Source organism: Labrus mixtus, chromosome 15, assembly GCF_963584025.1.
Source record: "Labrus mixtus chromosome 15, fLabMix1.1, whole genome shotgun sequence".
Classification (NCBI taxonomy): Eukaryota; Metazoa; Chordata; class Actinopteri; order Labriformes; family Labridae; genus Labrus; species Labrus mixtus.
Genome location: NC_083626.1, coordinates 1,859,583 through 1,974,216, shown reverse-complemented (window position 1 = coordinate 1,974,216; position 114,634 = coordinate 1,859,583). Strand labels below are relative to the sequence as shown.

The 114,634-nt window shown below is 39.1% G+C and overlaps 4 protein-coding genes across 9 annotated transcripts; all 4 read left to right on the top strand.

The window, feature by feature from the left end:
* The first annotated feature begins 3,433 nt into the window (after positions 1 to 3,433).
* hes2.1 (hes family bHLH transcription factor 2, tandem duplicate 1) lies at positions 3,434 to 4,753 on the top strand. Its single transcript, XM_061057632.1, has 3 exons — positions 3,434 to 3,571; positions 3,678 to 3,861; positions 3,967 to 4,753. The coding sequence occupies exons 1-3, from the start codon at positions 3,482 to 3,484 to the stop codon at positions 4,290 to 4,292; spliced, it is 600 nt and encodes a 199-aa protein (XP_060913615.1). The 5' UTR covers positions 3,434 to 3,481; the 3' UTR covers positions 4,293 to 4,753.
* Positions 4,754 to 16,911: 12,158 nt separating this feature from the next.
* On the top strand, positions 16,912 to 18,347 carry LOC132989919 (transcription factor HES-2-like). Its single transcript, XM_061057862.1, has 4 exons — positions 16,912 to 17,033; positions 17,131 to 17,226; positions 17,353 to 17,440; positions 17,544 to 18,347. Exons 1-4 carry the CDS (start codon positions 16,944 to 16,946, stop codon positions 17,870 to 17,872), a joined length of 603 nt encoding a protein of 200 aa, XP_060913845.1. The 5' UTR covers positions 16,912 to 16,943; the 3' UTR covers positions 17,873 to 18,347.
* A 512-nt stretch (positions 18,348 to 18,859) lies between these two features.
* Positions 18,860 to 73,747, top strand: acot7 (acyl-CoA thioesterase 7). Of its 4 annotated transcripts, XM_061057157.1 has the most exons (11): positions 18,860 to 18,961; positions 19,052 to 19,243; positions 23,249 to 23,366; positions 25,184 to 25,340; positions 35,380 to 35,471; positions 35,709 to 35,823; positions 36,434 to 36,448; positions 36,633 to 36,719; positions 55,711 to 55,827; positions 59,508 to 59,692; positions 73,254 to 73,747. In XM_061057157.1, exons 2-11 carry the CDS (start codon positions 19,191 to 19,193, stop codon positions 73,392 to 73,394), a joined length of 1,080 nt encoding a protein of 359 aa, XP_060913140.1. In that variant the 5' UTR covers positions 18,860 to 18,961; positions 19,052 to 19,190; the 3' UTR covers positions 73,395 to 73,747. The 4 variants fall into 4 exon arrangements, with proteins under 4 accessions (XP_060913140.1, XP_060913141.1, XP_060913138.1 ...); XM_061057158.1 differs by lacking the exon at positions 36,434 to 36,448; XM_061057155.1 differs by lacking the exons at positions 18,860 to 18,961; positions 19,052 to 19,243 and adding an exon at positions 21,326 to 21,483.
* A 4,310-nt stretch (positions 73,748 to 78,057) lies between these two features.
* LOC132989390 (probable G-protein coupled receptor 153) lies at positions 78,058 to 112,613 on the top strand. 3 transcript variants are annotated; one of them, XM_061056997.1, is made up of 7 exons: positions 78,058 to 78,467; positions 97,494 to 98,123; positions 101,859 to 102,288; positions 106,269 to 106,458; positions 108,806 to 108,835; positions 111,053 to 111,072; positions 111,603 to 112,613. In XM_061056997.1, exons 2-7 carry the CDS (start codon positions 97,750 to 97,752, stop codon positions 112,464 to 112,466), a joined length of 1,908 nt encoding a protein of 635 aa, XP_060912980.1. In that variant the 5' UTR covers positions 78,058 to 78,467; positions 97,494 to 97,749; the 3' UTR covers positions 112,467 to 112,613. The 3 variants fall into 3 exon arrangements, with proteins under 3 accessions (XP_060912980.1, XP_060912979.1, XP_060912978.1); XM_061056996.1 differs by lacking the exons at positions 108,806 to 108,835; positions 111,053 to 111,072 and adding an exon at positions 109,368 to 109,552 and having other exon boundaries at positions 78,058 to 78,329; XM_061056995.1 differs by lacking the exons at positions 108,806 to 108,835; positions 111,053 to 111,072 and adding an exon at positions 109,368 to 109,552.
* The last annotated feature ends 2,021 nt before the right edge of the window (positions 112,614 to 114,634 follow it).

Genomic DNA, 114,634 nt, shown 5'->3' with positions numbered 1-114,634 from the left:
CCCTCTGCTTTGTCAATGGTGTATGAATGCGTATGAATGGGATTAGTTAATTCTGATGGTCTCACTACAAAGCAACCTCTACCATCAGTGTGTGAATGTGTAGGTGTGACCTGCGGTGTAAAAGCGCTTCAAGCAGTCAGAAGACTAGAAAAGTCCATTTACCATATAACTGGATTTTAAGAACATACAGTGTAGTATACACCCCAATAAAAATATCTCAATATTGAATTGCTCACCTCCAAAGTAATAGAGCCACTTTCTTCAATATTTATCTCATAAGAATCATACCAAGTGAGACAAAACTATTATCATAATGTCATTATGATTACGTCCTTAAGAACCATTTTGACTACCGGTATGTGACAGACGAATACTGTTCTAAGTATAACCGATATTTTTCACAAAAAAATCTTTCTAACTAACCTTTACAAAAACCTCCACGTGTCTTATTGTTCTGCTTCGACACAAATACAAAAATACAAAGTCAAATTGCGTCCCAATGAGCCAGTAATAGCACAAAGTTTCACGTTATATATTTTAATATATAAGAACATTGTTTAAATACAGTGTCCTTTCGACTTATGAAAATAATTTAAAGATACACCTTTAAGATAAGACTTTCTTTCACTGACTAGACGCATCCACAAATAGCCATAAATTAAGAATCTCACCAGAGTAATTCCGTTTTCCAAATGTAAAGTCTCGTTCAAGGATACACATAAGGAGAATAAACGTTATTATTGTCCACAGAGTTATTTTTTGTTGTTAAGAATGTAATTTGGAAGCTGCGGTAGAAAAACCCAAGACAAGTTCAACATGAACTAATGTTGAAATACTACAATACTTACATAATTTGAACAATTATGTTTTTATAGCCTACCTCGATGAAAACGTTTATTCTACATTTAAAGGATCTTATGATACATATAACATATAGAAAATAGAATATTGAGATTTGATTATATACTAGGATCCTGAAACTCAACCAAACCTAACATGTTTTTCTCAATGCTTGCGTCAGTACAGACGCTTCAGTGTGATGCGGATCATGTTGGCTTAGAATTCGGCTTGGGATGCCAGACAGTCTTTCAGCCAGCTGCAATCAAAATTTGAAAGCTGGAAACCTTCGAGGGTCTGGAAGCTTCCACGTATCCGCAAGAGGAGACGATCACCTTCAACAAGGCAGAGAGCCGTGGCCGCTTCTTTGTTCACGCATCAATAAACGTGCGCAGGCTCCATCTGTCTGAACTGTGGCTCGTGTCAGCCTCATGCCGTTTATGCGACCAGATACACATCCATCAGTTTCTCAACTATAAATCTAACACTTATGATTGAAGATGTTGTCTGGGGGGAAATATAGCCTTTAAGTGGGAGAAAGGAAACACCGATATATGGGAAATATGTATTTCGCCCACTTTTTTGCTCTACAGCGTGCCTGTCACTGTTGGCGATGTTTTCCATCATTCTTATGAATAGAATAAAAAAAAAATTGCCAGTTTCAACCGGTTTGTAGTCTGATCAAGAATGATAAAAGCCAGTCAATTGTATAGCCTCTATAGTTAAACTAGAAAAGAACTCAGAGGCTAATCATATCCCTGTCCAACAGAGTTGCCAAAATTGTCATGGTGAGTGTACTTTTCTACATATTTTAACAAAGGATCCCTGTGCTCTCACCCTGCACAGATGGATACCCACGCTAAAACTAGGACAAAAAAAGGTCCCAACCGAAGCCTGTCTTGGACTTTTTTTTGTTTTATCTCGAAGGGCCAGTTCCCAGACTGGACCTGATGGCAGTTATTTGGGGCCCCATGGGGCAGGACGCGTGCAAACTGCGCATCTATAATGCTTGGAAAAAAAGGAGGCTCAAAACCCTCAAGCTACAGCAGAGCAGCTTGCAACCGGGTCGCAGTTTCATCCTTCATCCTTAAATTCTTCCCTGAACAAGTCCGTGCGTAAATGTGCGTAACGCGTTGAAAGATGATTTTTCAGCACAAAATGATCAATAACAAAATAATGTTTAAAAGATATTTGGAAGAACTGGCTACATCTTCATTTTCAAAATAACATTTCAAAGTATTTTATATGAGCACAATTTATTCTTCCAGTATGTTGACGAGCAGTCTTGTTTTCACTTTGTTTGATTCTAGTATGAAATGCGCTGTTGTGTTTGTGGGCTTTCACCCAAGTTTCCCTCCAAAACCCCCACGCTGATGGTGAAGGGACAGTAGATCAGGGATCGGGATGCTGATGGAAGCAGCAGCAGAGTGGTGCAGCAGTGGGAGACAGAGTGGGGTGGGGGGGGGATTGTTCCCATCTGTTGCAGGGTTGTGGCGCGTGCCGAACGCGTGAATCCTACTGTTTGGTTTAATACTCAGCCGCAGTGATGTAATAAAATCAATTTTCAAGTGGTTAAAATAAATTGTATTTCTTTAAATATATATGTATTGCTGTTTATAAAATTAAATATGGTGTTTGCAGTTGGAGATTTTATGAGGATGACTCGCTTTAAAAGACGTCTACTGACTTGTTCTAGTAGCGATAAACGTGATCTCTCTGCAGTGAAATCCGACTTGTTTACCGCGTGACTGTTTTGTCACACAGACACGCAGATGTCGGCACCTCTGTGTCTGAGTTGAAAGTTGTCGACGTCACTTTGTCTCCTCCTACACTGCTCCAGGTACACCGTGTTGTTGATATTGGAAACAAGCTGCTGATGGTTCACAAACAGATGTTAATGCTTACATGGCGTCGCTTGGGTTTCTGTTTTATTAATTTTATGAAAAGATTAGTCCTGTTACCCCACAATCACTCATCTGGTTCTGTTTTTCCTTCGTTGTGGGGGAAGGCAAATCGATATATATACGTATTTCGGTCTTTTAAAAAAAGTTTTTCAAGAAATCATGTATTATATTGCAACAATACTTTCATTGTCTCAGCTACAATGATCATTTCAAGTTTTGCTGCTCGTTTGCAGTGAGATTTGAATGCACCCCATTCAGAATAATAAACAGAAGTAGGCTAAACAAAAGATAATCAATTTAATGACAACGCAAGACGAAAAATAGAAGCAACACTTGCTTTAGAGAATGACGAAAAAAAAACGCTATCCGATAGGCCATTGCCTTTAAGTGGGAGAAAAGAAACACGGTTATATGGCTTTGTGCGTAATTAGATCTTGGGTGAACGTTAAAGCTTTAAATTTGAAACGCACTAAAAAGAAAACATCATAACGAAACTCCGCATACCAGCGGTATTCGCGGGAGACCATGAGGACCAGATGGTCCCACGGGAGCTCCCCTCATCTCCCAGAGGCATTGCCCCCCCTGTCAGACCCCTTGCGTGATGGCTTGTGTTCCCTCCCCTCCGACGCGCCGGAGACACATAAATAGGAGGCTCCGCAGCTCTGAGGCACACTTCAGCTCAGCTGCTCCAAGAGCAAGACTGTCTTCTAAAAAGCACATCAGTAACAACAGCAAACGAAATGAGTCCCAGCATCACTGCCGAGGCCACCCAGCCTCTCCCTGCCAGGTCCACCGTGGCCCAGAGAAAACAAGCCAACGAACTGAGAAAGGTAAGAGAAAGAGAGACACTTGAGAGCTTTGTGTTTCTGAAAATGTTTTCTGATTTGACTTTTTTAAGTGCGGCTGAATAACTGATTTTCCAATTATTTCCTCTAGACTCTTAAACCCTTACTGGAGAAGAGAAGGCGTGCTCGCATCAACGACAGCCTCAGTCACATGAAAAGCCTGATTCTTCCTCTGGTTGGCAAAGATAACGCTCGCTACTCCAAGCTGGAGAAAGCTGATATTCTGGAAATGACCGTCCGTTTCCTCAGAGACCTTCCCTCTACTCCTGTCAAAGGTGAGCACATTCTCCTGAGCTGCGATGTAGTACTGCACAAATTGTCTTGAGGTTGAAAGTTACACAATAAATACAAGCCACTAATCAACTTCTTTCTCCCTTCAGACTCCGCAGAGAGTTACAGAGAAGGCTACAAAGCCTGCCTCCAGCGCGTCTCCGCTCTGCTACCCAAAACGAGCCTGGATCAGGACGCGTGCCAGCGGGTGAACGAGTTCGTCCAGCAGTCAACTTCTGCGAACGTCACCCCAACATGCCTGAACTGCTGTGCTCAGAGCTCCAGGACCTTCCCTCAGATCCAGCAGAGACTCCTGAGCCTCAAATCCAGCTTCAGCACCAGACTGGAGAACCAGTCCCGCAGCAGCGCAGTGGCTCCCAGCCGCGCGCAGCCAGTCCCGCAGGCTGTCAGCGCGTCCATGTGGAGACCCTGGTAGATTAGTTGGACATTTATCTCATGTGTGTTATTTATTTTGTGTGTACCTATGATTATCATGTTCCTATAACCGTAGTCATATAATTAAGAATCGTTGGAGTTGCTATATAATGAATGAATTCAGCATTTGTCTCATGATGGCTTTAAAGTCAGAGAAGAAATGAGCACAGATCTTAGGCACAGGTCTATGAACGTTTTAAATGCAATCCTCTTTGGGGTCTCAAAGATATGGGTTGTTGTCAACACTTTTGTAAAACCCCAAGGGTTGTTTTGTTTGAGGTTTGCACGATGGACTTATTAATTACTATAATTATTAGTATTTGGTCTGTGCAAAAGAATAGTCTGTAAACACTATGTGTTAAAATTGTTCTATAATATTCATTCACATCTCATATGGAAAAACATGTTCGTGAAATTCCTGATGTTTTGTCATTGGTAAAGTTTTCCAATAAATATACATGAATTGAAGACGTTTGTGTTGTTTGATCTTTGAGTTTGTTGTGGTTTAAGGATCTCAACTTCAAAAATAAAAACCCCAGAGCTTCATGAGATGAAGCTCACTTTTTATGAGAGCAGTGTAAAAAGGCGCGCAAACGCATAAAGCCACAAGTCCGCTGAGCCCATTGATGCTGATGAGCAGCTGCTCTATTGTTGCTGATGTGAGGCGCCTCTCAAGTTGCCGCCAAGTTGGACTGGTGGTCTGAGGGGACACACACAGAGACGAAGGCATTCTTCAATTACAATAAAAGATTTGACATAACCCCAAACCCACAATTGTGTCTCAGCAGATTCCTTTGTAGCAGGCATGGAAAAATGATTTAGACTATTATACACCTCCCTTTATAATAAAGCCATAGCCATAAATAGTGCCACTATCTCTGTGATATTTGACTATACATCCTGAATATTACACGTTTTTGAACGTTACTAAAATCATTTTGTTTAACCTTCATTTATATTTGAAAATGTATTATTTCGGCTACATTGGCACAAATGAAGTATAAAACAATAATTAAACATGCCTCCCCATCCTCAGATGAAAGTCCTACTCAAACACCTCTCTCATTGAACATTTAAACATGGATTTAATCTAGTAGGTGGCTGCTGGGTATACTCTACATAACAAAATATAGGCCTAAATGTCCATGAAACAGAAAATGAGCTTTACACTTTGCACAAAAAAAATATTCTCTTGTTCAATCTCATTTGATTACATCATGTTAATAGGACATTTAGAAGACCATTCTAATACTTAACTTCTTCTAGATTTATTGGGCTTTCATTGGTGGCTCAATAATATTTAGGTTTATAATTTCTGACATAAGATTCTGGTATCCTAAATGCATTAAGGCATCTTACAAAGTGTTAATATTTTATGGTCATAACTGTTCTGAAGAGAAACATCGATTTTTGCTTTCTTTGGCTTTTATGATGTTACCTTATCTTTAAAATGTGATATGCTCAGTTGACAATGCAGCAGAGAGCATGGTGTTTATTTAAAATCCCATTATTGGTGCATTCATGGATGGTAAGCTACAACTTCCTGGATTTGAACCTTAACATTTTGAATGCAATAAACAAATTCAGAGGATCCTAATTAGAGCATTGGCGATTGAATATTTTTTATGCACTGTCTATTGGCAGAACAGTAATAAGTCATGGATGTTGGAGAGTTACTGAATAGACCATCAACAGATGGGAACCGTTTCTATATATATTATATACCTCAAACACATCATTTTGGGTGTCTTTGTTGACTGTCAGATTGAGATGAACATGAACCAGTGGTTCCTAATCAAATAGGAAGTGTATATCAAAACTGATGGTATTACAAGGAAGATGTTTGGTAAAAATGAGTTTACAGATCATAAGTTATGGTCCTTTAAACACTGAATTCAATCTATCTTGCTTTTGTGTTCATGTGGTCTGTACAACTGTAAAAAAAATATTTTTAAATCCAAACACACGACAGCCCTATGCCCTTGATTTATTTGTTTTCAGCTTAAACTGCATGCTTCAGTGAACGCTTAACATGTAGCGCCAAGTCTTTGCCTTGACTGGTGTCACAATGTGTAACATAACAATAAAGGAGTCCAAGTAAAGTCATTTACCAAAACTGTTAAATCAAATCATCAATGGAGGATGTAACAAGAATATTGGAATTGAAAGTACTGCATGGATGTTTGGTTGATACATTTTGTATTTTTTTAACCACAAACCAAAAGACATTAACTAAGGGTCGTTGGAAAAATGGGCCAGCCATTACAAATGCCCTAAAATATGTAGAACTTTGCTGCTATCATTACAAAAACTAACAACCATTGGAGCTTGAAAAAAAACAAGTTAATCCAATGCCCTAACAGTTTCCATGCCATCTTTAAGTTTACTCTGCTAGAGCAATTATGACGGAAATTTAAAAAAGAACACTGATTTATTTTATAACACTAGACATTGTGTATTTAAGCCTACAAATCGAAAAAAAACACAACTGATACACAAACTGGAACATGTTCAGTGGTGAGCCACCCTCAAGCTCAAGCACCTGAGTACAAATAATGCTGTGCTTTCATTACTCCTTAGTACTTTCACATTGAATCTACAACAACATAAAATTGGTGTCCCTGTGTGTGGTTTTATGGTGCACTATGGAGCTGAATAAACATGTGATGTGTGTAAACACACAGCGAGAGATTCACATATACACACACACTCACCAATGCACACACATACAGCACTGTTCCAACTTCCTAGCTCCACTATTTTCTAGTGGTCCTCCAATGGCAGCCCCAGGGTTGGACGTCTTGGTCCCACCATCATGCCTCACTTTTAGACTGCAGGCGAGGCACCACAGGGGCGCAAAGGTCGCTTCTTGAACTGGAAGAACAAAAGGGGCTATTTATTCAAATATTTGCACTGACTTCAGGCAACCAGAAATAGAAAATGATATAAATTCTCCCAGGACATTTGGTTCACTCACATTGTCTGCTAACAACAGCAGTTGGTCTCCTGCTGACTTCAACCACTTTAGCCAAAAAGGAAACACATGGTTCACACCCACAGACATCACCACTCACCAATTACATGCACCACTTACATGCAACAGTACACAATTAAATATTGACAAACTACAATGGTATTAGGCCAGACTGGTCAAAAATACCAAAGTAAGTTCTCCATTTGTTGCACTAAGGCCGGATTTCACTTTACTTAAAGGCTATCCTCACATAAGAACCTCCATTTGTCATGAACTAACGGAGGGGATGTGAAGAAAAGAGAGCTTTGCAAAGGTTATACTTGAAGCCAGAGTTCTTTATATAAACTTTTAAAAGTAGCAATGGGGTGTGTAGTCAGTCAAATATATTAATACAGCACATTAAAAACTGCAGCAGCGGACCACAGTGCTGTACAATGCATTAAATACAAATTAAATAAAAGCTAAAGCAGTGAGACATAAACAAACAACATGGAAAGATAGAAAAAAACAGACCATCTAGTCAGGACAATGGGATTCAAACGCTAAACATCTAAAAGGACGTTTTGAGGTGACACTTGAGGGGGCAGACCTGATCGAGTTATAGGTAAATGAAATCAGTGCATGTGTTGGGTTGAAGTGCAATAGGGGTATTTGCTAACAAAAAAGAAAAGAAAAAGAAAGAAGATGTGCATAAAGACTGCAATTGAAAGAAAATCAAACAAGTGTGCGAGTACAATCACATTAGGGAAATATAGTTTGCTCATTTTGTCCCTGTCTAGAATATAGTGCGACATGACACTCTTTTATCAACTTTCAATGACACCAACGGTGGATCCAAAGACAATAAATCCAGTCTTTTGTATTAACAAAATGTCCTACATAAAACAAAAACATTTTTAATATTTTCTTTTAAACATTGGCAATACAATTGTTCATCACCACAAATACATCATACTGGTTGTACTTATATGGCCCTGTACTTCTGGATGTATCGTGACTGCATGTGAGAGAAGTTATGTTTTTGTGGTGCAATGAAGCTGTGCTTATATTGTGAGAGACAACAGTAACAGAAAGGGATGCTTGCTATATGATGGGGGATTGTAGTGACCAGATGGAGGATAGGGGCCCTAGGGTTGGTAAAGAGAACCTGTTTTGGGTGTGGCATAAAGGAGTCAAGGGATGCAGGGGATACTGGAAGTCAAAGCCACTCCATATAAGAGACTTGAGTTTAATTCCTTGTATCCATCATGAGCACTTTAGCAAAGCAGCAAAAATTACAGTGGTAAGAAAAAACTGTCTTATTAAAAGGTAGAAATCTTCGGCCGGATCCCCGGCTCATGACGAAACAGTCTTCACAGGCCTAGACTGCGCTGGGCTTGGAAAGGGATAGGGGGAGAGATGGGATAAGATGCAGGAAGAGGGATAGGGAGCAAGGGGGTGGGGGGAGGTAGACCAGCCATCAGCAATCCGGTGGGGAGGGGAGGGGGTGTGGGGGGTTGTTCTGGCAGGCCGCCAACCCACGATCCGGTGGGGAGGGGGTAGTGGTGGGGAGGGGGGTTGTTCTGGCAAGCCGTCAACCGATGATCTTGAGGAGCCTAGGGGAGCTCAAGAGCTCCCAGGAAAGTAGGTGGTTAGTGACTGAGATTTATAGATAGATACATGCAGTAATATGATGTACTGTATATGCAGAGAGAGAGAGAGAGAGAGAGAGAGAGAGAGAGAGAGGAGCTCAGAGGCTCTGGGCACTTGGGGTGATTATTGGAAATTACCGGATAAGAATGAAATGCATTGAAAGAGACTTGATTGAGATTGAGATGACTTGAGATTTGATTATGCTTTTGTATATCTGTTCATTTTGTGAGCTTGCTTTCTGTAACAGAGTGTGTGCATCAGTGGCTAAAACATATTGATAAAGTGTGATGTGAGTAACTGTAACTGCATTAAAGTCATCTATGGGTCAAGGGGATTTTACTTTGTGGCATTTGGATATATATAATCAATGTGGTTAGACTCGTTATGAATCAACATATTTCAATCAGGAGAGACAAGTAAATTAAGAAAATATTATTGTTGTTTTGTGATCAATGGATTTGTTAGGAGCAGCTGCGGAAAAAAATCCCCCACTGGAGTCCTGACGCTGATGGTGGTATTGGTGCTGGTGCCTGATGACTTTTCTGAGATCAAATGGATGATGATTTGATGGCTGATGATTCTGCAAAGACTGGACAGTGAGGGGGAGGTGGAAGGGCATTTATAACAGCTCCATATTGGAACTGGAGTGAAGAAAGAGCAGAATTGGGATGTAGATGGCCCCGCATGTACAACAGCTTTGGTCCTCCAGACGGGAGGCTGAATCCAAACTGTGGCTCCTTCCCCACATGTCATTCCCCACTCTCTCTCCCAATGTCCTACTCTATGCATTGTCCTGTCAGATCCTGTCAGGGGCAGCTGTGGCTCAGTTGGTAGAGTCGTCGTCTATCAACCAGAAGGTCCCCAGCTCCTGCAGCAACATGTCTGATGTGTCCTCGGGCAAGACACTTAAACCCAAATTGCTCCCTCTGCTTCGTTGGCGGCGTATGAATGGGATTAGTTACTTCTGATGGTCTCACTACATAACAACCGCTGCCATCAGTGTGTGAATGGATATGAATGGTTAGGTGTGATACTAGCTCAAGTCCATTTACCATGAAGCCAAAAAGCCTTAAAATATTTTTTTTAATGAGAGGAGAAGGATGATTTTCTAAGAAGAGGAAGTGACACCAAGCTTTTGGATAGATGAGACCAGCTAACGAGAGAGCCCAATGACCGAGACTACAGCTGCTTCCACACATACACAAAATTCATTAAAATGTTCTGAAATTTTCAGGGTGAGCAGCAGTAAACGCAAACGGCTAAATTTAAACGGCTAATTAATAACCTGGCTTTATCAGATCTTTACAGCCAGCCCCCAAGTAAAATGTTCTGTGTGAAATCGGGCTGAGTTGATGTGTGAACGCAGTAATATTCAGGAAAATTCACTGCAGGTGAGAGGGATGATGACGTTTATGTCCTGTGAGTGGTTTTACCTTTGTTAACTCAATGAAGCTGCTTCATAGCCTTTGTGCTTGCCAGGATGTTCTTTTCCCACACTACATTGAAAACGTCCAATTACATCTAGCATTGGTAAAGCCAAATAAATAAATAAAGAAATCATAGTGTCAACTTCCTTTGCTTCTTTAAGAAGATTTCAAGGGAAGACTGTTCTAAAGTTTTTTTTTTTCAGTTTTCAGGAGTTCATGTGTGAAATTGGTGTATGACTGCAGGGAATTTAGGACATTTGAGAAAACATGCATGAAAAGGATGAATGAAAAATTATCAACAACTGTAAATGCAAGATTTGGTTTTCCTGACTTAAGTATGCTAGAGCTTAATTTCTCATCAGCCATTTTAAAAGTGTGATTCTGCATCAGTGACGAAGCTCCACCGTTATTAAAAATCAGATATGCACCCACACACAGCGCTGCTCTCTCCCACTGGCTCAATCGATCCCGTCTCGGCCCTGTAACGCCTCTTTTACCACCTCCAAAGCTCAAGGCTCAAGGTGGGATCACTCCAACCCACCATTAGACTTCTGTAACATTCATAGTGAAGGAGAAATGTCACAGGGGTGTTGATATAGCCTTGAATCTGCAGGCTGATTAGATGAAATGACCGGCAAAGCTGAGATCTTCTGCTTGGGTCTCTTAGTGTCCATACAATGTTTAATGCCTTTAAGGTGATGACGAACCCATGTAATGTAATTGTCTATTTTTTCTGAATACTTTGTATGTGGCCCTGTTTTGCAGTTGGGATGATTTTAGGGGCATGGTTTGTCTGGCCCAATTAGACATGGGCTGTTGTTGGTAATTGTTTTAGGGTACAATGATTGTTTGATGGACTTTTTTGTTGTCAGCAAGTTGTCTTTTTTCTTCCAATGTATATTGCTTTCTGTTTGGATTGAAGATTTTGGATCATTATTGGGAAAAGTGATGATATTTGGACACCTGTCTGACACCTCTATTGACAGATTATACAACGTCTGCTTGTCTGATTTTCATTTTTTTTGTATTTTCTTGTCTGACTGGGACATCTGAGATCCCACAAAAATGATGCACAAACCTACCATGTAGAACAGATGCTATAGGGCAACAATTGTCATCCCAACAATTAGTAAAGTAAATATTAAAGTCCTTCTATCGACCTTACACACAAACTAGTGCCAACTATGTTTTGAATCTTTAGGGGAAACCAAATTCTGGCCTGGATTATGGACTACTGACTCTGTGAAGCCAATGAGGTCCACTTAACTCCATCATCACTGACAATAAAGGTACAAGCAGCAGGGTTGGAAAAACTCACAGAGCTGAAGGATGGAATGTATTGCTCTAGTGAAAGTTCAGTCAGGAAGACTCTATTGTGCATGCTCGTTATATTATTATCCTTCAGTCATGCTCACTAATTTTCTTGTGATTATCAGCTGTTTACAGCACCTGGTAAATGGAATGGACTTGAGTTTGTTTAGCACTTTTCTATTTTTCAGACTACTCAAAGTGCTTTTACACCACATGTCACACCTCCTCATTCACACCCTGATGGTAGTGGTTCCTATGTAGTGAGACCATCAGAAGTAACTAATCCCATTTAAACACATTCATTCACTGCTGACGAAGCAACGGGAGCAATTCAGGGTTAAGTGTCTTGCCCAAGGACACAGCGGATATGTTGTTGCAGAAGCAGGGTATCGAACCTTCCGGTTGAGAAACGACAACTCTACCAACTGAGCCAATCCGCCCCAATAGTAATGCTCCACTCCCTTATTGTTAGCCTATCATATTGCTGCTGTCTTTTTAAAATATGGCTTTCGCTTCCACTAGTTCATTTATGTATGCCATCGTTATGTTCGACCCTCCACTTCCTCATCACCACCAGTCCTTCGTCGTTTCATTACCTTCTTTTTCCCATCAGCCTTAGTTTACAGCATCAGCCTTCGTCCAGTCAACCCCGGTCTTCACAGTTTGGTCAGCCTCTTGATGCCTTCAGCCTCAGATGACATCTTCAGCTGTTCCCGTCAACCCCATTCTTCAGTTAAATCAGCATTCATCCCATCAGCTTCAGATGACATCATCAACCATCTTCTCATCAACCGCAGTCTTCACAGTTCAATCAGCTTCTTCATCTCATACGCCCAGATGACATCATCAGCTAACGCCTCCACCACCAGTGTCCGGACTCCATTGAGGGTAGATCTTTCAACCACCCTGTCTCCCATAGAGTTCAAGTGCCAAAGATTCTCTGACACTCATTCTATATCACATGTCACATGTCACATGTAAAATAAACACATTTACTTGTCTCTCCTGCTTGAACAGAGTGTAAAGGGTATTGAGAAGCTGCAGATTGTTTAAAAGGCATATTCACGGTTGAGAATAAGCAAAAATATAGCAATTAAAAGTTCACTATCTTTTCAAATGTCTTTCACCAGTTCTGTAATATATTACAGATTACTAAAATAAGAATAAGAAGATAATAAGAATGAATGTGTTTAACTATAAAGACACAAAAAAGTTCAGAAATGTAACCCATGGCTGATTTATTTATTTGTAACAGGTGGGAAGCCTGAATTTTAAAATTTAGTAAGTAAAGTAAGAATTGTGGTTATTATTGAAAAAGAAAAAAACAACTCGTGCATCATAAAGGAACAATGTCAGACAGACTACACAAAATTTCCAACAAATAAATAAACTCTGCCCAAGCACACTGATGCTAGAGGTTGGAGAGGGGGATGGAGGGCTATCCACAACCATATGGAGCATTGAGCCAGAGTGAAAAAACAGCCAGCCAGAAGACAAAGCCCCCCTGCATAACATTTTGGCTGTAAAACAAATAGGTGGTCTCTGGTCATTCTAATCCCAATTCCCATAAAATATTTCACATCTGTATACATTTGTGTCTGAAATGCTTGTTATACTGGCTTTTACCAATTTGTTTAGAATTATGATGAAGCAGGACAAATCTGCTTTGTATTTCCCCCCTGATTACTGTATGTTTTACAACAAGAAGAGTGTTGATTTCGTAGGGATTGGAGGTTCAGAGTTCAGGGTTTGGTGCATACGTTTAAAGCAGGAGACAGGAGTGTTGCATGTTCTTGCAATCCGAAAAACAATTTGTTTCTCACCTTCATACCATTTTTACCACCAACAGATAGCAAAATAAAGCTATATGGTAAATAAATTCAACTGAATGTGTTCAAGTGTCTTAAAGAGTATCAAAAGTATATCAACACTTTTTTTCTTTTACGGGGATGGTTTGAATATTCAAGGAAGGTGAAGAGAGGTAACCCAAACAATATCATAGATCTAAAAATATTGAACAGAAATCTTGAAGTGTGTAAAAGGAGGCATTTTGGAGGCAGGGAATTGTCTAAAGAAAGCTGAAGCATCATTGAAATGGTAAGATCCTAATATAGGATTTGGAGTCTGATCTAGGTTTCTTGGCCACAAATTTTTGGTTTTGCCATTTCTCTCCTTTATTGTTTAATTTGTGTTGGTGTAGTATGGTGGTAGTCTGTAAATTAGAAAGTAATAACATTGCTATAAATTGTGTTTTTGCTTCTATTTGTATTGTTTGATTCTGACTGGTGATGATAAATTACATATACCAAGTCCAGCTGGTCCATGATGCTCTCTTGATCAAGTTTTAAAGTTTATACATATGAACGTTTTCTGTTAAAAGGTGGAGTGAGGGTCTCCCAGTTTGATGCTGTTCACTCTCACAGAGAAAGATTGTTATTTCACATGTTTTCCTAACACTTGATATAGGCTACATGTAGGCTATTTGTAATCTTGTCACTTTTTTTGTTGGTTAATTTCAATAATTTCTCACATCAAAACATTAAATTGACTAAATCATGCTTTTTTTTTTCTAGAATTCTGCTTTCACTGCTAAGGAGGCAAAACGAACGATCAAGTCCAAGCACCATGAATTGAACTTTCGCTCAGCACAGCACAGCATCAGCAAACACAATGAAACAGAGAAAGGACAGCGAAGAAAGTATTCAAGTATGCCTAAAGAAGGGAAATGCCGCTTTTTGCTTAACAAAAATGTGTATGCAGGCTTTTTCATCTATTTGAAATAAACAAGAGCAGGGCATAAAAATATTGTATTTATGTAGAAGCCTACATCGACCTTCTCTCTCTCTATTGGGTTGTTTAAGTACTTAAGGCATGTTTATGGTCAAATGTAATGACTAAACCTTGTTTTTGCATATAGCTTTTATATAGGCTAATGTTTCCCATTGTTTGAGACTCGTGGAAAAAAACTCCGAAGCCTAGTTTCTTCTCTGCTCGAATCTTGATGATGCGAAATGACAGGTGTCTGACAGTGTCCCGTTCATCGTTTTTCCCCCATCCCGCGTGTGACTCTTAATTTCCATGAAGTGTCGGAACATTTTCAGACAAAGGCTTCCTGTTATCCGGCCTGCACAGATGGGTTACCGACGCCGAATTTACTTGAAAAGACAAAAGAGGACTCTAACCGTAAGAGAGAAACGGAGAAGTGTACCTCCGCCCATCCCCCTACATCCCCCACCCCGCCTCCATCCCAGCGGGGCCGGAGACAGGCGCGTGCAGCAAGTGTGCCTCTCAGTTTCTGGTTAGCAGATCGCTTTTGTTGAAATCAGATGGCGACCTTGACATCAAGAGTTTGTGTACTTTCAATTCAAGTTGTAGAAATACTGCTAAAAGGTGAGGTGACGAAAACCAAACATAATATACATGCAAAATATCCTAAATTGCCATAACAATGGCTAATTTCATGAGCTCTTTACGCGCTCGTATTGTGGGCAGTTGTCACTGTGTCAGAATAAATCTACATGCTTTTAAAGATCCTAAATGTATGTTTTTCAGTTCTGTATTTGATATTTAACGTAATACTACTTCTACAAGAGCCTTTTTCATGAAGTAAGACGTTCTACTAGACAAACCATTGATAGATGAATGGAAGGATGAATGGCATCTAACATCGATAAACAAGCATATCATGATAGCTTGGACGCTAAAATTTAAGGAGTCAAGCTGAAATAGACAATTGCAGCACAGTTTCCAAGCAGGGGGGCTGGGGATGGTTTATTTCGGTTGGACACCAACAGCATGAACCCATAAGACACTTGCAGATGGGGTACCCACGCCAAAACTGCGTGGGGATCATGTGTCGTGCGTGTGAAGTTTATAAAGAAGAAGTATATGTGTGTAATCCAGTATGTGTGTGTGTGTGTGTGTGTGTGTGTGTGTGTGTGTGTGTGTGTGTGTGTGTGTGTGTGTGTGTGTGTGTGTGTGTGTATGTGTGTGTGCGCGCGCGCGCGCGCGTATGGACGAGATGGATGCATGGTGGGACATGGCTCTTAAGGATGCTGGTGTGGGGCAGGTGGAGTGTAAGGGGGTGGGGCTGATGGATGTAGTTGGGGTTGAAGGCTCAGTAACAGACAGCCATCTGGTCCCTGTGACGCGTGCTGCACGCGTGGTTCCCCTGAGTGCAGTGGTATTTGATGGCTTGTCATGTCCCTCCAGGGTTTTTAAATATTAAATATGAAAATCTCAAATCTGTTTAAGATTTTATTTTTACACATCGTGTAGGGTACGATGAATGGTTGTTCATTTTTCGCAGTCTACAAAGAAAAATGAACCCTAAATATGTATGACACTTTATAAGTTGAAACCCATGATCAATTTATTTACGACTGAGGCTGTCATGAAAACACATGTGCCACACTCACCCTGTGTGTTTTTGCCCCCACCGCCTTGCGTGAGGCGTTGGAAGCAGCGGTATATGGCCTACAGGTAGAGACCCCCCCCTGGGAAGACACAGCCTAAAAACGTCATATGCAAAACTATTGTTGTCAAAATGTAACAGCAGATGTTATTTGAAAGTAGCGTGGCTTGGGTAAGAGATTGGGACAAGAGTCTGTATCTCTGTGCATGTTTGCATGTATGCAAGCCTGACCCCTATGCCAGTAATGTATGTATTACACCTTGCTGATCCAATTGTGTGTATTTATTTAAAAATTATATTTTATCTTAAAAAATATTCAAGCTTAAATAGAGCTTTGATAAAATAGAGTGAGGCATCCACTTTTTGGACTCTCTGAGCAGTGCGTAATTACGCACCAGTAAAAGCACTCATATATTTCCCTATGTGTATGTGTTCTTTTTGTATGTGTTTCGTTAACGTTTTCCGTCTTTATATGAAAAAAAACACATGTTGGGCTCTATAATATGATGTAAATTGTAGAATTTGTAGGATTGGTACTTGGTAAATGAGCATTAGGTGCGTCCAGACTTTAAGGCTTTTTACGCACACACCCTCAGCTTCTTGACGCACTTTTTGTTTGATTTGGTGGATGGATCTAACGCAGACACGCAATGCAGTTGTCACGCTTGGATTAGAGTTGAAGACAGATGGTTATCTTGCCAAATTTGATGATTTTGTGTTGTTTTCATCGTATATCTGGCCAGTCCAAATCGTTGCATACGCTTGGGGGCGTACCCGTGACGCACGAAACCGACGCCACGGTCGTGGATATAAACCGCAGCCCGTGGCCGTTAGAGACACATCTTCCTTGAATTGTGTTTTCGACATATCTCTGGCACAAAGAAGACGCTGAAAATGTCTCCAAATATGACCTGTGAAGCTATCCAGTCTTTCTCTCCAAGGCTTACTGTGGCCAAAAGAAAGGAGGCTCTTGAGCTTAGAAAGGTGAGCGTAGTCACTGAATTTAGTTTCATTGTCTTTATTTCTGATTTCTTACACATAATGTAATGAGTGAATTTTAAATGATTTGTTTTCTTTTCAGACTATGAAGCCTTTGATGGAAAAAAGAAGGCGCGCCCGAATCAACGACAGCCTGAACCATTTAAAAAGCCTGATCCTTCCCCTCACAGGAAGAGATGTAAGTACTTTTGTGCGTTTTAATAATGCAAATACATTTTTAAAATCAGTTCTCTGGTGTTCTTTCATTTATGCAAAGACAAGTTCAATATGTCTGACATTGCTTTTATTTTATTATTTTCTGCAGAAGTCTCGCTACTCAAAGCTTGAGAAAGCCGACATCCTGGAAATGACTGTGACGTTCCTCAGCGACATTCCCCCAATTAACGCAAAAGGTAATGAGTCTGCTTAATTTGAAGTCTTAATTATGAATATATGTACATTGGACCATTATTAGTTTAAAAAAAACACGAACCTAACATTTTATTGTCCTTTCAGATGCCACAGACAACTACAAAGAGGGCTTCAAAGCCTGCCTCCAGCGCGTCTCCGCTCTGCTTCCCAAAACGAGCTTGGATCAGGACGCCCGCCAAAGGATGACCGAATTCATCCAGCATTCCACTCCCGCCAGCGTCAAGCCATCTTGCCTGAATTGCTGTTCCCAGACCTCCAGTACATTCCCTCAGATTCAGCAAAGACTCCTGAACCTCAAATCCAGCTTCAGCATCAACCTGGAGAGCAAGTCCCGCAGCAGCAGCGCAGTGGCTCCCGGCCGCGCGCAGCCAGTCCCGCAGGCTGTCAGCGCGTCCATGTGGAGACCCTGGTAGATATTTTCAGTTGATGTGCACGGGTTTCTCAAAAGACTTTGAAATATTGATAAAATAGCGTCACTTGTAAATATGCACAGTGATTCCACGCTCGTTATCGTTGATGAAAAGTAAGAATTCGTCGTTAAATCGTCACAGTTGAGTATTATATACTTGTTTGTTGCGCACACGTCTGCTGTCCTGTATAAGTCGACAAGTTTAGACAGTCGTATTTCTTTAAATCTGCATGTATGTATACGTTGAATATTTAGTCCTCTCGTTGGACTAAGTGAATAAGGGCCGTTGAAACAGCCCTGTAAGACCCAAAGGGTCATTGTGTTTGAATTTGCATAAAGACTGTAGTCTGTGCAGATGGAACTTGTAGACATTTTACATGTCACTGTCAGTATCTCTGTTGGGATGTGATTTATTTTTGCTATTTTCAGCAAATGTTGTATATATGTTATATGTAAAAAAAAAACAAAAAAATAAACTGCGATTTCGTGGTTAAATCCTGTCTTGTGTTTTGCTTTATGGTCATTGGTTTTACGCATGTGCGTAAGAGGGTTTAACGTCCGCCTAAAAGTATTTCATTCATAAGTCTCATCATAGAAAAGTAAGAACATAACATGTCAGGACTCAATATGGTTTGCATTAAAACAGGGACAGAAAAAAATTAGTTACCATGAATATCACACAACTAAACGTAATCAGGTTGTTGGGTCCTGATGAAAACTATTTCAAGACAAAGCCATAACAAAAACAACGTCACTGGCACCAGAGTTTAAACTGAACAAAGGCCTGGACCTGACCAATTCGTTAAGCACATCTGAAGAAGTAGGCTATAAAACCGTTAAGTAAGACAGTGTGCTCTTTGATGGATGTTGTGGTCAAACGCGCCACTCTATAAAATACTGCATCTGTGTTGATGATTGTAAACACGGTCTCTGCTGCCCTCTTGCGATGGATGCAGGTAATGAAATTTTGGGTTTCTATTCTCCTGCCCAATCATTCTCCCATGTAGCCTACCTCTCATGAAGACAGAACGCTGCATCTTAACCAGACTGTTGATGATTTGTTTAAACCACCTTGAAATATTGGCATATACTGGTATTTAAACTACTGTCTTTTGCATTCACACTCACAGATCGGCCACATAACATAAAAGATCGTTTTTGAACATTTGAATGCTTTTTTCAGACCGGATGAGTCACTTCTGAAAGAGACTGTGACCGGGGCTGCCGGCGGACACAGGACAGCTCTTGTTTCCGTCACATCACATACAGAGAACTCGCCGCAACACGAGATCAACAAAACCCGAGAGCTCTTCATCATCATCATGTCGGTACCGGAGCCGGCGCGCGAGGCAGCATCAACTCTTCAATTATGCAGGTAGGAACCCTCGCGTGCTAATAACGGTCTCTCGGTCGACAAGTGACGATAGCACCCCGGCGTCGTTGCGTCCTCACACGATAATAACCCAGATTATCCGCTTCATATCCTGTAATCACACTCAGCCTACAACAGTCTGTAGAGAGACACAAGCTGTTGTTTGACGATGGTCAGTTAGTGGACCCTTCAGTAGTTTTGGTAGGTTTATTTGTTTTTTTATCAGTTTGTGGGCTGCCGGCAGAGAGGTGCAAAACGCCCATTAGCATGTCGTATGTAATGACCTCACAACGGTTAGCATGGGGAGGGGACACTGTACAAAATATAAAGGACTCAGTAAAGTCGCCATCATTTCCCGAGTCTACGTAAAAGTTGTATTTCATTGAGAAGGCTAGAATATGTTTGCCTTTGTAAATAGCTTGTTCGGAATGTTAAAACTCGCATTACTTCCTTTAGCATATTATTTTCCCTAAACATAGCTAATAAAAAGAGGAAACGCATCGCTGACACACAGCCAGCTGTGGTTACAAAGGTTACACAGCTAGTACAGTTGTTATGACCTATTTAAATACATTTGCAATAGCTTTCATTTCCTTGCTGTATGCAGTTTGTTGTAGGCTATGCTATACTTATGCCGGCCCATAGGTGGAGCCATACAGGTTTGTCTCATAACAGCGCTGCTTGTTCTGTGCAGAGGCGTGTTGCATTCTTGTGAAATAAATGTCACTGTTTTTAAATGAATAAAGGAATACTCAGAATTTCCACAAACTCTGCAGGTAAATTGAGTCATGTATAGGCACTATATGATGCATGAAAGGCATTACGGTTAGCTGCATCCACACTGCAGGTAAAAGTGACCTAAATATGTTTTGTTTTGCTCCTCAGATCTGATTTTTTCATGACAATGAGCACAGATAGTCACCTGGACTCTGATCTTTTCAAATCATATTAAGGCCACTTTTATGTGTGGATCCCTACAGGAGTCTGATACAGACCATATTTAAAAAGCAATGTGAACAGCCAAACAAATAGATAAGATCAGATCAGATCAGAAAACAAAACAAAACAAACAAACAACAAACAACAACAACAACAACAACAACAACAACAACAACAACAGAATTGAGCATAAAGACTGGTAGTGTAAATGCAGCCTTTGTGACCCATGAGAAAATACAGCAATTGCTGAAAAAAATGTGATCCCCACTGAGTGCAACTGAGACAGGCACATGTCCTATTATGAAATTGTTGTTTTTTTCATAAAGTTTTTCAGTAATTATCTTATGAATTAAAGAAAGCAGATTATTTTCCCTGATTAAATGCAGTCTGCTGCAGCACTTCCACAAAAAACAAAACAAAAAAAACTCCCTCATACAATACTACAATACTTAAAAGCTTCTGTACATCAATGCAGGTGTTTTGTTGATCCTGATTGTGCAGCAGAATCCCCTCAACCCAAGTTGTTTATTTGAGCTTATTTGAATTGTTCTTGTAAGGGACAGAAATGATTTCTTCTGTGATGTTTACATTTATTTTGTAATGATATTTTGTGATTCAGCCTGTACACGATCTTCATTCCTGAAGTGATATGTGAACAGGATTAAAGGGCAGAGGGACTTTCTTACTAGTTTGGCATTCATCTTTAAATCAAGTCGGCAAATAACCACTGCAACACTTTTTTCCTTTCAGTTCCCTTTCTTTTAAAGTTTGCCTTTTTCCCAGTTAGCTTATTGTTTGTTTGTTTGGGAGGGGGGATATTACTTAAACTTACGACTACATTATGGTGGAACAGGTTAACAGACAGGTTTACTGGAACCCAAAACCATTTGGTTGTGATATCTTGGTCATGCATTTGCAGTGTTGTTGTAGTTCTAGATTTCTTTGATGATTATTTTTCTGTCTATCAGCAGCTGCGCTTAAATGTCGTTGTGACAAATTCTATTGGTCACCTGCTGTCAATTGAAGCATCAGTAGGTGTGTTTGGATCCAGTCTGACCAGTCATGATGTCTGAGGCGGTGTCAATGTGAACGCTGTATGACATCACTAGCAACGGAAAGGCCTGAAATTTCAGAAGATATGAATGAAGAGATCATTCCTGAGCGGAGTCATTGTGAGATTGAGAGTCAGCCAGGAAGATGCGTTGCTTTAGACCTCCGAGCAGGAACCCAAGAAATCTAGTGGATAATAGAAATCCCCAATTGAGACTGGAATTTAGAGACAGCTCCAAACTTCAACTCAGCAGGTAGTTCATCTCTAATGAACACACACACACACACACACACACACACACACACACACACACACACACACACACACACCTTATGTTTTTGAATGAATTACATAATATTATGAACTGTCTTTAATGACTTTGCTGTTATATAAATGTCACTAGAATACTCACACTGTGGTGTATTTCACAGCACTCTTGCTATACTAAACTGCTGCATACTGTAGTTACTTCCTTTTCTGTTTTCATACAACAATAACTCATTGGGATACGTCTGCTCTGGTGATGCTGGTGATGTTTTGCAATTGTAAATTCCCCACATGTCACAACCCTAACTGTGACTCTTTAGAGGAAGTCAACGGTTACTCTGTCATACATAAATATGGAGAACATTCATTATGTCATATGGCTTATTACAGTTTTTTACGATTGCTATGACACTTTTTTTCAATACTTTTAACAATTTTCCTAAACTCTTAACACAGTTAGCACAACATCTGTCTCTGAAGGCTATGCAATTAACACATTTCTTGTTGCTTAGACACAAAATGCATACATTTAACACAAACTTAAATTGCTTGAACTTCTTTTACACAAAAGCTCAACAAGACTAAAACAATGGATTTTTACAGCCACATTTACCAATCATTTCACACTGTATGTCAGAACAGATAACATCATGTTCTAAACCTAACCTATAGGCTAAAGTCTAAGTGAATAGCTTTTCATATTGTAGATTGAAACACATATATCTATATATCCCCTGTATTTTTTTTCCATTGCTACTGAGAAACAGCTGATTGAAGTCATGCAAATAGATCAATCACAGCTGATTCCCATCTAGTAAACACACTCAGGTGTTGAGGTTATTTCATTTGCATGACCATATGTTATACAGTTACTGTAATAATCAGATGGTGTTGTGTGTTGTACTGTTTAATTATAACAAGAACTTTCCCTATACTATGCTAGACATTCATTCTGCACGTCTTGTGAAATAGAGGATTACTTATGATGTCAGGAAACACACACACACACACACACACACACACACACACACACACACACACACACACACACATTCCACACACATTCCATTAAAGCTTAACCATCTGTTAGTACTCAGATGTCAGTTCATCGGTACATACCTGTGTGGTTTGTAACCTCAGAGTATGTAAACAGATTACGCTGTAACTGGTGAGACGAGTTTAACTGACACACCGAAGAACTGGAAAAAGCTGACGAACATGACAGCATGCTGTACAGTCTGTAATAATGATGCTGTATGCAGACATGGAGAGGTGATGATGGTGTCAGAGAAACATAGAAGCACATCGCTGCTACACATAAGTTCCAAATTTGTTTTCTTTTGCCAGAAAACATCTTAATCAATAATCCTCCAAACATTAAAGCCCCCCTCACCTTAAATGTCGGCCACATTCACCTGAATTATGAAGGGAAGGTGATGCCATTTTTTCCAGTGTGAGCTCATTTTGGTGTTTTGAATTTACCAGCTGTATCAGCTATTGTTTGAATCAGAGGAGAAACCTTTGCTCATAGATAATTCACCTTTGGAGCTTCCGACTATTCCAAAGTTAAAAATTGTGCAAAATGCTATAAGTTATCAGCTGGTTGGTCAGGTTGTCACATTCATTGATTTAGACTTTTTTTTTTATCCCAACCTGATGCTGAAAACTCACCACATGATGCTAACATCACGAGTAGTAATCGTTCCATCAGACCCCGATCATCATTCTAACTAACCTTGTCCATTACGCAGGATCATGGGGCCAAATGATGCCAACATTGTGGGCAACGTTCACGGTGGCATCATCCTCAAGATGATTGAAGAAGCAGGATGTATTGTGAGCACAAGACACTGCAACACACAGAACGGGGTAAGACACAACAAACACATCTACAGTATGGTATTTCACTACAGTGGGTGACTGAAGATTGCATAACTTCTCTTCCTATGTTGTTACAAAGTTATTTTTATTAGCAAAATATTTGAATAATACAATAATAAATGTGTCCAGTATTAAATCTTAAACATGATTTGGTGAATTAAGAAAATATGAAGGCAAAACAATCTCAGCTAAAAAGCTTAGTTTTTAAATGAGTTATACATGATTTATTCATTGATTCATTAAATATGAGACACTCCTCGTATTTATCTATATTGTTTTTCAGATTTTTAGGTTTTATTAATCATAAAGGTAAATTGTCTTGAATCAGTAGTGCCTCACCCAGATCTGCTTGACTTCTTCTGTGCTGGTTTTACTTTTCACCCAGTGAACTCTCACCAACTTTTAGTAATTTGATTCATTCCATTGTCATCTTACCTGCAACAACAAGTATTAGTTCCCTGCTTAGATAGACATTCAGATAAATACACAGATGGACAAAATATGCTTTTGGAAAATACTACAGGACTCCCATCTGCTTCATGTAGACACTTGAACAGTAAAACAAGTAAAAACCCTTTATTTTGTCAATAATTTGGGACACATTAGACATTTATTTAATTTCAAAAATAACTTATCAGCTTTTCAGGTCGTTCCTTTGCAATACATAATACAGTTGATTATTTATGAATGACATATAATCCCATTTTCCATTGTTTAGTGTTTCTGAAGTAAGAAGGAGGAATATCAATCATGAATCAACTCATTATATTTGTCGAGCACTTAAAGGTTACCATTAGGTGCTCAACAAATGACTCACAAGCTGATTATAACTGAATTAAATTGAATTCAAAAAACTATATTTGTCCCTTTGGGGGGCAAAACATCATCGATTCAGTACAACCTCCACGTTCGCCACCACCATCACATAAGAATCACTTCGTCTGGTTTATCTGTTCTGCACTAAAAACTTCATTGTTTCGATTAGTTTGTTTTCATAATCATTAGTGGTATTGTCTCTCCTCTCTGTGTTTTAAACTCAGGGTCTGAATGTCCTTTGTCCCTGTGCCCATCATTTTACACCGAGTGAAGAAGTCACACGTATTTGTGTCTGTGTTGTTTTTGTCTTTCACAGACATCACGGTGCAGTTAAACTTATCTGATTCATGACTCTGAATTTTGTCACTGGAGACATTAGCATTAGCATTAGCATTAGCGATAGACTCTTGTCTTGTTTAAAGATGGACTTTCTGAAAATGTTATCTTTGATGACAGATTTGAACAGTAATGGTGGAGATCTGTTAAGATCTCTACAGAACTATGACTGCACACAGCAGTACATATGTTATCACTGTAGATATATGACACATGTTATTTAGGTTTTATTATTTGATAAGAATGTAAGGATTAACAATATTCTGGGAGTTCAAGTTTAACATGAATTGAAGTGTGTGAAGAGCTCACATAAATATTATAAAATATGCATAACAGTTTTCAACTGCTGCTACATTATGATTGTTGAGAGAAATATTATGCTACAGTCTCTAAACGTCTGGTAAACAAAAGTCTGAACCTTTAAATGAGCCATTTACCAGAAACAATGGAACTATATGATCATGCAACCAAAATACTTTTTTTGCATAGGAAGTTATTTTTGAAACTTCAGAGCCAACCATAACTCCAAATACAATAACAACAACAAAGTCTGGAAAGTGATGTTTATTTAACAACATAACAAGTTCAGCATTCGATAATCAGATTGATATTTGATGTGTATGTGCTGTTGGTGGGATGTTTCCTCTCTTCAGGACCGCTGTTTGGCAGTTCTGGTTCGTGTGGAGAAGACAGAGTTCCTGTCCCCTGTGTTCATTGGAGAGGTCACCCATGTCACTGCTGAGATCACTTACACCTCTAAGCACTCACTGGAGGTGCAGGTCAAAGTGATGGCCGAGAACATCCTCACAGGTGATTCATTTTGATGTTTTCATTCGATGCCATTTCAACAGGAACACACTACACAGAATAGTTCAGCAATTTCTTTAACTGCTCAGTAATATATTGAAATGACAGCAAATGATTTCTTCGCAAATCATGAACATTCTGCCTTTGTTTGTTGTCGTAATATATTAATAAGGGCTTACAAACTGGTGAGAATGTAGGGAAATAGAAACAAAACTTAAGATTTTGTGGAAACACAATACCTCACCGACTCAGCAATGTTCACCTTTAGCCTCGTTTTCACCCACATCACTGCAGAGGAGGAAAGGAATGACAGACAATCAGGTTCAAAAGGTGCACAGAGAGGCACATACACACGCATACACACACAAAAGCACACACACGCAACCAACCATGCACACGCACACACAGACACACACACACACACACACACCGAACATACAATATGTCTGATCAAAGTACAAAGATACACAGATACAATTTACAACTATAGCCGACAAAGATAAGCAGCAGATCCTCATACCACAGAGCCTTACAGAGAATGTCTGTTTGTCTTCCTTAATAAAAAACTCAATACAATAACATGTTATTAATTGCTGGTAATTTAGAAGAATGTGCTTATTGTTTCAGTTTAGTTGTCTTTTCCCCCTCAAACATCTCTACCTTAAATTGATTCTGCTTTGTTTTGCCCATGATGTCATGTCTTTCATTAAACAATACACAACCAAATAATGGTTGACAAATCATGGGGTAGGCTTCCATAATTAAAGATGAGTATGGATTGAATAAGTGTGTGAGCATTCCCAGCTGCAAGAAGGCAAACAAACCCAAACCATGGCACATGTTGCTGAAGTAAATTAAGCTGCAGTTATGAGGTTTTACCATCGACTACTACATGTGCCTAACTTGACCTATTCAAGTGGTTTAAGCCCCGAGAACTCAGAGTAAAGGAAAATACGATTGTTTTTTACAAGGGTGTCACTTGTTCTCATTGAATTGATAACAACTTGATTCCCTGATTCAGAAAGTCCAGAGGTCAATAGATAGCAACCACGCAAATCCTCTTCCTGTAGGTATGCTGTCAGTTTTTCAATGAAAATAAAAGAATATGACACTTTTCATCTGCTGCTATATTAGAATTATAGTGGGTAAAATAATCTACAAAATAATTTACATTTAAATTGAACCAATACTCACAATGCCAGGACTATCAAAGTGAAGCATTCAAATAATTTTCAGCCATTTCAGCAAATTTCTTTTTGACTGTAAAATATCAACTTTTTTGATTTAAAAACAGCCCCCATTTGTTCACAGTAGAGTTGAAAGGATATGAGAGACATTTATTGTGTGAGAAATTCTGTTTATTGATGGATAGCCCCTTGAGATGAACAACCTACATACATAAAGGCTCTCACACATCCATCCGCCCAATTATCCTCCACGCAAAGCCACAGCGCCCATCAGAGGTAAATACACATGATGGCATATTATTCAATCAAGACAACAAGAGATATGATATTAAAGGGGCAAGAGGACATTACCTTTAGAAGTAGCAGCATGATTTGGTGAGAATGGGTAGTAGTTATTTCTTAAAAAGGTGTAGTGAATTTATTGTTCTGATGTTTATAGGTAGATTGTTCCCTTTCAGAGGGAGCTTTATACTTAAATGCTCGTCTGCCGATATCTTTTTTGTTTTTGGGAACAAGAAATAAAGGCTGCTGAGTATGTCTTAAAGAATATGAGGAATTGAATGGTCTTAAATATTGTTTTAAATAAAAGGGAGAATTGAAGTGGATATATTTGAAAATACATTGGAGCCAATGGTAACATGGTTATTAACACTTGTTTTAGTAGATTTATTTCTTAATCCCCTGTTCAGAGATTCAAATCGTTCAGAGATTTCACACTGTGCTGTACCAAGCTCTAACTCGTCATTATATGCAAAAGGTCTTTGACATTTATATCTGTGTAAACCACATTAATCCTAGACAGAAACTGCATGCACCAATAGTATAGATGCTTATAAAATGTTAAGCAGGTTACTAGAGTGCTAACTCTTTACTCAATGATATTCAGAAATTTTAAGTATTTGCTATGTGTGCCCTGTTAAATTTAAATACAGCTTCTATGAAAGTGTTAACCTTATTCTGTCACCTTCACATAACCTTGGTTGTATTTTTTTTCTTGTTCTTCATCGATTCTTATCTAGAAGTAGTGAAACATTTCCAAACGCTGGATATTTCACTCTCTACTCATACTGGTTTGTGACGTTCTGCTGTTTGACCAGCAGGGAGCAGCACACTATAAGTAGAACAGCTCTAAAAGGCATTAAAAAGAGACACAGCTTTGATGACGAGCTGCATTATATGCTGTGCCAGGAGAACAGAATTCTAGTGCTATGTTGGTTTCTAGTTTTAGATTGTATTTAAGTGATGGAGTCTGTTATTTACATGTATTAATTAGATATATGTGAATTAGATATTGCTTATTAACGAATTAAAGCTACTGTGAAGAGTTTTTAGCTGGTTATCAAACAGACTGAAATTAATAATGATGCCTCCATATGACCTATAAAAGCAGATAAGACCATCAGCATAAAGACTGGCCCTTTCTGTAGATATTGTTTAATGCTTGAAAAAGCTGCAGTGGGACAGGAGTCAGACAAAGGGATTAACAGCAGAATGCAGAAAAAACACAGTGTTTTTGAAGGCAAAGATTCCCAATGAGTGTTATGATTGACTCTCAAAAGACAGAAGGAATAGATATTTTTGTTTAGAAAAATACTTTTACGGGACAAAATCAGTGAAGAGTCTAGATGTACAGCTTTGTCCACAGGAGGGCGGCAAAATCTGCAAAAACAGAAAGTTCCTTGTAGGAGCTTTAAGTGTCACGCACACACACACACACACACACACACACACACACACACACACACACACACACACACACACACACACACACACACACACACTGTGCTAAAAATCCCTTGAGTGAAGACAGAGAGGATCACATTGGGCCGACAGCTTTATCTCTGAACCTTTAAAGTCAATGGCAACAGTGATGCACAAGCGGTCCGTATTACAAAATGTAAAGACCTGACAGCATTGTAACTGCAAGAACTCAAGTGTGAAAGTTGATGTTTAGACCCATTAAATTAGATTATAGAATAACAATCAATAACATTTTATGATTTTTGTATGTAAATGAGTATCCTTGAAATAAGGGGATATTGTTGATAGATTACTGAGTATATCTTACTTTTTCTTTATTTCAATAAAGACTTTATGTTCAGAAGGTCTGTCCATCCTAATAGACTAAGGAAAAGACAGAATAAGGGAGAGAAAAGGGGGGTAAGAAAGATAGAGGGACAGTTAGTGAGAGGCAGAAGGACATATTGATTAGCAGGAGGATAGCACAGGGAATGAAAGGTGGAAGAAAGAGTGAGAGTATAGGAAAGAAATATAAAAAAGGATGAAGGAAAGGAGGTGAGAAACAAAAGAAGTATCCCCTAGACAGCTGTTGCCCTAGCAACAGGCTTATACTGGTTGGTTGGCTGGTTGCTGGGCTCGAAGCAGGTTGATGGAGGCGGAGGCAGATATATGAGATGACAGGTGGAGAGCTGGGTACATACATGCACCCATCAGTATGGGCAGCCCCAACTAGAGGGCCTGACCTGTGAGGAGGGTCAGAAAAGAGGGGAGGTCGGGAAAAGAGCTGAAGGAAATGAGACACTCAAAGCAGCATGTCCTGGAACCTTTTAATACCAACATTTAACATATATTCATTTATTAGAGGAAAACAGTGTTAGAACTAAAATTAGAAGTTATCTTGATATTCTTTGTGATACTTATCAGTCATCAGCAATTTTAATCGTTGTTTGACTCACTACATTGCAACCATTTACTCATTTTCTGACTGAAAATATATTTTTTAATTTATTGTGTATTTAATTAAAAATCAAGGCAGGTTGCCAATCTGCTTCTCTGAGCTAAACAATCATGTAATATGTTACATCATCAGGAAAGTTAAATTGTTAAGTAAAGAGTGAACTTAGGTTGAGTGTCATAGCAGTATCTGTGTAGCCTACATGAGCATAGCTCCAGCTAGTGGTGAAAGTGAGTATAGAAAAGACTTCCTCTAGGACAGAAGCTTTACTGTACAGGACAACATCTGTGATAGAATTTCTGATTTTGAAGCCAAATAATAAAATCAGACTCTGCTGTCAATCCCTCCTTCAAATATAATGGCATAATGTGAAAGTCTAGCACATATCAACCACTTAAACTAAAACTATGAATTGAAAAACAAATTGGAATAGATGTAATGATAGATTATTTTCTGGTCCTATGTAGAAGGAGCACGCAAGTTTACCTCCTCAAATACTAAATACAGGAAGCCCCAAAACGAAAAAAAGAGCTGGAGGAGGCATGGCAGTCTTTTAGGTCATTGCTATAGGAAGTAGGTCATATGTGTGTCAATGTATGGGAGTGTGCACACATATTTGTTTAGGTTTGAGTTTGCACAGCTGTTATCTACGGAAGCTTATGGATGTCCATTTGTTATTATGGATTTGTTTATTTCCAGACCTCAGAATTGTTTTCAGATATCATTCATAGTGTTTGGTGCAAATTTTACAATTACTGGAGGATTTTTGCAAGAGACAAGTTCCTATCATTAATTCATTATAATTAATTATCAGTGAAAAAGGTTTTATTATGTGCATATACTGTACTTCACTTTGTATCTTGCATTTTAAATGCATTGATTTGTAGATTTCGGTTTGCATGCATGTGAAACACGGTATGCTGTATGTATGCTTGTGTGTGCATGGGTTTGTGTGTGTAATTTCATCAGTGTTTGGCCCTTTAAAAGGTTCCTGCTGGGCCGAAGGGGAAGAGAAGATAACGGGAGCAGACATTATTTGCTTCTGTCATGTCGGCTTAGCATCAGGCCTCACACACTGTTGCCCAGTCAGACACGGACGCCAAGTGGATGTACCTGCACACATGCTCCAACGCGACACACGCACTTACCCAAACATACTGACACACACATGCGGTAGAGGAGGGACAATCTGCTTCGACGTGGGGCCTGATAAGCTCATTCTGACACATTATGCATCAGAAAAGTCACACTGCAGTGCGCGCTTTGATTCTTTTAAATGAAGTCTGACACTGAGGCAGAACTCTAAATAGATGTATTTGTTCCTGATGAACGTTGATGGTTTGAACGGTAATTAGAAGCAGGGCTAATACTGTTTGGTTGTAGACCTGTATTCATGGTTTATGGTTTGTATTTGCAGTTTTTTTGGTTCGGCAAAAGTCAGTATATTGCTCTCTGTTTGTCTGCATTTATGTATTTATGCATTCATGTTTGTCCCGTATGTGTGTGCATGTGCGTGTGTGTGTGTGTGTGTGTTGGGGGAGGAGGCAAGAGTCCAGGTTCCACAGTCAGTCAGGCAGCATCTCGTCAGGCAGGCCTCAGTCATGCCCCCCCAGGGGTAGGCTGCCTACTGTGGGCACGAGCCGTGATGATTGTTCCCGCTGGGGGGATTGAACATGCGCACTAACATATTCACATGCACACTTACGCACAGACCCACAAACATCAGCACACACCGATTTAAATATTCCCATGTATATACACAAATGTAATAACATACATGTCCAACCTTAGAAAATCACACTGAGACATGATAAAAATGGACCCCCCATAGAGAGCTGCATATGCTCAGGCGCACACACAAATACACACACATACAGACACAGTCTTTTGCTCGAACACAGCCACAAAGAGCTGCAGATGTGACTTTTCCACACAAATACAAAATGTCTCAACATTCATGTATGAGTACACACAGGTCTGTGCACAGCAACAAAACCCACATATATACACAAACATCAAACGGAAGGTAATAATGCTTGTGTTGCATGCACGCTCATGCACATATTTGCATAAAGACAGCATCCATAGATCACACACACACACACACACACACACACACACACACAAACGCACACACACACACACAAACGCACACACACAGCTACAGAGCTGAGAGCAACGCATTGTGAGTTGAGGCATAAAATACTGATGACAGTTCTTTCCATGATCCTGGTGTTTTATACAACTGCACATACTCAAAAAAGTGCTACGTGCACATAAAAATAACCTCTTCTGTGTTATATAATTGCCCTGTGATTAACATTGGTAGCAGGGGAATTAAAGATAAGTATAATCTTAAATCTATCTATCTTGCTATCTAAATTGGAACACTGAATATAAGATGTTACAGTAAAAATACTGTAAGACCTTTTAAAATGAAGTCGCAGACATGCCAGACTTTTGGGACTTTTCCCGAGGGCATAACTGAGGACTGTAACAGAACAGACAACACTATTCCAGGAAGGTCATTTAAGTACAAACAGAAACTGTGTTTTTCTCGCTGCTGTTTGTTTCACAGTTTGAGCTGAATTACCTTGAAGATCAGCTGACATTATCAGTAATCAATGTCAAATCTTGTCCAGTTGAAATATACTATAATGCTTGTAATGGGTTGTAAATTATCAGCTCCTGTCAAAACTCCTGGCATGATTTCATCTGTTCCTGTCAGGCAACAACATCCCACAGTGGGACTGTAGTCTACTTAAAAGTAATCGAGTCTTGGCTCAGTACAATGGAAAATCTGTGGTTTTGATCATGGGGATCAAGCAGTAAGAACGATCCTCACTGCACTGTCTCTGGGCTGGGAACATGCTGTTCAGGAAGGAATAAAGAAAATACGTTTTTTTTTCCCCCTGCTCAAGAATGAAAGGTTTCGAATGCGTCAAAGCAGAGAGCAGAGGGGTAAATGTGTAAAATATAGCGATGAATCAAGTGACACTGCTTGGGGTGAAAGAAATAGATGAGGGTGAAGTAGAAAGAGAGAGAGAGAGAGAGTAAGTGTAGAAAAATAGGAAAAAGGGGGAGAAAAGGAACAGCAAGATGCTAGAAAAGGATCACATTTTAATAGAAAATTAAGGAACTTTAAAGAATCATATCAACCAATCAAGCTATATTTATACTTCAGAGATCACCAAGGGAAACCACAATTTACAGTGATATCAAGTCAGTTACAGAAGAAATGAAAATAAACTATAAAATGATTATAAAAATAGAAGAAGATTGATATTACAAACATCAAGCATATTCATTGGTGCCTTTAAGTGATAAAAAAAAGAGGCTGGAGGATGAAAAAGAGTGCTGGAAAATTGATTCTCAGCTTAAGCACCTATGTTTAAATTCAAATCAGTGCTCACAAAGGCTCTAATTTGTTATTAATTTGACAGAGGAGAGTGTTTTGGAATTCAGCTGCTTATTATACAGTTTAAATAAAAGACGCACAACCTCTGAGTGATTAAGCCTCTTTAAAAAACTATACTGATGCTGTTTGTTTGGTTTTTAATGCCTCTTTATCTGGTTTCTGTTCAGCTTTGAGCTGAACATGTAAAGTTAAGTGTAAGATTCACACACAATCTGATTAATTTGATTTGGCCTCTGCAAACCCAGAGACACCTCGAATGTGGTTTCCATTGCTGTTAAATGTGCACCATGATGTTTTTTGACTAAAATGCTTACAATTTGCTGAATTGTCCACTCTGTAATATCCTTCTGCTCACATTCAGTTGTCTTCTGGAATGATTCACAACCTTGGTGCACCACTGCGCTCATATTCAGTTAAAAGGGGAAAAAAAAGTATGCCACTGCCAGGTGCCATTTGTCTTAGCTGTCATCATAGTGCCCTTTTAAATCCACGGAGCTCCTCATTCAAAAGCCACCACCAGACGAACTTCAAATACCAAGCAAAAATCACTGCAATTTGCCGGCTTAGTGAGCTTTGTGCCATAGAGTGTGAAAAATAGAGTTAGAAATTTTGTGGATTTTCTATTTAAGATGGATGAGGCCAAAAACGTCCTCTTCATCCAGTAACTAATGCTAAAGAAGTAAGCTAGCTGCCAGCTGCCCCTTCTGCTTCCTGACACCCCTTCTGCTTCCTGACACCCCTTCTTTGGAATGGATTTAGTTCTTTGTTATATCATGTCATATTGTTATATCATATGTTTCAGTAGACCTACTGTGAAGTTACAATAAAGCTGCAGTCCAGGCAATGACATGGTCAAACAATGACATTTTCTTCCTTTGATACAGAGGCATCTGAAAATCAAAGTCAGCTCCCTGGTTACATTCTGGTCAAAAAGGTCAACAGTCACACTGGGAATCGTTCTCTGTCCCTCTCACTCCTCCCTTTCCTTTTCTCCCTCCAACCTAAACACAGTTCACTCAAAAGGTCCAGCAGGAGCTAATAATAGACTGGAGTCACTCACTCTTGGTAAAGTCAAGGATATGTAAATGTGCCTTTCTCCTCCCGGCAACTTCCTGGTTGCTGGCAAGGGCAGGAGCCAATGTGAGGAGGAGGAGAGGAGCACAGTCGGCATGGCAACCCTTCCCCGGCTGTATGCACAGTTTTAACCTGGGTGTAAAATGCAAATGTTTATTCCCAGGAGTAGCCAGCCATAGGCCGCATGCTCCCACTCACTTCTCCTAACTTCACAGTATCTTGTACAAAGTCTCTTCATTGTTTATTTTTTATCAGAGTAATGCCCAGTAATGTCACAGTCTTCATTTCCCTCAAGATTGTTTTATTTGACAGATGTCCCTTATGCATTGGTAAACAACATTTAGTTTCTATGTGATTAACACAAGTAGGTACAGTTACAGTCTTACATGGATTAAAAATATAGAACAATAATTCCATTGCATCAATTCAGTTGTTCCAAATATAAGCTTATTGGTCCCTGTGAGACACTACCAACCAGCGAGTGAATCAGACGGTGCAGCCAAAAGTAAAAGCCCCAAAACCCTTAAGACAGTGAGTTTGAACCTGCTGGCCTTGTGCTATCTTCCCTTGTGTCCCTTAACAACACAGCCTCAAAATAACCCCCCCCCATCTCTCTGTTAGCAAATTAAGAGAAAAAGTGTAGGCAGCATAGAACGGATATCGCTATGGCAACCTCTCCGCCTGATTGCTATGAGATGTGATTTCCAGTTTTATGGTTCTTAACTTTCTCTAAAAAGGAACAGCGAATGTTCCAGCCTCAAACCAAGTCAAGGTTCAGATAGATTCACACAGTTCATGTTCCTCACTCACTGATGATGAAGATGGTTTTATATCGGGGTTAAAAAGAGACTGAAAGAAAGAAAAAAACATTTTAAAGTGACAGTGCTTATTTACAACACAAACGTTCTCTGCATAAAAATGTGATCATCTATGCAATTCAAATTCTGTTCTATCATCCAAAAGCAGTTCCTAATGCTCCAATAATGAACATGACTAACTCGCCTTCAATAAAGTCTTGATGTCATACAAACCTGTGTCTTCTACAAACCACACAGTTGAGCCCTTTTAACATCTACATAATAATCAGGCATTTTTAAGGATGTCAAAACAGATATATTTTTGAAATGACAGCATTGTCAGCTACAACACCACCTGAGAGACAATCACTGCATATTTCTGTGTCATGTGAAAAAAAAAACCCAAAAAAATGGAAGCACATTATTATTTGTACAGAAAGCCTAATGATCAAGTTGACATTGTTTTTCATTGGTTCACCCCCAACATTAACATTCAGGAATAGGGGATTATGCTAAACTTTCACCAACTGAGGAACAGAGTTTTGTGATTGTGAGCATGTGTTGTTCTGAACAGACATTATTGATTGTTTTTGAACAAAGGAGCTAGTTTATTTTCTGCTCTTTTGTTTGCAGAAGAAAGACGTGTCTTTAGGCAGCGTCACTGGTTTTGTAAAAAGAGGCTTGATTGGCTTTTATTGGGGTGCTAATATGAGTGTCTGTTTTGACAATACAGTAGCTGTTTTTTTTTTCAAATGGCTTGCTCCATTGTTTTATTTGAAAGACTTGGCAAAACTTCTTAAATGATTGGTTTTCAGTCAAAAACCAGCGCTTCATTTTCCTCAGTTTCTGAAGTTTTTCTCTATGACTGCAGGTGCTCTGAAGCTGGCCAACAAGGCAGCCCTGTGGTACGTCCCCTGCTCTCTACAGAATGTCGAGAAGATTCTGGAAGTTCCGCCCATCAAGGTGCATACATACTTGGTTACTCTGACATTCATCAACTGAAGTTTGGCCTTTTACTGTACCTGTCAGCCTCTTTCTAACTGTCCTCCTCCATACCCAAAATGACGTGTAAAGAGCCATCTGGTCATGGTTAAAAGACAATTTCACATTATTTAGTCAAAGCATGCACCAATGCAGAGCCTGGTATGAGTGAATGTGTACACATGTGTATGTTTTCTTGATGTAAGTGTTTTCCTGTAGTACACTAGTGCAGAGCAAGAAAAGGAGGGCAGAACGCGCTACGATGCTCAGAAGTTGGAGAGACTGGAGACCAAAGCAAGGATCGAAGAGGTGGTGCCACTTCTACCTAACCCAGGTAACATACGAGCTCAAAGGTCTCAAATCTCATCCATAACTTGTTGTGATGAAACATACAGCACAAGTGTTAGGTATATGTAATCTTAATCTCACATCGTCGTCTGAAGTTATCAATGCTTGTCTAGTCATCAAAAGTTTTATTACAAGTACTTTAAGTCTAACAGTACTTCACCACTTCACATCAAAGCATTACACAGACTTAACCTGAATCAATATCCTTTTTTTTCCACATGGGCAGAAATAGAAGGAGGTTTAGTCATAGGAGAACATCCATGTACACATAATACAGGACACCATATTCAGTGTCAGTACATGTTTCCATATATATAATTATTTCAAATACTAAGGTAAATAATAGCAATTATCTTTGTAACTATTGCACAACCTTGGTGGTTTCCAAAAGTCAATGTACCATGTTGCACTGCTAACTGGTGCATCCTCTAAACATGACCAAACATTAGTGTGACATACAAGAAATGTTTTCGTTCACAAACTGTCACATTTATCAGAAGTGCACATTTGCTTTGTCAATGGTTCTAGTACTAAGTTGTGATGATTCTAACATTCAGAACTAATCATCTAATTTTTTCATGCTCACTCAACTTCAGAGGATCGACCAAAAGGTATGTTAGCCTACACTCAGCAGCCTGCATGTCAGTACAGTGACTTTAACAGGGCAGCATGTTTTTTTTTTTTGTGGATGTCGGCTTGCTTGAGCAAAATACACTTGCAGGTTTTACAATGCAAAATTGATTTTTTTTCTGTTGTTTTTTTTTGAGTGTGCAAATTTGTCCCGTCTCAATGCAGAAAAACACACAGTCTGCTTCAGTCAGTCCAGTCTGATCCATTTGGTTGGCCCCTCTGACTGCACACTACACGACTATGTTCAAGGCGGTGAGTCTACGCTTTTCTTCAATGAAAATCGGCATCCAATGATCAACTCTATGGTTGAGTCTCATGATTCCTAACATTTTCCAAACTGATGAAAGATTTTTTTTTTTTTACGGTAAACGAGCTCAGTGAGGCTGAGTGTTCAATAATCTATTCAGTGTGGAAAGCAGAGATGTAAAGAAAGTCAATCATTTGGCAGATTGTCTGAATATGGCTGCCAGACATGACTCTAATTAGATGGTCATTTTTGTCCTTGCCTGCTTTGACTTGTGACCAAAGTGTTCAAAACAACCAGGAGTGGTTAGTTAGTTTCTAACTGAATTCTTTCAGAAAATGCATGATAGAGGCGTGCAGTTAGACAATGCAATTCCTCATCTAAACAAATCTAACAAGTGAAGAGAGAAGAGAAGAAGATATATTTTATTAATCTCTGATGGAACATTCAATATTTTCAATATATACTATACACAAACAGGATCCTATTGAAATGCATAGAAGCAGAGAGTCAGAAGGCTGCACATGCACAAACACCCAAAGCAGTTGGGGGTTAAAATAGATAACACAAGGTAGGGTAAAATATCACTGTACAAGTACCATGAAATACTGCTGGAGCAAACCTGTAGATACCGAATAGAAAATAGATAAATATAGAACAAATTTACATATACTTAACCCAAAAACATACAAAACACTAAACCAGCCAATATACAGAATATATGAAAATATGCATAAACAATATAGTTAAATAACGTATTAAAAATGTACAATAAGGGTAAAAAAGTGACAGATGCTGAGCTTAGTGGGAGAGCTCTGAGCCCCGACTTCTGTGAGCCCCGCCATCTTTGAAGTGTCCACCAGTGCCTCCTCTGCAGCAACCAGACCAATATCAACTTTTGGTTTTTACTTTTGCCCCACTGTGTATGTTTGTTCTGGACACTTACATAGTAACTCATCCTTCCTGAAAATGTAAATGTCACTTCATTCAAAAAGAAGATTTGGAATTTGAATAAAGATATCCTGAGTAAAAAAATCCTAATGCACTAAATTCACTTATGTTTAAATAAAGGTACTGTACATTTATAAGATTGTAATTTTTGAAGTTATTCCTCAACACTAACCACACTGTGATTGATCTGATGCTAACAGTTGCTGACATGACATTTCAAAACACAAGTAACTTCTACCTCTTAGTATTTAGTATCTAGTATTTGTCAGATGTCTTTGTTATTCTCCCACATGGCAAACAACAGCAGAGTTAATGAACAGCATCAGGCTGTTTAGTATTCAAGGCAGGGAATGTCCTGACTATACAGCACGAGTACACTATGGTATTCCTGCAGAGATACCTACAGACGAGAACATATAGAAAGGAGCCACAGAGGATTGGGCAGTGGGAGATGTACATAAAGGATGAGATGAGAAGAAAAGACAGTGCTAGGAGTGTAAAGAAATATCTGTGTACAGTGATTGAGCATTTCATCATTTGATTATTCAACCTTTGAAGGTTTCCTTAGGATTTCAGACCAGCTTCCTTCCAGTTTTAGCCTTTAGCATGAACCCCATCTGTAAAATGGTACAGTGTGTCCTGTGGCAACACAGACAGGCAGAGTGGGGAGAAATACTGTTTAATCCAAATGGAAGCGTCCTTGAGAGAGAATTTTATGACTTTTAGTGGTTATGTCCGCCCCTCAATTTAAGGGATGAAGGAAGTCATAATAAAGAAATTTTTTTGTTCAATAATGTCTTAACATTTCTCTGAGAGTTTGTTACTTGGTATTGTCCTGAATGTATTGCTGTGTAAAGACCCTGTCTTGTTGCTGAGATAAGTGCTTGGGTTGTTGAAGTTGTTGTTACATTGACAGCACTCTGGGCTGTTAATAGCTTTGCTTAATGGGGGGAAGAACCATAGACTGTAAATTGGACTTGACTATGCGGTGTCACACATTACCTTTTGGACTGCTGTTTTGGAGCTCTTTGCATTATGGCTATCAGCTTGCCTTGCTTTCAGTCAGAAGCAACCATATTGTGACAAGAGGCTGGACCTGGAGAGGAGAGGAGAGGAGAGTTATCTAAGTTTAGAGTCTATGTCCACGGCTAAAACTTTAGCTTGATACTGAACGGCATTCAGTCTGAACGTCTTCAAAGTGAGATTGTGGAAGCTGAGAATGTTTAAAGTGCCCAACCATCTTTGTTGATCAGTGACGTGGATCGGCGGCGTCAGTCCGATATCCGATTAGTAAATTACCTCATTATCGGACCTGATACTGATATTAGATGGGATCGGTCCCATCTCGAGTTCTAACCCCTCTCCATTTTTCAAAAGCATCTCCAATATTTATCCTAGTTTTACCACTTTTCTGGTCGCAGAGCTTATTAGAAATATCCAGCTAGTCCAAAATGCAGCAGCTAGGCTTCTTACTGGTTGTAACAGACGACATCACATCACTCCAATTTTAGCTTCATTACATTGGCTTCCTGTACATTTTAGAATCGATTTTAAGATTTTACTCATTATTTTTAAAGCACGGACGGGGCTGGCTCCAAGCTATATAACAGAGCTGCTGACACCATATGAGCCAGTCTTAGATCCTCAGGTGGGGGCCTCCTGGTCGTTCCAAAGTCGAGACTTAAAACTAAAGGTGACCGGGCCTTTTCAGTCAGGGCCCCTCGACTTTGGAACGACCTCCCTGAGGAGATAAGACTCACAGATTCCCTCAATTCTTTGAAATCCCTTCTTAAAACATACTTTTACAGACTTGCTTTTATGTGATGTCGTCTTCTTAATGTCTTTTCTTACTGGCTTTACTATTTTTATCTTCTTTTACTTCTTACTGTTCTTTTATTTATGCTCCTATCTTAACCCCTCTTATGTTTTAACTTGGTCATTTCTTATCTTACTTACTTTGTCTATTTATGTTTTATATGTATATATACTTTTTATTTGTATTAATAAATGAGATAATTCATTCTCTTGTTTCTATTTCTTTTCCTGCTCTTACCTTCTTATTGCTGTTATCTTTTGATTTGCTTTTAGCTCTTTTAGTTTCTTACGTCTTTTTAAATCTTTGCTCCTCTTGGTCTCAGCTCTTGTTGTTGGGTTCTTGTGTTCTTCATCAGGGTTCTTATCATGGTTCTTGTGATGGTTGGGTTATATATGTCTGTTGGGTATTGTGCACTATGGGTTCTTTTCTGTTCTTTTTAGTATTTTGCATTTGTTATATTCTTGCTGTTGTTTATGTTCTTCTGTGTTTGGTTTAGTTTGCTTTGTTCTTGTTTTTGCTGTTTGTCAAAGCACTTTGTAAACCTGTGTTTTTAAAAGGTGCTATATAAATAAAGTTATTATTGTTATTATTATTATTATACAGCACTTCAACAAAGCATGCTTCCTGAATGTCTGATTATATATTGAGGTAATTTTATGATTCCACTCAGTTGATACCTTACATACTGGTCCTTTAATATAACACGAGTGGGTGAATTCAATCAAAACACAAATATGATAAAGAGACCCAAACTGTATTTTTTGTACCAAGCTGTTATCAAGTTTATGCTGCACTGTTGGGCATTATATCCTGGATCTCTACAGGGATTGATCTACTTTTTGAGCACTTTTGGCACTGGAGCTCTGGCTTCATTTTTCAGTCCAGGAGGTTCGCTGCTTGTGAAACCCAGAATGATGAGGAGAAATCAGGAGTTTGACGACAAGAACAGCAAATGGAAATACAAGGTCATTGTAACAGGACATTTAAAGTGCCGGTGCCGTTTCCAATTATGTGCTTCAATGACAAGATGGCTACCTCACACACTTATCATTCACTGACTTGTCGTTTGACCTTGTTTTCTTTTTACAAGGAAGAAACTTCTGTTCTCCTCTGTGTTGTTTCTCCCTGGACTCTTTTTCCTCCCTGGATTTGATTAAGATTCCTAAAAAACAAAGTTTATGAGGTAAAAATGACAAAGCATAGAGGAAACAATAAAGAGAGCAGCAAACAATGATTAAAAGCATGACAAAAAAAAACAATTCAATGAATGTATTAGATGGCTTATCCATCCGTGACCAAAAAACTTAAGCATCTGATGTCCCAAACAACAAAAAACGCAAATCCTGACTGGGAACTATTGGAGCTGCATCCGTAATGAATCCAACATTTTTATCAGCACAGAACATATGCCTTTTTATCAGTCGAGGTATATTGTTTCTGGCAGGTTATTCATGCCTCAGACTGCCATTTCTATTGAGGTCAGCTGATGTAAAGAGGACATCAGAAAGACACAACTGTAGTGAGGAGGAAAAGCAGAGGGGAGATGTTGAGTCAGAAAGGGAGGCATTGAGAAGGAGACAGGACAGGACAGCAGGAGGGGAGGAGGAGGGGACAGATAAGTATCTCCCGTGTCATGGTTGCCTTCTTAATTTGGAGAGCTTGCTGAGAAATCTGTCCAATTAAAAATCAAATGAGGAACAAGCATGCGGGTCATTTAGGATACACGTATACGCTCGCACACACACTGCCACTCGTTCTCTGTACATGCCATTGCTCATTAGGCAATGTTCCCTGTTGTTCGCTGCTGCTGCTTTCACTACACTTATTATGTTTACATAACTGAGTCAGGTCAGGCAGCCAGGGTGCTTGCTCTCTCCTCTCCCACTGTGTCTTGCACTTTCTCAATTTCTCTCTCTTTTTTTTTTTTTTAATCTTGTTGGAGGAAAGCAAACTTTCTTCTAGGTGTCAACTACAGCCTGTACACTTAATGTATGTCTCCAGTTTTCTATGTTGTGGACAAGTGGCCTACTTAGCTTCAGCCTGAGGAGATATACAGCACATGCGTGAACACAGCAAGAATACCCATGCATGTTCATATTATATATGGAGACAGCCTTGAATACAATTATTCTTTCTTTTATGCCATCATGTCTTAAGATCTATGAAATATTCCATTGATGAATCCTGAGCCCAAAAAAATGACACCACTTCCATCCAGTCAGAGATTTGACAGTGATGTCACTGAAGCTATTTTTGGCTACTACAGTCGAGTCAGTTACCATCTTTATAGTCAGGAATAATAAAGCTCTTATATTCCTCTTTTTGCTTTTGTTATCAAAAAGAAGGTCTAAAAGTTGAAACACACTCAGCACAATAAAACATATTTACCTCTGTATCTGCAGAAACTAGAGGTGCAACTGATCACAAATCTCGGATTGGATCACAGATTTTTGCCACGGATTGGACTGTTTCTTTCAGATCTTTTTTATTATAGCTTTTCTACTTTTCTGCTAGCCACAACTCAAACAGTGCATTTTAATAGCACATCAAATCAAAATGCATCTCCATGCATTTTAATAGTGTAGCACATCCTTAATTTTCTTCACTCGTTTTATTTAGAATGTGATTTGAAAAGGCAGCCTGTTATATAAAAAGTGGCATCATTTCAATAACAGTATCTGTGACCCTCCGTCACGGACATCAACTTAACAAACAGAAAAGGGAAATCTTACTGTGAATAACGAGTTCCCTGTAATCTACAGAAAATGTCTTTGTTATCTTTTATTTGTCAGATCTTTTTACCTCAAATGAGCATTGACAGTTTTGAACACATAACACACACACACCCTGTTCATTAAGGGGAAGTGTGTGTGTGTGTGTGTGTGTGTGTGTGTCTGCATCGGCTGCAGAATGCAGAGTGTGAGTCAGACAAAATAACCATTTCTTCAGTTTTTGGAGCGAACACAGGTAAAGTGTTTTGTTTTGCTAAGTTTACAACTGCAATGTGCAATGTTACTTTTGTAAAGCTCCTGACTGTTTTTATGCACCACTCATGATACATTTCTGATTGATGTTATACTCAACCACAGCTGATACATACATGATACATACAGACATGATAAGATGAAAGGGGTAAAGTTGAAGAAGGGTTTGAATCAAAGTAACCATACACACTGAAATATCAGCACTTAAGAGCCATCTCTGAAACTCCACCAAAAACATGTGTCAAATTCAATTTTAAAAGTCTACATTGTCTTCTTATTTGTATAGCGAAACTCCACTGGGACTCACTGGGACTCTGCAAAGGGATTTAGCGGCAGTACATTTATTTTACACCATGATGATACATTTTCTTATGATCTGTGGATCAACAGTTGGGTGGGATCCAAGTCAATCACAAATGTTTGAATCTGAAATACTTGAGAATCTCTAATGAATGTCCCTGTTGACAATGTTTAAAAATAGTTTTTTGTGTCATCAAGACTAACATAGAATTTTAGTAACGACTTATATTTTTAATAACTTTAGCAGCTTGTTTATTTTATTTTATGCACATACATTTTGTTTGCAGCAGTAGTTGACAGATGTCTCAAAAATGTGTGACTAAAGATATTTTTCTGACTGGAACTATTGATGTTAGCAAGGAATGGATTACATTTTTTGGTGTGAAGCATCAGTAATGCCTGCACATTGTGCTTAATGAAGGCCTGTGTGGGCAAAGTTGCTTCTCAAACAATGGAAACCTGGGTATGAAATGAAAGTCTCCAATTGCTTGAAAAACCCTGAAAATGTTTAAAAACCTTAGAGTTGGAAACTTATTGGATGCCCCTTAACTCAACAATTCTGTTCTTTCCCCTTCTCTGTTGCTTCTTCTTTTCCCTCTGCCCACCTCTCCTCATTATCTCTTCCTTGCTCTTCCCTTCTTCTTTAATGTTCTAAGAAGCATACTTTATGTTGCCATGGAAACAGCAGTTGATTGCCACTGGTGGACACGCTGCCGTCTGATAAGCACATTGAGAACATAAAGGAATAAAATAACAAACACATTTTAGCATGGTAAGATGTGTCTTTGTTATGCAGTCGACTTAATGGCCACCGTAGAAACATAATGTTTTGGGTTTTTTTCCCATCAGTGCACAAACAATCATCAGATGTTGACCTGTGCTTGCTATTAGTTTGCACACTGCTTTCTGTGCAAATCCTTGTGAAACCCCAGCACTGCATCTACAGTTTGCATGATTGTGTGAGAGAGGAGGAAATACAGAACTGTGCCCACAGAGTGGTTGGCCTACATGGATTTAATGCTGCATGTGTGTGTATGTGTATGTGACAGATTTGAGCCAGGGATTGCCTGAGCACAGGAACACATCCATCACTCTGGCTCTATATTATCTGCCCTCTGCTCTGATCTATGCTCAGTGGGTATATAAATATGTCACAGCCTGAGACCCAGGGAGACAGGGATATGTCCACTGGAGCTTGTGTGATCGACCTTTAGGAGTGTGTGTGTGTGGGTGTGTGTATGTGGATTGCCTTCACTTATTCTACCTCTAGACTTGTCCTCAAATACAACATTGATTCAGAAATAAAAAAAAAACTGACGATTCACTGTTTCAGCCTCTCAGAAACTCAAGAGATTGTTGAAATATCAGGAGAAAAAGGTGAAAAATCACTTCACTACTCCAGATTGAAATATAGAACTTCTTTGATCCAAAAGGCGAAAATGCATACAACCACCAAATCCCAAATGGAAATACAAAACAAGATAATTACCAAAAAGATGTAAATAGGAAATTATTAATGCCGTTGAATCTTTAAAAAAATCTTGTGGGGATGCGCTGATGAGTTTATCTTACTGTATTACTTTTAAAAGCACCCATCCTACATTGTTTCATTAAGTTACGTATACTTTTTTTTTTTTTTAATTCATATTTGGGCTGTTAGTGCCTTTGTTGTAGAGATCAGACAGTTGATAAAGTGGGAAATCAGGGAGAGAGAGAGTGGGGAATGACATGACAAAGGAGCAACAGGTTAGATTCCAACCTGGCCCACCTGCTTGGAGGACTATAGCCTCCGTACATGGGTCACCCACTAACCGCTAGGCTACTGGCGCCCCAAGTTATATTTTCTTTGAATAATAATCAATAATGCACTTCAATTTAACATTATAGTCAGGTTACAACAACAGCACATATTATGTCTTCCAGAATGGTAGCCCAACAACAACAAAAAAAAGAGTACTGCCTTTCCTCCCTCCACTGGCTGTGGCTCAGTTGGTAGAGTCAACGCCTCTCAATCAGAAGACTGAGGGTTCGTTCCCCAACTGAGCAACATGTCTAATGTGTCCTTGGGCAAGACACTTAACAATGCATTGCTCCCTCTGCTTCGGTGGTGGTGTATGAATGGATTAGTGTTGTACTTGCTCTCTGATGTACATCGCTTTGGATAAGAGCATCTGCTAAGTGAATTGTAGAATGTTCAGTTTTGTCTGTTTTTGAGAATGTAAGTCAATAAATAGATTAAAGAGGAAATCACAGCACCTGAAAAAATCTTTTTTTGCTGACTAAATGTGTTTTAAGGTTCAAGTTTATGTTGCTGAAGTGACATGCAGGTCAATCAATCAATCATCAATTTGTATAGCGCCAAGTGTTCTCTCGAGGCGCTTTACAAAAGAGCAGGTAAAAGACCTTACTCACTGTGATGGGATATGGGGAGATGGGATAAGATGCAGGAAGGATTTCTCCTTTGTATTCCTCGCATTCCAGTTGTCCACACACAGGTGTGGACTTGATACTGTCAGTTCTTTGTGACACCTTTGATGCATTACCTCATTGCTGGGTTAGAGGCGTTCTGATTACACCATCCCACACCCATTGATGAAGACTCAGATATAAAGCAAACTTGAAACCAGAGAGTGAGGTAAAATACAACTTTTTACTGATAATTTGTTTTTGCATCCCTTAAAAGATTGTGCAGCTCTTCTGATAAGCTGCATACAGCATCAACATCTTCCACTAATCACAGACTATGACAGCCTGTATATAGGCTAGGGGCAAAGCCTGGAGCGAAAATGAGTCTGAAAATGAGCATGTTGCTATGTGTAGCATATCAAATATTTATTTTATTTTAACTTGGACACATTTAGAAAGAAACCTTCCTAGTTCATTACCTTGTGCCGGTTCAACCAAGCAAACTAGCTGCAATTCTTCATCCCCAATTCAGAATGAGTGTGCAGAAAGGGTCATCACCCAGTAAAAACACAGAAGATACAGAACAAGATAACAATGTTTATAAATGTTGAATAAAGCTCGCCACAGCTGGAACGGCAAAATGTTCAAAGAATATGCAGCTTATTGGTCTTTGGAAGAGGAAGTGGGCGGTCTGCAGTGTGGCTGTAATGTTAACAGAAGCTGTTTCTATAGTAACATCTCATTAGGAGGCAGTTTGAGCCGTTTGATACTGTCCATGATTAGAGCACTTGTTGGGGAGGGGACGAGAAAAACAGAGAGAAAAAGGAGCATTTCATTGGTGGATAGCGGTAGGAACATGGCAAGAACAGGAAGAAATACAGCTGAAAAGAGAGAAAGGGTATGTAAAGGATGCGATGAGAGAATAATGCATCCTTTTCTGTCCCACACTCCTTCCTCTTGGATCAGGGGATGTCTTGCATACAATATGAAAGTGCTGTGTCTGAGTTGGTTGTAATTAAAGGCTTGAGGTTGGTAGACAAGAGTTGATGGGTGATGAGAGCTGTCTGGAAGACTCCCTGTATTGTTCTCATGCCTGTTGCCCATGGACAGAGTTGTGCACAAAGATTTGGGGAAATGGTCAGAAGGAATCTTATCACAGAGGTATTTTCCCCTCTGGCCAACTGGGCTGCACTAAAGACTTAGTTACTAATTGCCATTTTTTCCTCATTTGGAGCGAGCTGTCTTTCCTCTTTATACACACCAACTCCACCACCCCCCACCCCCCACCCCCCACCCCACCCCGTCTTTCAAGTTCCCACCCCATGGCAAAGGGAGAGTCATAGTGTGCCATGTCACCCCGCAAATGTGTAACGTCAGGCCCAGGGCTGTCTTGGCCTTGCTTGTCCTCATTTGCAGTCTCACATTGAGCCTCACTCCAACCTTTTACATGGACTGTACAAGGAGAGGGGATTATGCAGGAGTTGCATTAACAGTCCACTGATGTTAGTGATTAATAAAGACAAGCATCTTTGCTACTCAAGGACAGTGCCGTCATTTGATGTATCTGACTCGACATTTTAATCCCAAGCTTTGAGACTGAATATCGAACACAATCTTGTTGAAAATGAAAACAAAATAACAAAAAATGATCTATGCTCCCTGTAAAGCTTTGTTAGAAAGAAATACCAATGTTTTCTGATAGAGATGCCGTTAAGCACATGAATGGAGGGCGCAGTATATATAGAAAGTAAAAGAGAGGTCAGCAGCAGACTGTAAACAAACAACATTGGGATGTAATAATGTGGACACGTGATTGTCTGCCACTATTACAGTAAAAATACTTTAACGGCCAAAAGTTTAATCATAATTGGATTTAGATTTCATGTTTTGCAAAATTGGAGATTGAAAAGGTGAATGCTCTGGTGCTGGACATTACAACTTTTTATTATTAGGCTATTGAATTAACATTTTAAACCAGAATTAAACATTTGTGTAAAAAAGAGCTCTATAACAGACAGACAAACCCACACTTTGACATACTGACAGCCTTCTAATGTCATTATGGATGGATGGACAAAGAGAGTGAAAAAGTGTGAGCTTGCCCCAAGAGAGGAAACAACTCTCGTGCAGTGTTATGGTCTATTAACTCACATCGAAACCTTCTGCAATGAGAATTATATTGACAACAAGTTAGACAGGTGTTTCACATAAAAAGAGTCCATTTCCACTAAGTCTAAAAGACCATCATAAGTATTTGCTTGAGGTTGCATTGCTCTACACATGCTACTGACTGCCTCTATAACAACTCTGTGTTCTTCATTCTTCTAAAAAAACTAGTTGTTAATTTTGTCTTTTTGGAATGGTATCATATGTTATGTTATGTTACAATATGGTAAGATATAGTATGGTTTTGCACGGTATGGTATGGTATGTTAGGGTATGATATGGTATGGTATGTTATGGTATGGTATGTTATGGTATGGTTTGGTATGGTATGGTATGGTATGGTATGATATGGTATGTTATGGTATGGTTTGGTATGGTATGGTATGGTATGATATGGTATGGTATGTTATGTTATGGTATGGTATGTTATGGTATGGTATGTTATGGTATGGTTTTGTATGGTATGGCATGGTATGTTATGGTATGGTATGGTATGGTATGATATGGTATGGTATGGTATGGTATGATATGGTATGGTATGGTATGTTATGGTATGGTATGGTATGTTATGGTATGGTATGGTATGATATGGTATGGTATGGTATGGTATGGTATGTTATGATATGGTATGGTATTTTATGGTATGGTATGATATGGTATGGTATGTTATGTATGGTATGTTATGGTATGGTATGATATTGTATGGTATGTTATGTATGGTATGTTATGGTATGGTATGTTATGGTATGGTATGTTATGGTATGGTATGATATGGTATGGTATGATATGGTATGTTATGGTATGGTATGTTATGGTATGTTATGGTATGGTATGTTATGGTATGGTTTGGTATGATATGGTATGATATGGTATGGTATGATATGGTATGTTATGGTATGGTATGTTATGGTATGTTATGGTATGGTATGTTATGGTATGGTTTGGTATGATATGGTATGGTATGTTATGGTATGATATGGTATGGTATGTTATGGTATGGTATGTTATGGTATGGTATGATATGGTATGTTATGGTATGGTATGATATGGTATGTTATGGTATGGTATGGTATGGTATGTTATGGTATGATATGGTATGGTATGTTATGGTATGGTATGGTATGGTATGGTATGTTATGGTATGGTATGTTATGGTATGGTATGATATGGTATGGTATGTTATGGTATGGTATGATATGGTATGGTATGATATGGTATGGTATGTTATGGTATGGTATGGTATGGTATGTTATGGTATGGTATAGTATGTTATGGTATGGTATGTTATGGTATGGTATGGTATGGTATGGTATGTTATGGTATGGTATGTTATGGTATGGTATGATATGGTATGGTATGTTATGGTATGGTATGATATGGTATGGTATGATATGGTATGGTATGTTATGGTATGGTATGGTATGGTATGTTATGGTATGGTATAGTATGTTATGGTATGGTATGGTATGGTAAGGTATTTTCATAGTATGATATGGATTGGTATCCCATTGCATCACATAGCATTGCAACGAAACAATCGCATCACATCGCATCGTACCATATCGTGTCATATGACTGTATATCGTATCCTATCATATCGTATATATCCTACAACGTGTGTAGGATTCCACTTTCCTTCCATTATAATTCCTGTATGTGCCTGAATGACCTCTCAAAGATGATTTTATTCTCATAAGATGTCATTTCATTACAGAGAAACTGCATAAAATGTAATGTATTTCACAACATTTAATATTTGCAAATGGAAGATCAAATGAAATCAGAACAGATGAAATCTCCAAAAAAAAGCAGGGTTACAATATTTCAAGGATTAGGACCATCATAGTATATCAGCTGATGCAGACTGCTGCTGAGAGAGCTGCTGGTTGTAACTCTGCTTTGAGTTAAGACAGAAAAACAATAATACTTCTTCTGAAAATGCAAGAATAATACATCGCTTATTACAGCTTATATGGTTCTGTTTGATAGTTTTATTGAATGCTATGAAATAATTTAAGCTGTAATTGTTAGTGATCTAACAGGAACATTAGTACAACAGAGAATTTAGAATAATATTGTGGAATGCCTTGGTAATATTTAGCAAAACACTTTAAACCACAACAGGTTAGTCTCAAATGTTGCCCTTCAGAAATAGTTGAAACTCTCATTTCAACAATATTTGATGTGACTGATGCGATATGATCCTCAAAGCTAATCCAGCCTTCTTTTTAGACTTGAGAAGCTTCCAATGCAGCACACATAAACACATAAAGACAAATAGACCCAGAAACCACTCAAAACACATGCGAGAGCAAGTGTCAGCGACAAAACCAGCTTGCGTCTATTGTTTCATACTGGAGTGTCCTTACAGCCTGCAGTGTGAAGCAGCGTGATGCAATGCCAGTTTCTATTTTCTCTTCTGTCCCCTGAAATAAATAGAATGGAATCTTAAAGGATTAAAGGTTAAATGATATCTGATAAATGATGAGCACTGTTCTTTAAATTACATATTTTGGCCATTTTTGCCTTTATTGGACAGCTGAAGAGAGACGTGAAATGTTGGGAGGAGAGAGTGGGGGATGACATGCAGCAAAGGGATGAGGATGGAATCAAACCCACTGCCGCTGCAACAACGACCATAGCCTCTGTACAAGGGCCACACGTGAGACATAACTGCTAGGCTCTGGCGCCCTGACGATGCTGAACTCTTCAGTAGGAAAGTGACACTAATAATAGCCTTCTATAATGTGAGAAGGCGCATAATGACTCCCTGAATGATACTTGTTAAACAACAAGTGGTCAAAACTCATAATTACAATAATGGTGATCTTCCCTGTGCAGAGGAAGATGTTTACAGATACTGGAAATAAGGCTTTCATTGTAATCAATCAATCAATCAATCAATCAACTTTTATTTGTATAGCGTCAACTCATAACAAGTGTTATCTCGAGACACTTTACAAGAAGCAGGTAAAATACCTTACTCATTGTCTGTTAACATTACAAAAGAGCAGGTAAAAAGACCTGACTTAGTGTTATGTTACAAAAAGCAGGTAAAAGACCTTACTTATTGCTATGTTACAAAGATCCGGCCTATCCATCATGAGCACTTTAGCAAAGCAGCAAAAGTTACAGTGGTAAGAAAAAACTGCCTTATTAAAAGGCAGAAATCTTCGGCCGGATCCCCGGCTCATGACGAAACAGTCTTCACAGGCCTAGACTGCGCCGGGCTTGGAAAGGGATAGGGGGAGAGATGGGATAAGATGCAGGAAGAGGGATAGGGAGCAAGGGGGTGGGGGGAGGTAGACCGTCCATCAGCAATCCGGTGGGGAGGGGAGGGGGTGTGGGGGGGTTGTTCTGGCAAGCCGTCAACCGACGATCTTGAGGAGCCTAGGAGAGCTCAAGAGCTCCCAGGAAAGTAGGTGGTTAGTGACTGAGATTTATAGATAGATACATGCAGTATTATGATGTACTGTATATGCAGAGAGAGAGAGAGAGAGAGAGAGAGAGAGAGAGAGAGAGAGAGAGAGAGAGAGAGAGGAGCTCAGGGTGCCAGTTCCCCCGGTAGTCTAAGCCTATAGCAGCATAACTAAGAGCTGGTCTACACCAGCACCAGCCCTAACTATAAGATTTATCAAAAAGGAAAGTTTTAAGTCTAATCTTAAAAATACAGACTGTGTCTGCCTCCCGGACCCCGGCTGGAAGGCGGTTCCAGAGGAGAGGAGCCCGATAACTGAAGGCTTTACCCCCCATAGTACACTTAGAGACTGTAGGTACCACCAGCAGGCCTGCACTCCGGGACCGCAACGCTCTCGAGGGACAGTACGGCACTAGTAGCTCCTTCAGGTAAGATGGTGCCTGGCCATTTAGAGCTTTGTAGGTGAGAAGAAGGATCTTGAATTCTATTCTAGACTGTATAGGGAGCCAGTGCAGAGAAGCCAGGACAGGAGTGATGTGGTCCCATTTCCTGGTTCTGGTCAGTACACGAGCTGCAGCATTCTGGACCAGTTGAAGAGTCTTTAGAGATTTGCCAGAGCACCCTGACAAAAGAGAGTTACAATAATCCAGTCTGGAGGTAACAAATGCATGAACTAGTTTTTCTGCATCACTTTGCGACAGGATATTCCTGATCTTGGATATATTATGAAGGTGAAAGTAGGCTGTTCTTGAAACTTGACTGATGTGAGAGCTAAAAGACATATATAACTCCTAGATTCCTAACAGTGGTGCTAGATGCCAGGCTGATGTCATTAAGGACAGTCACATCACTAGAAAAAGTCTCTCTGAGGTTCTTAGGGCCTAGCACAATAACTTCAGTCTTGTCTGAGTTAAGTAGCAAAAATATCACAGTATTGAAGCAGTTTAGTATAATATCACAATATAGGTGAGCAACATGGAAGCCTTCATAATAAACATTTAAGAATATTCATAATGTACTGTACGTAGAATGAAAAAATATCTTCTTACCTGTGGGAATATAGACTTAGAAAAAGGTGAAGGAGTCCACTTTTTTTAAACCTTGAAAGTAAGAGGCCCTGAGGATATTAATCCAAAGTCTCAAGTTTTAAAGGAGATTTTAGAGTCTGTTGGCAGCCCTTGCAGTTTTTGGAACAACCTTGATGGATGTTTCCCTCAAAATAGTGTAAGTAAGTGTAGCCTCTGGTCTTGTAAGGCTGTGTCATGGGGTAATTGGGGTTGCTGGTCCTAATTGAGGTTATTCACCCTTACTGCGCAGCTTGCATTTTGTATGGTCACATTTACTTTGTAGTACATATGCAGAATACTTTAAGTTGTGTTGCACTTAGAAAAGCGTTGGTCTTGGAGTTGCTGAACAAACTATTTAATGTGCGAGGTTATAGATTCTGTTGGGCAAAGCTTGATTGAAAACCTTTATATGTTAACCCCTCTAAGGTCCTATGTCCAATGTCATTTGTTACTATATAAGATCCTCCGACAATTTAAGTTGGCAATTTGGTACATTTTAATTTACGCCATTTTTGAGTGGAAGCTGGGCACTTTTAGTACTCCTTTAATTTATTTTCACTTTTTATGTAGTCTCCTTTGTAAACGAACAAGCTAAGATGCATCAGGTTAGATATTAAACTGATGCAGAACAGCTTTTGCATTTGTTTGGCTGTCCAGTATTAGCTCTCTATGCTCAATTTCTGCCTCTACCAACCCTTGAGTGAAATATCTGTTGCTTCAGCTGTTAAATGAAGCATTATGAAATGTTTTCTGTTTAGTATGCCTAAAACAACAACTAATGATAGAGGTCTGAGGGAATCCAAACAAATCAGTCAAGTTGAGCAGTGCTCCCCAAAAAGCAAACCAGTTAACTAGATTACTTTGTGTAGCATATCTGCTCTAGGACTGTGCTCCAAAAATCTGGCTAGATATGGCAATATATCGTCATGTGCTCCTTGCGAATACATGTGTCGCTACAGATTTTACAGAGTAGATATGACTGCAAAGCTGTGATGACAGTTTTGAAAGACAATTGACCTATGGTGCAGTTCACAATAACACCATAGCTCAGGGATTCAAATATTTTAATGTATTTCTAGGATCTCTGAGGACCGGATTTGGAGTGTTTTAAGTTGTAGGATCCTTAATATGCCTCTGCTTTTATTCTCAACAATAAAGAACAGCTGTTGTGGTGAATTCTGTGTAGGACATGTTTATTATCCAAAATCAATGTATATCACGATATGTATCGTATCGTGGCCTCTGTATCGCGATATGTATCGTATCGTTGGGTTGTGGGAAATACCCAGCCCTAATCTGCTCCAATCAAAATTTCTCTTTAGTAATAAGTCAATGTATTGAGGTCAATAGAGCTCATGCATGAGGCTAAAATCATCTACAGTGATCTGATGGGAAGTCTCAAGCAGAGGCCACAGTGATATCTTCATGTAGTGTGTATTTCAATTGAATGGAAATGTTTACACTTAGTTTAGCGTAATTCAACTTTTTTTCATTCGATTTCATCATCTTGTCAGGTCATGATCCTACTCCATTAAGCGTTACATGCTCAGACATGACCACTCCAGGCTTTGAAAAGCAGCAGCGCGCTGTGCCTATTACCCAGGGGAAATTTTCAATCTTAGGTGAGATCCCATCAATTTTCACAACAGAGTGGAGCTGGGGAAAAAAAAAGATGATGGCTTTTGTAAAATGTATTGCTACAGGCTTAAGCAAAGGAAGTGATGTGCTTCCTTGCAGACAAACACTTAAAGCCTGAAATGCTGTTGTCACCTTTCTGAGCTGAGGCTACATCCTCAAGCTTGATCAGAGAGCTAATTTAATACATAACCTTCCATCATCAGTGTTTGTGGTATGAGTTCAAGATGATGGTTTTCATGTAAAGAAACAAACAAATCTGTCACTTTCAGCAAAAGTCAGAACTTGATGTGATTTCTGGAATCAGTCCATTTTTTCTTATGAAAACCCTTTTTGGAAATTAAACTTCCCGTTTTGTATACCTGTCTGAGAAAGATTTAAGTTGAAGGGCTAGGGTTTAATAAATTTTCTCTCCAGACCGAACCTTTAGAGTATCATCAGCAGAATTAAATGGAAATGATGCTGAGGCCATTTTGGGATGAGATGATGTCAAAGTAATGCCATGTTTATTTCTTTATTAACTGAGTGGGAGCACTCTTACAGTGAATGCTGCATTTGGGAGCAAGCAGCACATTCTGTTTGTACTCCCACACATTTGGCTGTCATAAATAGAGCCATGCAGTGCAGATGGTAGGAGCCTTTGGAATACACACCAACCATCAGCAAGCAGACTTATTGATTTTCTGTAGCATGAGAGATACAAAGGGACGTCTGAGGAAATGTTTGGGAGCAATAGAGGTGTCTAGTGAAGGGTCTGTTGTGTATCTTTGAATGAGTGCAAGTTCATAAAACACACATACAAACACATACTTTTTCTGAGATTAGAAACAGATGCCACCCTGTTCCTCTCTTGTCTCCTATCCAACCCACCCACTCAATACAAGATGTCCCACTTTTTGTGAGAGACCCACAAACAACTGTTTCCTTTGCACATGACAGAAGCTGCCTTCATGTGTGGCACAAGCAGAAAAAATAAAGTGGTGGATTTTTTTTGTATTCCTCTCTGTCTACTGGGTTAGTTCTACTGCTTCATAAATAATAGGGGTCAGGCCTTTACTGTAATGTTCAATCTTACATTTCCTGCTCAAAGTGTTCCCTTGCCCATCATATTAAATCATAAGTGCTCCGTTAACTTTTTGATGATGGGGAATTTGATTTGCTCACATGTCTTCAAAGTGATACTTTACCCAAAATGTGTCTTTTTATGATTGAATACTGACCTCCTGTAGGTTTGAAGGGGGTTTGAAAGTGTTTGTAGTTTGATCTGTCACACATAAATGCTTGGGTTTTAGACTGATACAGTAAGCTGTTATGGCACAGCATCAATGGACCAGACAGTAAGATTAAGAGCGTATATGATTTTTTTTTTTTTTAACCATGCAGTAGCCAAAATTCAAAACATTCTGTTGGCTTCTTCAGATGATGACCATGTGATTTAGATCACATCTGCTGTGCCAATGGTTCATCTCCATCTCCTTCCTTGAAAATCTCCTGCACCACTCAGTTTTATCTTGCCTAACAAAATGCTCATTGTGTTACAAAAACTTAGTAATACAGTATTTTTGTCAAGATAAGGCTTAGCATATTGGTGATTAAGCTAGAAACCAAAATTACAAAATACCCATAATATTGGTTATTTCCTCATTTAAGTGTTGTGTTCTCTGTCTCCCATAGTGAAGGAGTGATTCATTTTAGGTCACTAAAATTACTTGATGAAGGCGAGAGAAGGGTCAACATCATGGTCTTGGAAAATGCTTCTATTAATGTGTTGGATGAGAAAATCTGCTGTTCAAATCCAGCATCAACAGCTGCCTAAAGGTTTATTTTTGACTTAAAAGGAGAGCAAGTGTGTTCTACCTATAAATCAAAAGTGAAGGAGTGCAAAATGACACATCAAAAAATCAGCGGTTGTACAAATGTAATAAACAGGTCAATTCCAGTATTGGTGTATTCTTGGACTTTGGTAGTTGGCATTGAAAAATAAACTAGACTAGAGGGATGGCAAATAACATAGTCAGTGTCTTGCCGAAGGACACTCTGACATGTGACTCAGGAGCTGGGAATCTAATCTCGTACCTTCAGGTCAAGACCGACTGTACCACTGAGCCACAGTCGCCCCATCTAGTTTTAAAGTGTTGAGAGCCATAGAAAACAATAAGATATGGATTCAGAACATTTAGAAAATATATAGTGATCTGCCAGTATTGAATATAATGTGTATTTCTCAACACTCACCTGTGTTTGTGTTTGGAACAGGTGTGACCATGAAGCTGATGGACGAGGTTGCAGGCATTGTTGCCGCTCGTCACTGCAATACCAACATTGTCACTGCCTCCGTGGATGCCATCAACTTCCATCGCAAGATCAAGAAAGGTGAGGATTAAAAAGGTTTATTATGAAGCAGGATCTTGTCACGACCTTTTATTGTACTCATTCTCTTTCACCTTTGTCTCTTCACAAACTTAATGAATTGCACACTCTTAAAAACTCAGCTACATGATAATGTGGAAAAACTGCCATCTATAAATTCAGCTTCAGACAGTGCTGTTTTAAACTGGGCTAAAGCCAACATTAACAGATGTCAAACTGTTACTTACGAAGACAAGTTGTGTTTTGTTGGGCTGTCACTTCATCAGGACAAACACATCCTTGTTATGATTGAACTATTTTCCATTACAAAGCCGCAACTCCTGAACTGTTTCATTTCAGATCATTAGTGATATTTTTTTCCACAGCACTTTCTCAGTTTATCAGCTCAAGATTTCCATGTGGACAAATTAAAAGCATCATTCAAAACCATCTCCCTCTTAGCCTTTGACATCATAATGGGGAAACATCAGGTATTTTACTCACAAAGTTGATACCATTTATATGCTTGTCTTTTTTTTCTGATGGTTGAAAACATCATGTAAGATTTTATTGGCAGTACTTCTTTAGACAAACATTTAGTCCAGAGTGCTTGTCAGGACGGTTAGAGGCAAACGTACAAGCAAGTTCATAAATCTAAGAGGCAACAAACATACTCTCCTGCAGTTACATCCCCACTCCAGACAAGTCCAAGAACATCACTTCTGAGCAGACAGAGCTGCACAGTAGAAAAGGTTGACAATGTGTAGTCAGGGGATTTTTTGTACTGCTAAAATCGGTGTGAGTCTTCTAAATCCCATAATGGTCAGGCTCTGGTTCATGTGAGATCCAAACAGCATCTTCACTTTTGGTTAATTATTATTTGTTTCGACAGTTTGTTCATTAGCCTTTTTGTGGAATCTAAACATGTCACAAGTGATTGAAAACAGTTGAATCTAAGTGGTGTAGAACAGTGTATGACATTTATGGCTGACAGTTTTTCTTGGCTCAGTGTGTGTTGAATGTTCATGTGCTGGAAATGAGGGGATCCAGACCTTCAGATGTTATGATTGCCACAGGATATGTTGTTAACAATGGAACAGCTACATCTCTCTCCATTGTGGAATTATGAGACCAAAAGGACTTTTTTATCCTTCACAGCTCAGCGCAGCTCTGCCAGATCAGCTGTAGGGTTACTGTCTGTACTGTACATTTTCAAATATGGTCTGACTCAAGAAGGCCAAAAGGAGACCTAAGTACAGTGAGTATATAAGAAGAATGTGATGGAGAAGGGGCCACTAACATTTAAAACATACCTTTATAGCAGTTCCAGGGCAAGTAGTCAGAATCGAAGAGATTGACAGAAAACCATGTCAACATCTTTCAGCTGTCATTCCATTTGCTGCCTTTTCTACGCTCTCAGGCTTCAGTGCATTTTCCCATTTTGCTCAAGATGCTCAGACACAAACTCAAGAGGTGTGCTGAGGACAGTAATAATCAAGGATCCAAACCAAGCCTGTTCACAGCTATGGGCACTGAAGGATTGGTAATGTTTTTAGTAGCATGTGATTCTATTTTTAAAAAACATCTCATTTCACATATAGGGTCCTACGAGCTGCTATAATATTCTCCATTCGGGTGAAAAAACATAGACAAGGCAGGTTAAAGGACAGACAGTAAACTTTCGTTAAGATGGAAGGTAATAGACAAATACAAGAAATATTAGCACAGTGAATGTTTCAGTTTTGACCACACACAGAGACACAGACAAAGTTAACATTAAATACAGTTAGATGAAAAGTTAAGACCCCGAACATTGAACAGGCCAAGGTCTGTGTCTGTGCAAGGCTCATGCAGAGGATGTTCAGATGATTTGTTTATGGGTTTTTGGAGGTCCCACTGTGTCTAGCCTGAACAGTCCACTTAACTAATTGCATGGATTGTTAGTCTCTGTCTTAGACAGTTTAGCTGAATCAGAGATGATTTACTCAAGGCAGGAACATGTTAAAACACTTAATGGGCCAAAAACAAGTGAAAAGATAAGAAAAAAAAACCCATCAGTGCATGTGCTGATTCTGCATGCTTCATGGTAGTGAATGAACATTGAGTTTGCATTTCCTCATCCTGATTCATTCATTTATTACTCTTCACTTCTTCTCTTCACTGTTCTTCACCCAGTCTGAATTATGACCTTCATGTTAATTCACAAACACGTGAGGTCCCTGAAGGTGACGTCATATATGACTTTCATCTCATAGAGGGTGGAGATTTTAAAAATGAAAGCCTCCATGCAGTTTAAACTTTGTTTGAAATTATATATTAATCATTTTGCACACAGTCTTTCTTTCATAGTCACAGACAGGATTCTTTTGAGGGAAATAAAAACATGGGTCATTGTACTGTAATCAGCAAATTAGTTTTAAGGACAGTTATGAAACCCCATATAAAATATACAGCACATACTTTAAAAAAAGCACATTTCCATTTTCCGTCCACTTTTTATTATTTATGTCTTTGGTAGTTTTATAAGCTCCAAGTCACATACTCAAGATCTGTCACAGATTTATAATACCCTCTCCCCTCATCTCTATGGCAACAGCAGTAATAATACAGTACCAGCACATCAAAGAGAATAAAGAAACACATCAGCAATGCTATGTTGTATTAGCTGATTCTTTTTCTTTTCTCCACCTTTCTGCATTGACAAAAGAATACGAGCACAGATTCTGATGAGTCAGGTGCATTAGATGGATTTAAAAGGTTGAATTCAAAGGCAGGAGAACTTTACACAATGCTCTTAGCAGTGAATCGGATTCGTCCTCCCTAATATAGAATTATATATGTTAACATCTTTAAAACGGTTTTAAACTTTATATTTATACATTTCAAAACTGTTTGTTGTTATTTATTTCTAGACATCCTTCTTTATTATTCATCTGAGTTTGAGAGAGCTGCAGGCTGTACTTTTTAAATTCTGGCAGCCAGAGATCACTCTTTCAGTGGCCCAGACTTCAACAAGTTCATGATGCAACCACATGAAGGAGATTGCAAGAGCAGATCCCAAGGTGTCCTGAGCTAAATAGATTGTTTACCAGCTTATTTCAGATTCAATTCACTTTCAGTGTACGTAGAAATGAAGTTCCTCCTTGTTACTAGGTCTTTGTTCCTTAATTAACCCATTCCTCATAACTTATCAATACCTAACTGTGTTTCAGTCCTTATGGCATTTATGGATGACTATCATATGTGGAAATAAGGGTGGTTTCCTTCTCTCTCTCTCTATCTTTAATATTTTGAAATGTATCATAATTAAGACTGTTAATTATCACTGTATTGCTTCTTTTATTTTTTTGTCTCTTGTACTGTTTATCCTTAATGTCACATATGTCACTAGTTCATAATTTTGTCATGTTCACCAATAAAGTAAAATGTTAAAAAAAATGTATGGAAATATATATATATATATATAAAAAAGAAAATAAATTAATCTTAGTTTGATTTGAATTATAAATACTAGTTCATATTATTGGATTTATTTTAGACATTCACTCATTTTCATTTGAAACTTTAGCATTTTAGCACAGGTAAACTCTTCCACAACCTCTTTATCATAAATTCCCAACATAATGACACTTCTATGGATGACTGAAAAATAGAACAGATTGAATTAAGATTTGTCTAATCTTTTTTTTTCTTATCTCCCCAAGGCTGTGTGCTGACGGTGACAGGGCGGCTCACGTTTGTGAGCAATAAATCGATGGAAATCGAAGTGTTTGTGGATGCAGCTTCATTGGTAGAGGCAGAGAAAGGAAGGTACCGTGCAGTCTCAGCCTACTTCACCTTCATCTCTCTGGACAAGTACAACAGACCTCTGCCTGTTACTCCTCTAAAGGTTGGTGCTATTCAGTATCCACTTTCATTCTGTCTCTTCTTTCAAACCTTAATGAAGATAATATCTGATTCTGCACATCAATCTGTGTCCACAAAAGGCTACGTTTGCTCAAGCATCACACCTCTTGTTTAATTTTGGTATAGTGAGCCTAATTAACTCTGTTTCTTATTAAGTTCATGAGTTGATATCTTTTCTTTTTCCGTGGCCTTACCTTTAAAGTCTTTGTAAGCTTTTTAGTTAGTTTAAGACTAATAAAGATTTAAACCAAAATTTCCACGGGCGATTCATTAGATTACAAACAGGAGAGAAATGCAAAAATCAATAAACAAATCTGAACTTTTCTGTACTTTGTGTTCTTTAACAGAAACAAGGTATAAAAAGATTCCCATTGACAAGACAAATGCTATTATGTAACTCAGCAAGCCTCCATGGTTTCCAGTGAAACTTGTGACAGATAAAAAGTTGTGAATTCTTCACCATACATCAAATTAATGCCCAAAGTCTCTCTAATCTCTTCACTTCTCTTTTCAGATTATTTGATATTCTCTTTCTCTGCTTATTGGCCTAATGGAACATCCCTTCACTCTGTCATACCTGTGACTATGGGATAGTTTAATGCAATATAGTCTCTGATTTTTGGCAGTTTTCCACACCGGTGTCAGCACATTTAATGCTCTGCTGTGTCTGCGTAACTTTAAGCACTGAGCAATATATGTCTGGCTGACTCAGCACTTATTGTCAGGATGTAAACTGTGCATGTGCACCTGCAGACTGGTGAGATGAGCTTGCTGTTTGTTCTGCCTCGGCAGTACATGACGAGCCAAACCCTGTTTTATGAGCAAACACACCAGCCATCTGTCTAAATCAGCATATTTAAATGATATCCTGGCTCCATTCGAACAGGCCGATAGTCTCTGTGATTATTGCTTTAAAACACGTCCAACCTTTGTGTCAGATGAAGTCAGCTTGGCAGTAAGTGGGTTTAGGCAATAAAAGAGACATTACAATTACATTCAAAGCACTAAGTGGAGCATTTAGTGAACTGTAATTAGTTTAAGCATCTATATCGTAATAATAATACACATTTTCACTGCACATTTTGTTAATGTAGTTCTATTCGATGTCTTTGGACATTTTTTATTTCGCTGACTGGCCAGGATGATGCTACAATTCAATAATTCACTTAGAAGACGCTTTTATCCAAAGCGACGTACAAGTAAAATACAAGTAAGGATCTAGAGAGCAGGAAACAATGTCGGTAAGAGCAAACGATCAGCTTTAAGTCTGATCAGAAACAGGTGCTGACAGGCAGTGCACAGAGTCAAAGCACAACATCGACTTGAGAGCTCTAATCAGCATCAAAACACCATCCTATACTGTATATCATCATCATCAGTATCAGTGTAGGTGTTCATGAAAGGGTCTTCAGCTTTTTCTTAAAGGTGCAGAGGGACTCTGCAGATCGAATGGAGTTTGGTAGTTCGTTCCAGCACTGGGGGGCGACAGAGGAGAAGAGTCTAGTTAGATACTAAGAACCCTGTTGTGAAGTTTGGATCAGATGCCTTTCATTGGCAGAGCGTAGTGGGCTGGAGGGAGTGTAGACCTGGATGAGAAAGTTTAGGTCAGGAGAAGTCGTTTCTGTCGCTGTTTTGTTTTGAAAGCATTGAATTTGCTTTGCAGTTTAAGGTAGGTTGTCCGTTGTTGAATATTATGTGTTACATTTATTGTTCTCTTCACATCCAGACAGCAATCGATTAATACAAAACTAAGTCTGTTCAATTGAGAAGCCCACCTGCATGTCCATATGTACAGCCTGTGTAAGAACATTCTACCTGTGCATTCTGCTACAACTAAAAACTAGCAAGCTGGTACACATGCAGGGAAAGGGAAAGCTGGTTTGATACTGTTACAGTAAGAATGACATCAATGTGCTGCGTTTCTCTTCCTTTTACTCTTGCCAGATGTAAAGTTAAGCAAGGTGAAGTATTTATTTGAAAGTAAAAACTTTGATTTCTATCCAGTTGGATACTTCTTAAATCTAGCTTAGTCTTTGTTTTGTTCCCCAAAGGTATTGACCTAAGCTTTAAGCAAAGTCCATAACAATAGGCTGAGGCTAGCTTCAGCTCAATTTGGCCTACCAACAACAGGTCATTACTCTCTACTAAGTGCATTCTTGAACAAAATTCAGGGTTTGCACCTGAGCTAATCATTAAACTTTCAGTATGTGCAGAGGACTGAGGGAGCCTGGGAAAATGTTTAAAAAGGTCCAGCAGCAATATTTAAGGAGTAAAGAATCAAAAGTCAACTGCTAAGTAGCTTTCTTGGTTAATCTGCAGCTATCCTTTTACCTTAACCAAAAATAATGAACAAAAGATGTAGAGAATTGAGACATTTTATGTACAACAAATGGAGATCTAACGTCTTGTCCTGCTATGTCTCTAGCATTATGAGTGTGTAATAAGAAATTTGAAGGAAGAAAGCCAAGACTGGCAGCGTGAAGAGTGAAGCATGGTAAAGGGTTGTTATAGGTGTTGTTCTCTTGCTGCCAAGTGCTGCAGTGACCCCTGGCAACATACGTTTTCATAAACCCTTAGAGTTGCATCATCATTCTTTAACATGTTCTAGAGGTGAAAATAGACTTCTCTGCTTCTCCCCCTGCCAGACAGAAATGGGTATTAAATGTGTGTCTGTGTTTGTCAGCCTTTTCAAAAGCTCAGTCTCCCAATTTCCATTTCACAAAATGCCACGTTTGGTGCAGCTATTGTGTTGTGCTTCCTGTGCACATTCATTACCTGTTTTTCCATTACACACAAGCTTGTCATGGCTTGTATGATGAGAGTGTCAGGGAACGGCAGCAAAGATAAGGGTCATCGTAATGCCTCTGTTCACCGAAATTGAATGAAAAGAGAAGCTAAAAGTTTCCTGGTTCTAATAATTCATTTTCATCATTATAAATGGAGGTCTAAATGAGCCCGGGCTGCTAGGGTTCTGATGGAGGAATTTTGAGAGATATTTGTGTGCTGGGCAGAAATACAATGTAGACAGTGTGTGTGTGTGTGTGTGTGTGTGTGTGTGTGTGTGTGTGTGTGTTTTGTGTATACAAATGAGACAAATAAAGCATGTTTAGGTTTGTGTGTGAGAGGGAGTGGGCTCGCATGTGGATGTGCACGTGCTTGAACAGATCACTGAGCACCAATGCGTGTGTTTATTTATAAGAGTAAGAGACGGATGATGAAGCTCAATCAGGGCTATTTCTGGCTTTATGACTATTTACTGAGAGCTTAAACACAGGATTAGATTGAACCAAAACCAGGGGGATGCTATCCAACCTGAAGTGCTGGCAGTAAACCTTTTTATAGATGTCAGTCCCTTGGTGTATAAAAGACACGAGTCAAATGAAGGAAACAAGGTTCAACACATCAATCCAATTAACACCTGAGTTTCCCCTGGCAGTAAGATGGGACTGTGAGGGATGGAAATGTAATGATGACAACAATTAGACATGTTAGCCACTCAAATATAGAGACACAAACACTTGGCCTCCCTGTCCTTCCATTTACAACCATCAACCATTAGTGTCCAAAAACTATCTGCACGATTATTCCAGATAGATTTTGGACACTAATGGTTGATCGACTTCATGTTCTCAAGTGGAAAAGTTGAGAAGACAAAATTACAATTAAATAGAGAACACTTATTGATAATTGGAAGTAGGTATATGTGACTGATAACAAACAGCACTGCTGACATTTTCTGAATTAACTTTTTTAAGATCCCTGAGGTTTATTAGATGTCTTTTTGCTGAAATTACTTCCAGAGCTGATGTGTAAAGTAAAGTGGCTGGCAAACAAGTTCCAGAGAGACAGGCTGAGGCAGAAACAGAAATATACAGGAGGCAGATTTGTCCCAACTACAATTAAATGATTACATTTATAAAGTAATCAGTGTTGGGCATGTTACTGAAAAATAGTTACAGTTACTAGTTACTCCTATTTAAAAAAAACTGAGTTACTAACAGAGTTTCTGCTTTATAAAAGTAACTAGTCTCTTGCAAAAGTGTTCCTTTTTTTTTTCAATCCACATTAGTGTTAACATTATTTATTGTTGCTGTGGTAGAATTGAGCTGTAAGAACTGGTAAATACCAAATTGAGCTGGCAATATTCGGTGCGGCTGTGGCTCAGTTGGTAGTCTCTCAACCGGAAGGTCGAGGGTACGGCCCCCAGCTCCTGCAGCAACATGTCTGATGTGACCTTGGGCAAGACACCTAACCCTGAATTTCTGCTTTGCCGGTTGCATATGAATAGGTATGTATGGGATTAATTACTTCTGATGGTTTCACTGCATAGCAACCTCTACCATCAGTGTGTGAATAGGTGTGAATGAGTAGGTGTGACATGCGGTGTAAAAGCGCTTTGATTAGTCAGAAGACTAGAAAAGTACTATACAAGTCTATTTACCATTTACAACTCGCACATTTTAAATAACCCTGTAGTCGTTTTTAATATGTATCTATTTTAATAATTCTCCAAAAGCAACAGACGCAACAGTGACTCGAAGCTCTCCTATGCTTTTATTTAGCGAGGGTTTATAAATTGTTAATGTTTTTTAAAATTGATCTTCTTCAATTCTATTCTTTAAATACTGTGGGTTTTTTTTTATCGACAAACCAGGTCAGATGTGATGAAGTCAAGGACTCGGAGTGATCTTCTAATCTCTTTCTGTACTTAAAAGTTGACTTGCTTGTGTTCATGTCATCACGCTTTTGTGAAGCAAAGGCAATTTTCCACATTGTGGAAAAATAAAGTTACATTCTTCTTCTACTCTTCTTTTTCTTAAAAAAATAAAAATGTCTGGCAAAGAGCCAATGGAAATAGCAAATCTGCTATTTCCTTCAAACTACTGCTGATTAAGCATGGACGTTCAATCTGATATTTGTCAAATTCAAATAACATGGAGGATGTGTTACACTAAGAAAGTTAACTTTAAAGTTGGCATTCTACTCCAAAAACGTTTGTAAGCAGACAGCTGTCATGTTAGCCAATGCCAGCAGACTTTCTTTTTTTTAATCTCACAAAATCAAACATTTCACACACCCACTCACCATCTTCTGTGGATTCTTGTTGAGCACAAGAGGTCAGAGCTGACATTGGAGTTCTCATGTATTAGTGTGAATACGTTGTGTTATGCATGACCAAAAATAGCTTGGTAAAAAAAAAAACACCACAGGCTTAACCCAGACTGTAGGAAAACCATTTGTATATAGAGTGGACATCAAATAGACACAGACAATTGTGTTTATTTATTCATTATTACAAGTCATAAGGTTAGCACTCATCTGTGCAAAGCAGAAAATTTGCTGGCTTACCTCCTTAGCAAGTATCTGTAGGAAAGCTGTCTAGGTGTTGCCAATTTTGCAAGGCTGGAAAGCCATGCTACTTGTAGTTGTTTTCACTCTTTCAGCTAGGCTATGCTAACTGACCCCTGGCTGTAACTTTAGTTATAGTCAATTACCAAGAGTGGAAACTGTCTTATAATGTAACTCTTGGCAAGTATTTTCAAATAAGCTTGTTTCTCAAAATGTTAAACTTTAACTACAAACATCAAGCTGTGTTATCCAGTGGGGATTTTTTCTCCTAAAATTCCCAAAATAATTTCTTCCTACTCCCCTCCCCCCAAAAATCCCTTTCCTGTCATTTATTTGCTTACACTGAAAATCCTCTTTTTATTCAAATGATATAAACAAAACCTTTCTCACATTTGTTCCAGTTTCTGTGACTCCTTAATATTGATTTCTTGTTGTGTAACACATTTCATACATTTACTCAGTGTCGGGCTCCATTGGCAACAGGATAGGCTGCACTCTAAGAAATTGCTGTAAATTTACAAAGAAATTTCAACAGTATGATCCTGTTATGTTTAAATACAGGACATTACTGTATTATAACGGTTTATAACAATATTTTACTGTATTATTGCTTGAAGGAAACAAAACAGTAATTTACCGTAGTTTTTGCAATGCATTTTGGGAAAAAGAAGTTGAGACCACATGGTTGAAAGGACAGTGGAGTTGGCTTTGTCAGATTGTTATCCATCTCCATCCTGACAATTAAGAGGTGAGTGCCTTATTGCTTTGCTAGTTAGAATAGGCAGAAACCATCACTTACTAAGTTTGAAGTCATTTGTAAGATTAACGTTAGCTTGGAAATTACACAGAAACACTGCAGGCAGACACACACGCAGTGAGTGAATTCTTTGCCAGCTAACATTAGCTCGAAATACAGATCTTAACAGTTGCTAAATGGAACAAAAAACAAAACATTTTCTTGTAATGTGGTTAACTAAGTGGGCTATAAGGAACTTGACTTGCTTGCCTGGTGGTACTAGAATAGTAAGTTTAGCTAACATAAACAGTCACTTTTTCTTTGTTTCAGCTTCAACTGACACTGACTATTGATTAAATATTGAATTAGAAATGATGATTAGCTGTGATATACAGTATTTGAAAATGTATAAAAGGAAACTTTAGTGAGACTGTCAGAATTGGCCTGAAGCATGTTTTTTGTTTTTTATATTTTAACACATAAAGCTGCTGCCATACATCCTGAATTCATGTACTTAAAGTAATTCCAGGACTTATTTTTATTCATACTAGTTCTACTTCATACTTTTACTTTACTTCTTTGTATATGGAGAATATGCAGAAAGGATTGTCCATATGATAATGTTCACTGTTCAGCTGGAGCTGCTTTTGTTCTAATGTTATTTTTTCCTTTTACAGAATCCTTGTGGCAGTTTCAGTCTGGAAGGAGAAATCAGAAGGAGGTGCAGGTCCAGGGACCCAGTTTCCCTCAGAGGACAGGTTCAGGTTCAGTTATGAAACTATAACAGAAATGTTTTCACTTCTCTGTTTAAAATGTCTCTACCAAAACTCTTTTATGCACTTTTTATACATTGGAAATGGCCTTTGCTAAACTTCTTAATGTAAATATTTGTACTAGATTTTTTGCCTATTTAACCTTCATGTTCTTAAAGTGTATTTTCTTTGTTTTTGTTACAGTTTCAATAAAGACAGATGTGGTTTGAAAAGACACTTTGAAGTTTTATTATTTGTCTTAACATTGTAAGTTGCAATTTTAAAGGCACTGTTTATTTATTATTTTAAAATATAACCTGACATGCAAGGAATTATTTATCAAATCACTAGGTTTAGAAAATAAATATATTGTGTCCATTTTGGTAGAAGGAAATTAATCTATAGCTAAGTGTAGTATTTACAATTCACAGTAAAAATCTGCAAATATACCTCTTGTGAAGAAGTGTAAATAAACAGTATTAAACAGTTAATCCTTTCAACAGTATTTTCCTGGTAAGGTTTAAAATCACAACTTTTTGCTGTATTTACAAAAACGGTAGAAAACTGTAAATTTCAGCAACAGCAATATACCGTTAATTTTACAGTAACTTCCTGGCAACCCTACTGCCAGTTGTTTACCGTTTTTTAACGGGGAATTTCTAAGAGTGTGCTGTGAATTGTTTTAATACACATTAATGACACCCAACTTCACTCTCTAATCTCATTACAAAAGCCTTCTCGTGTTCACTAGTTATATGAAAAGCCAGATGTACTGTAGATTTTATGTAGCTTCACAACTGTCCTGGCTCTTTTAAAGCTTGCCTGAACCAACCCGTTTCATTGAAGCATAGACAAACCCTCCTGTAAAAACCCTCCCTGATGAAATTTTCATGACATTGTGGCAGATTGTGCTCCAGTTGTGCGCTATAAATAGCTGGATCGAAAGGACAGCTTTGCTATTTTTGACTGCAGGTGCTTTCCCTCCGTTCTCTCATCCTCACTTTCTCTTCACTGAGCTTGCCTGCGATTACTATTTTTAGATTTTCCTATTTTAGCTTGACAGCGTGACAGGGGGTTTGTTGTTTATATGTGTGTGTGTGTGTGTGTGTGTGTGTGTGTGTGTGCGTGCGTGTGTGTGGGGTGTGTATGGCAGATGGGAGTTTGTTTTGTCGATGGGGGCTTTCACTAACAGCTCACAGTAGCATAATATGGTTAAAGCTGAAAGGGGGAGGCAGAAGGGAGGATGTTGGGGTATACCTCACCTCTTAGCAGCAGTAATGATTTATGTGCACAATGGCAGCTCATAAAAGATAGGAAACATCACTGACCAGTGTCTGTTTTCGTTGTCTTCTATGATGATTATATGGGGCAGCTGCAGGTGCCTAAAGGTTAGAAAATCTGGCTTGTTCCCTGCAGGTCAGGACTTTGAACTTTGAATGCACAGCAAGCTGCCATTTTATGGTAAATACTAGCTGTTTGGGGATGTTTAAGTTCTGTAGTTTCATATAAATCTTGAGTGTGTGTGGGCCACATGAAGAATGAAAAGGTGGATGTAACCTAAAATTGTGTTCACAATCACATCCTTCTGCAGAATCCATCAACATACATGTGTTGTCCTAGTTAGATTTCCCTTTATGTTTCTCCCTACATTTTCTTCATTTTATCCCTCCTTCTTGCACTCTTAAATTCAATCTCTCTCTTTATCTTTCCTTCAATCCACCACCAGCCTTTTTCTTCATCTCACCCTCCTTCCTTCCCCTTCATCTTTCTCACTCCCTCTCTCTTCCCTCCTCGCTGCAAGAGACTCAGCTGGCCTCCTGTGACACAAAACAAGCCTGGTTGTCATGGCAACCTCCTGTAGACCACATGAAGTGATGCACATTTATTTTTAGATGCCTCCAATTCAAGACAATCAGCAACGGGTTAACGGGCACGCTCGAGCTAGAGATGCAGGTGTGTCACACTGTACTGATCTGATGCATAGCACTCGCTCACATCGCACCTCAATCCATTAGCCTGCAAAGAATGGTTTATTATGAATACAGGGAGTCTCTTTTTTTAAATAAGGTTTTGTGAAGAAACACACATGATACAATCCATTTTTGAGAGCACAATAAAAGGCATTTTAGCTGGCTCTGTGCCTGGTTCTTAGAATTACTTTTTTTTCTTTCTGATATCGATTAGGATACATTTATTTCTGGAAATTAACATTGTATGTAAAAAAAAGCTTGAGCAAGAAGATACCATTGAAGAACATTATATTTTTCAGAGTTTTTCAACTTCCTTGTATTGCAGTTAAATGCTCAGACGCTTGTGAAAAATTTGGTGCGTTGGCTTCTTTGAAATTGTATCCAATAAGTTTTCAGGAAAAATACGCTAATAGATAAACTGATAACATTCACATTCCTGCTTTTAAATTTGCAGAGTTGCTGTTGCTGAGACCAAGATTATTTAAGGTTTTATTATAACTATTTGGTTGTATGAACTAAAGACAGGCTAACCAATAGCATCAAATGTTAATGAAGACTAAACCACTGGATTCACGGAGGGACAGAGTTCTTTTAGGAAAAGCCAGCGTTGAGTATTTGCTTTATGTCTAAAGATGAACCCCCTTAGTAAAAGTAGCATCCTTTGTATCAATCTGTACTTCTCTCTCTCTCTCCCCTTCTCTCTCTCTCTCTCTCTCTCTCTCTCACACACATATGTTAGTATCATGACCCATGTCAGTCCAGATGGCTATTATTTTCTTGAGCCGGTTGCTTTCAGCATAGTGCTACTTTTGAGATGGCATTTGGCAGTAGTAATGATGCCCCGTGCGAGCTCTAATAACAGCTTGTGCCAACACAACGGCACCCCTCTGTCATTTTGCTGGCATTATCTGAGTCCCTTTCCCACAGATTGTCGATATTCCAGGTTTACTCCTTTAGGTTTTTCAAATCCCTTTCAGGGGGTCTACCTATAGAAGACTGCCATACCATGGTTAAACTCCTGTTCTTCTGAACTGTTTGACCCAATCAACCAACTTTGAGTCCCAGATCAGATAACTCTTTTTCAAGGGAGACCTGGCCAAAAATAGCAGCAACACACAATATTAACAACAAAAACAATCAAACTCATACAGTACAAACTAAATTAAAATACTACTAAAAGAAAGCCTGAATTTAAGACTTATAACGAGGATTTTAAAACATTCAGGTTTGCAAGTTTTGCAATTTTAAATCAGACTGTAGGTTGTTCCAAGCAAAGGGAAACCAAAAAACTCTTTCACAACTCAGTTTTGGACTTTAAGAATAACAAATTGCACAACATCAATCTAATGCGGATCCCATCTTTTAAGATTAAAAATGTAAAAAAATGTAAAAAAATAGAAATGCCCAGAGTGAACTTAGAATATAAGAAATAAAGTGAAGTGATAAATCTCACAGCACCATGATTCACAAAAAGAAAAAGGAACTGCAGCACCATCAAAACCTAGTAAAACCTTCAGTTTTTAACTCCCTGGAAGACAAGTTGTCATCCACTACAAACCCTAAGTTTGAAATGAAATACAGAATCTGAGCAGTACAGTCCTACAGAGAAGATGCCTTAACGGTTAACTCTTGAATTGTTTAGAAGGAGCCTCAGTATGTGCGAACTATCCTTACAGTACAGTATGCTACACTTCAAGTTTATGAACCAAAACATAGTATCAGACACTCTTAAGTTTAAGATGCCATAAAACAAGCATTAGTCCTGTTTGGGGGCTTGATAGGCTCTGCATCAGAGAGACAGCAGCAGGACTTGATGATGCTGCATAATCACAGATATTAGACTGAAGCCACTGTGGGAATACTGATTACATGGGGACACCAAAAGGATATCATGTGAAATCTCACCGCAATCTCACTAACTCACACTGAGTTCTACAAGTCTGATCTGCATGAGCATAAACAGACGCATGCACACGTGCAGTCTTGGTGGGATGCAGAAAAAACTGATGTAAGCAGCAAGATAATGTTCACACAGAGACACACACAAAGACAATCTACTGACCAGTATTAAGGCTTAGATATGATATCGCTTAATTAAAGGTTCAATGAGACCATCTTCTCATTTTACCGTTAAAGACTGAAGCAGCCCTTCCAAACCTACAGTAAAAGTGGTATTTATATTTGTTAAAAAATGTACTTGAAGTAGCATTAGCGCTTAGACAATTCAATAAGTCAGAGTCCGATTTTCTCCTGCAGACATCCTCTGCCTTGAACAGAAACTGTTGCAGTCCTGTTATTAATTGTCAGTCTTCATTAGCTGTAGTCAGGCGTACAGTTCCCTTTAATTAGCTTGCTCATTAAAAAACATCTCAAGCTGAAGATTGTAACTCCTATGGTTTCAGAAGTGAAATTAAGTAATTGTTTAGACCTCATGGGCCTCAGTGGCAGAGAGAGAGGGAGAGAGAGAAATCACATTTGTTTCTGTGGCAAAATACAGATAGAGTATGTGTATAGTCTCTGAACTCATCACTCCCTGCAGATATGTTTTACATCCAGAAATGTAAGTACTCATGTGGAAGTATCTTAAACCCCCAAGCGTTGGCCTGCAGGTGGATGCTGGGGTGGTGTGGCTGAAAGAATGAGCACAGTGCTGGTGTAGGGTGGTATTGGTATTGACAGAAGAGATGGAGAATTGAGCACATTTTTGCAGCTTTAAAACAATGCCAAATTTGTAGGCTGTCAGGGGATTATGAACAATGAAAAATGTCATGTGCGTAAACAGTGAAGTGTGAGTTGACTACTCCCTGAACTAGCTTCAAAGATATCCTTCCATTAAAAGAAAAATGCAGACTATGCATTTGTTTAACTGTACAGTATATTTGGGTTTCATCTTTTCATTGACATAGGCGCTGTGATTGCACTTATTTGCTTCCTTTTTTTTTTTTTTTTTACATCTATGAACATATTTGACCTATGAGCTTTGAATCAATGTTGCACATGCACTCAAAAGCTAGCACAGGAAGATTTTTTTTTTTTTCAGTCCAGCAGCTTTTTATATAACGTTTTGTAAATATATAATTATGTTTCTTTGTAATGCCTTACATCAAAATAGCTGTATGTCTTTACTCTGGAGAAACACACACAACCAGTTATATGTTTAACTTAATAACGTAATTACTTTTTTTTTTTTTACTAATCTACATTTACACTCCTGAACCTAAACTAAACTGAAGATTCTCCCTGGTGTTGTGTTTGTGGTTCAGTGTCAATAATTTAATTTTCTCATCACATTTGAGCCGTGACCTTTGGGCTTGTCCCTCGCATGAAATTTGTGTTTAATCTGTTCCAACTCTCTCTCGCTCTCTCTCTCCATAAAGTTAAAGCACCATCTGTTAGCTTTGCACCAAGAGTGCTGCTGAGTGACAGGTGCTCTTTAATCTGCCGACCACCTGGTGTGTGCACAGACAGGGCTTCAACCTGAAAATTGCCTTCAAAGTTAGAATTCACCTGCATGCTATATGTTAGCTGCAAAATCACACAAGAACATATATGAATATGCTCTCTCACACACACACACACACACACACACACACACACACACACACACACACACACACACACACACACACACACACACACACAAACACACACACACACACACACACACACACACACACACAAACACACACACACACTCCTCTGTTCCCCTGAACAGTGAGCAGAAAAGGGAGTGGGAGAGCTAGCAGATAAAAGTAAGTGTTGACATTGTTGCTGGTTGTGGTATTGTTGTTTGAGTCACGAGGTTGCCAGGCAGTCTAATTAAACAGTGCAGGCTAGCAAGAGCCTCCGCCCATGAATCAGCTACCACACTGAGATAAGTGAAGGCGAAGATTTATTCTTCACAAGCTTGAATTGCTGTGCAGATAAAAAAAAAAAGAGAGTGAGAGAACCCAAAATGCCAACATATTTCATACATGAAAGGCAGCAGCTGATTGAAGTCATGCCAAACACTATGCTTTGGACAAGGATTAGGATGGTTTTAAGTACAATTATACAGCTGATAACACAAGGATACAGTCTGGTCAGAGATGTGAATACTTACCTTATGGCTTACCAAAATATTAGAAAAGAGAGAATTGACCTGTTTGTGGTGTAGGCTGAATGACCAGCAAACATCATCAATCACAAATCATATACATAATGCTCTAAGTTACATAATTGTTATATTCTCTTTAAATTGCATGCAATCTGGCAAGCAGTTGTCTTGATAAATGGATATTTCATGACAAAAGAACTGGACTCACAGACAGAATGCAATCTTTAAGCTTTGCTGCCAGTTTTTGATTTTAAAAAAAATTGTAGGCAGCGCTAAGGGTCATTCACAAACCTTTGAGAAGAATACAGTTTCAAGAATTTGAAATGCTTATAGAACATGGTCCTGCAAATGTCTTGCACATTCTGGAAAGATTTGTCTGATGTTAATTGAATCCATTCCAGTGCATATTCTGGATGCATATAATGCTGAGCCTCTCCAAGATTCAGTGATTCATTCTGTATTTCATCAAGAACACGAATGGCAGTGACAAGAGCACAGACTGATAAATTAGATCAGAGCTTCATGCCCAGACTTAATATCATAACAGCAGAGAGGAAATTCCAGTGCACAGTATGTGTAAATGATGAAGGTGTCTCAAAACAAATCTTTTTTTCTGTTTTTCTGTTTTTCTGGTTCTTCAGGTTGACGGAGAGGAGGAGCAGAGACGTGAAGAGGAGGGTAAAGCGCGTTACCTCCAGAGAAAAGCTAAGAGGCTGGCAGAGAAGGAGCGCCAAATGGCTTCTGCTGCTAACCAAAGTGAAACCCCTGCACCGACAGTATAACCCAACCTACACATACAGTATACAACCCCATTTAAAAATACCTTTTTAAGTAATTGTAGCGTCCATTCAAACCTTAACCTATGACAATAACTTATTTGAAGAACACACCAAAGTGTCTACATTTATCTGAATATGTATGTCAAAGTAAGAGTACGTATTTTATTTTTGGGAGATTTCTAATATTGTTTGAAGAATAACACCGTCAGTGCAAGTGACATTTCTTTATTGTTTTATGAATATTTTTAAATATGAAGACTTTATGATAAGTGTCAATGCCAAGTGTAAGGTTGAGTGCAAAAAAGTTATGAATAAGTGAGTGAATATTAATGAATAAAAAACAATTCAAAGTGTGAGTCTGGGGCTCTCGTCTTGTGTCCTTGCTAGTTTGATGATGATGTCATTGTCTTGGGCTTGTCTTGGCTGAGAGGGCACACGCTATCCATCTTTTCTGCACTGTGTCTTTCACAGAGAAATCAGGGGAGCTCAGGGGGGTTTTGACTCAACTTGCATCTCTCCCACGCCCCCCCTCCCCCCCTCACTGCTCTCCTCCTCCTCTTCCTGTCTGCCACACTCTGTCTCCAGCGTTCCCTCTGCCACTGCCTGTTCTCCTATCCCTCCCCTGCTTACTGTCATGTTCTCATCCATCTCCAATCTCTTGCAATGTCACTGTTTTCCTCCTCTCATCCACTCATCTATTTGTCGCGCTTTCTCCCCCTTTTTTCCCACCATCTCGCTCCCTTTGTCTCCAAATGAGATGTGAGGACTCATTTGAGAAAGATCTAGAAAGGAATGTGTATTGATGGGTTTCTCTCTCTTTGCATACATCCTAGGTTTATGCACGCATGCACAAAAATTATCAGAAAGATAAATGGAGGGCAGCTGTATTCAGCATGAAATCAATATCCATATGAACATGTCTGGACTGACTTTTATTTACCTTCCATAAAAACTCCTGTTCAAATATTTAGCAGGATGGGTTTTACATTTGGTTATTGAGATTCTCTCAAACTAAAATCTGGTTTGTCAGGAAAATAGGTAGGTGTCAATTCTGTGCAACAGATGGAGAGAATTATTTTGAGATCCAGACCAAAGTGAAATTAAAAGATGAAAAGCGAGTGAAAGCATTACAGGAACAGAGAGATTTAGTTTGGACCTTCGCCCCTCTACTGTGTTCTTGCACAAACAGAAACAGATTTATTATCCCTGTATCTTGGAGGTTATCATTGTTTCCCCTCTTTCCCTCCAAGTGTTCTTTTCATTTCTTCCATGAGAATAAAATGAGGCTCAAGCTGCACAAGGGGTTTGTGTGTGTGTCTATTTTTAACCCCTGGAAGTCATGGCAGCTTGTGGGGGAAGGAAAGCACAGGGAGGCAGAGGAGGGAAAACATGATATAGGGATACAGGATCACAGGGAAATTAATACTTGAGGGAAATTTGACCCTAACATACATCATCTGAAAAAACATGCCTGATTGTCGATGTTCTGAAAACATTTAAAACATAAAGGATTTCTCTTCACTTCAACAATGTTCATTACTGTCTCAAGCCATTTCAGCTGGTAGCAGCTGGCTTCTATACGTAGAGACGCAATATGGTAACCATGGTTACTTATGTGAAATAACAGACTTGAAAAGGAAGAGATGACTGAATTTTCTCTTTCAGAAAGCAAGAAAAATATCTATGTGCTTAAAAAAGCCATTATTCAACTCTTACCTGTGAATAACTGTTGTTCCTGCCACCATGAGCAGGACTTTATTGAAAATATGCTTAACAATATGTCACTAGAGGAAGCTGTGTGCCAAACAGTTTTTTCCCATCAGTGCATAATGCAAAGAAGAAAAAAAAAACAGTTTATCTCATATTTCCTCTCATGTGTTCGCATCTAAATTAGGGGACTAGCAGCCCTCTCACTGTGGTATCTCGTTGTAGAGAGACAGACGAGACGACTTAGAAGATGAATGATCCTCTGGTGCAGGAGAAAAACCATTAAGGTCTCTGAACGAAGTGATAAACAATGAAGCGAGGTGTTGAGGAAAGTCTCATCTTTCATTACCGCTTTGCATTTTTTTCCTGGTCTCCGTTGTCAGTCATTTTCTGACAGTGAGAGCTTTACTTCCACACATGATACGATACACAGAAACCAGAACCATGTGAATGTTATACTTCAAGGTCACTCGTGAAAATAAGTCTGTCGATATCTGTGTGAGGCAGTGCTCCTGTTGTGCATTGCCTGCAGAAGTTGCAGATGCTCTAAGGGTGTGGGCCTAAAACGGAAAGGTTAAGCAAGTCAATGTTTTCCTTTTTTTGGTAAATGCTTTTTTTTTGTGCATCATGGAAGACCTTCACAGAGCTGAGGGATGAGTCCTACATTCAGTCCTCCTCTGTTATCTGGGCCGGGAGCCAGCAGGGCTTCCCTTGCAGAGGAGTAGGTGATGGGCTGCACTTTGTCTAGCCTGGAACCTCCCTTTCTCTCAGTCACAGGGGACCTCACTTGGAGTACCTACTACTGAATTAGGCTGCCTCTAACTGTGAGGCACAGAACCTCCACAAGGAGAGGTGGAAACACTTTAGAAGACATGAAAAGTAGATCATAAGAGGACACATCAGCATCACATCATTCAAAACAGTGTTAACTATTAAATAGCTTCTATGTCTTGTGTGTGTATGTGTTATGTGATGTGTGATGGTGGAGCTGACAGAAAGAGTGGGGGCAGCCCTTTGCCAGTGGAGCCAGTGGGCGGGAATGCCTTCTGTTGCTTTTTACTTCCAGGTCACCTAGCATCACATAGGAGAGGCTGGAGATGGACAGTGACATTCTTTTAGTAAACCCAAACCATCCGGCTTAGTTTTAATGATGGACCTGTATATGTCTTAGTTACAACAACGAAAAATGTATCGATAAAGGGCTGCACCCATAAACTGATGTCATGTATGTGCCATTTCACCCAAGAAAGAAACTTTGGTAAAGCAGTATTTTAATTTCCTTCAGGCAGCCTGATCTAGAATGAGTTCTGTTTAATGTACCTACTGCAAGCCCATTATTTAGTAGCACAGAATTGCTTGATGCCCATTGTAAATCTTTAACTCCATGGCTAATTTATGCACCCTCTGACCTATTTGCAATCCGGTCTAACTTCACCCTGGAGGCTTAATAATGGACATATTAAATGCTCTCTGATATAAGTGTAGATTAGGGCCAATTAGCCTACTGCAAAACCCGATAACGCACAAATGAAAAACTCCAGTGCATTTTAAGGCTGGTTTGGACACTTTTGTGAATCAAATTGTGTGTCTTGCTTTAAGTTGCTAAAAAAAATGGAAATCCTTCATCAGGGGAAACTTTGTACTTGTTTTCCCACCCTTTCTTGTGTTCTTTCTCTCGCACACATCTATTGGCTGCACACGCTTTCAACTTCTTTTCTTCATCTTGCCTGCATCTTAAAAGGTTCTGTTACATCAAAAGGGTCTCTCCTCAGCTTCTGCTGTACCTTTGAATTTGAACATATCCTTACAGAAATGAAGGTAGCCTGTGTAACAGGGTAAGACAGGGCCCTTATGAAATGAAATAAAAAGGTGTTAAGTTGCAGCAGCGGTAACTGCTTGGTTAAAGTTCACAAAATTTTTCTACAGTTGCACGTGCAAAATATTTCAAGTCTGGGAAAGATTGTTGTGTGTGGTTGTAGTTCTGATGTGAATAATAAAACATCTGGACCTGGTTAGAATTCACAATTATAGGCAAACTGGGCAAATCTCTTTGTCCTTAGCAGTCTCTCAGATTTGAATAAGAAGAAAATACTATAGTAAGCAGCTGTAGCTAAAGGAAAGTATTAACATGATCAGCTGTGAGGCTCAGGGGAAATTTCCTACTAGGCCTCTGCATTTAGAGGAGCTTTTCTTATAATGCACTTCAGTACTGAACAGCACAGCTGTGTGGTGTACTGTATGGGGTAGCTCCCAGGTGTGGTGTGTGTATCTGTTAAATGAATGGGAAGCTGGGAGAGCATGCACTGCTTATAAGACCATCCACCAAACAAATGAAAATGAAAATAACCCTTATAGTGGCAAAAATCAAGGCACGAGGGACCTCTGCATCTCTCCTCTTATGTGAGGCCTATTAGTTTTCTCACTCGGTACAATGTAAGCCCCGAGGGAGGAAAGCTGCTCTTACAGAATCATCCAGGGAAGGAGCCTTGCATAACAAGTCGTATAATGTCAATGAAAAGGGCCGATTAAGAGAAGCACGAATAACATGAAAAAAAAAATCTTGAATCAGTGGTTTTGAGAGGGTCAGTGCAGTAAAGATTAAAAGAGTGATTAAAAGATTAAAGAAGTGTGATAAAAAAAAAATATAGGCCTATATAAATGATTGCACATCAAATCCGGTGAAAATAAAAGACGTAGGCTATCCAACTGCAATTGGTGTTTACAGACATATGCCTATTTTAACGTTCATTATATTGAGGTCTCCAGCAGAGGCTCCATCAAATTAGACCGCCAATTTAAGTAGGCTTCTCTCATTTTCATTCTGAAGTTTCAACATTATATGTTTTAATCGAAAGCAACTGTGAAACATACAGGAGCCATTCTCCCTCAGTCTCAATGCCGACCCTTTTTCCATGAATTATTTCTTATTGCGGTTCACTCCCACGGCCACGGAGCGTCTGACTCGCGAACGAGCCTGTGCTGTCGAGAGCGCGCGCAGCAATCATGCCTCATTCCTCGCTGGTCTCACCATTGTCAGAAAACAGAAGAAGGAATTCGTCTTTTACCGAAAGTCTCGCATTATTTTAGCGCTTCGTGGTGAATCTTCGTATACAAACACGTCGATAATTAGTTGCCCCCTCCAGTTAATGAGTCAAAGAGGGCAACAAGACACAAGAGGGGTCCAGCTGTGTTGATGTGTGTCGGACTCGGAGCTCATCCTTCATCTCGCAGGTATAGTCCCTTTAACTTGATGCCGGGGATATAAACGCTGGGAAGCCGCTCTAACGGAACCGAACTGATGTGACTCAACGAGACTGTCTTCATTCCCTGGAACAATGAGCAACTAGGAGCCGAAACGTGCAAGAAAGGGTAAGGCAAGACTCACAGCTGATTTTAATAACGCCAAATTCACTGGTGATTGGCAAATTAAGCGAATTTAAACAAAACAAGGCTTCGTCCATACAGGTGGTGTCCTTTAGCACGAGCAGCTCCATTGATGAGGAAAAGGGAATGCACATTTGAAATGGAATGTAGCCCATAACATTCCCGCGAACACACCTTAAAAACTGACCTATTTTGTGTAGGCTATTTCATATAGTCAAAGTAGGCTATATGCAAGAGAAATGCAAATGAGTAAGTGGCCTAATTAAAATATTGAATTACAAATAGCCTATCCCACACACTGTAGGCTGTAACTGAGTGTCTTTTTCATTAAGTCTGTGCTGGTGTAAGAATGGTGATTAAACAGCTGATAGGTGTGGGATTACCAAAATTGGCCATTGAGTTTACACTCTGTTAGTGATTGAAAGAAAGGTGGACAAGTAAATGGAACAAATAGGCTTCAATGGGTATTGAATAGGCCTATTGATTATAGACAGTGTGCCATACAGAACATTTAGTCTCATACAATGACAAAGCTTACAGGTCAGGCCACATTAAAGCCGACAATGTCGACAATACACCTCCTTTAAAAAGAATCAATGACACATTGTGCCTCCATTGTGTTTTATGGCTGTTTTATAATTGTATTTCCATGTTATAATAGGTTTGCAGATCTTATTTGGAATATTAAACTGTGCATGATTCTTATAGGCTATTCTTAATAAAAGCCCACTTTAAACAGCAGAATACCCATGTTTCCAAAGTTCACCAACAATCCAAAATTAATCTGTCAGAATTAGCCTACAATCATATTTAATAGTAGGATTTGCACAGTTCATAAATTCCAAACAGAATCGTATCTGACTTGTCTGTTTGAAATTAAACTGTTGTATAAAGCCACATATTTCCACCTACCAAGAGGCAGCAAGAGCTAGCTTAAATTTGAAAGTATCCAACTGTGATTATTTGAAACCCCTGAAACATGAACATGCTCTGTCTCCACAAGATGAGTCCCAAGAAAGCACTTGGGAGAGGGGCTAAGTGATTTTTTTTAATCATAACTTTCTCATACATTCTTGTGAGATTAGCATGATAGCTAGCTTGTGGAAGACTCCACTCATGTTTGAATAGTTTTTCGCAGGCCTGAGGCAGCCATACGTTATTAAATAATTATTTATTTTCAGAGTGGACATGTAGTTTGAAAAATACATCAAAATGCTTACTAATTACTACTCTGATGGCCTAGTAATAATTGGTTACACACCCCATACACAGAGGCTAATGCCCTCGAAGCAGGTGGCCCAGGTATGAATTCCGACCTTTGGCTTCTTTCCCACATGTCCTTCCCTCCTCTCTATCTCCCTGATTTCTGATTCTATCCACTATTCTGTTTCTGTAATAAAGGCATACAAAGTCCGAATTATTTTTAAAAACAAAACGCTTGTAGGTACATTTCACTTCAGAGAAATAACAGGAGGAATTGAAAGGAAGGTGGATAACATGTTGTCTGAGGTCAGAGAGAGGCCATGTGGCCAATGATCACAGTCACTGCTCAGAGAAAGTGTAAACTGTATCCTACATGTGACAGTTGGTGCTACACCATAAAGCCTTGCAACAGAGCTCAGCGTTTCACAGGGCATTTGTGACATTTTGTTTGTCACACGATTGGCTCTGTCATTTTGTGATCGTGTTAGCTTATGTTCACACTTTACTGAATTTCATTCAAGCACATTGACCAGAGTCTGCCCATATACATTACTTGGTCAGAATAATTTGCTAATGTGGCATTTATCACAATTAGAAGTGTATTGAAACACTGTAATCTCTTCTGAATGCTTTAAGTCTCTGGCACCAGTGTAAGTTGAATAATAAGTAAAAATAAATCCATAACTATGATTATTCTGTCATATGATATCACTTTAACTGCACGCCTGTTTCCTGTACAAACTCTAAACCCTCTACCATATGGTGCACAGTTATCCAGCTACAGTCATAGCTGGAGGTAGCTCAACATAAACAGGAAGAGAGCCTCTGGGATTACATTTGTGATGGAAAATTCAACTACTGTGACAGGCCAGTCCCTTTGCTGAAGAAGTGTTTGTGATTAGCCTCAGGAACATTAAACAGCATGTTGGTTTCTGGCTAGTGACCTATTTAATAAAACAGTGGTCAGTCATCCAATCAACACTGACTGATGATTTTCACTCCAGATTTATGTTACTGTGAAACAAGTGCAGGACGGGAATTATGGATAAAATTGGGCATCTTTTCAAAGACCAGCAAGTTAAAACCATAGACTGAATATAAACATGGACAAAGTCTCAGTTACGTCACCCAATGGTTTCTGAAGGGCTGTTTTGGAAGCTCAGTTGCCATATTGGAAGTGCTGACTCTATCAGATATTCAGTCAGCTTTAGAACAGGCAAAGAGTTGGAGCGTAGGTGGGCCTTAAGCCTCCAGACAACCACTACAATGTGTCTGCTTTCAGTCAGTTCAGTCACGCACCTAATTATGCATAACTCATGTCTTTCATAAAATCAGGGAGCTATAACCCCCCTACAGTGTATGCCGATAAAGACATGAACTTTTCAGACCAAAAATGTTTTTTGTATCAGCCTGTACACATTTCTGCTGCCAAAATTTACATTTTAATATGGGGTGTGTATGGGACTTCCGGGACTTTTGGAGCCGACCTCAAGTGGACACTCGAGGAACTGCAATTTTTTGCATTTCACATTGGCTTCATTGCTCAACACCAGAGGTTGCCGGGAGAATTTTTCTGATTAGCTATAACATATTTGGGATTATTTGTCATTTGAAGAAATACTATAATATTAGATATTTTTTGAATATTTTACTTCATAGTTTTTTGGACTTGGTACTTGGAATTCTTGTTGTTTAGTGCTCAGAAATATTGAGTTCTAGTACTTACCTTGTTCGATATCTTCAGCAGGAGAATTTTTTTCTGTTGAGAAATTGTCCTCACTTCCTGCTTTTGACAGGGAAGTCAGAGGCCAGAGTGTCTCAAGCACCTCTAGAGCTTGTTATTTTCTAATGACTGGGATGCAAGTTTTTCCATGGTGCAGTTTAAAGAGTTCAGTGGAGCTGGGCTGACACAGGGACTTAAATCTTGGTCCTCTGGTTGGGCTGCATGCTTGCAACGAACTCTGCCTCCCTGCTGTGCATTGCTGAAACTCTGTGATCAAACAGAAAGTGACATTTGCTCACATATTGTTGATGTTGCTCTCTAAGTCATAGAGTATGAGTGCTTGTGCATATTTGTTGGCTGGTCTCATTTTCTGTAAGTGGATACTTTACAATGCCAGCAAGTAGTTGTATCCACTATAGAGGGAACATTATACAGAATATGAAATTTAAGTTGTCATCTTTCATAACAGAGAAAGAGGAACATCATTCCAAATAAAAAGAGCCCCCAAGATAATGTTTCATTCTTAAGTGAAACTGTATCAGCCACTGCAAACTATAATCAAGCCCTGTGTTCAGTGGGGTAAGGTAGTCACGACAGGCCCCAGTGCAAGCTATTTTGACGGGCCCTAGTGCACGCTAGTTACAGTGAACACACACACACACACACACACACACACACACACACACCATTACGCTATATGTGAAATGTATATCTAGCCCAATGTTACGATTATTTAGGGATTACGTTATAGTTTCTATCCCCCTTACGTAACCTGCTGCATGGCTGTTGAAGCATGGGCCGAACTGCTGCATTTCTGCTAGGAAGGGGCAAGGGGCGGTCAACTGTGGGCTGGCGACTGTTTGTGAAACCAAAAGAGTCTAATTTAGGGAGTTTTGCTACCCTCTCCTCCTGTTCTTTTCGACTTCCGCTTTTGTGTTTGAAAAGCATTTTGAATTGCTCGGTCGACTCGGAGATGTGCACTGTGCTCGCTTCAGATTTTGGCCTCAGCTAGCAACATCACATGATCACACAAATGTATCTCTGACAACCAGTTTAAATAGTGACATTCATCAAGTCATATAACGACCTGGTATAGAGGGGGACCGCTTTATTCACGGGCCCTCCTACCACACAGGCCCTAGTGCACTTGCACCATACACGCAATTGCCTGTGCTTCCCAGATTAGCTGCAAATTTGGTGATGTAGATGTGAAGCTCTGTGAATATGGATCTGAGAAGCTTTTATGTTGCCCGCATACAGCAGATTAATGTTCTAAACCATTTGTTATGGTTTAAAAGACCAGCACCACGTTGTACCAGCTACACGTTCGTTAGTTAAAACATAACCTAATCTAAGCTAATGTAATTTAAAAGTTAGGACAAAGTTGAACCATTAATAACATTTAAGGTGTTGCACTTCCAGTGAAGACAGAAGTTTCAGCGGACCTGACTGACAGGTCGGCCCGATATAACAGTTTGTCAGGTGGCTTAAAAAAAACCCTCATCTCCTGCTCTTAGCCTGTCGTTAGGTTGACTGAAAGCTAGGCAGGATTTCCAGCATGGCGGCAGCCGCTGATGAGTCTACGGAGCCCCCAAACCCCCTGCAGTAACAGATGGCTGACATCACTCAGGCTTCGTCTATTAATATTTACATTTTATGGTTCAGGAGGGCATTTTTACAGAAGTACTGGATGCTCCTATCTCTTGTATTGAATAGGGGAAAATGCCTATGTTCAACTTATAACAACATTCAATAATGGCCTGTTGCGCTGGATGCGAGTGCCTAAGACTGGAAACTGTCTGTGTAGGTTCTCAGTCATCCAGGTCATGGTAAATTGAAGCGTGGTCCAAAGGCAACTGGACTTGGTTGGAGATCTTCAAGACGTTTCCTTTCTCCTCCGAAAGGTTTATTCGGGTCTAAACTAACCGGGGGATGAGGCTAGAAATATAAGCCTCAGTGGATCATTAGCATTCTAATGATCAAGGATAGTCATATGGGAGTCGTTAGCTGAGTCGTTGACCTAGTTTTGCCATGAGTCGTTAACACCTCTGGTAGTCTGTGATTCCTAAGGGTCAAACATTTCAGGGTGGGACCGGGGCTTCCGTTGTTTTGAAGGAGAATTTTATAGAGCATTGTAGGACGATGATAGATCGTGTCTCCGACAACCACCTCTGTTAAGTGATGGTTTTCCAACATTAACCTAGATGGCTTGCTTAACAACCCTTCAAACGTTCTCCCTGGCCAAAATGTGCGCCTTGTAATTGGTCCGTCAGGTGCAGGTGGACAGCAGAATCCTGTCCTGAAGATCTGGCTCTCCTATTGTGTGCCATGTGTTTGTGCAGTAGTTGTTTAGACTCTCCAATGTATCCCTGTAGTATTTGTGCACTGGATAGCATAAACAACATGGTGGACCAACTTCTGCCTCAAGGTGTTGGATGGTTTTCATTGGACCGAGAAGTTAAGTCTGTGAAACATCCTCTTGAGTTTCTCAGATAGACAAGACAAGTATGGAACTACAGTGCTGTGATATTTTGTTCTCCTCTGCCTTGTTAGTGCAGTGTTTCTTGGAAGGCTTGACAAAGACCCAGTTCGGGTAACCATATGTCTTTAGTGCATCACTGAAGTGTTTATGTTGCTTTCTCTTCCTTTTGCCCTTGAAGGCACACTCATAACCCTGTGATGTAGGGTTCTGATGACACCTTGTTTATGTTGTAGTGGATGGGGGGACTCAAAAAGTAAATACCAGTCTGTGCGGGTAGGTTTCCTGTAAACGTCAATGTTGAGGCTCCTGTCCTCTTCAATGCACACCTCACTGTACAAGAAGGACAAGATGTTTCCCTTGACATCCTCTCTGGTAAAGCTGATGTCGTCTACTCTGTTGAGGTGTACTGTAAAAGCTTCACCTTCATATAGGCTTCGGCTTTTTGCGCCTTTATTGTAGAAATGAGACAGTTGATGGAGTAGGAAATCGAGAGAGAGTGGGAAATGACATGCAGGAAAGGAGCCCTGGGTCTGATTCAAACTAGGGCCTCCAGCTTGGGTTGCGTGCACTAACCACTACATTACCGGCGCCACCACCCAGGCAAATTTTGACCCAGATGTTGTCCACATGTCTAAACCAGTGGCTAATGCCTTGTTTTCTACATCCTCAAGGTAGAGATTGGCTATTATAGGAGATATTGGTGAGCCCATGGCACAGCCATGTTTCTGTCTGTAGAAGCCTGAAAGTGGTTTTCAAGCAGAGGTCCAGTATGACATCCATGTGGTCCAGTGAGAGAGTAGTGCTGTGGGATAGGGTGGTGTCCTGAAGGAGCCGTTTTCTGACGACATCAACAGCCTCCTTGGTTGGGATGAATGTGAAAAGTGAGGTGACAACAGAATACATGGTAAATGGACTTGAGCTTGTATAACGCTTGGAGATATTGTATGTGACTGAATTGATGCTGCTGAAGATGGGTCTAATCTCCTTTGTAGATTTTTGGAAGTCTGTAAACACAAGGAATAGCTTCCCCTACAGCTGGTAGCATTGTGGCCTCAATTAACTTGTCCTTCTCCAGTACAGATGATCAATGACCCTTTTTTGTAAGTGCTAGTAGGATCCTTTTTAAGAGCTTCATAAGTGTCTGTGTTGCTGAGAAGACTGGTCATCTTGCAATGGTATTCCGCTGTGTTCAGAAACTGTGCATCTTCCTTTATCCACGAGCAAAATGGTGATCTCGATTTTTTGTAAGCATGCCAGGGCTCTCTGTTCCTGCACAGTATGGTTGGAAGGGGGACCCTTAGCATTAGATAGGAAAGCAGATACATTGAGCCTTAGTTGTTCTGCTGCTGTGTCAGAAAGTTTGTTGTTCCTTATTGCTGTTGTTGTAGCTGCGATGAGGTAAACTACTGGTCACTTCAAACCATCCAACACCTAGAGGCAGAACTTGGTCCACCCAAAGACCAAACTCCCAGGCATAAGCAAAGCAATGTTGTTCATGCTATCCAGTTTAGGGATTTATTAAATGATAGGGAAATTGTGTAGTGGATCCACAACTTAACATGACATTAGGGAATTTGTGGATCATAACTATCTTGCATGAGTTCATTACTGTATTATTTTTATCAGGTGCCATATGAGATAAATATGAGAGGATGGTGAGCTGAGCAATTTTTCTCTCTTTAGTTTGAATATTGGTAATTTATATTTATTATTGTATTATATTCAGCCTTAATCAATCAATCATTTACTCAATTATATAATTTAAACAACTAATCTCTAAAACTTCATTAGTAAAGCAGATAGCCGAATGATCTCATTACCCTGAAACTGCAGACTCTGCATTGATGCATTGTAACCATATTTGGATACTTCTTTGTACTTTAGTGGTCTAAGACCATCACAGCAGAGCCTGTAAACTGGATATATTTGGATTAGGAAACTCTGTCACATCAAGGGTTGATTCACACATTTATTGTTATATTCATATTTATTAGTGGATGAGCGGTTAGTCTGACCGTTTGTCATTCTGCTGTATGTTTTCTCTGAGACTAATACAGTTGCTATGCAACAAACACAATACAGCTTCGAGTTTGATTGCAGTACAGTGAAGCTAATGTAATAGTTGGTGACCAATGGATGATCTATGAAGTTCAGAGTGAACAACCTTAAAGGGAAGTAGGGAATGTGATTTGGGTCCTTTTGGCTTTAGGGTGTATTTTCTATGGGACCAAAAGGTGTGCTCAGTTAGTAGAATACTGAGTTAATAGCGATCGTATGAGGTTTAGAGGAGGAGAAACAACAAACTGGAAATAAAGAATACATTTTACTTAATCCAAAATGTTTGTGTGCAAACAGTGTTTCCCACAGAATGACGTGATACCTGGGCGGTGGAGTTCCCGCCTTTAGTATTTTCGACGAACAACTTTAACCTGCTCATCTTATTCACACACACAAACACCAGGGGTACGCCTCATGTTTTGAAAAGTTCCACTCGATATTCTGTTATTTATAGGAGTTCAGTACAGCATCAGCAGCAAGCAGCTGTACCTTAACATTATTAAATCGAAGCCATGAGAAGCTTCAGTTTTGATATGAGCAAGGCACCTCAACCGGTGCATTTACAAGAGGGATGTACGGACAGTGGACCTGTTCTCCCCCTCTCTCTCTCTCTCTCTCTCTGACTCTCTCTCTCTCTCTCTCTCTGACTCTCTCTGTCTCTCTCTCTCTCTCTCTGACTCTCTCTCTCTCTCTTACTCTCTCTTTCTCTCTCTGACTCTCTCTCTCTCTCTCTTACACTCTCTTTCTCTCTCTGTCTCTCTCTTTCTCTCTCTGTCTCTCTCTTTCTCTCTCTTACTCTCTCTTTCTCTCTCTGACTCTCTCTCTCTCTCTCTTACTCTCTCTTACTCTCTCTGTCTCTCTCTTTCTCTCTCTTTCTCTCTCTGTCTCTCTCTTACTCTCTCTTTCTCTCTCTGTCTCTCTCTTTCTCTCTCTGTCTCTCTCTTTCTCTCTCTTACTCTCTCTTTCTCTCTCTGACTCTCTCTCTCTCTCTCTTACTCTCTCTTTCTCTCTCTGTCTCTCTCTTTCTCTCTCTGTCTCTCTCTCTCTCTCTCTGACTCTCTCTCTCTCTCTTACTCTCTCTTTCTCTCTCTGACTCTCTCTCTCTCTCTCTTACTCTCTCTTTCTCTCTCTGTCTCTCTCTTTCTCTCTCTGTCTCTCTCTTTCTCTCTCTGACTCTCTCTTTCTCTCTCTGACTCTCTCTCTCTCTCTCTTACTCTCTCTTACTCTCTCTTTCTCTCTCTTACTCTCTCTTTCTCTCTCTGACTCTCTCTCTCTCTCTCTTACTCTCTCTTACTCTCTCTGTCTCTCTCTTTCTCTCTCTTTCTCTCTCTGTCTCTCTCTTACTCTCTCTTTCTCTCTCTGTCTCTCTCTTTCTCTCTCTGTCTCTCTCTTTCTCTCTCTGTCTCTCTCTCTCTCTCTCTTACTCTCTCTTTCTCTCTCTGTCTCTCTCTTTCTCTCTCTGTCTCTCTCTCTCTGACTCTCTCTCTCTCTCTGTCTCTCTCTTTCTCTCTCTGACTCTCTCTCTCTCTCTCTTACTCTCTCTTTCTCTCTCTGTCTCTCTCTTTCTCTCTCTGTCTCTCTCTTTCTCTCTCTGACTCTCTCTTTCTCTCTCTGTCTCTCTCTCGCCGACTCTCTCTTTCTCTCTCTCTCTATTTTTTCTCTCTCTCTCTCTCTCCCTTGCTCTCCACCCCCCCCCCCCCCCCCACCCTCTCTCTCTCTCTCTCTGAAGCTGATTGTTTTGTTGCACGGAGCAGGCACAGTTTAATATTTTGTGCGCGCATGTCCTTGCGCAGCCCGCTCTTTCTCCCTCTCGTGTGCTCGGCAATTTAGAAAAAAAGACAAGGTCTGAAATATACTTGGGAGGCAGTAAATACACCGGGGCGGCCCGTCTAGGTGACGTCTATAAAAACACTGGTGTATCTCTGCTCTCTGTTTGTGGGGAAATTAACCCCATTTTTGTCTTCCTTATACTGCTGTGTAAAAATCTAAACATTCAACAGAAGTACCAGGAATTATCTTTGCGACTCGAGATAATCACCTTTGTTGTCTGAGGTTTCTCTTTCTTCAGGGCTGGTGCTGATCATTTTTCACGCAGGGAGGAACCACTCGTGGATTCTCATTGATAACTAGAATGAGTGATGATAATGAGAGCTCACTGGAGATGATTGAGATTGATGGTGTTTTGCCTCTGAGGGCCATTGTAATCCCTCATTGTCAGAAGGAGAGCTCTTAACCTGAACTGAAAGGGTGCAACCATCCACCACGTTTAAACTTGCTGTTAAGAGTATGGATCAGTTTTAAGGGTTTGTATAATATGAAATCTGATAATGTATTTATTATACTTTATTGCTACAAACTATTAATAAGAGTTGTTTCCTCTGCAGCTATGATACTTTTCTCCTCAACTGATGAGGAGATTACTCATTTATTTATTTTCTAATCTGAATTTCCTCTCATCAGGAGATCATATCTCAGAGCCTTTATTTAGCCTCCTCAACCCAAAAAAGTATATTTGGTCAACACTCGCCCTCACAAAAACACTTTATCTTTCATTTAAAAAAAAAGAAGACTTTTTTTAATGCTATTAAAAGAGGATTTTACACCGTGCTTAAGCCTCCACAGTGTCTCCCTGTAGTCATGGTGATGGAAAAGAACAACACTGCTGCATCTTTGAATGTCTCGTTTTATTTAAAAAAATGAGTCAACGGTAATATTCACCTCATGTTTTTCACCTTCATTCACCTGAGGGTTTGATCCGTAATGAGTAAGAGTTAATGTTTTCGTGGTTAAGTTACTGTTACATCTTTGATCTACAAGAAAGTCCTTACTTCTTTTTGGTGGTTTTGGATTATTTAAGTTTAATTGATTTTTGGAAAATCTGTTTTATATTTATCTTCAGCTAGGAGCAAGAGTTAGTTTTATATCGTGAAGTTGAACTGGCACCAGGAAACAACAAACACCACAGCTTGATATGTTAATTGCCTTTGGATTGTTTGTCTTAGTTCTATGGTTTTTGGGGGTCTTTTTGCCTTTATTGGATAGAACAGTTGAAGAGAGACAGGGCTTTCATATCAGCCATCACTGTAGTGCTTTCAGATAATTGAGATATTTTATAATTGCTTTAAGTGGGCCAAAGAAATGAATGAGAGCCCGTACTGCCGACTTAACTGCCATGTGTAAGCATCAGAGATGTAATATTAAACAGTGGGGCTGTGTACAGGGGGGAAGCTGTGCAGCCTCCAGGTCACAGTATTTTCCTCTCTGACAGCTCCAGGGACAAGTGGCTGCTCAGGAAATAAGAGCCCATGCATCACACCTGTCAGCAGAGAGCTTATAAGAAGGACCAACCTCCTTCGTTTACTCCAGATCATATTCAAAGATAAGGGCACCACACATGTTTTTACTGTGAAACAACCCAATGAAAATGACCCACATGTGATGATGAGCATGGGTAGATAGAGCCTTTAAAATGAGAATGTACCTTGGAACCGGTTTCCATGTGTTCCTGGTCTGATCTCATTCAGACACACTCCCCTCCATTTGGCCTTTGTTTTAAAAGATAAATAGTGTCTGCATGCCTGCCAAAATCTGTCTAGGAAAAATTCTCTCTTCCTCTCAGTACTTCCCTACACAGCAATTTTAACCAGCACTCCAATATGCTTAAGGCATTTCTGTAAATGCCTGAGTACAATCAGAGTGCTGCTTTATGTTGAGAATGACAGATATATTATGGTAATAAATGATTTTGTCCCTGCCTACAAGTGGAAAACAAAACTGTTGGTAATATATACAGGTATGCTATGAGGGATATTTGTGATGTTTTCTACGACTTGCAGAGAAAGCAGAATAACACTTCTGTTTTAAATCAGTTTTTGTTTACTCACTCATTGTATTTTTATTTCATTTACTATTGAGACATCTCACTGTAGTGTAACAATTAATCGTATACTTTATAAACTAAAGCACTTACAAGGATATGCATGTGCTGTGACAGCTGTTTACAACCATTGTAATTTCTATCATTAGAGTTTTAAATGAAAATTATTTAAAGACCCAATAAGCTCAACCAGATTGTTAAAGACAATATTTTAATATGAATAATATATTTATCTAGTTATAATAGGAACAGAACCACCATTGTTTGATTGCAAAGAGTTTGGAATAAATTCTTCAAAGGTTGATTGTTCTACTAATTTTCCTCAGTTCAAATTCTTCCTTTGCTCTAAATCTATTTGTCACAAACAGTTCACAGTGCAAGATTCTGTAGTTTGTACCAGGCAACCATGACACATTAACGTTAAAAATTCCATATCTTGATTTCGGAGAGAGAAAGTCTTGACAGCGTGTGTATTTGTCAGTGCTGATTTCCCCTGTGTGTAGAGGACAGATTTGGCCTTGAGACCCAGGGGATTGTGGGTGATGGAGCTGGTGGGGCTAGTGGTTCAAATATGGTAAGAAGGCCCTCCAGTCAAATCAGCTAGCTCTAAAAGTACTAAGCTTTTTCTGTTAACTCCTCTGAATACTTCTCTGATAACATCTATACCACCATTGCTGTCACTAGTTTTGTCTTTCACTTTTACTAGAAACGTGATTATTTTGATTGTTCATATGATTGTCATAAACTAGAAAATAGTACCCAGCAGTGTGTGCGAGTTCTGTAATTAAACATAATGGTTTTCAGATTTCATTAAATAGATAATAGAGTGGAATGGTTTCAACTCCAAATGAATGCAATGTTGCTGTATTTCCAGTTCATGGTATTGAATGATTAAGGGCACGGTCACACTGGCCATCCGTACCGTGCCCAAGCACACTTCAACGCTAAAGTCCAGTTCGTTTGACCAGTGTGACCGCTCCGTATCGTGCTCAGGCACGGTACACTTCCTTGGCTTTGGCACACTTCGGAGAGGTGTGCTTGGGCACGGTACACTTCATGCACGAGCACAAGCACGCGGGTAAACAACGCTGACAGCCTTCATTATGGAGAAATCCAGAGTTTCATGGCTGTATCTGAATAACATGACACAATATAAGCCATAAAGAAGCTGTCGGTGGACTCGGCCGCGCGTCTATTTTATTTATTTATTTATTTATTTATTTATTTATTTATTTATTTATTTATTTATTTATGGCTGTATCTGATAAAAATTGCTTGAATTAAGCCGCAAAGTCAGAAAAGTAGCTGTCATGCTCTCTGTGTTGTTCTCCGATGTGCAGATGCGGACTCGACTGCGCGTCCCTTTTTTTTTCTTCTCTCGAGTCCGCCTGTTTGTAAACTGAGCACGCTTCATAATACCATAAAGCATGCATGTGTTGTATTAAGACGTTATGTACAAGAGGTAATCGTGCTTAGGCAAGTTTAGTCCTGTGTAGTGTGATGGCCAGCGGGGGAATGGCGCAGCGGGGGGCCAATCGTTCTTCCTTGAGAAGTTAAAATGAGCAGTAGTTAATGTTTGAGAATCCTTATATTACACACATTTGGGTTGTATCTCAGTAGATATAATGGTTGATGTATTGAATTTTACATTTCCCATTAATTGATTTACATTAAAACCATTTTGAAGGCTTTTATAGCACTTAAAAAACATTTAATTTGATCAATTTTTTACATGATTGGGCCTGATAGGTGCAGCTTGATGAGACTGCCTGGCTTAATTGAGTTTTAATCAGAATGATGGAGAGTTTCCCAAAGCAAACATATGAACTGGGGAGATGTTCATGTTTTTTAGCAACATTAATAAGCTTTCGGATATCTAGAAGTCATCAGTGAATAATTTTGCATCACATACACTAACACATAATGGGGGGAAAGAGTGACTTCATGTGACAATCGGTCAGAATTGGACCAAAATTGAAGATGTTATCCATGTATTGTTTGCTTTATATCTCTACTATACCTCCAACTGTTCCCAAAGGAATAAAGGGCAGCTTCCTGTAAACATCATGTTATAACCTGTTTAGACTTTATTGTATTACTTGAATATGCCATTGTCCCTCTGGAATCTTATGAGTCACCCCAGCAGAAGGGGAATTTCTGCTATTCCCAGCCGGTGCTGGTAAACAAGAAACACAGCTGGATGCAGAGAAAACCAAAGTGTTTTTTTTTTTTTTGCTTTGTGCAAACGTGACTTATTGTGATAATGTTGCACACTGTTGGTTAAGTGGTCATCTTTGTTTTGTCTCAGGCGCTGCAAAAGGTTATTTTTTCAAATTTTCCAATAGGACTCAAAGTAAGCAAAGGGCCAATTCCTTTACTTAAAATGAAAGGTTTTTCTTATTTCTGGTTAACTCTATGACTATGAATAAAGCAGCATGAATAAAAGCAAAAAAAACTGAAATAACAATTGATGTTTTGCTAAAACTATATTTTAAATCTGTACCAGTGAAATATAGCGCATATTATGAATGTGTTATGGACAGAAAATAGGTGCTCTTTCTACTTGATTTCAGCTTGCTTGGTTCATGAAAGACTTTTTTAACCCGGAGTTAGGGAATAAAATGATATGTTATTGCAAAACAATGTTGTAATTAAAATGTATTTCAACAATATTTCCTGCAAAATTTGATTTCATTCTCATGAGACAAATTGATCCAAAGACTTAAATGTATAAACGTTTTAACACTTCTGCCAAAGTTTCAACGTACAAAAGGTTCAAATATTTGGAAGATAAATAGTTACAATTCTAGAACATGGCATTTATTTAAAAAAAAACCTTGAAGCACAAGTCAGAGGAAAAAATACCAGAACATTCGAATCAAGTACCTTTTTAAACAACTTTTATTTTCTTCAGCCTATAGAGCTAGCTCAAGTCTGGTAATATTACTGTACCTTGTCAGTCAGCATGTCATTGCCCTGTTTGTTAACAGATGTACGTTGTAAATGGTAAATGGACTTGAGCTTGTATAGCGCTTTTCTAGTCTTCTCAAAGCGCCTTTACACCGCATGTCACACCTACACATTCACACACACTGATGGCAGAGGTTCCTATATACAGTAAAGCGACCATCAGAATTAACTAATCCCATTCTTACACATATGCCGCCACCGAAGTAGATTGAGCAATTTGGGGTTAAGTGTTTTACCCAAAGACACATTGAATATGTTGCTGCAGGAGCTGGGGATTGGACCCCCAATCTTCCAGTTGAGAGACAACCGACTCTACCAACAGTTGCTCTAAGAGACCATGAGTGGGCGCCAAAGCGCACCAAACTGAAATCCTACATATTGTTTCTTTCATTTAAGGATAATGTTCTCCATGTACCACTGGATGCATTCTTAATGCCTCCTTTATTTCTGACTTAACAACTTGACCTTGTAGAGCTCTAAAACTTTAGGTTATTTCAAAAATATACTCAAGGATTGTTATTCAGTCTGATACTGTTCATTTGCAAAGGAGACACTGCACTTTATTTTAATTGGCTGACTCAAAATACAATACATTTTTATTGATTGAACAAGATGTCTTCAAGCTGCAATACCAGCAGTCTGAATCAGACATTAAAGCAACTCAGGACCAAGCTTTAAATATAATCCAAAGTGCATTCACTCTTTTTTCAGTACATGAGTGATCTGATGTATGATTGTTACGGTTACATAAAGAACATGGAACAGACAGAGGGGAAAGACTGGCGGGAGGGTCAATTTCCTAAAACACAAACAGAAAGAATAGGTTCTTTTGGCAAAGAAAAAATCTGCTATGCCATAGAAACAATATATGCAATTGTCACTGCGTGTCTTTGTTTTGGTGGCTTTTCTAGCACAGTGTATCAAATCAATTCAGTGGTAAATGGACTACTTGTTTACTTTACATCACATTCACACATTAACTCATACACTGATGGTAGAAGATGCTATGTAAAGTACCTATCACTTGTAATATCCTCCATACACATTCACAATCACACATCACTGCAGGAGCAATTTGGGGTGTGGTGCCTTGCTCGAGTACACTGAGATGTTTTGACTGGTATCAAACAGCCAACCTTCCTGTTGCGAGACGACCGACTCTACAACAGAGCCACAACTGCCCTATAGACAAGAATCAGTATCCTGCTTAGTATGTTATCTGAAGAAGAATAAATGACTTTATAGTGCTTGCATATTTTACGCAGAACAGTCTCCAAGTCAATACATCCTAAAGATACAGAAAGACAGATCATTAGATAACAACACAAAGTAGAACGTGAAACCTGGGTAGTGGTACAGCAGTGGCCAATAGAAGTCAGGTTACAAATCCCTTTTACAAGAACTTCACTAACAGATGCTTTCTCCAGACTAAATATAGTGTTTAAAAATGAGCTCAGTTTCTGCTCTTTCAGACAGAGGAGGTAGAGGACTCGTGGAGGGAGACAATTATGAAACCATGTAGATGATGGCTGCACCTGTTAGGTGACATGTAAATAGATTACTTATGACTCAACAGTCTAAGGATCTTTTTACCATTGCAAAGTTGTGCACATATATAAGGATGAGTTTCAATGTTCAGTTATATAATTTAAAACTAATTATCATATTTGATTGACTCTTTTTATTCTTTGTATGTATTTTGTAAGATAACTGGGTAGTCTTACTGGCTTTGGGTTGTTAGTGATAGTGAAGAGAATGTAAAAAGTTTAATGGAAAGATGTGAGTACCTCAAATTCACATGTTGATTGAAAGTACAGAATTAGTTTTTGAAGCTTTGAAGTTTTAGTAAACCAAAATAGAAAGTTACCGGCTAATAGAACAAATCCAGTACCTGATAGTTACTAACAAAAAAGGTCAGATGATAATGACTGGTTCATCACAAGAGTTACCCCTCACATACAACTGCCCAAGAACTTAGACCTAGTGTGTGTTTTCAATGGCTATGTCTAAATGTCTTTTGATACTGCATTTGGAGAAAAACATGCAGAGACAGGTGGATTTATTTAATAAATTTAAAGATAACAAAGCGTGAAATGGTCAGCATGACAGTAAATAATAAGAGATGGAACAAGCTGGGGGGTAATGGAATAGTTTGGTCTGTTAGTCAGGTTATTCCATACTGTCAGCAGCAGCATGTGATTTAGAGGTGGAGGGATGAATGAGGAGTTGTAATGAGATAACCAGTGGAAATTAGTGATCCAAACTGTGTTAAGACCTGCAAATGAGTTAAGCTGGAACTCTGATGGGCTGAGAGTCACACCAATACTACTCTCTAATGCAGCTGCTTCCTCTACTGTGATCTAAATGAACATGTTTCTCATCGTGACCAGACTTAACTCCACATTAATAAAATGTATGTTTTGGCAGGCCAAACAATTGTTTCCTCTTTGACTTAAATTGCATCCCTACTTTTGTCTTTGATGCCTCTACAGCAGTAGAACTAAGCAGTTCTATCATATCTTCACCATGACACCAGTGTAGGAGGACTTCCAAGCTGTGGTGGCTTGTGTGGTATTTTCATAATGTTTAAGGTTTGACTCAACTACGGTTTCCAGTCAACAAACAGACTGTAGCTCAGTCCATCCCAACCACCTGGGGATTCCCGGATCAAAGCTCTGAATCATTCCTTTTATATCCACTGCCCACTTTAATGTTTTTTTTAAGGTTTTTGAGCGTGTGATTACCCTTAATAACAAAGTGTTTTTTCTTTGATCATCTCTTTAGTTAAACGTATGTGACAGCTTTTCTGTGTGCTTTTTTCCCCTTCATTTTAATTCACACCTCTATATCGCAACCAAGCAACTTTTAAAACAACAAAAGTCACAGTGATCATGTCCCTTTAATTTAACACGATGGATTTGTAGTTCAAAAGGTGTTAGAACACAGAAAAGAGAAGTTCAGTGTAAGCATGCTTTCCTTCAATCTCAAACGTTGTTGTCCACATTTAAAAAATGAGACACTGCTGTCTGTCATACTGGCAGCATTTCAGTAGAAGGTTTAATGAAGTGGCTCCATGAATTCCCTCCATCTTCTTGGTGTTTCTCTTTCTTGGTCCAACAGCAAGGTCACTGTATTGAACTCTTTAGTGTGACTAAGAAACTTGAAGAATCTTAAAAAGTATTCCAAATGTGTTTATTGAATGAATTCCTTGGTTGCAAAAGTACTAAAGAGCGTAAAAAGAATTCTGCTTCCTGACCCACTGCAGTAGCAGGACTGAGTCTGATTGGCTCACACATGTATAGGCTGCCACTGGAGGGAAAAGTGAGAGAGGAGGATGAGATCAGTGGAAGAGAGCAGGGTGATGATGACGTGGATCTTGTCATTTCCAGTGTCCCCTCTCAGGGGTCTTGCCCACAGCTCACCAGTGTTTGGACAAGCCAAAAGACAAGAAATAGATGTGACAACACGCTTCAGCTGTGCAAAGCGTTTTTCACTCCACAGTTGTTGAAACAAAGACCTCTGCTTCTGATGACTCTCTGGCTGGAGCTGAGAAACACTTGGAAGGGGCCCAACAGTTTCACCAAAGCTGCAGCAAGCTTTTGTTTTGATGGCTGTTTAGGAGGGGGTTTGAACTACAAACTATTTCCTAAAAAATGTTGTAAAATTTAATCAACAGTCCTCAGACAGCATAACCATGAATACATTTAAGTTAAGCAATAACAGGATTGTAACTTGTAAATATTTCCATTGCAGTTAATGTATATATTCCCGTTTCTATTAATGGTCAAAAATATCATAAAATATTTCAAAATGTCTTTATGAATTCTATTTGATTAATGACCTGAACACTTGATTCATTTCTAATATTATTCTTTTATAAACTGACTTTTGGACTACAAGCTTAAGACAATTGTTTTTGTTCAGGACACTTTTAAGGATTGCAGTATGTGTTGCTTATATATACATGTATATATATATATATATATTATCATGTTCATCTCAGCATTTTTTTTTTGCACTACTCACCACTGCACTATTGTCTTATTTAGCCTTGTATATATTAGTGTTTTTTTGTTGTTGCTTATATGTTTTATTTTTAACTTTGTACATTGAGAGCACAGTTACTGAAGACAAATTCCGTGTGTGTGTAAGCATACATGACCAATAAAGCTGATTCTGATTCTTATTTTGTCCAACTCTGTTAGCATTTTGGTATATAACTTGACTATTTGTCTTTTTTTTTTAAGTGACATCACATGGACGCATCATGCCCCCTCTCAGTATATATTCCTCTCTGCACAATTGTGAACATAAGAGCGGTTATGATTCACTTCTGATTCACTTTTTTTTTCCTTTCAAAGAGCAGTTGCATATGACTGCAGCTTTATGCAATTCACTGTCATATCCCTTGCAGCCTTTTAGAATGAGCCATGCAGACTGATTACTGTTCTGTCATTACCACATGAAAAGGATGGCTTTCAGTAGAAACAGTAATAGTTAATCTGTTATGATTAACATAACCCTGTTAGTTCACTGGGATGAGGAATTATGTAGGATGAAGGAATATTTTAATTTGGAGTGACTCATAATTTTCTTTACATCCTCCCTCCCTCTGTCTCTTATCACTGTGCCTCACTCTTTTCTCTCTCTCTCTCTCTCTCTCTCTCTCTCTCTCTCTCTCTCTCTCTCCCTTTCCAGCCTCAGGCTTGTGATGGAACTGGCCCGGCTCTTCATCCAGCCCCTCTAACATCACACTGTGTCACACAGCCATCACATCCTCTCCCTTCTGTGCCCGTCCCATGGAGAATGCACGCCCTCCCAGATAGGATGCCTGCCCTGTCCGACGCTCTGCATATCCTCCTGCCCATCACCACCTCCTCCTTCTCCTCGTGTGTACCTGCTATCACCAACAGTTCCCTGCGGCCCCCGGGGCTCCGACCCGCAGCTCTCCAACATGGTGGATGAGGTAACCACCATGAAGGATGATGTCATCAACGCCAACACGCTGGCTTGGCTGGTCTGCTCAGGCGTGTCCATCCTTGCCAACACGTGGAGCATCCTCAGCGTCAGTGCCAAGCAGAAAAAGTGGAAACCACTGGAGTTCCTCATTTGCACACTGGCAGGCACACACATCCTCAACATGGCCATCCCCATCACAATGTACTGTGTGATAACGCTGCGACGCCAGCACTCCAACTACGAGTGGAATGAGGGGCTCTGCAAGGTGTTTGTCTCCACCTTCTACACTCTCACACTGGTCACATGCTTCTCTGTAACCTCGCTCTCTTATCACCGCATGTGGATGGTACGCTGGCCTGTGAACTACAGGTAAGAAAAGGCTCTGTTAAAGTGTGTTCAATCAATCAATCAATCAATCAATCAATCAATCAATTTTTATTTGTATAGCGTCAACTCATAACAAGTGTTATCTCGAGACACTTTACAAGAAGCAGGTAAAATACCTTACTCTTTGTCTGTTAACATTACAAAAGAGCAGGTAAAAAGACCTTACTCATTCTTATGTTACAAAAAGCAGGTAAAAAGACCTTACTCATTCTTATGTTACAGAAAGCAGGTAAAAGACCTTACTTATTGCTATGTTACAAAGATCCGGCCTATCCATCATGAGCACTTTAGCAAAGCAGCAAAAGTTAGAACATCCTGTTATCAGAGGTTACATTTCATCCACATTGCAAACTTGCCATGTAGAATCTGTCAAGAAACAGAAATGTTAGTCTGGATGATCCAAAAACTTCTCAGTGTAAAAAGTTGAATTGAACTTCTTTCTGATTAGGAAATATTATTCAAATAAACTCCTAGGCTAAATACAACACAGAGATTTATTTGTAATTGAAGTGGAACCAAACCCTTCACATGTGTCGACATATTTTTTTGACATTTTAGAACTATTGACTGTAGGTAAAGGAACATCAGTCGGTAATGTTTAACATGCCAGAGACTAATGTAACTGAAATTTAAATCCCTTTTTGTAGATCCAGTTTTTTAGAGTTTTGATTTTTTGACCATCCACTCTCCGATTTGTCTTAGATTTTTCTTAGATTCTACCAAAGCCACCATGTAAAATAATCTGATATGTATACTCTTAATGGCACTTTTGCCATGAGTAAATCCTTCAGGTGTGATGGTGTTTTGCTATTAGCAATGTATCAATATTTAGCAATACATTAAGTTTGAGAGGGATACTCAGCATCAAGTCCTGCACATCAGGTTGTTGCTGTTATTTGTGGTATCACCATGTTGATCCATCCAGACTGAGCATCTGCTAATCTAAGTTTGGCTCCTCACGACAAGTGATATTACCAAGTAACGCTGAATAATAAAGATCAGATTCAACTCATGTTAACAGTCAGCTCTCTGCTGCAGTAACACCATGTTGGTCTTGTTAGACTCCCAGGACGTCTTCTCTTAACACATAATCTGATGTTCAGAGCAAGACTGCTGCTTACTTTAAAAAATGATTCTGATTTTTTATTCATGTTGAAATAAATATAAAATGTTGGTGTTTCTCTTGAAACTTTGTTGAATTGCTTTGATTTCTACATTTGACATTCATTTCTGATACCTAAATAAGGGATTTTGTTTTTATAATATTGGTATTTCTTCTTTGATGAAAGGTTAATGGAAGCTGTAAATGATAATATCTGAGAGGTGAAAAAAACTAAAAGTAAATTGATCACATGAAAAAAATTATTATAATCTTTTTTTTGTATTTTGCAGCTGACGAGCATCACACCCTGAAAAATACCTCATAAATCATTTGCCACTATTTTTAAATTCAACACAGAACAATCATGCAGATGACTGCATTTCTAGAGCAAATCCTGTGGCAAGCACAAGTGGAGCACAAGCGAAATGTGTCTTAATTTCTGCACAGAACAAACAACCTACTATGTGGGTGAAGGAAATTCTACAGAAACTGGTACTTTGAAACATGTTGTGAAAATGAGTATTCTGTTGCATTGTTCTTCCTCTCCTTCAAACAAACATAGCATGTTTGCACTCCCTGTGGCATTAGGCCTACAGATACTCAACCTGCAGTCAGCTTGGCCAATTTTGCAGATAAGCAGACATTCAAATAAGACATGCAAACCTGCGTCTTAATCTGTGCTCAATCTTGCTATCTATACTGCTTGTGCAGCTGTCTTTATTGGACGTTGCCACGTAGAGATATCAGGCTTTACACAAATGCTTTTATCTACCTCGTCTGCTCTCTCTCTCTCTCTCGTCTGACCACCTACTCTCATATCTCCTGTCTGGAAACATTGACTTTCCTCTCAGCATCTCCTATTCTTGTTTTTAAGTCACTTTTGACAACGATATGGTGGTGTAATAGCTCAAGCCATGCACCGTGTAATAGCTGTTCATCTTCCATTTAAATCGCTCCACTTTTGCCTGCCGAGGTAGCATGGCTGCCTTGTCCATGACGTTAACACACACTGAAAGCCTGAATTATGAATTCCAACCTTGTACTTCGGCAGCTGTTCTCATCACCCTGCGCTCATCGTCTTTTAGGAGCTTTTCCCTGGCAAAGCTCTCGCTCTGGTAATAGATTCCAGCAGCTTTGTGACGTAATTACCCCATCACATGCACCCCAGGGCACATTCAGGAAAGGCTAGCATAATTATTCACAGTGACAACAACACCTACTTGTCTTTGCACAGAGTACTCCCCCATGTGAGCCACTATGCATGGAAGCTAATACATTATTGGTTTAAATATATTTGTGACTCATGTGAGGGAAACATTCTATATCTAGCACCTCTAGAGGACCTTGATGAGAGGAAGAAGAGGATAGGCTACATGTGCTCAGGTTCTCTTTAGGGAGACGGATTGACTTTCTTGCCAAATTGGCTCCTTGACAACTGAGGGTTAACAGAGAATCTTCTGTATTCCTTCACAGCTAAATGAAAGAGATGAAAATGAATTGCTGTGCTGAAGGTATAACACAATTGAAAGTCCCAAAGACCATGTAATTACTGCGTCTATATTTTCTACAGGAGGCCTAAGTGGTAGATATCTGACTGTTTTATTTTTTGCTGATATGTTGTTAAGTTCAGAAGTACTTTTGTAACAAATCTTTTGGCAGGAAAGGGCAGACTTTCTTCAGGTTTGAGAACACCAGTAACTGCTTGCCATATTTTTTTAGATGTACGTGCTTTGTTGCAAATCATGAGAAGTGCCACACAACCAGAGGACATTGAACAAACTGCTCAACTGTAACAATTACTTGAAGGTGAGAGGAAATAGAAATCCCTCCGTGCTGAAATAGACCTAGATGACAAATAGAGCGAGGTACCAGAAAGGCAATCTTTTGCCGTCAGCAAAGCATTGATTTTCCTCCATTCACCTCCAGTTTGTCTCGGTGATGACTATTTGGGAAGGAGCTTTTTTCTATGTTATGTTCCAGATACAGATGTGCTGTTTTTTGGTATTTAGAGCATTTTACCATATAGGTCTAGTTTGTACATGATGCTTTTTTTGGGAGGGGGGCTTTTTATGACTTTATTGTACAGATAGGACAGTGGACAGTGTCGGAAATCGGGGCAAGAGAGTGGGGAATGACATGAGGGGACGGAGCCTCAGGACGGATTTGAACCTGGGGCGCCCGCTTCAAGGGCTACAGCCACTTTACATGGGTCGCAAAAACTAATCGCTAGTCCACCGGCGCCTCAACATGTTGCTATTTGCTTTGCTTTTTTCACCATTAGGCTCCTCCAATGAAAAAAAGAAGAACAATCAGACCTTCCTTTAGTGCCTGTTTTGGTTTTTATACATTGCAAGCAAGTGGAATGACAGAATTAATAGAATTAACTGTGCTGAAAATACATTAGGGGTTAAAGGGGTTAATTAACTGGTTAAAGCTTTTGAAACATGATAAAATAGCATTCAGTACTGTTTGTGGTAAAGACCAACCTAGTAATATCATGACTTTTCAGATTCAACAGTTCCAGTGTAGGTCCAGCACCTAAAACTCTAATTAGCTTTAGAAAAATGCAATGCTTGACAATAATTTGACTTAATAATCTGTATTTCTGCTTCCAGGTTGAGTAACACCAAGAAGCAGGCGGTGCACACAGTGATGGGCATCTGGATGGTCTCCTTCATCCTGTCCACACTTCCAGCAGTTGGTTGGCACGACACCATTGATCGCTTCTACACCTCTGACTGCCGATTCATTGTGACAGAGATCGGGCTGGGTTTCGGTGTGTGCTTTCTGCTGCTGATCGGGGGAAGTGTGGCCATGGGTGTGATCTGCATCGGCATTGCCCTCTTCCAGACCTTCTCTATTCAGGCGGGACACAAAGCTGACAAGAACAAGTTCAATGTCCCAACCATAGTGGTGGAGGACGCTCAGGGGAAGCGCAGATCATCTATTGATGGATCAGAGCCTCTCAAAACGTCACTGCAGATCACCTACCTGATCAGTGGTATCGTTTTCATCTACGACTTCCTGACTGGCTTCCCCATATTGGTGAGTTAACCTAAACCTAAATGCTTAAAAATAATCATCAAGCTGTTAAAAGGTCTGACTGATTTGTCAAAAGATCCATTTTGGCAAGTGTAAGTGGGCATATCTGCAGACTGAGCGTGAGGGAATTACCCATAGTTCATAACTTTGTGACATGAAAAATAGGATTCCCTGGGGAAGCCTCCAAGAATGAAAGGGTAAAGAAACACTATAAAATCGGAAATAAATAAATATATGAGAGAGAAGCAGGAGGGTGAAACCATCATTAAAGCTTAAAAATAAGAAGTTTGCCTGAAATACTGCCATGGTGTTTTATCATCATCTATGCCTTTTGTTCTATAGACTGCAGTTTGTAACGCTCTTTATATCTTCTACCTAAAAACTATATTGGGAAACTAAAGCTAATTCAGAACTCTGCTGCAAATCTCATCGTGCTGTCATGGTTACAGAGGAAGTCACAAAGTGCTGTCCCATTCCCGTTAAACCATGTCAAGCCTGGAGCACTCAATCACTTTCCAGGTGATGTCAATTAAGTCCTTAAGGGCTCAGGGCTCACTGTTTAGGGAGGAAATTTTTTTACCTCTGCATCACTCTCTTGAGGTAAGGAAGGTGGCGTGAGTTGGTCCGGGTAAAATGGAAACTCATGAGAAGAGAACGGTCTGAGGGTGGAGTGTTTCTGCTGTAGCATGTGTAACCATACTGAGCTGTTTTATTATTTACATAACTGAAATGTCTCTTCTCATCTGGGGCTGTAAGTAGGGCAGGCTATGTTTGTTGTGTGTGTGTGTGTCTGTCTGAATGTGTATAGCAGCTATTGTGTTTGAGTGGGGTGACATTATAATCTGTCTGTAATACTTACAATAAGAGAAATGTTGGAAATCCAAAACAGAGAAATCCAAACAGTCCTGTGTCTTGCTGTTCCTCTACATATTCACTCTACTGTCTCTATGGAGCCATGGGCTTTAGGATGTGAGTGTTACTTCCCTCTTCATACAAGGGAACCTGATTCTTCAAGTGCACTATGACTGACTGAAGGACGGAGCTGTCTTAGTGTGTTGCCATTTGGTTTGCAAATTTCCCCTTCAGGTTCTCATCCAGCTTTTAACAAGTCAATTCATTGGTTTTTCCATGCTCACTTGAGAGCCAGTAGAATGCTCAAGGCGTAACTTTCGTCATGCAGCCAAAACAGCCAAAACAGCCATCCTGTCATCTTAAAAGAAAGCCACCAAAGTAGGGTATTGTCCTCTGTAAGTAAAATGCCCTTTGACAGTTTTTTTTTTTTTTTTTTCAAGGAAAGAACCTTCTGTTCATGTTTAGGCCATGTGGATAGTGAGAACTACTGAATCACACTCAAGTGAAAGGTCTATCACTCCATTATTTCTTACTTGGAGAACATTGTTCATCAAAGTACCTCAGCTTCACTCTATATTTATATATTTTACATTAGAAAGATTTTTTTAAATAAGCATTGTTCATTAGCTTCTGTAAGGCAAGCCTATAAGAAACAAAGCACATTGTTTTGCACACATGTAAAGCAGAAATCTGAAACATTAACCAGGAAAGGAAGTCTTACTAAAACTCCTTTTTAAGTTCATCGTATATTGGGCCTTGAAGTCACACTTCCTCTTTACTATAGAATTACAAAAATCTCCTGCATCTTTTCAACATGTGCTCATCAAGAGAAGAGTACTAAACATGCCTTCCAAAACATTCCCTCTAAAAAACGGTCCCCCTTTTAACAAGCTGAGAATAAACATTGTGTTTTTTTAATAGCATAATAAGATCATACTCAATCGATCATACATCAAATACTGGTTTGCAAGGATTTAGCTGTTGCCCTTCAATGTGTATTTTACTTGTAAGTTTAAACCTAAAAAAAACGTATGTCTTTCAATTAGAGTTCAAAGTCAAATATCTATTACTGTCATTTCACAAGCTGTCAGTTGATATGTAAAGACAACAGTAGCATTTTATGCAGTAGGGGTGTTGTAACAGAATATAAGCCATTATTGAATACTGATGTTGTTGGTAGATTTTGCGGTCACAGCTGGACATTTATAATTTATTTATTTTGGTTTACATTGTTAAACCATTTTGACATTGTTTCTCTAAAGCACTCTCTAAATAAAAATAGAATTAATATTTAGCAGCAATATAGAAGATTGAGGATGAAACTTGTTGTGATCTGATGCATCGTCACAGCTCTAATTTGCCCACACATACAGAAAACAGAGAGGGTAGTGCACTGTAGTACTGATGAAAGCTCTTATTTCCAGTGGAGAGCCATAAAAAACAAAAGGGCTGCTAGCCCTCGTTATAACCTGATGTAATTAGCTATTTAAATGCATTGAAAGCTGTCACACACATACAAATACTGGGGAATAGATGAAAAGAACAAAATAGAATCACCACTGAGGGAAAACTTGTCATCTTTAAAAGTGGCCACCACATATTTCTTAATAGAAGAAATTATACTCAGGCAACAATAACCCTGATTTTAAAACTCGTTTACGTCACTGCCAATGCAAAAAAGACTCATATTAAAGGTCATGCAGGTCACAAGATGTCACTTTTCTATCACCTTGTAATTGGTTTATGGGCTCTAAGAGTTTATACCCAGAGTGTTACTGCTTTCTAAAGAATAAGATATGATCCTTTCAATGGGAAATCCATCAGCAACAGAATCATAATGTTGTGTGATGTGTCACCAACTTGTTCTGATGCGAGAATGAGTGAGAAATGCTAGATGTGTAAATATTATGCTCTTTAGATGTAAGCATGTTAAAAATCAGTAGGTGAAGGATACTGATGGAAAAAAAGAAAATATATCTTGTGGTTTTCTTCCCTCCCCCCTCCTTGGTTTGCCTGGCAGTTTGAGCTTACCAGCTCAGTGGCCAAAAAGATCAATATCAGTTTGAGACTTCAAGACTTCATCAAGTCACAAAGGAATGCTGCTGCTGTTTTTGGTGATCAAGGTGTGAACAGAAGAAATTATGAGCTTGCGTTAATTGACTGATCAGTGTCTTGGCCAGGTGCATGTAGTTGAGGATTAGACACTGAACCTGACAACTTTAATAATCAGATATTGCACCATGTTGCTATAATCAGGTAGTCTAGGTATTAACGCTAGTGATGTAGAAAAAGAATCATGAGCAATACCGAGGTCCCCTTTGAAAATGTCCCCATAACAAATGTTATCTCGAGACACTTTTCAAAAAGAGCAGGTCTAGACCCAACATTAATCCACCATGAGCACAGCTCTAAGCAGCATTTAGAAAAGTTACATTGGGAAGGAAAGACTTCCTTTAAGAGGCAGAAACCTTGAGCAGAACCAGACTCATGTTGAACAGCTATCTACCAAACTGTGTTTGGGATAGATAGAGATGCAGAAAGCAACAACAATAATGATCATAATCTGATGCAATTTCCAATAATCCAGCAGCTATCCATCTGCATCATACAAATCAGAGAACACAATTACATAACATCAGATTAAGTCTTTTTTTCATCCTCCATGACAACCTGTACATAAAGCTTTTAAGCAAAGGTCTTGTACACACTCAGAAACCCTGTCTACTGAGAGTACTTTAGCTTTAATATAAGTAAAAAATGATGTGAAGGAAACACTAGATCTGGTGTCTTAGATCTACAGAGTTCAGAGTTTAAAAATTCAGTTAGTTCCTGTTTCCAAGTCTAAGGGTGTCTTAGCGAAGTTATTTTGTCCCCTTAGCATTACAAGAGGTAGAATCCCTGTGTTTAGCCCATGAAATTGCAGAGAACGCATAGAACTTTTGTGTGAATCGGTTTGGTCCCACAGAGACCAGAAACATGGCATGTATACCTACACATATTTACTCATGAACTGTATCAATGATTCTATCTGCCCGTGGAATATGCCTTATGTCTCTCAGTAAGTAATCAAAGATTTGTTCATACATCATGATAACTGATTATGTTTTTTTTTCTATCCTCTTCCTGCCCAGGTGGTGAGCTTTGCCAGTCTAAAGTTCGACCGCTCCTACAACTGGATGGTGTTGTGTGTGCTGTGGTGCTCCATCGTCCAGTCCATCCTGCTGCCAATGTTCCTCTGGGCTTGTGACCGCTATCGGGCCGACATCCGCATGGTGTGGGAGAAGTGTGTAGCTATCATGTCCAACGATGATGTGGATGAGGGTAAGCCACTGTCAGCTTTCGCCCCCCCTTCCTGTCCCCTTTTGTCCTTCTCTGCACATGATGTGAACATGCAAGATGATTCCTATATCCAAAGACAGCTCAGTGTGGACAAGATAATAGTCATCATGGAAGATTTTTGGTTTATTTGGCACAGTTTTGCATTGATGCTCTAAAATTAAATTGCAGCTTATCTTTCTGATTTTGAAATGTCCAAAGTGACAGTCAAATACTAAACAATGATTCTCTAAATTTAAGGTTTGGACCAAGAGAATTGTTTGTATTGAGAGGTGTTCTGAACTGTCTTTGGCCGTAGGAATTATTGTGACAAATGTGATTTATCAACCTGCATAGGTTTTTCTCTCTTAGCCAAGGGAGTTGGGAAATTAAAAGGAGCATGTTGTAGGAAGGAGAAAGAGGTTAGTATCAAGGTTAAGAAAAAGAACAACTTAAGTTTATTACATGATGTTTGATTTCCACCTCCAGATAATGTAGTGCCACTTCTGTGATGAATGATCAAAGGTCAACATATTTGCATTGATTTTAGTATTAGCATTATATTTCACAATCAATGTTTTTATTTATTTATGTGTTATATTCCTGTGATCATTAAACAGTAAGTTTGTCACAGGAATTTTGTACAATTATCATTAAAGTCAGTTAGCATTCAAAACTTTTCTTTGACAAGAAACAGAAAGTTTTCTGAATGTTGCAGAGTAAAAGAATATAATGATTGAATAGCTTGTCTCAGAGTGTGTCTAAACCTCTGGTGCTGTCAAATCACAGCATGTGATTCAAGAGTATTATGTACATGAGCAACATGGTAACAATTCTGTAGCCAACGCAGCTCATTGTGCACTCATCTTGCTGGGGTTTGGACAGAGGTGCTCTTCAACCAGCTGAGGAGGGGTTATCAGGAAGTTCTCAGAATGTTTCATAACCACTTTCTAGTTGTTTCATTCCCAAATGATGGTTTTTGGTGAAGTATCACTTGTGAGAGGGGCAGGCTGATTTTGTGAGAGTAGACTCAGTAACTGTAAGCTGTCACTCTCATCTGTTGACAAGAATCATAGGTTTAAGGAGCTAGCAAATGAAAGATAATTATTATACCTCTCATTTGTGAATATATGAAAACATCTATGTTAGTCTCATTGATCTTAGCCAGTGCCTAGTCTTTGCCACGTTTGGGGGAACTATTACAGAGTAATAAATACCTTTTTACTATAACAATCCTGATTCTTGCTGAATAAACAGGTTTCTTTAACAAAGTTTAAACGTACTCTTTAATAGTCTATAATGGTCATCATAACATACATTATAAATAGTTGGCTGAGGTTTGAAATCAGTGGTCAAATGTTATCATGTGACCTATCATTTGACCTTTCAGGAGATGAGACTGAAGTGACGAGTGTCTGTGTAGCGTAACTCTAAAGTAGAACATACTGTGTTAATTCTTTCTGTGGTGTCTGCTTTGTGAAATGCTTTACTTTTCCCCGCTATAAGATTTATGTTATAACAATGAGAACAGGAAAGAAATGTTGCTGGACAAAGTTTTCTTTTTTTCTGGCAGCACTTCTTTTTTTTCACTCGGATGCATTTAAAATGTGCAATCTTCCTCTCGAATGCCCTGTCATTTGAGGATGATAAAAGAAATGGTTATCCATTTATTTGTAAGGATCTAGAGTGAAACGGGAACAATTGCAGTAAAAAAGCACTTCCATGTCAGTATGATGGTCATATTTCCCTCAGGTCACAAAGGAATCTACCCTAGTTTTTTAAAACATAAATTAAATTAGGTGAAAAACATGTGTTTCATTTTTAATATTTCATTTTTGTTTGTTGGAATTTCTTTTCTTCTTTTTTTTTGGGGGGGGGGGGGGGGGGGAATGTCAAAAGTGTGCAGTTTAAGTCAGTCAGATCTTGATAAACAGCATTTAGTAGACATTAACTGATAAAATAGAAAGAAAGTGGTCCAAGACTTGCAATTTTTATCACAGAAATATGAAACATTTAGCGGAATCACAGACACTTCAATATTTGGTCAAAATTAGGTCACATGATAATCATAGAGAGGCTCATGGATCCATGACCACATCACAATAATAAATAAATTCATGCAAACTGATGACAGTATGAACCATCTGTCTTTTTTTTCTATTTGGCACTGTTTAAACTCAACCCAATCTGAACCCTTCTCTCCTCTGTCTAACCCTCCAAACCTTCTGATTCTCTCCCTCTTTGCACCCTTCCCTGATAACTGCTCGTTGTCCAACAGGAGCCATAAAACAACAGGGCAAGACACATTCTGTGTGACGATTAATGCTGCCAGTTCTCTGCTTTTTTTTTCCAGAGGGCTTGCCATGTATAACTCATCACAGTTGTATGTATAAGGATTGTTTCCTTTTCCCCCCCGAAGCCACTGACTTGCATGCCAAGCTGCCTGTGCAAAAAAAAGCAACTTTCATTTTCCATCTTTTTGGCCAACATTTTTTTCAAGATCAGCATTTTACAACCATCTCCAATTGATCTTTAAGGAACATGAATGCAGTGATTGGGAGAACAAACTTTGTTGATGGGTATTAAAGTAAACTTTTTGATTTTTATTGATTTTCTTGAGAATGTAAACTCTGGAAATTCAAAGATTCTTTATGCAGCTATTTGGTGTAGTTTCTGAGTTTAGCATCAATTTGAGCCATTTTTTTCTTCTAGCTAAGTATTTGATTCGACCCTTTAGAAGTTGATCCTTTTTCGATCCAAACCACTTATTCATGAGCAGACCTGTAGGGTGATTCAACCTATCGGAGAACAATTGAATTTGTCTCTCTTATCTATTCGTCTGTCTGTCTGTCTGTCTTGTGTATTGAGTCCGTTGCTCTCTAATCCTGACGCTCGTGCTTTTCTGCACTTTGCAGAAGACAGCCAAGATGGAGGAATACATGCCGACTTATTAAATGACAGACCATATGACTATAGCTCGTCGCCTGAAATCGTGACGGTAGACCGTAATGCCAAGTATGAGTTCTCAACCTTAGAAAGGGGGGTTCTGCAAGGGTATCCATTGAGGGAACAACAGGAAGATAAAATGCAGTATTTGCAGGTATATTTTCATTAATTTCCTTCATTTCTTTTAATTGATCAATTGAACTATTTTCATTACACTTCATTGCTTATGTGCATGGTGAACTGGCCCTGTGGGTCTTTACAATATCTTGCTTGAATTTGATGGAATCATCAGGTCGTTTTGTGATGCTATCTCTCCCAATTTTTTATTTTTTATTACTTGAAACTAAAAATATACACTAGTTGGTAAATATGACCATCAACAGTCCCAAAAACATATTAAATGATTTTCATTTAATGCCACGTGTGTCCAGTCCATGGACCTACATGTAATAGACTACATTTCTATTTTGTTTGAGGGTTATCGTTTGGTAGCTGAATTAGTTTATACCTTTCAGGAATCCTTCAAGATTTCAGAATTGCAATTCAAAGATCTGCTCATGTTCTACCAAATCCCAGTCTACTGCAGAGGTATAAAAAAAGCTACCCATTTAACCTTCATCAAATACAAAATTTGTTAAAACATCAACTTATTATAGGAAAAATAAAACAAACCTTCTGTTCTGCTTTGGTTCCAATTCTGACTTGGCAAACACTGGCCCTTCAACAAGAATAGGATGAACATTATTGATTAAAGTATCCATGATGATGATGATGATGATGATGATGATGATGATAATCTTGCTGGACTTGGCCTGCAAGACTGTGGTGAGGATATGTGTGTACACAATCAATAAAATGCAACCCAATCAATTTGAATTTTACAAAATATCTGTTTACTGTGACATCTTTGTGAGAAACAACAAAGCAAGGGCTTCAGTTTCCTTGGCAGCCAAATTTTGTATCAAATATGAAACATATTGTCCAACAAATTAAGGATACTTCAAATACCATCAGATTTTTAAGAAGCCATGAAACAGAGATGTATACAGTAGCTTTCATTTTATTAGACCATCACTCCATCCATTGCTTTTATGTCTGATACACCTCATCATTTGACAATGGATTCATTGATCATAAAGCAGTTTTTTTCTGTGCTTGTCCTTTTGTTGTATATGTGTGACGGTGAAATAAATATGGGTGCGCTTTTGATTTGAGTAAAAGGGAGACTTGCTGAGATGTGACACAGTCAGGTTGTTTTTGTCACTACTCGAAGGGTTAAAGCTCAATTAGATCATAAATCAACAATCCTCTTTATTAACGATCAAATGGCACCTTCACTTGAGAAGTGATGTCACTTCTCAAGTAGTTTGATAACAAAATAAAGCCTCTTTGGCTTTATGGCTTTTTGTGATGTGTGTTTGTCTCTTTCTCCCTCTCTCTCTGTCTTTCCTGCTAATACTGTCATGCATCTTAATTCATTGTAATGCTTGTGCTGCCCTCTGCTGTTTAGCCCTCCCACCTTACACACACAGTGCTACTGTATCATCTGCTGTCTCATTTATCTGCATTACTAAAAGCTACCACAGTGGGGCAGGCTGATATCAATCTTGTGGCACTTGACGTCACCTTGACAAACCCTCTCTCTCTTGCATAGTTGTCAGAACAGAATGGAATGTGAGTATAACATGTAGAGAACTGTCAACATTTTTACAGTTTTTGTCTCCAGAGATGAATACTAGTGCAGATGTAACACTGTTTAACCCTGTTGCATGTTATAAGGTTAAGAAATTAGATGCGTAAAAGATTCTCAAAGGCCAAACAATGACATGTGTGACATGTAGGATTTTAACATGACAACTTAATGAGGATACCAAACGTATGAGGTCATCTAAAACCAAAATGTTTCCAGTATTGAGGAAATTGAAAGTTTTCACTGAACTATATGTTAAACCAAATATTTGCACAAAGCAGTTCATTGGGACGACTGCAAATCAGTTATTACAAAATTGCAGTGTACTGTAAACCTTAAAAAATCCTACATGTAAGATTCTTTATTATTGATTACAAAGGTGTATGAACTAAAACAATGTTTTACACTTGTTTAATGTGTTTACTTATTTTGAATTGCAGTAGAATAATTGGTGAATAAATAAATGTCAAAGTTACTGATAGACTGAAGGCTTTGGTATGTGTGTTGCATTCAGGTGCCCCCTACAAGAAGATACTCCCACGACGAAACCGACATGTGGACCAGCGACCGGATCCCCTCATACCTACACAGATGGGGCTCCACCGAGGACATGATAGTGAGTGCCCACTACAGCTCCACCTTGCCGCGCCACGAGAGGCGCAGGAGCAGCCTGGTCTCTTACCACGAGGAGACCCACCATCATCATCATCATCATCATCATCATCACCCCCCACACCGCAAGCGGCGACGCTCTGAGGATAGCATGCACTCCCTCAAACACCTGCCGCGCGTGGTTTGTGGTGGGGAGCGCTACGAGGATGAGCTGCGGTGTTTCAGCCGCGATGAGGTGATAAACTTTATAGATGAGACACCGCTGCCAAGTCCCAGGAAGAGCCCGCGGCGCACATCCACCATCTCACTTATCCCCAATGTGTATGAACAGCCCACAGTCATCCTTCCTTACTTCCCCCTCACAGACTTTGAGCATGAGCCTCAAGCACTCAGGCGGCTCTCTGAACACAAAAGAAGCAGCAGTAGTCGGGGAAACACACCTGAGGGTACCCCCAAACCAGACAGACCTGACGGCAAAAAGAGCCCCGGGGCATGCGGCTCCGCTAAAAGCTGCCAGGAGCGCTCACGAGACAGGAAACGGCAGTGTGAGGCGGGCACACCTGGATGCAGCCGTCAGACTCTGGGGCATTTTCCCTGCAGGCCCAGGACAGGTGGGGGGGCGGGGGCAGGTGCTGACTGGGGGAATCAGAGGCACCAGAGCAAGGCGGAGGGCAAAGGAAGCACAAACAGTTTTGTAAGCACACCGTCGGCATCCTCCTCGGGGTACATGACCTTTCACTCTGACTCTGTTGGCTCTACCACATAGAAGTTCATATCTTTTGTTAGTATCAGCAGTATGACTGAAGGTATACTAACAGAATCCTGGTGGTTACAGAAAAGTAACATACTGGATTATTTGGCCTTTTTAATTGTGCCAATATTTGATTTGAGGTATACCACAAATTAAATGTTATTGAAGTGTTGCTGAAGGAGCCTAACATTGATTTTTTTTCTTAATGTAGGGTTTGAAAAGGTTGGATGGACATCAAGAAAAATCCACTGAGGACACTTTTTTCTGCAGCACTGGCACAAATAAACCGTTTTTTAACGGTCTGAACAATCCCACTCCGTATTTTTGCTGTTTGAAGTTCTTTCTTATGAAATGTTGAAAGAATTGACAGAGGCAGTTGTAATGGTGGTGTTTTTTTTATTTCTTTTTTTTTCCATTTTGTTCCAGATAAGGTTTATAACATAAAGCTGTATTTAATTTGGCCTTTACTGGCTCTGTGTTTTGCAGTATGAACACATTTGCTTTAAACCAAACTTTCCTGAATACTACCCATGTACCTTTTGAGATTAACTTCAGGATATGACATATTATACATATTTATTTCATTTTGATCACAGTATAAAAGTTTTCTATTAACATTGTAATTAGTGACACATTTGAAGCTTTTTCTTTTTTTAGAGTGCCCTATGTTTAAGTGAATGAGAGATATAATCCCTATGCCTCATAGTTTTACAGTTACTGTGTGAGATACAATGTGAAGGCCCCCTAATTCTTAATGCAAATGTGAAGTATTCTTTCAAAGATTGACATGTCATGTATATATGAAGGATATTGGCTTCATGGTTTAATTGTTTTTTTAATGTTTATTTATGAACACCTTTGCTAAGAACACTTCCTCACAGTTTTTTCTCATTATAATGTTTTGTGTTAACTTCGGTGATCATCAGAAACAACAGTTAATCCCAACATTCACACAGCCTGTAATGGTGATTAATCCTCATTCAATCAGCATGTCAGCCTGATCTCACCTCTTATGTGTTCCATTAATGTGTTAAAAAACAGATACCAACATGTCAAGTGGTCAAAAAATTTGAGTGATTACAGCCTTCAGACGGCATAGATGTAGCATAACTCTAAATGCTGGTATTGTCATTTATCCCACAGAAATGTTGGCTCAAATGAGATGAACGATGATCTAAGACTTCTGAAGGTCCTTTGGAGAGTTTTCTTAACAACTGAGTGACTTTTTATAATGCCTGATTATCAAAAATGTATAGTCAAGATATATAAAATGTAGGCACCCACAGAGCTTTAGACAGGGATGTTGTGGGAAAAGCAGAGTTTATTTTCATTCTTTTCCACATTATTTAAAAAAAATGTCACTTGGCACTCTCTCAGAAATTGGTGCTGATGTTAACATTTCAATCAAGCCAACTTTTCAAGGCCACTCTTAACCAAAACACTTTTCATGTTTAACAAATGGGACAATTTGCTCACCAAAATAAAGTGATGAAATGTCATGCACTGGTAGCAGAAGGCGCTGGGCTTTTGCCTCTCTTAGTTGAAGATTAGTTGCAAACATGAATGTAATCGAACTAATTAGACGTTTTTCAAAAAGTGACAGACTATATCTAATAAGAAAAAATCCCCTCAAACCTTATTGTTGATCAATTTCTTTGCTACTACCTCCCATTTAATAAACTTGCATATACTCTTTCCATCACTTGCAGTCATTTAAATGTTGAGTTTTAATTCTCATGTATAAGTGTACCTCTCACTCATTGCAGCATATTCCGTTGAATAAATGAACTAACATGTATTTTTCTTTGGAATCATTTGATTTCCCTGTCAAACTTCGATATGTCATAGAGTTTTGCTCTTTTGTGTTAACAATATTGAAATACAATTTGTAATATATTCAAAGATCAATTATTTAAATTTGAAAGATGTTAGGTGTTATGATTTTCTTGTTTAAATAATGAATTTGTTTTAAAAAAAAGATATGACTGATTAAATTCACAAGATGATGCTTCAAGGTGTGTTTTTACAAATATTGTTATAGATGCTGTTTGTTTGTTTGTTACTGTTGTTGGTTTATTGTCAAGCATAATTAGCAGCATTTTTTATTCTCAGTGCTTAACAATGATTTATTCCCCAGAGTTGGAGTGCAACACGATGGCCATACCAAAGAAAGACTTTTCTGC

Coding starts and splice junctions, on each gene's coding strand:
- hes2.1 (XM_061057632.1), top strand. CDS start 3,482: ATGAGTCCCAGCATCACTGCCGAGGCCACCCAGCCTCTCCCTGCCAGG. Junction 3,572..3,677: donor AAGCCAACGAACTGAGAAAG/GTAAGAGAAAGA, acceptor TATTTCCTCTAG/ACTCTTAAACCCTTACTGGA. Junction 3,862..3,966: donor TCCCTCTACTCCTGTCAAAG/GTGAGCACATTC, acceptor TTCTCCCTTCAG/ACTCCGCAGAGAGTTACAGA.
- LOC132989919 (XM_061057862.1), top strand. CDS start 16,944: ATGTCTCCAAATATGACCTGTGAAGCTATCCAGTCTTTCTCTCCAAGG. Junction 17,227..17,352: donor TTCCCCTCACAGGAAGAGAT/GTAAGTACTTTT, acceptor TATTTTCTGCAG/AAGTCTCGCTACTCAAAGCT. Junction 17,441..17,543: donor TCCCCCAATTAACGCAAAAG/GTAATGAGTCTG, acceptor TTGTCCTTTCAG/ATGCCACAGACAACTACAAA.
- acot7 (XM_061057155.1), top strand. CDS start 21,377: ATGCGTTGCTTTAGACCTCCGAGCAGGAACCCAAGAAATCTAGTGGAT. Junction 25,341..35,379: donor GGCCGAGAACATCCTCACAG/GTGATTCATTTT, acceptor CTATGACTGCAG/GTGCTCTGAAGCTGGCCAAC. Junction 55,828..59,507: donor CCATCGCAAGATCAAGAAAG/GTGAGGATTAAA, acceptor TATCTCCCCAAG/GCTGTGTGCTGACGGTGACA.
- LOC132989390 (XM_061056996.1), top strand. CDS start 97,750: ATGGTGGATGAGGTAACCACCATGAAGGATGATGTCATCAACGCCAAC. Junction 102,289..106,268: donor TGACTGGCTTCCCCATATTG/GTGAGTTAACCT, acceptor CTTCCTGCCCAG/GTGGTGAGCTTTGCCAGTCT. Junction 109,553..111,602: donor ATAAAATGCAGTATTTGCAG/GTATATTTTCAT, acceptor TGTTGCATTCAG/GTGCCCCCTACAAGAAGATA.